The 144,179-nt window shown below is 37.8% G+C and overlaps 1 protein-coding gene across 6 annotated transcripts; it reads left to right on the top strand.

Moving 5' to 3' along the window:
• The first annotated feature begins 48,785 nt into the window (after positions 1–48,785).
• Positions 48,786–121,518, top strand: Nr1h4 (nuclear receptor subfamily 1 group H member 4). 6 transcript variants are annotated; one of them, XM_046419323.2, is made up of 12 exons: positions 48,786–49,003; positions 50,577–50,653; positions 62,854–62,980; positions 64,107–64,241; positions 78,577–78,942; positions 96,665–96,817; positions 99,144–99,277; positions 100,662–100,760; positions 101,100–101,199; positions 104,752–104,898; positions 119,194–119,307; positions 120,928–121,518. In XM_046419323.2, exons 4-12 carry the CDS (start codon positions 64,163–64,165, stop codon positions 121,167–121,169), a joined length of 1,434 nt encoding a protein of 477 aa, XP_046275279.1. In that variant the 5' UTR covers positions 48,786–49,003; positions 50,577–50,653; positions 62,854–62,980; positions 64,107–64,162; the 3' UTR covers positions 121,170–121,518. The 6 variants fall into 6 exon arrangements, with proteins under 6 accessions (XP_046275279.1, XP_046275280.1, XP_046275278.1 ...); XM_046419324.2 differs by lacking the exon at positions 50,577–50,653 and having other exon boundaries at positions 96,665–96,805; XM_046419322.2 differs by lacking the exon at positions 50,577–50,653.
• The last annotated feature ends 22,661 nt before the right edge of the window (positions 121,519–144,179 follow it).

Below are 144,179 nucleotides of genomic sequence, written 5' to 3'. Positions count from 1 at the left end.
TCACAGCATGATGAAATAATCACCTAACTCCAAGTGTCAAAAATGTCCCAGGACTAAGGACATAGCTCAGCAGTAGACTGCTTGCCTAGCATGTGCAAGGCCCTGGGCTCAGTTCCTAGCACCTGGGGCACAGGGGAGGTGTGTTGTGACCCTGCTATGTGGCTTTCTGGAGGCCTGAACTAGGTTGTAGGGAGTAAATCTTCGTATGGGAAGGAACACTGATCCCCCTCCAGGAGAGACCAGAGGCCACAAAGATATTAATTAATTAGAACATAACAGATTTTGGTTTGGTTCAAACTTCAGATAATCACCAAGTTTGGGAATCTGAACTTCCCTTTAGATTACATACATAGCTGTTTCCAGACTTTAGACTAACCTTTCCATATATAATCTTATTTAATTATCATGGCAACTCAATGAAGAAGATCAAATGATTTATTACCAAGCATTTATTAATAAATAAATAGTGTTTCAGAGAAAAATTTAAACACAAATCTCTAAAGGCTGCATTTTAATCTTAATTTTTATCTTATTCTTAGTTTTCTTTTCTGTACTGGGGATAGAACTCAGGTCCTTGCATCTGTGCATGCCTAGCAAATGCTCTAGCATTGAGCTACAGTCCCAGCTCTAATTCTTAAATTCCTAATTCTAATGAAATATTAGATTTGACTTAATAAATTTAACCTAATGAAATATCTAATTAAAGATTATATCCACATTTAATGTAATCTTAATTAAATCTTAATTCTTCATATTTAATTTGTTCTCCTCAGTTTCTCCCAGCTAGCAGTAACTCCAGACAATGGCATTCTCAAGGTCGGAAAAGTCACATTTGTTTCAGGAAGGTGTGATCAAACTGAACGCACTGAGCCCTGGAGGTTTAGTTCAGACCCAATGATCAGGCCAGGTTAAAAAAACAGAACAAGTGAGCTCCCTCTTCTCCCAGCTGCCTGACTGCAGTGAAACAGGAGAACCAGGGGTCTGGGCTTCCCCTGCTTCCCTGGCTACACAATAGCTCAGGTAGGAAGACTATATCCAGTGCTGACTGAATACTGGGGGTGTTGGGAAAACCTTTTCCAGGTGGCTGAATTTTTCCCAGACATCCCATGTATGGAAACAACAAACACTATCTAATCTCACTTGGGACATGTCCTGCATGGAATAGATGCCCAATGGGTATGTTCTTCAAATTCAGCGTGGTATTCAAGGAAGATTAGGCTGGTGATGGCAGTCAGGTTGGTCTATTGAACATGCAGATTAAATGTAGGCTTTTATATGTGCCTTATAGAAGAAATTCTTCTTATAAAATAGAAGAATAGTCACCTCCAGGGAGCTGAATGGGGATGCAGGAAGCTTAACTGAAGTTACTGCACCCAGAAAAGTTGTAAAATTGAAGGCACCAATACCAGCACCTCTGGAGGACAAAGCAAGGGGAGTGAAGTGGGGAACAGAAGGAGGAGAACTGGGGACACAACTGGCTGAAAGTTAGTGCTGCCAGTTTAGCAGCCATACTGAAAGTGCAGTAACAGAGCAGCTATAGCCCCAGAGTCTCTCCCCAGCGGCTCAAGAAACCGCTCTTCCCCCTACCTGATGGAGAATGGGTGGTGGTGGTGGTTATTTTCTGGAAGGGAACTCTGGCCTCAAGAACATCCCTCATCACTAAATATCAGCTCCAAAAGACAGAGAGTTCCATCTATTTTGGTGACTGATGTACCTCAAGTATTGAGAACAGTACTTGGTATTAAATAACGACTTGGTAAATATTTATCGAATCAGTGAAGGATGAATGAATGAGCCACATTAAATAAAGGGAAATTAACTAAAAGTATGCCTACTGGATACTGAAAATTTCCAGCTGCTTTCTGGGACTGAGATTCCAAAATGCTGCCAGCCAGGCATTCATATGTAGGAGATTGAAGGAGTCACAGCGTGAAGGTGGGAGCTCATTAAGAAAAAGTGTTTACAACTGTTGACATTTAGAGGTTTCCCCCATCACAATAAACAGATCCTGCTCCATAACTCCCTGCCAGGCCTACCCACCAAGGCTTACCCATGGGAGTAGAAATTAGATTGTTGGTTGGTTTGTTCATTCAACAATCACTTAATATCTATAGTGAGCACCTTGTTTTTTGAGCACTTATAGTCTTCTAGGCACTAGGGACAGAAACTGAGTGTTTGCTCATATGAAGCTTGTATTCTAGAGGACAGACAAAAAATAAGGCTATCAACTAGTATGGGATGTCAGAGAGTGATAAGTGCTAAGAGCAAACATAGAATAGAATCAAGGAGACAGAGAGTAAGGGTTGATGTGCTATGTCAAGTGTTCAAGGGGTAAGCTGAACTCTGAGCAGAGAATTGGAGGCAGTGAGGGAGCAAGTCAAAGCATTTTTGGGCAAAGAGTTCCAGGCAGAGAAAAAGCAAGTACAAAGTCCCCATGTTCGGCATATATAAAGGACCCCAAGTCCCTCAAAGTGGCCTGGTTCTGGACATATTTTGATGAAAGAGGAAACATTTACTGAGGGGCAGGAGACCAGCAGGAGTAGAATTGGTGGAGGAAGGAATCAAGAATTTTGGACTTGTTGGATTTTGGAATTTGTCCACCTTTAGATGTCTGTGTGGTGATATCAGGTGGGCAGTGGAAATACAGTCTGGAATTCAGGGCAGAAGTCAGAGCTGGAGCTACATTTGTAAGTCATCATCACATCTCATAGTTAGGATATAAAGCCAAGAGATTAGGTGATATTATCACGATTCCGTGTAGAGAGCAGTGTGACTGAGCCCTGAGGACCCTCCAACTAAGAGAGATCAGGAAAATGAGAAGGAACCAGCAAAAGAAATGGAAAGAGTTAGGTAAGGGTGGGGGCATCTAGAGATAGTGGTGCCCTGTGGCCAAGTAGAGCAAGCTTGGTGTGGAGGACAGTATGGTCAGTTGTGTGCAAGCTTCTTCATGGTCAGTTGAGATAACGACTGAGGAAGAACCATTGATTTAGGAACATGGAGATCACAAAGTGACCTTTAATGTAGCAGTGATGACAAAACCCTGAATGTTCCATAAAGTGTTCCATAAAGAGTGGCTTTTTATTGTCTTCCTTTTACTTATGAACAAACAGTCAAGGGTTGTCAGTTTGGAAAATTTTTCAACATGAAAGACAAGAGACCAACACCCACAGGAAGAAAGGTACTTGGAGGTACTTAGACATCAAAATGAATACTTTTGTCTGTTCTTGAGCTTCATATAAGTGGAATCATACAGAACTGGTTCTTTTGAATCTTTCTTCCCTCAGGATAATTTAAAAACTTTATCCCTGTTATTGTGTTTATCAGTAGTTCACTTTTTATTGTCATTGTATGGATATATTAAAATTTGTTTATTCTCTTAGTGTTGTTGGTCATTTGATTTGTTCTATGTTTGTGTGTGTGTGTGTGTGTGTGTATGGGGTTGGAGTATCTATAAATGTTCTTGTCTTTTTGTGGACATACGTTTTTATTTCTCTAGGAGTGGAATTGCTAGGTCATAGGGTAGATGTATGTTTAATTTTATAACAAATTGCCAAACAATTATCCATTTTACATAGAAGTTGTACTATTTTACTTTCCTACCATTTATAAATAGAGTTCCAATTGTTCCATGCCAATGAGAACATGATCTTTAATGATTCAATATTATTATTTTATATTATGCAGTTGTATCACCTGGTAATTGTTGAGATGTCAGCTACTAGGTTATTTTAGGCAGTATCTTAATTTTCACTCTCACAAATAATAGTCATGATGTCCTTGATTATAAATCCTTGACTTCATCTGGAAGAGATATTTTCAAAAGAAAATGAACCTATTTCTATATTATCTATTGTTCTGTAAATATCTGGTTAAATTTACTAACAACAATAATAAAGCAGATAGTACTATAGTTTGGGTCTGGAATGTCCCTGAAAGGCCCATAAATGTCTTAAAGACTTATTCCCCAGCATGGCACTAATGGGAGGTGGAGGAAATTGTAGGAAGCCCTAGTGAGAGGTCTTGGGTCATTGGTGGTGTGTCCTCTAAGGGGACTGTAAGATCTCAGTCTTTTTTTTGGGCTCTCCCTTTCTCTTTCTCTAACCTAGTCAGAAGACGAATGGACTTCCTCTGGCATCTGTTCCATGTGGCTCCTGTCATGATGTACTATGCCACCACAGGCCAAAGCAATAGTGGCAATCAGTCATGAATTGAAACCTCTCAAAGTGTGAGCCAAAGTAAACCTTCCCTCTTTTGAAGTTGATTTATCTCAGATATTTGTCATAGCAATGGAAAGCTGACTAACAGAGACTGCAAAAATGCATCTATCTGAAAAACAATTTCAAAGTGATTTTGAAATGCATATTTTTCAGTAGTTACATGTGAAGTAGACAGACAACTGAAATTCCAGGGCTTGAAAGCACTTAAAACAAAGGGATATCCCAAGGTTATAGTGTCTTTTTCTTTCCCTTTCTCTCTCCCCTCTCTCTTTATTTCTCCTTCTCTGTGCCTTCTTTCTTTCTTTTCTCTCTCCATCCTCATATACATATCTACCCACAATGTCTGGATTCTGAAATAAAGTTTGAGTTTAGCTGATAATCAAGACATACCACTAATATGATGGCAACTTGACCCTGTCAGTCAATTGTGTGGGAGCCATTTGTAGAAGCGTGGCAGAAGCTGCCAGGTGAATCTACTTCCCTTTCCTCCTCAGCTGTCCCTAATGGAGATGGATGACACCACCTCTCAGCCAGGGCTTGTGGCTGAGCATGACGGATCTCCGTTTTCAAAGCCAGTGGGGAGGCAGAGCTTTTCTGGAGAAGCTCCTACTTTGCCACACATTTCATATGGAGAGAATATCAAGAGGAAGGGGGAATAATTAATGCCAAATACTGAAGCTTGGGAAGCCTCTGCTGTTTTGGATAATGCAAGTCCTTGAGATGAGACTTTCTCCATTTGGGGTTCATGGGTGGGGCCCACCGAATACCCTCAGAAAGTGTGGAACGAAAGTCTGTATTTGTTCACTTTTTCCGGGCTACAGAGTCTAACTGTCACATTATCAAAATTGCCCATAATCCAACATAAGCTAAGATTGACCCAGAAGGGATAAGAAGATAATGTGCTCAGTTGAAGGAAATCTAATAACTGTGCAGTGCCTTTGTGACCCACTGCCTGAGACACCTTTGGTGTAAGATTGGGTCTTTGGCTTAAGCATTTGTTTATTTCTTTTCCCTTTTTTTTCCTCATCTTTATTGTAAATCTATCATGATTATCTACCATAATTCCTCTTTCTCTTTTCTTCATTTGGATTCTTTTTATTTCCCATCCTTTTCCTCCTTCTTCATGTAATCAGAGAAGTTTGGCTTATTATAGTGGTGGGTGGCCAAAAAGGTGAGAATGTCTCCACTTTATTTCTCTAACATCTATTCCTACCCTCTGCTATAGTAACTATTAAGATACTGGAATTAAGAAGACAAACTCATGTAAAAAGTACTGGCAGGGGCTGGGGATGTGGCTCAAGCGGTAGCATGCTCTCCTGCCATGCGTGCGGCCCGGGTTCGATCCTCAGCACCACATACAAAGATGTTGTGTCCGCCGAAAACTAAAAAATAAATATTAAAAAATTCTCTCTCTCTCTCTCTCTCTCTTTAAAAAAAAAAGTACTGGCATAGGGCTGGGCTTGTGGCTCAGTGGTAGAGTGCTTGCCTAGCATGTGGGAGGCACCGGGTTTGATCTGCAACACCACATTAAAAAACACACTGCTGGGGGGACTGCAAATTCGTGCAGCCAAGATGGAAAGCAGCATGGGGATGTCTTGGAAAATTGGGAATGGAACCACCATTTGACCCAGCTATCCCTCTCCTCCGTCTATACCCAAAGGACTTAAAAACAGCATACTACAGGGACACAGCCACATCAATGTTTATAGCAGCACAATTCACCATAGCTAAACTGTGGAACCGACCTCAACGCCCCTCAATAGATGAATGGATAAAAAAAGTGGCATATATACACAATGGAATATTAATCAGAAATAAAAGAGAATAAAATCATGGCATTTGAAGATAAATGGATGGAGTTAGAGAAGATAATGCATTTAGCCAATCCCAAATAACTAAATGCTGAATGTTTTCTTTGATATAAGGAGGCTGATTCATAGTGGGACAGGGAGAGGGAGCATCGGAGGAATAGACGAACTCTAGATAGGGCAGAGAGGTTGGAGGCGAGGAGATGGGGCATGCGGTTAGAAATGATGGTGGAATGTGATGATCATTATTATCCAAAGTACATGTATGAAGAACGAATTGGTGTGAATATACGTTGTATACAACCAGAGATATAAAAAATTGTGCTCTATATGTGTAATAAGAATTGTAATGCATTCGCTGTCATATATAAATTAAAAAACAAAAGTACCCAATACAACTCCTAATACTCAACAGCATGCCTGAAACTCAACAGATAATGTTGAGAGTCTGGATGGCTGGATTGATGAAAGAATGAGAAGAAGAATGCTATTTATGTATTTGTTCATTTCTAATAAAATTTATCATTTTTTAAAAAAAGAATTGTAATGCATTTCGCTGTCATATATAAATAAATAAATAAAATAAAGGCATTTAAAAAATATCTTTAAAAAAAGTACGGGCATAGTTTTCCCCCCAAGTCATATTGCATGTGACTGTAATATGTAATAAAGCCTGATGAGCAACACCCTAGGGAGATAATGCTAACATCCTTGAGAAATTAATGGAAACTACTATGAAGTACCAGGAACACATAGCCATAAAGTCTAGTTAAATATTATCACTTAAAGAACCATTTGAAATAATGCTATTTATACAATCAGAGTCAGTCTTATTTCTCTCCAGATTCAATAATTATTCACAGCAAGAGCAAACATCTTGGCTTTTACTAATTACAGAAACTTTTTTTTTATGAAATAGCTTTTTATGTTTTAAGAGTGCTTCTTGCTTTAAAGTTGTTTCCAAGATTGCATGTTCAAAGATCATCTTTTAATCTTCTGCATTTTTAACAATGATGTAATGCTTCCTTGATTATTTCAGCATAATGTCGAAGCCAAGCACCACAGGCTGGAGTTCACACATACTTCCTTTTTAATCTTCTTTGGGAACACATTTCATAATGAGTTCTGACCTGAAATATGGTCCTGGTTTTCATCAGAATTTTTTTTTCCATTCTATTCTTAGCTGAAATGGAATAAAGAGTCAAATGACTTTGGGCTCTTTTTTTCGGTCTCGTGTTTGTGGTTTCACAGGGTTTGACTAAACTCAAGGATAGGATTTCACTGTGAGTAGAAGAGTTCAAGGTCCCAGGGTCCAAAACTGCCCCATGAGCAGCATCTCTGCTCTGATGAGGCCATAATATTTTTATAATTTTTTAGAAAGATTGAATATGGTTCTTATGAATGAATCCATCAATGCATTTGGGACATAACTGGTCTTTAGAACATAAAAGTGTTATTTCTTTCCTTATTTAGAATTCCAAAAGTTTCTGGTTTATAACTGCATAACAAACTCCCCCTAAGGTTTTATGTTTTTTGAACACAGATTTACTTAATTGCTCACAACTCTGTGGGTCAGCAGTATAAGTTGGACCCCATCAGTTGGTCCATCTGCTGGTCCGCCCTGGGGTTGGCCATATGACTAGGTCCTTTTACACTTGACTGTGTTAGATGGTCTCACTGGCTATTGACTAGTGCCCTGGTTCTGCCCCCATCACCTCTCATCCTCCACGTGACTAAATTGGGCAATGTCGTCATCTTCTTCTCTTTTTCCTCCTCCTTCCCCTTCCAGTTTTTAACAGTCTTTTTAAAAAATGATTATTTTTAGTTATACATAACATTAGGATTCATTTTGACATAATTATAAAAGTACAGAATATAATTTTGTTCTAATTTAGTTCCCAGTACTTCCTCTTTCCCTCCCCTCCTCCCTCCCCTCTTCCCCTCCTTGTGTTCTACTGATATTTCCGCTATGTGCTTATAGCTTTTTTTTTTTTAAATAATGTCTCGTGGATTTACATGATGGTGAGATTCACTGTGGTATATTCATATACGTTCATAGGAAAGTTAGGTCAGATTCATTCTACTTTCTTCCTTTATCCCATCCCTCCCCCCCCCCAATTCCCTTTGTCTGCTGTACTGATCTTTTTTCTATTTTGATGTAATTCCACCCCCACCCCCACTGCCATCTTTTTCATCCCGCTCCCTTATTTTGGACTAGCTCCACATATCAGAGAAATCATTTGACCTTTGGCTTTTGGGGTCTAGCTTATTTCACTTAGCATGATAGTCTCATTTCATCCATTTACTAGCAAATGCCATAATTTCATTCTTCTTTATGGCTGAGTAATACTGCATTGTGTGCATGTACCACTTTTATCTTTTCTTTTCTTTTATCCATTCATTTGTTGAAGGGCACTTGGCAACTGTTAATTGTGTTGCTATAAACATTCATGTGGCCAAATCCCTGTAGTATGATGATTTTAGATCTTTTGGATATATCCTGAGGAATGGGATAGTGGGCCATATGGTTACAGAATGGTTACACTAATTTTCAGTCTACCACAGTATATAAGTGTACTTTTCCCCCTACATCCTTGCCAATACTTATTATGATTTGTGGTCTTGGTAATTGCCTTTCTGACCTGAGTGAGATGAAGTCAATGTAGTTTTGACTTGCATTTCCCTAATTGCTAGAGACGTTGAACATTTTTTCCTGTATTTGTTGACTATTTGTATTTCTTCTTTTGAGAAGTGTCTGTTTAGTTCTTTTGCTTATTGATTGGTTAGGTTGTTGTTATTATTATTATTATATTTTGGTGTTAATGTTTTGAGTTTTTTGTATATTATGGATATTAATGCCCTTATCTGAGAAGCAGGTGGCAAAAGATCTTTTCCCATTCTGTAGGCTTTCTCTTCAAGCTCTTAATTGTTTCCTTTGCTTGTGGAAGGTTTTTAAATTTGGGGTTTTTTACATGGTAGATTCTGAGCAGCATTATAGGGAGGATGGATGCTGTAGCACCTCTTGAGGACAAGGCCCAGCTGTCTCACCATTTGCTTTTTCTACACCCTCTTGGTTACAGGGCCAGGCTTAATTCAAGAAGAGGGAAAGTAGACTTCACCTCCTGATCAGAGGAGCCTCAAAATTTCCTTGCAAAGGAGCATCCACACAGGAATGTAAAGGCTGCCGTGGTCACCTTTGCAAAACAATCTCCCACAGCATCTCATCACAATGAGGATAAAAAACATTTTCAAGCATCCCTACGTCATCTGACACTCCCTGTCTTCCTTCTCATCCTGTATCGTTCTTTCTTCCTTCTGTTCCTGGCCTCAAACTTACCCATCTTGCTGTTCCCTGTCAGAAATGCTTCTTCCTCAAATCTTGGCTCCTTCTCACCATTCAGATCTCCGTTCAATGCCAATCCTTCATAGTGCTTAAAGTTGCCTTTCCCACTTTCCTAGCTGAGCCTTGATTTATTAATGTTTATACTTTTATCTGTTTCCTTTGTCACTCTCTGAAATCATTTCCTTTTACAGATAAATGCTGAGCACATATCTTTGAATGCTGACTCACACCTGTAATCCCAGCAACCTGGGAGGCTGAGGCTGGAGGATTGTCACTTTGAGGTCAGCCTGGACGACTAAGCCAGATCCTGCCCCCAACCAAACCAAACCATGCTTATTTTCCCACAGGGATATCAGTTCTATGAGAGCTAGGAGTTTGTCTTCTTGATTCCCTTATGTAGAGGAATCACAACAGGTCTACAGTAATGGCTGTCAACTTTGGCTACAGTTTGGAAGCGTCTGGAAGTGGTGGGTGGTGGTGGTAGTGATGCTGTTGCCCAGGCTGCAGACCGCTTGTGAGCCAGGTAATTCCAGACAGCAGCCAAGGCTAGGAAACACTGGCCTAGCCTAAGAAGGCAAATGTCAAGAGGGCGAGGAAAGAAGGCCTCCCTGCTAGGAGCATAGGGAGAGCAAGGGAGAAAGGCAGTGGACTCCTCAGAATGAACGATGCCAGGAATGGCTGATTCAATAAGCCGTTGGCACAGGCGCTATTCTTCCTGAGGTTTTCTGGGCTAGTTCTGATTTGATGTATTCCATTTTCCACGTAAGTCAACAAAACTTTCTTTTTTGATATTTCAGCTCCAAACTCCATTTCCAAGGTAAAAATAACACAAAAACTATAGTCACATGATGAATTTGTTTTCTTCAGAAAGTATATTTCCCCAGGATGAGAAATGTCTTGAGAAAAGCCATCTTAGATGCTCAAGTAGGACATAGAAATGATGGAATGGTGTCCTGTGATTGGTCTGTTAGGACAGCTTGGAGATGATAGATGGGAGCAGGAAAGAGGCGAGAACCCCAGCCAGGTTGGTGCATATGCCCAGTGGATAAGGATCACGGTGACGGGGACATAAAGTCAAGTGCACATGTGAGAGGCATTTGGAAGAAAGAAGCTAGTCATGACTCATGGTGACCTGGCAGCGTCACAGATATAGGAGAAGGGTGTCCTGACCCTTCTGGGTTAACTTGTTCTGCGTGAGCATTCACAGTGATCAATTTAACAGAATCAACCTCTCTCGGTGCTGTGTGTTACCTGAGGGGAGGAGAGTGGCAAAGAGCAAAGGGAAAAATCCCTTCTCCTGCTACCAGTTCCCCCAAAAGTCAAAAACCTTCCTTTGAAAAAATTGAGATCTAATTCACACATCATAAAATTTACTCTTTGAAAGTGTTCAGTTCGCTGGATTTTAGTATATTCACAAGTTGTGCGATGAATATCACTAGCTAGTCCAGGACATTATTATCACTCTAGAAAGGAACGCTGTCATTCATAGTCACCCCCCATTGCCCCGCTCCCCCTTCCCTTTCTATGTAATATTCCACTGTATGGATATGTTGTGCACTTTGCTTATTCATCAATTGATGGGCGTTGGGGTTGTTTCCACTTTTTAGACATTATGAATATTGCTTAAGCCCTGCGTCTTCGAGGTAGTCCTTATTGTGCTTTCATGAGCCGTTTTGAATATTTCAAGCGTATGGTGGAGTCATCCCATTGACTCCCATAATTGTGAGAATGAATTGTTAGAACTGTTAAAATGGAAGATCACGCTCTTCTTTTTCTCAAAACCCTCCAACGGCTCCCCTTTTCACTCAGAGTAAAAGCTGATCCTAAGCACAAACTCAAAGACCCCTTTTGATTTGTCCTCCCGACTGTATCTCTGGACCTCCCTCGGTCTCAGCTGAGGTGGGCTTCCCGTTGATCCTCAAACCCCTTGCCATCCTCCCTGCTCAGGGCCTGTTCCCTTTGCTCTCTCTTCTCCCAGAGGTCTCAGTGGAGTACTCTGTTATCTCCTCCAAGTCTTTGCTCAGATATCACCTTCTCAGACCTTTTCTGACCTCACTAGTAAAAAGAACACCCCTGCACCTCCACTATGCCTGGGTTCTCCCTTCCTGCTTTGTGTTTCCCTTAGAACTTATTCTGTCAATATATTTTATTTATCTTTCTCACTGTCTTTTCCATTAGTATGCAAAGCCCATGAGGGTGGGAATTTTGTGTGTTCCCTTCACTGCGACATCCCCAGCACCTCTAATTGTGTCTGACATCTAACAGGTGTTCCTTCAATGTATGGTGAATGAGCGTGTTTCAACCTAGGCTGCTCAGTCTATCTAAAACATCTCATTTTTTTTTAATATTTATTTTTCAGTTTTCTTTTTTTATTTTTTATTTATTTATTTTTTAAATTTTTTATTGTTGGATGTTCAAAACATTACATAGTTCTTGATATATCATATTTCACACTTTGATTCAAGTGGGTTATGAGCTCCCATTTTTACCCCATATACAGATTGCAGAATCACATCAGTTACACATCCATTGATTTACATATTGCCATAGTAGTGTCTGTTGTGTTCTGCTGCCTTTCCTATCCTCTACTATCCCCCTTCCCCTCCCCTCCCCTCCCCTCTTCTCTCTCTGCCCCCTCTACTGACATTCATTTGTCCCCCTTGTATTATTTTTCCCTTTCCCCTCACTTCCTCTTGTATGTACTTTTGTATAACTCTGAGGGTCTCCTTCCATTTCCATGCAATTTCCCTTCTCTCTCCCTTTCCCTCCCACCTCTCATCCCTGTTTAATGTTAATCTTCTTCTCATGCTCTTCGACCCTACTCTGTTCTTAGTTACTCTCCTTATATCAAAGAAGACATTTGGCATTTGTTTTTTAGGGATTGGCTAGCTTCACTTAGCATAATCTGCTCTAATGCCATCCATTTCCCTGTAAATTCTATGATTTTGTCATTTTTTAATGCAGAGTAATACTCCATTGTGTATAAATGTCACATTTTTTTATCCATTCGTCTATTGAAGGGCATCTAGGTTGGTTCCACAGTCTTGCTATTGTGAATTGTGCTGCTATGAACATCGATGTAGCAGTGTCCCTGTAGCATGCTCTTTTTAGGTCTTTAGGGAATAGACCGAGAAGGGGAATAGCTGGGTCAAATGGTGGCTCCATTCCCAGCTTTCCAAGAAATCTCCATACTGCTTTCCAAATTGGCTGCACCAATCTGCAGTCCCACCAGCAATGTACAAGTGTACCCTTTTCCCCACATCCTCGCCAGCACTTGTTGTTGTTTGACTTCATAATGGCTGCCAATCTAACTGGAGTGAGATGGTATCTTAGGGTGGTTTTGATTTGCATTTCTCTGACTGCTAGAGATGGTGAGCATTTTTTCATGTACTTGTTGATTGATTGTATGTCCTCCTCTGAGAAGTGTCTGTTCAGGTCCTTGGCCCATTTGTTGATTGGGTTGTTTGTTCTCTTATTGTCTAATTTTTTGAGTTCTTTGTATACTCTGGATATTAGGGCTCTATCTGAAGTGTGAGGAGTAAAGATTTGTTCCCAGGATGTAGGCTCCCTATTTACCTCTCTTATTGTTTCTTTTGCTGAGAAAAAACTTTTTAGTTTGAGTAAGTCCCATTTGTTGATTCTAGTTATTAACTTTTGTGCTATGGGTGTCCTATTGAGGAATTTGGAGCCCGACCCCACAGTATGTAGATCGTAGCCAACTTTTTCTTCTATCAGACGGCGTGTCTCTGATTTGATATCAAGCTCCTTGATCCATTTTGAATTCACTTTTGTGCATGGCGAGAGAAAAGGATTCAGTTTCATTTTGCTGCATATGGATTTCCAGTTTTCCCAGCACCGTTTGTTGAAGATGCTATCCTTCCTCCATTGCATGCTATTAGCCCCTTTATCAAATATAAGGTAGTTGTAGTTTTGTGGATTGGTTTCTGTGTCCTCTATTCTGTACCATTGGTCCACCCACCTGTTTTGGTACCAGTACCATGCTGTTTTTGTTACTATTGCTCTGTAGTATAGTTTGAAGTCTGGTATCGCTATACCGCCTGATTCACACTTCCTGCTTAGAGTTGTTTTTGCTATTCTGGGTCGTTTATTTTTCCATATGAATTTCATGATTGCTTTCTCTATTTCTACAAGAAATGCCGTTGGGATTTTGATTGGCATTGCATGAAACCTATAGAGAACTTTTGGTAATATCGCCATTTTGATGATGTTAGTTCTGCCTATCCATGAACAGGGTATATTTTTCCATCTTCTAAGATCTTCTTCTATTTCTCTCTTTAGGGTTCTGTAGTTTTCATTGTATAAGTCTTTCACCTCTTTTGTTAGGTTGATTCCCAAGTATTTTATTTTTTTTGAGGATATTGTGAATGGAGTGGTTGTCCTCATTTCCATTTCAGAGGATTTGTCGCTGATATACAGGAATGCCTTTGATTTATGTGTGTTGATTTTATATCCTGCCACTTTGCTGAATTCATTTATTAGCTCTAATAGTTTCTTTGTAGAGCCTTTTGGGTCTGCTAGGTATAGAATCATGTCATCTGCAAATAGTGATAATTTAAGTTCTTCTTTTCCTATTTTGATGCCTTTAATTTCTTTCGTCTGTCTAATTGCTCTGGCCAGTGTTTCGAGAACTATGTTGAACAGAAGTGGTGAGAGAGGGCATCCCTGTCTTGTTCCAGATTTTAGAGGGAATGCCTTCAATTTTTCTCCATTCAGAATGATGCTAGCCTGAGGCTTAGCACAGATTGCTTTTACAATATTGAGGTATGTTCCTGTTATCCCTAGTATTTCTAGAGTTTTGAACATAAAGGGATGCTGTACTTTGTCGAATGCTTTTTCCGCATCTATCGAGATGATCATATGGTTCTTATTTTTAAGTCTATTGATGTGGTGAATAACATTTATTGATTTCCGTATATTGAACCAGCCTTGCATCCCAGGGATGAATCCTACTTGATCATGGTGCACAATTTTTTTGATATGTTTTTGTATCCGAGTGGCCAGAATTTTATTGAGGATTTTTGCATCTAGGTTCATTAGAGATATTGGTCTGCAGTTTTCTTTCTTTGAAGTGTCTTTGTCTGGTTTAGGTATCAGGGTGATGTTGGCCTCGTAGAATAAATTTGGAAGTTCTCCCTCTTTTTCTATTTCCTGAAGTAGCTTGAAAAGTATTGGTATTAGTTCCTCTTTAAAGGTTTTGTAAAACTCTGCTGTATACCCATCCGGTCCTGGGCTTTTCTTAGTTGGTAGTCTTTTGATGGTTTCTTCTATTTCCTCAATTGATATTGGTCTGTTTAGGTTGTCTATATCCTCCTGACTCAATCTGGGCAGATCATATGACTTCAGAAATTTATCTATGCCTTCACTATCTTCTAATTTATTGGAGTATAAGGATTCAAAATAATTTTTGATTATCTTCTGTATATCTGAAGTGTCTGTTGTGATATTGCCTTTTTCTTCCCATATGCTAGTAATTTGAGTTCTCTCTCTTCTTCTCTTCGTTAACATGGCTAAGGGTCTGTCGATTTTGTTTATTTTTTCAAAGAACCAACTTTTAGTTTTGTCAATTTTTTCAATTGTTTCTTTTGTTTCGATTTCATTAATTTCAGCTCTGATTTTAATTATTTCTTGCCTTCTACTTCTTTTGCTGTTGTTTTGCTCTTCTTTTTCTAGGATTTTGACATGAAGTATGAGATCATTTATTTGTTGGTTTTTTCTTTTTTTAAGGAATGAACTCCAAGCAATGAATTTTCCTCTTAGAACTGATTTCAATGTGTCCCATAGATTCCGATATGTTGTGTCTGTGTTTTCATTAATCTCTAAGAATTTTTTAATTTCCTCCTTGATGTCTTCTATAACCCATTGATCATTCAGTAACCTATTGTTCATTCTCCAAGTGATGTATTATTTTTCCTTCCTTCTTTTATCGTTGATTTTCAGTTCCATTCCATTATGATCAGATAGGATGCATGGTATTATCTCTACTCCTTTGTATTGTCTAAGAGTTTCCCTGTGACATAATATATGATCTATTTTTGAGAAGGATCCATGTGCTGCTGAGAAAAAAGTGTAACTGCTTGATGTTGGGTGGTATATTCTATATATGTCAATTAAGTCTAGGTTATTAATTGTGTTATTGAGTTCTATAGTTTCCTTATTCAACTTTTGTTTGGAAGATCTGTCCAGTGGCGAGAGAGGTGTGTTGAAGTCTCCCATGATTATTGTATGGTGGTCTATTAGACTCTTGAGAAGAGTTTGTTTGATGAACATAGCTGCACCATTGTTTGGGGCATATATATTTATGATTGTTATGTCTTGTTGGTGTATGGTTCCCTTAAGCAGTATGTAGTGTCCCTCTTTATCCCTTTTGATTAACTTTGGCTTGAAATCTATTTTATTTGATATGAGTATGGACACTCCTGCTTGTTTCCGAAGTCCATATGAGTGATATGATTTTTCCCAACCTTTCACCTTCAGCCTATGTATGTCTTTTCCTATCAAATGCGTCTCCTGTAGGCAGCATATTGTTGGGTCTTGTTTTGTGATCCATTCTACTAGCCTGTGTCTCTTGATTGGTGAGTTTAAGCCATTAACATTTAGGGTTATTATTGAGATATGGGTTTTTCTTCCAGCCATATTTGTTTATTTATGTTACTAAACATGGTTTGTTTTCCTCTTTGATTATTTTTCCCCCCTTTACTGTCCTACCTCCCACTGTTGGTTTTCATTGTTATTTTCCGTTTCCTCTTCCTGTAATGTTTTGCCAAGGATGTTTTGAAGAGATGGTTTTCTAGCTGCAAATTCTTTTAACTTTTGTTTATCGTGGAAGGTTTTAATTTCATCTTCCATCCTGAAGCTTAATTTCGCTGGAAACACAATTCTTGGTTGGAACCCATTTTCTTTCAGTGTTTGAAATATGTTATTCCAGGATCTTCTAGCTTTCAGATTCTGTGTTGAAAGATCAGCTGTTATCCTGATTGGCTTACCCCTAAATGTGATCTGCTTCCTTTCTCTTGTAGCTTTTAAAATTCTCTCCTTATTCTGTATGTTGGGCATCTTCATTATAATGTGTCTAGGTGTGGGTCTCTTATGATTTTGCACATTCGGCGTCCTGTAGGCTTCTAGGATTTGGGGTTCTGTCTCATTCTTCAAGTCTGGGAAGTTTTCTCGTATTATTTCATTGAATAGATTGCTCAATCCTTTGGTTTGAAACTCTGTCCCTTCCTGTATCCCAATGACTCTTAAATTTGGTCTCTTGATGTTATCCCATATTTCTTGGATGTTCTGCTCATGGTTTCTTAACAGTCTTGCTGAGCTGTCTATGTTCTTTTCAAGTTGAAATACTTTATCTTCATTGTCTGATGTTCTGTCTTCTAAGTGTTCTACTCTGCTGGTAGTATTCTCAATTGAGTTTTTAAGTTGGCTTATTGCTTCCTGCATTTCTAGGATTTCTGTTTGTTTGTTTTTTATAACCTCTATTTCCCTGTGTAGTTGATCTTTTGCTTCTTGGATTTGTTTATGTAATTCATTGTTGAAGTGATCTTTCATTGTCTGATTTTGCTGTCTGATGTCTTCCTTGAGACTCCAGATCATCTGAAGCATGTATATCCTGAATTCTTTATCTGACATTCCATCTGCTGCAGCTATTACCTCTTCTAACGTTGAGTTGAACTGCATTGCTTGTGGTCCTTTCTTTCCTTGTCTCTTCATACTGTTTGCGTTCCTTTCTACTTGGTGAAACTGTTGTGCTATTGAATTTTCCCCCTATATATTTATATTGGTCTTGTATAGTTGCAAAGTCTCTCTCGCAGGCGCGGGCGGCGGCTCTGCCCCTCCTCCAATTGGGGCAATGTGCCTACCACGCCGGCAGGCCACTGGGCCTGCTCTGCCGGTCGGTAGCAGGTCCGCCTACCTTGCAGGCGCGGGCGGCGGCTCTGTCCCTCTGTGGGCTGCTAGGCTTGTTCTGTCGGTGGTCGCAGTTCTGCCTACTTTGCAGGCGCAGGCAGCGGCACTGCCCCTCTGCAGGCCTCTGGGGCTGTTCTGCCAGTGGGTCGCAGGTCCGCCTACCTTGCAGGCGCGGGGGGCGGGGCGGCTCTACCCTTCCTCAGGCCACTGGGCCTGTTCTGTCTGTCGGTTGCAGGTCTGGCCTGTTCTGATGGTGGTCACAGTTCCGTCTACCTTGCAGGCGCGGGGGGAGGGGGCGGCTCTGCCTCTCTGCAGGCCGCTGCTCCTCTTCTGCCGGTGGGTTGCAGGCCCGCCTACCTTGCAGGAGTGATTGGAAGCTCTGCCCCTCCGCGGGCCACTGGGCCTTTTCTGTCGGTGGTCACAGTTCCGCCTACCTGGCAGGCGCAGGGGGTGGGGGGCGGCTCGGCCCCTCAGCAGGCCGCTGGGCCTGCTCTGTGGGTGGTCACAGTTCTGTCTACCTTGGCGCAGGGGGAGGGGGCGGCTCTGCCTCTCAGCAGGCCGCTGCTCCTCTTCTGCCCTCTCATTTATTTTTGGCTGGAAGTTGAGCTTTGTAGCAGTGTGAAAGTCTGTTTAACTCACGCTGATCAGGAGTTCTAATCAATGTAAGTGTTTGGGCTCGTTAGACAAGTTTAAGAAAAAACAGGAATTATCACTTGATGCATATAGTTTATTTGGTAGAAAAAACCCCAACAACGACAATTCAGGAAATCTGAGATTTATGTCAAGGAGGTCATGGGAAAACGAAGGAGAGTTCCTAGTGATGAGAAGCTTGGGATCAATTGTCTGAGGGTATTAGAGCAACTAGTTAATTACTAAAGTATTCCAGGAAGAAAAAAAAAAGAGCCTCATACTAAATAATCTTTATCAGCATGTATCATTTGACTATGTTCAAAGGTTCTTCTTGCAACTCATTTTGGCAGCACTGGTATAAAACTGAGGCAGCCGTAAGTGACAAAGGTTTTATTTATCTCTGATGTTATCTGTTGACTTTTGAAGGGCTCAGTAACGAACCACAGCAGATTAGCTAACCCACCAGAGCGGATGAAGCAATGTCTTGGGAGGCCCAAGCCTCCCTCAGCTTGCTTTTCACACTACTGCTGCCTGAACTGGCCCAGAGAAGGAAGGAACAGGTTCCAAGCCCATTCTGTTAAATAAGAATCTGGCTCAAGTACAATGAAACTGTGAATTTGAGAGCATTTATAGGAACTGTGCCCTGATCACACCAGACAGGTTCATCTATTCTATCACCCATACCAGGGCTGCAACCTTGTGAGATGGGCACTGTATTTCCCATTTTATGTTCATGAGACTAAGACACTCGGAGGCTAAGTAACTTGTCTAAAGTCCCAAGAAGTGGCAGAGCTGAGATTTAAATACAATTATCTTTGACTGTGAAAATCTTTGACCTTTCTCTGAAATATGGTGTCTCCAAGGGGGGAAAATTTCTTTGTCTAAAGGTCTCATGATTCCTGTCCCTTGACATTCACAAACAATAATGATGGTGACAATGACGATAATAATAGTAATGATAGCATATATTTATGGGGTGTCTACCACTCATTATTCTAGCTTCAGGAAATACATAAATGAATAAAAGAAGAAACATCCCTGTCCTTGTGAGGAAATAAAGACAATGAACATAATATATTGGATTTATTTTAGAGCATGATAAATGCGATGAGGAAAATAACTAGAGCAAGGTAAGGGGAATAAGAAATATCTAAGTGTGACAAGTTCAAATGGAGTGTTCAGGGAAGGATTCACTAAGAAGGTAATACTGGAGCAGACTTGAGGTAGAGATGCAGACATCTGGAGCAAAATGTTTGAGGCATAGAAAAGCCAGTGCAAATGCCCTGGGGTGGGAACATGGCCTGTGGGTTTGAGAAAATTACTGTGACTAGAAAGATGAGAGTAAAGGGATTTAATGGTGGGCCATGAGAGGTCAGGGGAACTGGATTTTGGGTCCTTGCAGCTCTCTGAACAGATGTTGGTTCTTCCTCCTAGTGAAATGAGGGTGTGGGCAGATGAGTGATGGGATCAGCTTATGTATTACAAGGATCTACTGGCTATTGTCTTGAGGAAAGTGAAGGGTGAGAAGGCCACAGTGGATTTACCTCTCCCCGCACCAAATCCTCCCAGCAGCAATGCTACAAGGCAAGGGAGGGCTCAAGGACCTGCACAGTGTGTGACTGATACTTTACAAAGTATTTTACAGTCCGAGGAGAAACCAGAATACTGTTAACTATTTCATCAAAACACTTACTGTATACAAGTTATGATGTTTTAAATTCAAAGTAGCAAGAATCAGCGTCTAGTGCCATCATCTCTCTGCCTGCTAGAGTGGACCGTGGTTCACCAGGTCATTTAACCTCTCTGAGCTGCAGTTTCTTTTTCTGCACTAACTCCATGAGAGCAGACACTGTTAGGATTATGGCAGGGCCCGGGAACCTGGAAGGGTGCCTGGCACACGGTAGGTTCTCAATAAATAGTTGTCGAATGACTACATGAAAGAGAATGTACTGAAAGACCTTTGGGGAAAATATGTAGATCCATGTGAGGTTAATTATCAGTGAACTAAGCAACTGCTGAGACAAGCAGCTTTGGGGAGGCCTGAATTAACAGGATAATTACTTTGCTTTGACTTGGCCTGTCATCTCTACTTGTTCATCTAACGAAATAATGAGGACATCCCCTTGGAGTGTCTAGCTTCGGGTGCTCAGACACATTTTCATAAGCCAACAGCACCTGGACAACTTATGTAAGAACAGTTTTGATGAGTACCTTTCAGGAAAGAAGAACATCTGTTCCTTGGCCAATCTCGTTAGAGAGTTTCTTTGCTCCGTGACTCTGATCACTGGAGAAGTTATGATGGAAATATGCAAGGTACACAGAGCCAGGGGGACTGAGTTCTAATCCAGAGTCAATGAATCAATACAAAAAACCACCTGGCATTGGCTATAACAAATGCTCAGGAAGCACTGGCCATTCTTTTCTTTTTAAAAATTTTAAATTTGTTTTAAATAGTTATACATGACAGTACAATGCATTTATGTACTTTGATATATTATACATAGACGGTGTATAATTTCTCATTTTTCTGATTGTACATGTTGTAGAATCACACTGATCATCTTCACAGAAATAGAAAAATCAACCTTGAGATTCAACTAGCCATTCTTTATTACCTGTAAATTTTTCCCCTCCCTCCCTCTTCCCATCCCATTTTCCCTCCCTTCCTTTCTTCTTCACCCATCCACTTTATGTTTTCTGACACCTGTTTTGAGGCACAGGCTATGGTACATGCAGGGGACATGGAGATGAATGAGACACTTTTCCTGCTTGTGAAATGTCCACATGAAACCAGTTAGAAAACAGGGTGCAGGGTTGGGGATGCAGAGCCCTGGGTTCAATCCCCAGAACCACAGGGGGGTGGGGAGTGGAAATGGCCTCATCTAGTCCATCTTTCCCCTGAGATTATATTAACGTAACAAAAATACCTGAGTAGATGCCCTTAAGTTCCGCAGACTTTTGAGCCCCTTTGTCTTCCCATTGAAATAAAGTGGTTTTAGCCTCCACTGCATGTACTGCGGGAGATCCAGTGTCCTACCTTAAGCTTTCTGAGGATTCCCAGTGGTCAGTTTTTCCTCTAGTTTCTTTCCTGCTCTTCAATGATCACCTTGCTCCCACATTTCTCTGTGATGTACCTGAATGGATTTACTACCAGCCATCCTGAAGTACCAAGGTTACTATGGATAAGAGTTTTGACTGTGTTTTTGTGTGGATGATGGGAGACAGGCATGTAACTTAGAGTAGGAGAGCAACCTCACATGCACGTCAGACTTCCCTGTTCTCTGAAACATATTAGACATTTCCCTTAATTGCATATTAGACATTGCCCCATCAGAGGGTCCTCTTTAGACTTTGGCTTGTTGCTCTCTAAATAGGATTTTCTTTAACTCCCCACAATTTTCTTTTATAACTCCTCCCTCAGGTGCTTCTAGAGACTGGGGTGGTGATGGTGAGGCAAATGTGGAAACATAAAGGCAAGAAAGAAGTCTATGGCAGATACTCAGGCAGCCACCAAGGATAATAATTTGGACCTTCATCAATGGAAGAGGCAAGAAGTGGGCACCAGAGTCAGGAATTTTTTGAAGGTGTTATTGAACTTCAAGGAAGAGATGAAAAAAGTGGAAAGGTTTCTAACTCATTTAAGGAGGCTACCAGTCTCTGTTACCAAAGACAGAGTAGGATGAATACTAGTGAAGTTCTAGCCAGGAGACCAAACTTGCCAGTTATGGAAAATTGATAGAATAATGGAAAGAACTGACTACTAGATATGAAATTTTTATCCTGGTAACAGAAGAAGGCGAACACATCAATGTTTATAGCTGCTGAATTCATGATAACAATGTGTGGAACAAACCTAGGTGTCCTTCAACAGATGAATAGATAAAGAAAATATGGTATATATACAGAATGGATTATTACTCAGCCATAAAGAAGAATGAAATTATGGTATTTTGCTGGTAAATGGATGGAACTGGAGAATATCATGCTAAACAAAATTACCCAATCCCTTTTGTTTTACAAATAAAAAAATTTTAAAAAAGTGAAGGCTAAATTGTCACAATTGTAGAAAGCAACTTCATCCTGGTGAGTGAAAGAAGTTGGATTTATTAAAATATAGATGTTTAGAGGAAGACCCCATGACCTGAAACTCAGATCTCTGAGGACAGGCTGCTGCCCTGGCTGTACTGAGTCATGGATGAGGCTGGTTCTGCTGTTGTTCGAGAACCACAGAGTGGATCCAGTTGCCGCAGTGGGAAAACATGGCTGCTGGGTGAACACTCCTCGCTGGCTTTCATATGCAGGAAAAGGAAGGAGATAGAAAGATGGCTGTGAGCCAGCAGAAAGGAATGCATCTTTTCTTCCCCTTTTAGCCTTGCAGATCTTCTTCATCAGTTAGAGCCTCTAGAAAGCCAGTTGGCAAACAGAAATTGGTTTGCAGAGTTTTAGCCCCAGCCCAAGAAGTCCACATATAGAAGGCAGGCTTGGAGCTAAGAGTGAGTCAACAACCTAACCACTGGCACAGAGGACACATACACAAAGGAACATTTATGTCCATCCTATTTATAAATGGATGAAATAAATCTTAAGCAAAACATTAGTATAAGAATGGATTTTTTGCTGGGCACAATGGTGCATGCCTGTAATCCTTGCAGCTTGGGAGGCTGAGGCAGGAGAATCGTGAGCTCAAAGCTAGCGCTCAGCAACTTAGCGAGGTACTAAGCAACTCAGTGAGATCCTGTCTCTAAATAAAATACAAAAAAGGAATGGGGTGTGACTCAGTGGTCAAGTGCCCCTGGGTTCAATCCTTGGTACCAAAAACAAACAAAAAGACAGGTTTCCTCCTCCAAAGAAAGGCATTATATATAATGTTAAGAAATGCATAACTGACCAGAAAGTGACATAGTTAATGGATATTTAACCTCAATAACCTTTTCTAATATTAGAAAGAATCTATAAACATATGGATTTAGCACTTTTGGTTATTTATCAATAATATACTATGAATGAGGCATTATGCTGTTCTTAACAGACATGATTTAGTTCTCAGGACTTCTTTGGAGTTGACATTACTATCACCATTGGCAGATGGAAAGCTGAGACTTAGAAAGAATGAGAGACTTGCTTAATCTCTCAGTTTCTAAACGGTGGGTCCAACATTCAATACCAAATCTGTCTAACTTCAGAATTCTTTCCCATGCCCTTTTCTCTTCCTTGTGCTAAATTAGTTTACCTTGAACATTTCTAAAATTGCATTATTATCTCACATAAAGCAGCCCTTGACCTCATCCTTTATGATGTGATCCAGCAAAATATTGTGTCCTTAAACTACCAAGAGCACAATGAAAGAATAAACATATTATATGGATAATGTAATGTCAGTGAGCCTACAAATATTTATTCTAAGTGAAGGGAGAGGGATAACTTATCACATCCATTCACAATTAAACTTTTGCCAAAATCAGGAGCTAGAAGAGAAATTTGGAGTTGGCTAGTTCACAAATTTGGTGTGTGGTGTTGTCAGAATTATTCATCAGCTTAACTTCATGCTGACAAGCAATTATTTTGTCAGGGCCAAGTGAATTTTGTGACCCAAACCTACAGGAGCATGGAAACTCTTAAGCATGGACTCTAAAGATATTCACTGTATCAATGGATGACTCAAATGAATACTTGACTGATATAATGGGATGAAAAAAAATCAATGAAGTTCCCAGAAACTTAAATTTTTGCTTTAAAAAACCTATGGCCCCTGTTTTTCTTGAATCTTTGGCCAAATCTTTGAACAGATTTGTAATTTAAGAGCTAAGTTGATAGTTCTTAAATTACATCCTTTTCTTTAAAGATGAGTTTTTAGAGTGGCTTAGATTCACAGTAATGTTGAGAGGAGGATATAGAGATTTATTATATATCTCCTCCCCCTACACAAGCATAGCCTTTCCCTACCATCCCCCACAAGGGCACTACATTTGTTAATTGATAGACTCACACCCATGCATCATTACCACCTAGTTTATATCAGGATTGATGCTTGGGGTTGTACATTTTGTGAATTTGAACATATGCATGGAGATATAATGTTGCTGTTATTTCATACAGAATATCAGAGTATTTTCAGATTTTAACTTATTTTTAGTTTTTTTCCTTGTGATACTACTAAATTATGACTTTTTTGGTGACACGTGATTGCTAACATCTCTTGGGCTAGTCCTTCTCATACCCCTTGGCAGATTCCTCTCTTCTTTTTCTTTTAACATTGGCAATTTTTCTGAGTTCTATCCAAGGTCTTGTCTTCTCTATGATCTCTTATACTTTTATCACTCCAGTTGCCAGATGTGTGCAAAAGATATATGAGTTGGGAAAGCTTTGGCTAAAAATGTCAGGGTCCCCGATAATGGCCTAACAAGGATGCTACTTAAGTATCTCAGAGAACAATAAACCTGGAGGTTGTCTGTTTTAGGGATGTTTTGGAGGCTGAGGGATGCCATCAGGTATTTAGGCTTGGTCTACCTTTCAGCTCTGCCATTTACAGAACTGCCTCTCAGTTTCAAGATGGTAGCTAATGTTCCAAGCTGCAAGTTCTCACATTGCACATTTAAAGTGGGAAGGAAGAGGGTTTGAAGGCAGAAGAGAACTCTTTCCATGTGGCTCTGTTTTATCAGGGAGGACATTTTTTTTTTTTTAAAAAACAAGTTCCCCAGTAGATTTCTCTTGACTTAGAAATGGATCATATATGCAAACTCAAACTTGTCAATGATAAAGAGAAATGGAATTATCATGATTGGCCTGACATATTCAGATGAAATAAGTATGTCATTGCTTGAACAAATTGGGGCTATCTTAGCAAGGAAGATGGGGGAAATTATTGTTGGATAGTCAACAGTATCAATCTTGGTGCTGAAACAAAACAAAATAAAACAATCTTTCCAACTTTGATTTACTTCACATAGACCCATTTATGCAAATATTTGCAAAATATCTCAGACCCCTCAGATTCCATGAATTTAACATCTTCTCTAACAGTCTTCTGCTTAAATCCATGGGTCCTGCTCTACCATACACAAAACTCCTTCTTCTGTTTTCATGAAATGAATGTGAGACATCTTCTGCGTGATCATGTGGAATCACTGCTTCTCAGAATTGTCCACTGTGGAAGAAAAAGGGCAAGTAATTGATTTGTAAACTCATTTATGTCTTTTGCCTCATGGTAAAAGACCATCCTTCAGGGCACTGAGTCTCCCTCAATACCAATGCCTCAATGCCTCCCTAGGCAGCACCATTGGCTGGGAAAATGAGAGACTTCATGGCTAAGCCCAGTTCTCATCCCTGAGGAGAGTGAGAAAATTGGAGATATTAGAATATGAGGCCATGGTGGCAGCAGCTGGGACATGAGCCATCTCTGGGATTGCTCCAGCCTGGAAAGAAAGGCAAGTGGCCAAGGCTGGAGAGCATGTGGGAATGAACAGATCTGGTGAAGGACATAAACTGAGTACATTTCATAAAGTATGAGATCTGATGAAAGGATCCTAAAATACTTATGAATTGAAGAAAAAAGAAAATACACACCTGAAAGAACTCTTTCAGCTTTTTCTGAAATATCTGTCTGGATATTTTGAAGTATCATTTCTATTTTTTCAGAAATTAATCGCTTTTTTTTCTTTCACCAAAACTTCAAATGTAACAAAGCCATAATTAATTGCTTCTAGAATTAAAACCTTTAAACTAAAATTTTATTTCTTCAAAGATTAAACACTGAATTTGAAAAACATACATAAAAATTATTGGTTTAACCAATTCCAAAGATCCAAAGGCTGAGTGTTTTCCCTGATATGCGGATGCTAATTCACAATGAGGGTGGGTGAAGAATAGAGGTATTCTAGACTAGACAGAGGGGAGTGAAGGGAGGGAGGGGGCATTGGGGTAGGAATGATGGTACAATGAATCGGACATTCTCACTCTATGTTTGTATGAGTACATCACCTGTGTAACTCCACATCATGTACAACCAGACAAATGAGAAGTTATACTCCATTTATATATGATGTGTCTAAATGCATTCTACTGTCATGTATAACTAATTAGAACAAATAAAATTATATTTAAAAAAATTTTAAAATTATTGGCTTAAAATATAGGAGAATGTTTTTATGATTCCAAGTAAGAAAGAAATTTTTAATTAGAAGACAAAAACACAAGTCATAGAATGGGCATTAAAATATTTAAATTTGGGCTGGGGATATGGCTCAAGCGGTAGCACGCTCGCCTGGCATGCGTTCAGCCCGGGTTCGATCCTCAGCACCACATACAAACAAAGATGTTGTGTCTGTCGAAAACTAAAAAATAAATATTAATATTCTCTCTCTCTCTAAAAAAAATATTTAAATTCCATGCACCAAAGTTAAAAGACTAGGGATAAGATATTTAGAATGCATATATCTAAAATACAGTATAAAATCACAAACACGTAAAGAATAGCTACAAGGACTGGGAATCAAGGTTGATGGTAGAGCTCTTAGCTAGTCCTGGGTTTAATGTCCATCACCACAAAACATAAAACAAAAAAAGCTACCAATCAATAAGAAATCCAGGCAACTCAGTAGTAAAGTTGGCAAAGAATTTAAAGAGACAAATCACAGAACAATGAAACTGAATGGCAAAGACACCTAAAAATCAAAGAAATGTAAATTAAAATGATAATGAGATAGTATTGTATGCCTATTATATGCACAAAAAGTAAAAAATCCTGAGAATATTATATGCTAATAAAGGTTTACAGAAATCAGAGTATAATTTGGTAGAGCAAGTATGGAAAGCAATTTACCAAAGTCTAAGGTTGAAAGTGTGCTTACAACACTATAATTTCGCTCATAATTAAGCTCATATCCTAGAGAACATTTGAACCTGTGCACCTGGAGTTAGATGTAAGAATGCTTACTAGAGTGTTGATTGAATTAGTGAAAAAAAGGAAAATAACCTTAATGTTCATCCTTGGGAGAATGAATACAATGCAACATAACTATAAAATAGAATTAAAACTAACGAACTACCACCTAACATTGAATGGAAAAGCAAGTTGCAGAATGATAGTCATAAAATCTTGCTTATTTAAAATTTGAAACTACCCAAAAGAGTACTGTAAATGGTTTATGATTAGGCATGTAGTAAAAATGTAAATATACAAGTAGGAGTGATAACACACAAAGCTCATGGCAGGGGTTCCTTTTACGGAAGAAAGGAGGAGAATGGAATCAGGGAGAGATAGGCAGGGCTTCCAGCTCCATGTCAGCTTTCATTTCTTTCAAAAAAGAACAGACCCTAATGTGACAAAAACTTAAGATTTCTTGAATTTTTTGGCTAGTGACTTCTTGGGGTTTTAAAGATGTATTTTTCTGAGTGCTTGAAGATTTCATACTAAAATATATATATTTTTAATTTTTTAGTTGTAGGTGGTGGACACAATATCTTTTTAAAAAATATTTGTTTTTTAGCTGTAGTTGGACACAATATTTATTTTTTATTTATTTTTATGTGGTGCTGAGAATCGAACCCAGGGCCTCTCACGTGCTAGGTGAGCGCTTTACCACTGAGCCACAACCCCAGCCCCAATACTAAAATATTTTTGAAAAAAAGAAATCTGAAAGTAGTAAAATTTATAAACTTAATAAACTTTAAATAAGATAAATAGAACTTCAATGAAAACAATGTGAAACTCAGAAACCTACAATATTTATTGGAGTAGAAAAAAATCCCATCACATATAAAATATTAATATTTTTATAACCCAAAACAGTAGAGGTCTATTGGACTCACAAGCATCTGCAGGATGATTCTACATGAAAAGGAAAACAAAAAAAGAGCAAGGAAATGAGCAGAGCTTACTCTAATGGATAATCTGATTAGAATGCCTGTCATATTATCTATTGATGCTGCCGATTTTTGCCAGTATCTGTGTAAAGAAGTGTATTAGGCAGGATACAGTTTTAGTGGTTGTCACTAAGAACTACAATAAAAGTAGCTTAAATAAGGGAAAAGCCTATTTCTCTCTCACAGAAAGGTGTAAGTAGTCCAGGACAGAGATCAGAGATCACAGCTTTGCAATGGAGGGACCCTGGCTCCTGTCTTGTGCTCTGTTATTCTCAACATACAAGGTCTTCCATGGTCCCAGATGGCTGCTCAGTTTTCTCTATTGAGTCTACATTTCATCCAATATGAATGAGGCAAAAATAAATGGACACCATGACCCATGGCTAGTAAATTTCTCACATGAGTTCTGCGTTTATTCTGTGGCTATACCTAGTTACAAGGGAGTCTGAGAAAGGTGGTCTTTAATTTGGGTGTCTATGTGCCCAGTTAAAAGTCAAGAGTTCTAATTGAAAGATTAAAGAATGGATACTGAGGGAAAAAAATTAGGAATGTCTGTTCAGATGGCAAAAATAATTCTTTAACATCTGATAGAAGAATCTTCTTAGGGGTGTTGGGATTGTGGCTCAGAGGAAAAGCACTCTCCTAGCATGTGTGAGGCACTGAGTCCAATCCTCAGCACCATATAAAAATTAAATAAAGGTATTTTGTCTACCTACAACTAAAGAATAAATTAAAAAAAGAACAGCATTAAAAAAAAAGAATTTTCATAGGGAAAGTAGTACCTTTGTTTAGGGAAATACCTTTATGGATCATTTGGATGTGAAAATAGAAGCTGTAGGGTAATAACTGGAAAGAGAGGGTAGAGTAAAAGGAGTTTGGATGTCTCCCTGAAGAGGTCAGTTAAAGTATGTGGGATTGTTTTTTCTATGAGGATAAGAGTAGGAAGAGTGCCGAGATCCTTGACTCAAGCCTGGACTCCCCACATTTACATTAAGTCTGTAGAGAAAAAGTGAACAATTCACAAATGGAAAAATGCAAGTACAGTCAGCTGACTGCATCCTTGGTGTCTGCATCTACAGATCCAAACAACCATAGGTCCAAAAAAATTTAAAAAAAATTTTTTTTGTCTTTCCTGAACATGTGCATGTATTTTTTGTCACGATTCCCTAAACAATACAGCATAACAACTATTTTCATAGAATTTACATCGTATGAGGAATTTACCTAATGCAGAGATGAAGCATATAGTAGGACATAAGTAAATTCCGTTATAAGCAAATTCTATGTCATTTTATATTAGGGACTTGAGCATCTGCAGGAGTCCTGGATACCAAGGGACAACTGTACTCAGAATTACTGCTCAGCTGTACACTGGCTTGTTGCCTGTGAACCCAGTTTTGGAAGAGTTATTTCTCAAGAGTCTCCTGGGTTTTCATAGGGAGTGAACTCCTGGCATGATGCCTTCATCAGTCTTCCAGCTGTGCCTCAGTCAACACAGCCCAGGCCCCTGCTGCTAAACTCTGTCTTATCTTGGGGATTGGGGATTTATCTCTCTCTCCCCAAGCTTCCCCTATCAGTAGGGAGAAGGAGTCACACATGAGAAAATCGTGTGAACTTAATACTTTTGGGTTAACAAGAGTGTTTGAGGATTTTGGTGAAAATAGTCACACAAATAGTCACAAAAGAAAATAGTTGATTTATGAAATGGTCATGAGGCTTTGAAAGGTCTCTGAAAATCAACTCAAAGGTTTTAGAAGCTATTGTTTTATGGCTTAAGGTACAAAATTATGCAGAAATTGTTATGCTGTAAAGAGCTCTTTGTATCTCAGTAAATGATACTAATTTATTTATTCCTTGATAGGTGCCACAGAAGATAACTTGATGTATTTGATATGGTCCTGGTCATTGGTTCATTCATTGATTCTACAGATATTTGTTATGCACTTACTATATTTGTGCCACTGGGCTAGGAACAGGAGATGAATAGGGAATGAAAAATCCTTCTAGCTCTCGAGGAGTTCACGATGGGTGTGTGTTAGTCACTATAGTGTGTGTGTTAGTGTGATTTCATTGCTGTGGTCAAAATACCTGACAAGAACAATTTAGAGGAGGAAAAGTTTATTTGGAGTTCACAACTTCAGAAGTCTCAGTCTATGGTCAGCCAACTCCTTTGTCTCTGGGCCAGAGGTGAGGCAAGACATCATGGTAGAGGAAGCAGGGAGAGAAAGAGGAAGAGACCAGGAGTGTGAGAGAGTGAGCTAGAGAGAAATATCTAGGCACCAGGGGCAATATAGAATTCCCAAAGGAATGCCCGCCAGACCTACTTCCTCTGGCCACATCTTACCTGCCTACAGTTATTGCCCAGTATATTTTAGTCCTTTCAAATTATTAATCCATTAAGTGGATTAATCCACCGATTAGGTTACAGCTCTCATAATCCAATCACAAGCTTTTGGAGGACATCTCATATCCAAACCATATCGGGGAGGCAGTTGTGGAAATAAACAATTACAAGAAGGTGTGATGCATGCTATAGAAGAGAAAAGTTTGATGTGCTGTGCTTATTGATGGCCAATACACAGCTTTTGAAAGTCAGAGTCATTTGTGGTATCTTTTAGATTAAAAAAAAAATCACACGAAAACAACTGCAGACTGGGAGCGCCCTTCTGGTTTTTGAAGCATCTGTGATTTCTCTGGTATTGTTTATAGAACAGAGCCTGAGAAAATCTTTCCTGCTAACAAGCCAGAATTTAGTTTATAATTAGACAAGAGGGCTCAACAACAAGGGGTGATGGGACTTAGCCGAGAGAATATTAGGACCAAAAGGAAGTAGTTTAAAATTAATTTCAATTTTGAGTTTTTAAAAATTTCTGTTTATTTTCCATGGAAACCAAACTCAACCATCTTGGAGACTGGGTATTTGTGGATAGAATGATTTGCTGTATATTTGCTTGTTTTAACACAGTAGTGGCTATTGAATACTTGTTATATGCTGTGTCCTGGGTGCTTCGTATACATTACCTTGTTTAAGTTTCATAAGCATCTTGTGTGGGAATTCTTAGCTGCCCCATTTTATAGGTGAGGAAACCAAGGCTCAGAAAGGATAATACATTCAGTTTATACTGCTAGTAGAGCAGAATTGAGGTTTTGATCCAGGGTCTATGAGATTCCCAGTCCTCTGTGCTTCGTCCCTATTCCACAGTGTGACCCAGATCCCATCATTTTTATAATAAAACTATTTTAGTTGTTTATTATCTACATTTATACACTGCTATTTCCAAGAGATACATCAATAAAACACTATAAAAAACATATAACAGGAAAACGGTTACAGTAAAGAAAGAGGAACTTGAGAGCCCTTTGACACAGGAACAAAATAATCAAACTGATCATTTCCCACATAAATGTTCTTTGAATGAATAAAGGAATAAATTAAACTAAAATTAGTGTTTAAACTTGGAAATTCCTAGAAACTAGAGCAAAAAGAGAAAAGTGATGCATTGTATATCTAGCATAAGAAAGCATATAAGGTTAGAGAAACAATTTATTGCATGGATTTTAATAATGGAGTAACACAAATGACAACATCTTCAACAGCAGTATTTTAGAAGAAATGGAAACAGTTTATGTCTAAAAGGTATTTTTTAATGGTTTTTAAAAAACACATGGCAAATTCTTAATAAACCTTAATATTCTATAGCTATGTCACTATTTTGCTACTTGATACAACATTTGAGCTCTTACGTTGTAGAACTGTAAGAATGCACTTGAGAGAAAATCAGGGATTCCTCCAAACCTAAAAACCTGATGGGCTGAGTGGATGGTGGTAGATGACCAAGGTCTAGGCCTATCATACTTTCATTTTCCTTTTTCCTTTTCTTCCTGGGCCATGAGTACAGCCCAACCCCAGTTCCATCTTATATTTTTTTGAGCACAGGGACAGATACCCAAATTAATAAGAAGGGCTCCTGCACTCAAGAAGCTTATATTTTTTCCTGCCACCCAGTAGAGGAAGAACTATTCTTGCTTCCTCACAACCTAGCTACCTCTAAAGGTTGCTTTCTAGAAACTCAAGCAGGGAAATGAGATGGGATTTACTTAGGTGCACAGCTAGTACATACCTTTTTGGGGGATAGATAAATGAGACTATTGTAGATAATAGTGCAGGTTGAGGGACACTGTCTTGTATGTAATAGTTGTAGGGTTTTGTGTCTCGACTGCTAGAAGAATAACCATGTTCTCATGTCCAGCAGACCCTCCGTCTTGGATTTCCATGTATAATAAAAGAGTGTAGTGTTGGAAGACTTGTGGGTCTTGGCTCAAACTCCACTATTTGGACTTGGCTTTAGGTGAGCCCTTTAGCTGGCTTCCACTTCCTCTGCTGTAAATCAGAGAAGAGGATCCACTTTGGAAAGTTTATATATCAAAATAATCATATGCTGAATGGAAGGTCAATACATGACAAGTGTGAACACTAGCTATTTTTCTTTGATTCCTGTTGGCAGTGTGGAGATTTAAATGATTTACCTTAATTCCTTTCAGTTGCTTTTCATTTTTATGCTTGTCTTCCACTTTGTTCTGTTTATGTGAAGTAGGTTTGGAGCTGACTGGACAATATGATGCATGAAGATGGGAAGTGCCATCAGTCCTGTGCACGTCCTACATCCAGAGGCTGCCCCAGAGCGGGGCTCAATAATGAATGAATAGATGAATTAATGCACAAATTAACTAGGGTGAAGTGGGAAAGGTTTTTGTCCACATCTATCTTAATCCTCATCATATGATGCCTCAAGATTCCAGATTTAGAAAATATTGTTCATCTAATATAGGATATCTCCTTTATGAAAGGATTTAGGGGTTCTGATGTCTCCCCACCCTCTCCCTGGCCTGACTGATAGTCAAACGTTCCTTTTTCTACTATTGCTGAAGATCTCTTTAATTTTTGCAATTTACTTTTCCACTTACTGCTGTTTACACTTTAGGAAGAGAAACTGGATACTGGTTCTGATGATAAATTCAGAGTTCATATGTGGTTGCTATAGATAATGTTTACTCATTTTATCATGTAGATAGTATTGTTTTTTCAATATAGTGCATTCAGCAATTAAGTCCAGGGAAGACAGCATTTTATGATATGTGGTTTAATATTATGCTATAAGAGCAATGGTTTAACAAATTAGCCATTAATTTTAAAAAAGCCCACGATTAGTAGTATTCAATCATTGTTTATGAGTTCACAGATATTACCAAAATGATTAATAGAGACTGATGTTTAGAAATGAATTTCAAAAATCATTCAAATATGTTAGCAAATCAAGTATTTAATATTCATATGCATTAATAAATCATAAAGAATGGAAGAAATTCCAAGAATTTTCTTTAGAGGAAGAAAATTAAAGAAAGGGGGGGTGGGATGGTGGCTCAGTGGTAGAGTGCTTGCCTAGCATGTGTGAGGCACTGGGTTCGTTTCTCAGCACCACATATAAATAAATAAAAATAAAGTTCTATCAACAACTAAAAAATAAATTAAAAAAGAAAGAGGCTTTGACAAAATTAAAACCAGTAATTAAAACCCAATGAGCAATGATCTAGCTTCCTGTATAAAATAATGCTCCTTGTTCCCATGATAATCTGATTCTCTTTGATAAATACAGAAACAGAGAAGGATAATACTTTGAAAATGGGCTTTGATAAAATAACAAAGTATTCACTCTTTTTCAGCTTTATCTGTGATATCTGATCTCCAGACCTGATGCAGGCATATTCACTTCCTTTGCCTAGAGGTAGGAAAGAGAGGGCTGGGCTGACAGCATCTTATATCTCAGATAATTCATCATTCTGCAGGGAGATGTGTCTCCCCAAAGTGTCACCTTGTCTTACATCTTCCCAGGATAATGTATGACAATGAATCATTGTTGCAGGAGTATGAGTTGCTCTCTAAAATGTAAAATCCCAGAGATTAGTATAGATATTCAGCTAATCTTTGCCTATTGTCCTAGAGTCATGCTTGAAAGACCTGGGAGTGTGTACCCAAGGGGTAGAGTCCAATTGGCTGACCTGGACCACAGGAGAAATTTACCGGACATGTAAATTTCCTGAGAAGCAGTGCCCTCAAAGGCCATAGATTTCATAGGAAGGAAGATTTCAGCCACAGCGGCAGAGGTACCACTAAGACCAAGGTGTAGGATCTATGAGTACACAGTTAAATCTCAGACCAGAAAATCAAGGCTGTGAAAACAGATGCTGTTTTCCATTTTGTCTAGCTGGAAAGAAAATAAATCTTTGTCCATGTTAGGATTCTGCTCTGGTGTGGTCTCAAGATCTTACCCATAGTTAAAGCTTTGCCAACAGTGGGTCATCATCCAGTGTTTGCTCTGAACTGCCCATTGACATCTGTAGTTCTGTGGTTTCCATACCACACTTGGGATACCCAAACCTTTGGAATGACTTGGAACCTTTGGGCCTAAAGCCCCATTTTCTAGAAGTCCCTTGAAACTGTTCCCTTGGAAGCCCTTCCCATCACCCAGGACAGGGTGAGGCATACATTTTCACCAAGCTTCTACTTCTCAAGATTTGCAACATCTTCCCTCTCAAGCACCAAGTGCTAGATGAACCCAAAGGCAGAATAAACGCTTAGCACTTTAGGAATGCAGGGGCGCACACACATACCTAAACATACAAAGAAATGTATGAAAATATTTGATATTACAAAAATCATTGATCAAAAGGAAAAGCTAAATTTAATTGGACTTCCTGTTACTGACGCTATGCTTGGAGGATGATGGTGTTGGCATCATATTATTCTCAGTATAGATCTCTAAAAGTCTTAATCTCATCCAGAAGTTTCTTCTTTTCATTTTCTATTTGCAGGTTCCCAGAATAATTCCTTAAAGAATTATAATAATTCCTTTGTTCTTCTCAATTGGCATAGTTATGTGGGTGAGATACATTTTGTTGTTTTGTGTTGTTGTTTTAGAACACACACACAACTGTCTCTTCATTTAGTATCCTGCTCCACTGCTAGGGCTAAAGTTATAAAATGACTAGAAGCGAAATATGAAAACTCTCTTTTTTTAGTTTACTCAGGACCAAGGTTAGCAATCAAAAATGCCAGATTTAAGGGGCCTGTAGATTTCACGTTGATGAGCAAAGTGCCCAACTATTTTTTTTCCTGGAAACTTATTTCAAACCATAGTGATGTTTCTTTCATTTATCTTAGTTGGAAAAAAGAGTTCTTGGGCTGGGGATGTGGCTCAAGGGGTAGTGTGCTCGCCTGGCATGCATGCGGCCCGGTTTCGATCCTCAGCACCACATGCAAACAAAGATGTTGTGTCCGCCAAAAACTAAAATATAAATATTTAAAAAATTCTCTCTCTCTCTCTTTAAAAAAAAGAAAAGAAAAAAGAGTTCTTTCACATTAATCTTCTAACACCAAAGATGTATTCCTTTAAGAAATAAAATATTTAGGGTTTTTTTTTTTTTGATACTTGGAATGGAATTTTTTTCCTAAAATATATTCCACTCTACTCTGCCTTTAAATGAAAGATACAGGACACACTTCATTTTTTTCCTGTAGATTTTTTGATTGTTTGCTTCCAGTACTGGGGACTGAACTCACAGCCTCACACATATTAGCAAGCACTGAGCTGTATTCCAAGCCCCTTTTTTATTTTTATTTTGCGACAGCGTCTGGCTTAGTCACTCAGGCTGGCCGTGCATTTGTGATCCTCCTGCCTTAGCCTCTGGAGCTGGGATTATGGGTGTGCACCACGCCTGGCTCTTTCTGCACTCTTGAACTTCTTGTTCTCATCTGGATGTTAATCCTAAAGAGAGTCTCCTGGTGGTTTTTGGAGTGCTTTGGTCTCTTCAACTGATGTCCCCTCTCACGTTGCTCTTAAGTTCTCTCTGGTTGGCTGATGAACACTTGATATTGGTGAGGATCCTTGCCAAATAACTGCTAAGACACTTGGGGACTGGGACTGAAGCTTGGCTTCGTGGCAGCCATTTTAATGATATAATCTACTTCTATTGAGAAGGGAGTATTGAATAAATGTTAGGCCCAGGGAGCTTTGGGTCTTAACCTGAACTTCTTGAGACACTAAGATATAAATAATTAAATCCCCTTTTAATGATGAGCAAGTAGAGCCTCAGAGCAATTAAAGAAACTTGCTCAGCATTTCCCAGTGTCAGGGGCCACGGCTCTTAAACTATACCCAGACTTTTCAAATTGTGAAATCAATCTAGTATGTCAAGACAAGTGTTTAAAAAAATGAAGTAGTAAAATAAAATAAAAAATATCAGAATAAGTGACACATAGAAAGTGTAAATATTTTCTTGCAAACTTTCTTTTCAGTTACATGTGTATGGGTGTGTGTGTTTGTACCATGCTGTGGCGTGAAATTTACTTATTACTGTGTGGGAGTCACAGTGCAAAATTTTGGAAAAACCCCGCTCTGTGCCACACTTTTCCAGAGGGCGTTGTTGTTAGAAATGTGATTTCTTTTAGAAAATGGCTAACACCAGAACTCCCAACAACCAAAGCAAATGAGATGCAAGCTCGAATATTGATTCCAGAAAAGTTAAGCTTTCTTTAGGAAACTGGGTACATGAAACTATTAATGAGGCACTTAGAATATTTTCTTGAATCAAGGACACCTTCAGGGACCATCTCAAGTGACCATCCAACATGCTTAAGATGCTTATTGTTGATAGACACCATCTGTATCCCTCAAAGGACAATAGCTGCTACTTATTGAGAGTTTACTGCATGCTAGTTCTGGTTCCAAATGCTGCAGGCTTTCTTAATCCTTGTGACAACTTTGGTTGGTATTGTTTCCCAGGGCTTCAGGTGAAGACGTTGGGACACCTAAAAGCTGACCTGGAATAAGTTTCCTGGAAACTTATTTCAAACCATGCCTTACAGGATGGGAATTCAAAGCTGGATTCATTTCTATATCATCCAGTCTAATCAAGAAGTTGGTGGGGGGGCTCAGTGGTAGAGTACTCGCCTACCATGTGTGAGGCACTGGGTTTGATCCCTAGCATAAAAATAAATAAGTAAAATAAAGGTATTGTGTCCAACTACAACTAAAAAGAAGAAGAAGAAGAAGTTGGGGGAGCAAGACCGCATCTTCCCTCAGAATCTGTTCCCTGGGTGTTTAACAACTTTGTTTTCTTTTGACAAAGATTTTTCTCCAAATCCCATTTAAATTGCTCATGCTGCAGTTGAAGCCCTCTCCCTCTTTGTCTTCTTTGTGGCAGCAGAGAACAGCTGGTCACCCTTCCACTGACAATGCCTGGTGAGACAGTCATCAAGGAGGGATGTAATTGCCCTCCTGCAGAACCAGCAATCGCAGCGCCTTGAGCCATTTTTCCTTGGTCCCATTTTCTCCCAACCCTTCAATTACTTCTTTGTTTCTTGCCCTGTCCTTTGGGGATAGCTCCACAGCTTAACTCCTTATCAGCACTTGATGTGGGGACAGGACAGATTGGGGCATTTCAGGTTGATATTCCTCTGAGTTGCCCTAGAGTGGGCACCACTGGGCAGACTTCAGCCTCTAGGACTCCTGAAACCCCCCTCTGGCCCCTTTCCCAGGTAGAGCTTGGCCCCTAGGCATCCTCACAACTGTGCAGGACACAAGCACCTTCTGTGACCCACGCCTTATTTGTGGTTCACTATTGTTAATATTTGTCACAACCTCTGTGACTCTGCCTCCTCCCTTAGATTGCCCCTCCTTCGCTCCCTAAATAGACTTGCAGCTTCGCCATCTTTAAAAGCTCTGCTCAAATGCTCAGCTCTTCCTAATGATCGGGAGGTTGGACTCACCCACTTCTGACCAGCTTGGACTGTTCTATTTTTCTCTAAACTCCTTTTGCTTCCCACCTCAGAGGATTACGTACATGTCATATCATTCTTTTATATTAGTAATGTCTAATTTAAAAAATAAGTAATATATGTATACGTTTAATCAAAAGATAGAAAAAAGGCACACACAGGACACACTTTTCCTAATACTTTGTCCCACCAAGGCAGGCAACCAGTATTACCAGTTTCTTATAGACCACTGTAGATATGCTCTATAGATTTGATTTGTGATTTTACACACACATGACACACATGTTTATGGGTAATACACATCCTATTTGTGATAAAATATGCATACATACATACATATACATAAATGTATTATCCTTGAAGTGGATAACCACCACACACATTTTTCTGTCCTTTTTTCCAATTAATAGTATAGCTTAGATTGTATTTTATTATGAGTTTATAAAGAGCTTCCCCATCTTTATGATTGCATAATATTTCACCTGTGAATGACCCCTAATTTATTTCATTAATCCCTACCAAAGCACATTTGATTTTAACAGCATGAACTTTGGAATCAGATTACCTTCATGGAATTTTGGCTCAATCACTTATTAGCTCTCAGACCTTGGGCAACTTGCTTAACTTCTCATTACCATTACAATAGTTCCTCCTCTGACATTTGTTGTAAGGACTGTTAGTCAATGTTAAGGAGTCAGAACAGTGTGTGGCACATAATAAACAACAATAAACATTAGCTATTGATTATGTTTCTCAAGTTTTGCTATTGCATTCTGTGTTGCAGTGAATAACCTTGAACACAGGGGTAATATTCAAATATTTAGCAACTATTACAGCATTGGCACTGATTAAGCAGAATTATGTGGGCCACAGTGCTGAAGCATGGTTCCAGAGGCCCCTGTATTATCAGGCATTTGCCTCTTGAGTTGCTGGATTGTAGCAAGGTGTGGGGATTCTTGGGAAGAGATGAATGGCAGGACAGTTGTGGGGTACTGGGTGGGTCAGGGAGTAGCATTTACTAATAAATAAGTAAGCATTTCAGTATTTAACACTGGGTCTGGAGCATATCAGGTGATGCTAGCTCTGTGTTCAGATATAATTTCATACACACACACACATATATGTGTCTGTGTATATCTTTTAGAATTACTTCCTAGTGGAATTGCTAGGTCAAAGGTTATGCACACTTGCAATTTTTCCTCCTTAGAGATTGAACCAATTTATATCACCACTGAAAAAGTATAAATGTGCTTGTTTCTTCATTCTTACTAGCGTAATATATTAGTGAAATTCTTTTGGTCTTTTCCCATCTGAAAAATGATACTTTGGTCTATTCTTAATTTGCATTTCTCTTTCCAATTGGATATGAATATCTTTTAGAGTGTCTTAACAGCTGTTAAACTTTCTTTTTTGTCTATTAATACAGTTCTTATGATCGAATGTCTTTTTATATGTTTATCAGTCACTTATACTTTCTTCTTTATGTACTGTCTTTTCATATGCTTCACCCATTTTCATTTTTGTTGTTGGTCTTTTATTGATTTGTAGGAGTTCTTTATATATCATATGCCATTCATTCTTTTACTTACAATAGAAATTTATTGAGGATCTATAGCAGGCATGATGCTATTCTAGGACTAAGGATACAGAGATTAAAATAAATAACAAAAATAAATATGGTACTTATCTTCAAGGAACTTACAGTCAAGTGAAGGAGACAGATCAGAAAATAAACATTTGCAATAAAAAATTAAAAATGCTTTGAGAGGAGTGAGATGGGGTGCTGTGAGAGCACATAGGAGAGGTAACACTCATGTGGGCTATGTCTGATTAAGAATTTCTACAAAGGATGTTCAAAGCCTTTGAGCAGTAGATTTTTTTTTTTTTTAGTGCTGGGGATTGAACCTAGAGCTTCCCACATGTAGTCAAGTACTCTACCACTGTGCACATCCCCAGCCCTGGTAGATGCCTAATATGTGCTTGTTTTGCTATAGAGACAATGGTTGCTCTGTTTCAGAGTCACTTCTAAGGAGTCCTGTGTTATGATTTTCATCATATCTGATTCTGCTCTATAGTCACCTCTCTTCCCAGCCCCTGAGGTGCAAAAGGTTTAGTGTGAACACATCATCACCAGTATTGCAAAGCTCTGGCCTTTCTGATGATAAGTGACTTTAATTCTCTTGAAGAAAGATAGCTTACCATTGAACTATCAGCTAAATTTCTCGAATATGGTCTTTTGTTCTATGCACGAGTAGTCTTTTAGCAACCTTTGTGTTTTAAAAGCAGATCAGACATAATATAGCACTCAGGCCCCAAAATGGCCTTCTTCTTTCTATTATATCTTTTATTGAGAACCTACTGTGAATGCGTCACATCCAATTAACCCATAGAGCAACACAGGGCATTAAGTGGGTCATCCTGTTTTTTTTTTTTTTTTTACAAAACAATTGTGCAATTTGAGTGCAATTTGAAAAGTCTTTTCCATCTGGGGCTTGAACAATTGAACACAAACCTTGGACCGAACAAAAATTCTCAATGGCCAGAGCTTCCCTTATGTGTGGTTCTGGTACGTGGCTGATTTCTTTGAAATGGTGCAAGTCGGAAACCTCAAAGCAACTTGTACATTATCTGCTAAAGTGGGGAGTTATTGCTTCAACTCTCACCATGCCAAAGAAAAGAATTTGGCTTTCCTATCAGGGAAATGCAAAGCTTTTGTATTAATGGATGGGACGGGTTACGTAAATTTATGGGACTCAATGCAAAATGAAAACATAGTGTCTCTTATTAGAAATTATTAAGAATTTCAAAATAATATCTGCAGCATATTGAATGTAGCAAGGGAGAGGCAGAGACAGATCTACAATCACAGACATAATGAGACTAAACTGAATGTAGCAAGGGAGAGGCAGAGACAGATCTACAACCACAGACATAATGAGGTACAGGTTATTTGCAAAACCCTGAAATTTAAAGTGTCCTTTCTTATAAAACCACAACTTAGTTTATATGTCTTTTTCATGGCTAATTTTGTGTAACTTTGAGAGTTTTATCACATTTCTAACAGCACCATTTCCTCACCAGAGTAGGTAAGTGGGATTTGTGTCCTTTTTATGTCCTCCTGGCTTCTTCCACTCCAAATTATGCCTAGGATCCAATGAGCTTTTGACTAACCAGTGCTTTTCAAACTTTCTACACTATGACCTTGCAATTATGTTCCATTGAAATCTAGGAGTTGTCAATACAAGTGAAATAAAAGTTTCATTATTTGATATTTACTTTCCTATTTGCAGTGCAAACAGTTGATATGCTATTCATTTATATACTATTTTATTGAAAACAAATACCAACCATGATCCAACCTGCTAAAATGAACCACTAATAGCTCATAACACGCAGTTAGAAAAAGTACTACTCAAGTGTTCACGTTGTTTCCTACTGAGAAGGGTAGGTGAGGACTGGGGATTCTTCTGGAAAAAAGAACCATCAAGACCTTGGTGAGCTAGTGAAAGGGCAGGAAATAGACACATTTGAATCCTATTGGGAGAATATAAATTGGCATAACCTTTTTGAAACTGATCTGCTAAGCTTATTGGAGAGTCTTACAAATGTATTCACTCTGACTTGACAATTCCACCTCTAAAAATCAAGCCCAGGAAATAATCATTGATATGGGCAAAGATTTAGCTACAAAGGATAATCAATGCAATATCATTTATAATTGAGGAAGATTGGAAACAAGCTAAATGTTCAACAGTTGGGAATTGGTCAAATGAAGACTTATATTCATGAATTGCACAGACCATTAAATTATGTTATATGTAAAAAAGGATTTAGTGATATTAAAATATTTGTGATATATTAAATTGGAAAAGCAGATATAAAACAGCATATATTATATGATGTCATTTTTGAAAATGGAAGACATGGATATATCAAGTTGCATTTAAAAGTTCAGGAGAAAATATACCAACTATTAACAGTGTGTTCTATGAATCTAGGGTGTATTTGTCTACTGGTGCTGCTATAACAAAATACTATTAGACCAAGGGGTTCATCCAGCAAAAATATATTTCATAGTCTGGAGGCAGATATTCCAAGATCAAGATGTTGGAAATTGTTTTTTCCTGAGGACTCTCTCCTTAACTTGCCAATGGTTACTTTCTTTTTGTGTCCTCAGATGGCCTTTTCTCTATGCATGAACACTTCTAATATCTCTTCCTATTTTTATCTCCTTCCTCTTCTTATAAGGATACCAGTCCTATTACATCAGGGCTCCACCCTTATAGCCTTATTTAACCTTTTTTTTTTTTTTAAGTGTACTGGGGTTTGAACTCAGGGGCATTTTATCACTGAGCTACATCCCAGACCTTTTTATTTTTGATTTTGAGACAGAGTCTCGCTAAGTTGCTGAGGGTCTCACTAAGTTACTGAGGCTGGCTTTGAACTTGCTATTTTCCTGCCTCAGCCTCCTAAGTAGCCACCCCACATATGTGTCATTTAATTATCTTCTTAAAGGTTTTATCTCCAAATACAGTCAACATATGAATTTTGGGGAGACAAAATTCATCTCATAGCATATGAGCTACAGGCTTATATGTAAATTTTGTTTTCTTCTTTTTGATTATCTGCATTTTATAATTTTTCTATACTTATCATTGAGTAATTTAAATTTAAATGACTTGTGTAATTAAAAAGAAAAGCAATCAATAAAGGGTGTCTCTGAAAAGAAGGTAATAGCAGGAAAGGTAAAGCAATGTGCCTTTGATCTAATAAGAGTGAAGAAACACATTTGAGACTTCCTAAGTACAATATAATAATGTGGTACCTTGTGGGTTCTACATTCAATAGAGTGGTTTAGGAATATTTTCTTTTTGAAAGATCCTGATGACTAACACTGGACATCCAGGCTCTAGTGAAAGTGCAGCTTCATTCCTTGTCCATGTGTGGAAGAGCTCTCCACAATGTGGACTCAGGGACATCAGTGAGTCACTAAAACAACCAATTACAGGAAGTGAGGTGGAGCTCCTACATGGCGGCTAGCTTCTGGAAGATTTTATATCTGATGGGGCCTACCAGGCACTTCACTTTGATAGTTTTTGCCACACATTTTCATGTGATAGTTCATGCTTATCCGCACAATTAACCCTATGAAATAGGCACTCTTTTCTCAGTATTATTATTGTTGTTTGGATGAGGAAACTAAGGCCCAAAGATTGAGGCACCGAAGGTCACATGATCAGACCAGAGACCAGACTGGAAGACCCTTATTCTTACATCCATGCTCTCAGCGTTATCCCCACCGTGTTCCCTCTAAGTCTTGGAAATTTTTTTGGTTTTGAGAAAACAGCTTCTTGAGGGTTGTGGTGTTTGATAAGAAAAATAATTTATTTAAGGCTGCAGATGCCAATCACTTTTCAATAGACAGATTCAGGATTGGGATGGAGACTCACACTCCCAGTAAGGCTGGAGCCTATAGGAAAAGAGGCAACTTGCTTTTGCACACGTTTCCTTGGCCCTTCTTTTTGTGCATTTCAGTGCCCACTTGTAGTCAGTGGCCTGTGAAGGTGAGTGCCCTGACTCTGTCCTCTAAATGTAGTGATCTCCAGGCCTCAGATTCTGAGTTAATTCCCTGATACACCAATATTCAAAATTGACCTCTTCTGCCTCCCATTTGTTTCAAAATCTTTTTTGGTCCCTGATCTTCTCCGAATCACTGATGGGAGGGGAAAATTTTCAATTAACACGAGTCCTGGAGAAGGTCAAGAGGTCAAGGCATTAACAATAAAAATTAATAATTGTCATGACTGAAGATCTTTTTTGGTTGGATGGCTTGGCTGCTCCATCACTAATAATATTCCAGTGTCGATCACTAACAAAATGGTAATGACTTCTTCCATCTCTATCCTATTCAGAAATTAATTAAAATATCCAAGTGCTGATAAGCATTTTTCAGAATAAGTATTTTCATCTCACTTTGCCTGGGTTGATAGTGGAGGAAAGTGGAGGTTGATAGGAGAAGGTATTTCAGCTTTGGGGAAAACAAACCTGAATTTAAAGCCCTGCTTTGTCACTTAGATGAGTCACTGTATCTTTCAGGCTTAGTCTTCTTTTTTGTAAAAGGGAGATAACATAACAAGAAGAAGAAGCCTTCATTCTCCTAGGGGTGTGCTGGAGCCAGCTTCCCTGGCCTCTTGAGAGTTTGTTGTTAAATTTTCAGGAACTTCTGAGCTTGTTGTTAAAAATCGTCCGTATCAAAAATTAAATGACATAAACTTACAACAAAAAATGTTTTAAAAACAAGTTAAACACTCTAAGTTCATCCCATCTTAATTATTTAACTATATAATTATCTTTGCTCTCCTGGTTATTTACACCTATTGGATCCATATGGTGGAAATATTATGTAATGGTGGTCACCGTGCATCTCTTCCTGACTTTGTGTTTGGTAACAATACATGGGAAGTTTAAAATTTGCCACAGAGAATACTTACTCCCTGGCAGTGAGCAAAATCTACAAACCAAGACTGGATGCATTGTATTTTTATTGTCTAAGGCAGAGTTTCTAAACTTGAACACTATTTACATTTGGGCCTGGATAATTCTTTGCTATTGGAGGAGTGTTCCATGAATTGTAACATCCCTGGCCTCTATTTACTCAATGACATGTCCCCCAAATTGTAACAGCCACAAGCGTTTCCAGATATTGATAAATGTCTCCTGACCCCTTCTCTATATCAAGAGTCACTGGTCTAAAGGGTCAACAAATGAAGGGGGCAGGCACAATTATACAGCCTATAAGATGAGAAGACATTTACAATATGACTATATATGATCTACAAAGCCTAAAACATTTATTTTGACCCTTTAGGAAAAAGTTTGTTGCCTTCTGGTCTAAATGATGGAGAGACTGTTAATGCAGATTAAACATAAAATGTTTGTGACTTCTATTTTCACCAACAAAAACAGAGGAAATGTTCCTCCACCACTTGAAAATTATAATTGAAGTTGTTCACATCATTGAGGAACAAGTGGATGTCCAACATAATTAGTATTGGAACTAAAATGAGTCCAGCTTAAAGAAAATAATTTGTGTGATTTAACTTTTATCAATAGTAGATCACGTATAAAATTCAGGATAGTAACTATTGGGAAAAGAATCATTGGACTGAGATGTAATTCCATTTATCAAATCACGGTTGAAGTGCAACCATAAGCTGGTTTCAAGGATAAGAGTTCAGCAAAACTCCATGAAAGCATTCCCAGTGGACTCAATTGGCATATGGAATTTATACCATCCAAAAGTTGCTTATTTTATTATTATTTATAAAACAGGTGTTACATTTGTTATATCAACAAAATTTAAAATGTATGTGTGTATTGTGTGTGTGTATATATATACCCATCTCTCTGAGAGCAATTGTTAATCATTTATCAGCACATCACCCCCCTAACCTCCTGTTTTACCTCTATTTCTTCATTCCTTCTTCACACTCATACTTTATAAGCGCTGGTCCTCTCTTTATTTCATGGGGCTCTTTAAGCTACCTCCTGCATGACCCTTTGCCTCTGTCACTACTCCCAAGTGCTTTCCTTTTTCTTCAATATCTTTCGATCTTAACATTTCTGAGGTCCTTCAGGTCTTTTGCTAAAACCCCACTTCTTGGAGGAAGCCTTTCTTAACCTCTCTGACATGAGTGTCCCTGATAAATACCATCATACACACCCTTCATAATATGTTGTCCAAGAAACATTATAGTGTCATCTGTGTCGTTCTTATTGACTTATTGTATCCTGCACTAGGGTGCAAGTTGCATGAAGGTGAAAACCACACCATTTGTTCACTATTGAATGTAGCCAGTGCTTAATAGACTACCAGGAAAATACTAAGTGCTCAATAAATGCATGTTCCTGTTTCCCTTCTTTCTCCCTGGGCTGGATAGAATTATTCCCATGAATGCATATTTCTTGTTTGTCATGATTAATAAAATTTTTATGATGCTCTGGACATTTCCATCTTATCCCAATTAGTTGTTAATTTTTTATGTGATTTACTTTATTACTATTATTGCTGTTCTTATTTTTTCTTAGCACCTCCCTCTATCAATCGAAGGTAAGCTTCCAGTGGTTAGGCTGTGGGGCTCTCTGACTTAGCACATTGTATCAGGTGTCTGATTATCAAGGACACAGTAGTCAACAAGAGAGAGATAATTTATTTATGTTCTATGTGGCGAGACACACATTGAACAAGTAAATGTATGCCAAGTGGTACTAAGTGCAATGAGGGAAAATAAAGTAAGGTAAGACTGAAGCATTTTGTGCATAGTGTGTCCAGGAAAGCCTCTCTGATAAACTGAGCGGAAACCTGAGTAGAAAGCAATGGAAGGGCTCAGGGCCCAAAGGCTTCCAGGCTGTGAAATATGGTGCAGAGACCCTGAGGAGGAACTGTGATTTATGGGTTCAACGAATGGCAAGGAGGCTATGTGGCTGGAGCAAGTGACAGAGCGGTAAGGGAGAGGGTGGGAGGGGGTGGATGTGGAGGGCCATGTAGATCCTCCTGGGTCACTGTAAGAAGACTGGCTATTATTCTGAGAAAGATGGAATTCCTTGAGGGCTGTTGAATAAATGGCATGTTCCTCCCCCCCTTTAAAAATAGGACCACTCTGGCCCCAGTGCTGGGAATGAACTGTAGAGTGCAAACACAGAAACTGGGAGACTAGTTGAGAGCTTATGGCAGGAATCTGTGTGAGAGCAACCTGGCTTAGACCAGAGTGATGGTGATAGAGGTGATGAGAAGGTGTCAAGAAATTTAAGGGGCTGGGGTTGTGGCTCAGTGGTAGAGCATATACCTTGCACGTGTGAGGCACTGGGTTCGATCCTCAGCACCACATAAAAATAAAGATATTGTGTCCATCTATGACCAAAAAAATATTTTTAAAAAAAGAAATTTAAGAATTTTTCTAATGTATTAATTTTATGGTATGAAAAAAAACCCAAATAATTGTTTAAATTTTTGAAAAGGCACAATCATGCCCAGTGTTGTACACAGTCAGGAATCCAGAGAATGGACACCATCTTTCTTTATGGCATATGTCAGCACTGAAATGTCCAGAGAAAATACAAAGAGCTAATGTGTACACAACACCTTCTGTGTGTGGGATTCCCTCCATGTACCAGCACTCGGCATGTATATTGATTCATTTAATCTTTATAATCACCCCCATAGAATACATAGTGAGGCAAAGAGGTGTAAATAAAAGCCTAAAGTCTAAGGTCACACAGCTTGTAAGTGGCAGAGCTGGGATTTGAACCCAGGTGGTTGGCTCAAAAGTCTGTGGCTTTGATGGTTATCACCTCCACTGCGGCTAGAGCCAATGAAATCACAATGTGAGCTCTTATCATCCAAGGAGAACTGGGCTTCAAGTCCCTCAGCCAGCTGCAGAGCACAGAGTGTCAGTTCAAAGCCCATTCAAATGAGGGAGGGAGAATTGGCAGGGCAGAAGGAGGTGGTGCAGTGACCTGGGAACCCATGGAGTGGAGAATGTGAACCTGTAGCACCTACAAAAGCTGTTTCCTAAGAGGAACAAATGATAACATTCCTGACAGATTTGAATGTAGGTCTTTTACTTAACTGACTTTATACTGGGAAACACACACACACACACACACACACACAGCTATTCCACTTTGGGGAGTTGTTAGTTTCCCAGCTGTTTGATTGATTGAGTTAACAAAGAGTGACACAATATTTCTGGGATAGGTGCTATGCTAAGCCAAGGATGGACACCAAGCCAAGGCTGCTACCATGCCTGTCTTCTGGGAAGTTTGTTCTTGTAAAAGAGATGGTAGAAAACTATATCATACAAGGTCAGAAGAGGAGGGATGGTAAGGGAAGTACACACAAAGGGTCAGAGAAGTTTGATGCAGAGTAGGGGCAGATGAGGAATGGGGCTGGCTTTAGGGAGAACTCAGCTTTTGTTCCATGCCTGGAAGAAGTGTGGATGTGAAAGGAAGGAAATTTAAGGATTACCTGAAAGGAAAAGCTTGGACAAAGTCAGGGAGGAAGGAGAGCTTGGTATAGGTGGGCAGAGGCTGGGGTCTCTGAAGAGACAGGATGTGAGAAAATTCTAGAAAGATCAGTCTAGATGGTTGGGGGTGAATGGGTTTCCAGATGTCTGCAATTTATTTTTTCTTTTTTAGTTGTTGATGGACCTTTATTTTATTCATTTATTTATATATGGTGCTGAGAATCGAACCCAGTGCCTCACACATGCTATGCAAACGCTCTACCACCGAGCCCTAGATGTCTGGCATTTTATGTTTGAGTTTTAGGCAATGAGAACCCATGAGAGAGTTTTGATTAGGAGATCACCTTTCAAATTGCTGAGCACGTAGTAGGCAGACAATCCATCCATGTTTGTTCAACCCAAAATAAAAGGAATAATAATGGCCAAAATTTAGCAAGTGCTTGATATGCTAGGTACTTTTCTAAACATTTTAGCTACTTAGGCTATTAATTTTCACTACAGTCCGTGAGAGAGTTTCTCTATGTCTATCCATTCTACAGATGAGGAAACCAGGAGTCAGAGAGGCCAATGTCTTGCTTCCGGTTTTGACTAATGAGTACATCTGACCAGACCCTGTGTTCTATGCTGCTCTACAGTTTTGGAAAACAGAAAAAGAGGAGAGAATGGAGGGATGGGATCAATGTTATTCTTCAGAAAGGAAGCTGTGGTAGACTCAACATAGCAGAGCAGTGGGGTCAGTTGGAAGTAAGAGACATTCCAAAGATAGAATCAACAAAATCTGTTATTACGTGATATGGGAGGCCAGGGAGAGGGAAGAGTCATGAAGGCCGGTAGTTTCTAGCTCCTGTCTCGGGGAAGTGAATGGAGCTATGAAAACAAATTATAAAGAGACGGAGGATGATGGCAGACCTGTGGGTACTCAGGAGCCTACAGAACAGCTGATGGAACAGGTTTTAAAAGGTGAGCCGCAGGGCTCCTCACCTAGTCATGTTTCCTACTCTGGTGCTCTCTTGGTTTGTTCTGGGAATCTCGAGGCTTTCCCAAGGTTCCTTTCAATGTTTATATCATTTAGCAGGGAAGGCTTGTTAATGACTAATCTGTGTCCGTGAGGCACAGAGCCAAGGAAGAGATGCTTCAACTAGGGCCGGAAGGCTGCCTGTGATCATCCACGGCTTTTGCTGGAACTCTCTCCTCCTCCTCCTCCTCCTCCTCCTTCTCACCCCCCTGTTTCCTCAACTCACCCTAATGTGAAATCAAATTCTGAGCATTTTTAACAAAGTTTCTTGGGATTTGGAGAGGTGGACTGGACTCAAAATTCTTCCAGGACCTTGGATGTTCATCTCCTACCCAAAACAATCCAAGTAAGTACCTAATTCCTCTGGGAGTGGGAGTGTCTAACTCAGGCAATACAGGGAAAAACAAAACAAAACAAAACAAAAAACAGTTGCTTAAGGGTTTCTCTTTGACATCTGTGATTTTTGTCAATGAATGAATTCTAAGTTAGTAAAGTTTGATGTACAACCCTGAAAACTAAAGCAAAGAAATAAAACAACTGTAAAAACAGAAAGAAGCAGGAATTAATGGTTCAATGATTGCTTATCTGTTGAACAATTGTTCAGCAATATCCTTTTAACATTGTGGTCACCCAAAGAGAATCACTGAAGAGAGTAAATTTTAGAAATGTTTTTGTTCTGATTCTATAGATAGCTTGACCTGGGTGGTGTGCTGCCTTCTGGTGATCTGCCAGATCTTGATGTGGGTCTGGGAATATTTCTAATGTCAGATGATCTGGGAAGTCAGAATAGGACACTGAAGCCATACTTAATTGGCAAGAAAATTTTCCCCAGGAGAAGGGTAGCTTTAAAAAGTTTTTTCTTTTGAGTTGAGTTGGAAATTTCTCTTTTGCTTTCTCTTTCTAATATGAGATGGTAATAAAAGATGGAAAGTATGAGGAAAATTTTTTTTTTATTGGTGAGGAAAAACTTTATTATTAAAATTGTCCAAGGGCTGGATCTGTAGATAAGGCATCTCCTTGTCTGCTTCTGACATAGCAAATTAGGAAACTTTGGCGCCTGGATCATTTCTCTTAAATGGACTTTTATTTAGAAAGGAGGGGCGAGGGGATAACAAATGATTCACCTTATATTCTTGAAGTAACACACATCTGAGTTCTGAAGAAATCTGATGTTGTCTCTGGCACTATCTTAGAACCACTTTGACAGTATTGGCGACAGGGGTAGGGACACTTAAAATAACATTAATAAGAAATGAGAAGGTAGGGAGGAAACTTTTCAAGATGATAAATAGTTTTATGGCATAGATCATGGTGATGATTTCGATTTTTATATGTCAATCATACCTCAATAAAGTGGCGTGTGTGGTCCTCTCCCTTATGTGGGTGAGGAGGAGGGAAAGGTATTTGGGAAGCCATCACTGTGTTTCTAGCCGTGATTTAATAAAACACAAGCCCTTGTCTTTGAACCCCTCCCTCCCTGCCCCCAATCCTCCCGATTGTGGAGCTCTGCCATTTGCACCCTGGACTTTTCCTGTTTTGCTGAGACTGTTGCAACATGACTGATGTAACTCCTAGTTCATAGAAAAAAAGTTCTAGAGAAGAACAGAGCTCTCTTGTCCTGGGACCCTTCCTCAGTATTTGTAGCACTCTTTCCATGGTCACCTCTGCCCCTGTCCTTGGAGCTGGAGAGGAAAAGTAATGTCATCCTTGTCCTTCCTCTTAATTCCACATCTCCAAGATCAGGAAAGATTGTAATGGAATACCCAGTGGTTGTGAGGCCCAGAGCTCTCTAAGGAAAAGAGAAGAAATGCGTGTGTGTGTGTGTGTGTGTGTGTGCGCGCACATGAGTGTGTGATGGAGCTAACTTGAATTCAGTGTCTACCAACATGATGGAAGTTTTGCTTCTACTCATTTTACAGATGAGGAAACTGAGGCTCAAAGAAGATGAGTAGCCTCTTCATGGGCAGGGGAGAAGCAGCAGGGCCCAAGTTGGAGGGTAGGTTTTTCTGATTCTAAAGCCCCTTCCTTACTCCCCTGATGTTGTTAGACGTTGGGAAATCTTGAAATCTGAAATGATGGGCGAGCAGGCAGGCCAGATGGCAGATATCTCGGCTTGACAGTGGTGATTTGTTAAAATCTGGAATTATTTTGAAGATTCCTAAAACCTTGTGTGTAAGGCATTTTCTAAGGACTGCACCATCAGCAGGGGAAGTGGAAAGTTTGCATTGTTGTTTGTTTTAACCCAGAGGCCAGCCTAGGAGAGCTGATTGACACTTTGATTATTAGCATCTTGGTTAAAGACTGGAATGAACCCATCAGGACAGGTGCTGTGGATAGGGACATTCTGGAGGAGCTCAGAGCTTCCGTGGTTCACAGGGCTGCGGGTTATGAGGGCCGTAAAGAGATATATTTTGAAAGGCTTCCTTCCATTTTTGTTGGAAAGAAAGAAGGTTCTCTCCTGATAGAGTTTCCTTTGCTTTGCTCCCTGTCTCACTTTTCTTTGAAAACCTCGCAACAGAGACCATGAGGAGGCTGAAAGAAAGAAGGACAAATTTCCCCCGGTACATTTTTGGGTAGTGCTGAGGAATTCAACCCAGGTCCTTGTGCATGCTAAGCACATGCTTTACCACTGAGCTACACCCCCAGCCTCCTCCCAGATATTTCTTATCATTCCTATGTCTTCTACAAGTGGGAGATATAATTGAGATTTATCACAGCCAGGTGTGGTCGTGCGTGCCTGTAATCCCAGCGGCTTGGAAGGCTGAGACAGGAGGATTGTGAGTTCAAAGCCAGTCTTAGCAAAAGCAAGACCCTCTGTCTCTAAATAAAATACAAAATAGGGATGAGGATATGGCTCAGTGGTGGAGTGTTCCTGAGTTCAATCCCTGGCACACATAAAAAAAAGAGTCATCACTATATGAGTGTCCCCAAACTTCGTGGAGAGACAAAAGTCATCATTACATAAAAAATATCCATCCCCCCCCTTTTTCCCACTCACCTCTCCCATCAACATTGAGATTTCCTAACCCCTTATTTCCACGGTGAGTTATTTTCTCCATGTCTACACTTCTTTTTCTCTCTCTCTTCTTTGTAAAATTGTGTCAGGACATCATTAATATAATGCAAATTGATTGCAACGTGAAATTGCAAATATTGCGCAGGAAGAAACATGGTTTATTCTGTGCTAGGCCTAAGAAATATAAAAAAGTTCTGGTGATTAAAGTTAATACATACAAATACAAAATAAAATTTTATTAGTTTTCATTTTTCAAGATAAAATTCTAATAAAACTTTGAGGTCTCCCTCCTCCATTTAAGTAGACTAATGGCTTTTTTTCCTGGCCCCAATGAGCCTGGGATAACTTGGGTCTCTTATACTTTAATTAATGCCATTAATTCAAAGACAGGAGAAGCAGCATGACTTTGCAATTTCAAGTCCTTCAGGTATATAGAACATGGTCATTCAGTAGTCATGGTAAATAATTTACTTGTCTGTGGAAATGACAGTCCTGCTAGGGAATGTTCCTAATCAGAGGAAAGACCCTTCTTCTGGGACTGATGTCCCTGATGGAGCAGAGAACTGTCTACTGCCATTTCCTCAAGAGTTGTGGAAGCTGTCAGTGTAGACAGCAAGTCTACACCAGTGTGGGGCAAAGATTATGAGCCAGGGTTGGGAGGGAAGGGGCAGGACCAAGTAATACCACCCTAAAGTGGGAGCGTGGAAGACCCTTGCTCTTTGGAGTCCAGGCTTTGATTTGGAGGCTATGATTGGGCTTCAGGGGGCCAGGGATCTTTTGAGACTCTATTTTTGAATCTGTGAATTCAACAGAAGATTTTTAGGGCAGTGAAACTAGTCTGTGTGATGCTACGGAGGTGAATACATGTCATTATATGTTTGTCAAAACCCGTGGAACATATAACCCAAGAATGAACCCTGATATAAATTGGACTTTGGCTGACAATGATGGGTCAGGGTAGGTTCATCAGTTGTGAAAATGTACCACTCTGGTGAGGGACATTGATAGTAGGGGGGCATCTATCAATACTGTGCAGAGGTTGTGGGTCTTTGGTAACTTTCTCTATTTTCTGTTCAATTTTTCTGTGAACCTAAAACTATTCCTTCCCCATCCCAAATTTATTGATTTTTAAAAATCTGTGCATTTTATGTGTTTTTCCCCAATAGTGAGGTTTATAATTTATAGGTTTATAATTTAGTTTTTATTATCTTTAAAATATTCATTCATTTTTGTGCATAGTTCTAGGTAACTTATAGTACTTGAAGAGGATGACAGCTGGTGTGTGTGTGCTTTATTGCCTAATTCAGCCAAGCTCTCTATTAAGAAAACCCCGGGGTCTCACAAGCTAGGCGCAAAATCTACCACTGAACTGTACTCCCAGCCCTTAAATATGTTTTTTGTTTTGTTTTTTTTAACTAAAAAGCTTCTTCTCAGCAAAAGAAACAATCAGTGAGGTGACTAGAGAGCCTACATCTTGGGAGCAAATTGTTACTCCTTGCACATCAGATAGAGCGATAATCTCTAGGGTATATAAAGAACTCGAAAAGCTAAACACCAAAAAAATAAATAGCCCAATCAGTAAATGGGCCAAGAAACTGAACAGACACCTCTCAAAGATGATATACAATCAACCAACAAATATATGAAAAAATGTTCAACATCTCTAGCAATTAGAGAAATGCAAATCAAAACCACTCTAAGATTTCATTTCTATTAAACCTTTTTTTGACAATCTGATAGGGGAAAATGGTATCTAGTTATATTAATTTTCATTTTTCTGATTTTAAATTAATCATAGATGCTTTCTATGTTTATTGGCCACTTACGTTTCTATTTTGGTGAATTTCTATGTTTATTGGCACCTTATGTTTCTACTTTGGTGAATTTCCTTTTTTATATTTTTTGCCAGTTTCTCCCTTGCATTGTTTATTTTTTTCTGTTTTTATTTATAGGAATGATTTATACATTGCTTGTATGAATATTTTGGCTGTTATTTATGTTACAAATATCATCTTCTGGTTTCAGATATTTAGCTTTGTTTGTGGTGTTTTAATTCCTGTCATACATCTTAATGTTGTCAAATTCATTGTTTTTCTTTTTAGTTCTTATTTAGTTAGTCCTTCTCAATCCTCAAGTTCATAAAGATAATAAATTTCCCCATATTTCCATCCAATTTTTATTATTTTTAAAGTCTTTAATTTCTTTGATGCTTATTTTGAAAGATAATGAAAAAATAGAAATCTTTATTTTTACATCCAAAGAAATAGCCAATTTTCCTGACACAATTTCTTGAACAGACCATCCTTCTTCCACTGATTAGGGCTGAATCCACCAGCTACAGCATAAAGAACTGTCTACAGTTGCTCAGGACACAATGGGCTATTTTCCTCTCCTATAGTCATTAATATTAATACACCCCAATACACCATTCAAGAATCAATCCTCCAACCTCAGAAAGACTTCCTTCATTCTCCTAATTACACCCCTGGCTGAAACCCTCCAATGGCTGCCATTTAGAATACATTCCAAACTCCTTCCCATGGCTAACAAGGCCATAGGAGATCTGCCAACTCTAAGCCTTGTCTCTTCCACTCCCTGCTGGGCTTGCTCATCTCCAGCCTCCCTGGGCTTCTGCTTTCTTCCAACACTCCAACACAGCTTCTAGCAGTTGCTGGCTACTCTGCCAAGACTTGCTTTTCCTTTGCATGACTTATTCCTTGTCCTTTACCTCCTGGTTCAAATGTCTACTTTTTGGAGAGAGCTCACCTCTGATGATTGTCTCCAAATTGTTCAACTACACTGCTCTGTCCCTTATCTCTTTTTATCTTATCATCACCATCAGGAATCTTGTGGTCAATCTATATATCATCCACCTCTTGCTCTCTGCCTCATCTATCATTGTGGACCTTTCCTTAAGAACATTATTGTAACCTTTGGACTGAGTTCAGGGCTTCCCCTGAGCATGAAATTATGATGGCTAGAAAAACTTCATTTTTCCCCTGCCCTTTACAAATGAATTACACAGACACACCACAAAGTGTATGCTGCCATCAATGACCGTGTTGATCAGCAACAGTGTCACCAAGGATGGTGTCTTCGTGTGTGAAGTGTTCACAGTGAACCAGGCATGTGGAATCAGTTTTCTATCTTCATCTTCCAAGAACTGAAATTTCTCTAAATCAGAATTAAAGCTATTTAATTGGAACAGTATCGTTCCAAGGCCCCTATTTGCAAATGGTTTGTGCTAAATGAGAGGCGCTCCTTACACCATGAACTTCCCGTGACATATGGTATCTAAACAAGTAAATATTGATAACCAGAAAGTGGGAATCCAAGCTACCAGTAACTGTGTGTCTTATCATAATAAAAACAAACAGCGCATACCATTTTTGAAATTATTCCCGAGTCCTTAAATTAAGACTTAGGCAACAGAATTGTACAAATAGACAAAGTAAAATGAACATTAGTCCTTGTTTCTAACAATATCCAAGGCTTAAACTTTGTATCCTCAGCCTGCTTCTTCTCCTTCTTCCTCCTTTTTTTAATGCTGTGCTAAATTCCATCCTTTACCTTTCTGTGGATGCTGCCTGGTATGGTCACTGATCATCTCATCTCATCAAACATGGAATTTTTTGGAATTTTCCTCCCTCTTTTACTACCCCCTTCCCCATCCTACCTTCTCCTTGGAGTACTCTTCTTTAACACAGATTTCACTGTTCTCCTCAAAATGACCAATATGTCCCCAGTGTCCAGAGTTAGGTTCCCAAAACATTTTGTGGGAAGGAATTACTTCTTCCTTAGAAGTTTAAGAAATGTATGTGCAGGTGAGGATACGAGTGTATGAGAGAGAAAATGTGTATGAACATGTGTATCTTTACAGATGAGAAAACTTTCTATAATATATAACTATATTATGATTCATTCAATCTTGCTCATTAGGAAATAGTTCCACCACGCAGAAAACAGAGTAAAAATTAATCTTTGGATTTATTACCCAACTTAAGAAGAGGAGTGTTATAGAAGTTATGGAAACTCCCTCTGTACCCAACCTACTCACAATCTGTGCCACTACTTTGAGTGTGGGATTCAACACTTTAGTTTAAGTCTTTATAATAAAAGTGGAAACAAAAGTATTTTTTTTTTAAACACAGAACAGAGAGTGACCATGGCAGGCTTTGAAGACCATGTGGTCTGTGTTACAAATACTCAACTCTGCCATTGTGACTTGAAAGCAGCCCTGGACAACAAGTAAATGAAAGGGCAAATATGCTCCTTGGCAGGCTGGATTTGTCCTGTGTCATAGTTTCCTGATCCCTGCAGTAGAATATTGATGATAGTATGTGGCATTGTTCTGCATATCTTTAAACACATATAAATTATATAAGACTGTATGTATTATTCTGCAACCTGATTCTTTTGTTCAATGTTTTTAGTTTATCCATATGAATACATATGATTCTATTTAATTTTACAGTCATTTATTTTAGTTCTGTTTGTAGTCATTTTAATTACTATTTAGTATTGTGAAGATAATAATTATTTATTGCATCCATTCTCTGGTTGATTTATGCTGTTTCCAACTTTTTACTATTGGAAACAACACAATAAACATTTTTGTACCTGATACCCCACACCTATGTGTGAAGAACTATAAAAAGTTTATCTTTTAATCTTTGCAGCATCCCTATTATTTAGTTTTAAAATCCTTATTTAGCTGGGGCTCAGGGTGGTAGTGTGGGAAGGAGGTGTTGGGTGAACAGTCCTAAGTCATGCATGAAGCAGAACTGGTACTCCCCCCATCTTCTCACATCTCATTCTCTGTGGTATTTCTACTAGACCACAGGGGGAAAATATACAAAACTGAGAGTTTTAAGAGTAAATTTGAATAAATGGAGGCAAACTATGCTCCTAAAAGGCAAAACTGAATATTATCATGGTATAAATCTTCTTCCCTAAATATTTAGGTTTGACACCATCCCAAATACTCAAACTTTTTTTTAAAAAGGGTGTGTTTCAAAAGATGATAATTATCATAGTGAATAAGTAAATGAGAATATCTTAGGAAATGTTGAAAAAAGAGTAGAAAGGATAATATTGGTATAAGATATAACTATAAGATAAATGGACAACTAAAGTCAGTCTTAGTAAAAAGACACATCATAATTCAACGAGGAAGGGAAGAAGTATTTTGCAAAAATTCACCTTGTACCATAAAATAAAAGTAAAGAGCAAGAAAAATAAGTTTTAAATAATGTAATATACTTCAGTATATGCAATACAAAACTTTTCAGGAAAACATAAAGACATATAGTAAGTATACCAGTTAGTACATTCAACATACAATAACCTCTTCCAAGTCAGTAAAACACATGAATTCTTCAATAGAAAAATGCAAAGGACATAAACAGAAAACTATCACATAGTGCCATTAAAGATGTAAAAAAATGTTTATCAACCTCACCAGTAATCAAAGAAATGTGAGTTAATAGAAAAAGATAGAATTTGTCATCTAACAAATTAGAAATGATTGTTCAAATTGAGAGTAGGCAACGCCAGTATGAGAAAGGCACCTTTACTGCTTGTGGGAGTGTAAATTGAGAAAAAAAATATAGAATACAGTTTGGCATTTTAATGTATCTCTGTATTGCCTGAATTTTCTGCAATGGCTTTTTTATTAGAAAAATACTTTCATTTAAAAAAATAAATTTTAACAACTTTTCAGGAAAACAGTGTATGAAGGAATTCTTAAAGTTGGGGCTGGATTAAGTTAACAAAACTATTAATTGAGAATGATTATGCTGACCCAGAGAGGGTAACTGGTTCACTCACCTGCATTCACCCTATCCCCACCTCCAGGGCAAGAGTGGGGAATGAGGAATTGAGGGAGAAGGTAGGGAAGTGGGTGTGTGCAAATTCAGATAGGCTTCTTTATCTGCTCTGATTCCATATTTAATCCTTTCTGTATTAACACATGCATGGACTCATTTGAATGGAAATGATGGCTTCCTGTTATCTGGCTTTTATTACTATGGAGAGTTCTTAGACTCTCTGTCTGAGGATGTTCAATTTCATTACTTATGTAGAACTTCTAACTATGTTTCTAAGGAGGTTTGCTTCCTCTACTGCATGTGCTCAGCCAACTGTTGCCTGACAATGGCATCTTCCTTTCTGATCTGCATTCTCTCTTCAACAACAAACTGCTTTTTCTACTTTTTGGCATGAAGAATGAGCCACCTATATGTAGAGACAGTTTAATGTGTGAGCTTGAGTTTTGATCAAGTGAGCATTAGTAATAATAACTAGTAATAAACTCAATCAAAATTTTGAATATTTAAAATCTTAAAGTCACTAGAAGTCAAAAAATTCAAATTTATAGGCATATATGCTAGGGGTAAAAATTATGACAGAATGGTCAATAGTAGACTCTAAAACATAGAAATAGTAACCTATTAACCTAATGTTAGGAGGTTAACATTATTAACATATAACATTATATTACATTAATATTAATATATACACATTACATTAATATGTATATAATTAACTTATAACAGTAAAGGTTAATAATGTTAAACTATTAACATTAGGTTAATATTCTTTAGTGAAGTCAAATAAAATGTGAATTTAAGAAAGAAGAGGAATGACTTTAAAAATGTTTCCAGCTGCTAAGAAAACATCTTCAAGTATTTCTTCAAAGGATGAGTAAGGACATTAAGCTATGGTACTTAGGGTTAATTGGATAAACTTAACAGTAATACAACCACATGTAAAAATATCAACTTTTACAATATGATGGAAATTACATTTATTGCAAGTATCTTAGTTTTTAGTGAAAAGCTATAGATGTCAACCCTCCAAAAATGTGTTGAAGGAGCATACTATTTTTCAAACTTCTTTTAGGGAGAAAGTGAGTAAAAATATTTGAAGACCATTAATATAAAGAATAACCATTACTTATTCTCAATCTGCAAAATGACTCCTTTTATGGAAGGGAGGATTTAAAGGGAAAATAAAGACTCCAGGGTTCAAGTCTGGGGTATCCTAGGAATTACTTTTCTTTTAAAGTTCTTTCCCTAGTAAGAAGAATATTGGAAAAAAGAGGACACACAAATAACCCCAAGTAAAGAGATGGGTATATAGAAACACTTCAAATAGCGTAAAGCTGATAATCCCAGTAAGAAGCTGTTAGAGGTAAAGAAGATTTTACTGTAATGATATGTATATAATTAATCAGATTTATATTCCCAAGGCAATCTTTACACTCAGTTTACCTATACTTTGATTCTTTCTAAGCCCTTTTGTTCTTTAAGACATGGTTTAGCACATTTTATTTTATTTTTTTTTTCTGTAAAGGGATAAGTAATACATATCTTTGGCTTCTCAGGTCATGCAATCTTGTGTTGCAACTACTCAGTTCTGACATTGTGGGGAGACAGCATATAAACACATGCCATCAAAAATGAGTGTGGCTATGTACCAATAAGTCTTTATGGACACCAGATTTTAAAATTAATATAACTTTCACATGCCAAAAAACATACTTCTTTTGATTTTAAAACCATCCTAAACTCACAGGTGACACAAAAATAGCAGCAGATAAGTTTGTGAACTTCTTATCAGATATAGTACTTAAAAAGTCTCTTTATGTGAAAAACAGACTTAGTATCTGGAAGGAGACACAGGAAACTTGCCACTCTCATTGTATTTTGGTTAGTGTAATGGGTGATTGAGCTGGGAAGATTTATTTTCCAGTATGCTGCTTAAATTACTTGCTATGTGCTAAGGTTTGGATATGACTTGAGTGTGTCTCCTTTAGGATTCATGGGCTAAAAGCTTGGATCTAGTGTATCAATGTCAAGAAATGGTGGAGCCTTTAAGAGGTAGAAAGAAAAAAAAAACTGGGTTACAATAGCTCTTCCAAACAAACAAACAAAAATCCTGTTAAAATTTTCTTTTCTCTTTCCTGGTATTTTTTTTTCCACAGAAGTTTTTTATTTAATTAAATCCAGTTTCTCTTAAAGAAAAAAAAAAGAGGTGGAACATAGCAGAAGGGATTAATGCTGGTTTCAAAAAGTAAACCCCTTCTTCCAAGTATAGGTTGTTAGCAAGGCCACTCCATGTACTTGGCCCAATCTGCATGTGGCAATATCCCTTTCCATTTCTTCCCCCTGTTGTGATACAGACAGGGGCCCTTGCCAGAATGTCAGTGCCATGTTCCAGCTACTAGAACCATGAATCAAATAAACCTCTTTACCTAATAAGATATCCAGGCAAGTGTTTTGTTATAGCAACACAAAACAGACTAAAATACCATTTATTTGTGCTATCACTTCAAAAATTAAAGAATTTCCTTAAAAAAAAAAAACCCTTCAGGATTTGTAAATCTATTGAAACTGGTTTGAGTGAACCCTTTGTAGCTATCTGGGTTTAAAAGTTTTGTTGCTAGCTTTCAAGGGCACAAACGTGGTGGGTCTCCTGCCAGGGATAATCATCTGAATGATTCAGAATTAGGGGAATTGGACTTTCACTTGGGTGAGCAAATAATAAATTATCCTAAAGCTTATGCAATGAAAGAATGAAATCCTTATCTTATGTCATTTTTTTTCCAGGAAGAGCATGCCAAATGTCATGGATTTGGCAAAACTAAGCAAGAAAAGCAATAAATACAGATAATTTAAGTGAGCCAACATTTCTTTGGGGCCTATTGTGTGCCAAGCACTTGAATTTAAAGTGCCAAGTTTATATGAATATTACAGGAATCCAAAATGAAAATGAGTATACCTTGAAAGTATTAGAGAGTTGAAGTATGGGAAAGGTTTATGAACATTGTTCAAGGTTAAAAAAAAAAAAGAGAGAGAGATTCTGGGTACAAAGGTGCCTGCTATAGTTTTAGCTACTCACAAGGCTGAGGTAAGAGGAACAGGTGAGCCCAAGAGTTTGGGACTAGCCTGGGCAGTGTAGTCAAAGAGTCTCTCTCTTACAAAAATTAAACAAAAAAATCATTCAAGGAAAGAAAAGCACAGAGGGAAACCTAAAATCAAAAAGTTACAGATTTATAATCTTTTTCTTTCTTTCAGTGTATGTGTGTGTGTGTGTGTGTGTGTGTGTGTTGCTGGGGATAGAACCCAGAGCCTTGTACATGCTAGGCAAGTACTCTACTGCTGAGCTACATCCCCTACATATATATATATATATATATATATATAAAATTTATTTATCTATTTATTTATTTATTTTGGGGGTACTGGGAATTGAACTCAGGGACTCAACCACTGAGCCACATCCCCCACCCTATTTTGTATTTTTTTAGAGACAGGGTCTCACTGAGTTGCTTGGCATCTCACTTTTGCTGAGGCTGACTTTGAACTCATGATCCTCCTGACTCAGCCTCTTGAGCTGCTGGGATTACAGGCTTGTACCACCACGCCCAGCCCCTCCCCATTTTTTTTAAAGGCCAGAGGAAATGGGACTTAAGCTATAGGATATAAATTTGGGTTGGATATTAGGAAAAATCATTATTTACTTTTCATTGTAGAATTTCCTAATCCACAAATAGGGGAAACTATCTAGAGCAGTAGTGGCCTAAGTTTTGGAGGGCTTTTAACTTATTTATTAAATAAGCTAATAAATACATATATATATATATATATATATATATATATATATATATATATTTAGTATATGTGATTCATATGTGTGTTCATATCCATACTTATACAATTGGTATTTATGTATTGAAACTTGAATATCTCTAGTCTCAGACTAGTTTGTGAGTATGAATGAGATCCCATTATGAGCCACAACTCAACTGTCACTGGCATTGCCCTCAGGACCTCCAGCTCCCTATCGGAGCGTCTCCTCCCACTAACAACCTCCAAACACTTCAGAAGTGTCCTGAGGTCTCTGTAGGCTCATAATCAAGTTTGTTCTGACTTCTCCTCCCACTGTGCTTTGTTGGGGGGTGGGGTGGGCAGTGCACCATTCACCCAGTAGTTAGTTGTGTTACTCTGCTGGGTGCTTCTCTATGGGTTGTGATGCTGCTTCTGTTTCACAATTGCCCCAGGAAGGCCCTGGGCTCTCTGGGGTTCAAAGTTCCACCACACTATATAGCCGAGTTATTTGAAGATAAGGGTGGGGTTGAGATGAACCATCTCTCTTACTCGTGGTGTTCTGTGGAAGAGTCTGCCTTATACTTCAGTGTTTCCAAGCTTCATTTTTATTTATAGGTCTTCTCTCCTCTGGGTGGTAGAAAAACATCCAGAGTCAAACACAGCTACACTGAGAATTATGCATTTCTTTAATGACTGAGGTTGTGCTCTGGGATGAAAAATCAGGGTTCCTAGCACCCCCTGACTTTAGAATGAGTTTTGTCCCAGCAAGCAGCCTGTCTTCGTAGAGTCTGATAATCGAGTTCAGTAGAGTTTATAGGGCTACACCGGTGGCTTATTATGGACCCAGGCCTGTCTGATTCTCCCCCAGGGGACATAGCTTGTGTCCCTTCTCAGGGGACTCTCATTTTTGCTTCTTTACTCCCTCTCTAGTATTTTCTCACAATTCAGATGTTACCAGTATTGCCCATCTTTAAAAGGACCCTGAAACCATGTCATCTTCCAGCTACTTCCCTATCCCTGTCTTTTCACACCTACGCTCTCTGTTAGAGCACCCTGTTCTTTGCCTTAGTAACCAGTGTTCAGGACACTATGTAATCATCTGAGTGTTCATGTTACTTTTTCAATGTCTATTCCTCAATAAGCTTGATATCAAGGATCACAGATTTCTTTTTTCCACTGTCACCATTTTATTTCCAAAGATCCAGTAAGTAGTTTATGGTAGAATAAGTGCTCAGTAAATGATGTTTAAAGCACGAATAAACAAACAAATGAAGAAAACTGGCTTCTGGTGGACTACCTTAACAGAAGCCAGATGTATCTGAAATTGACTTCTGTGTGAGCGGGGACATTTGATGAGTAAGAGAGAAATAGAAGCCAAATAGGGGGGGAAATTCTAATGAAATAAATATTTGTTCAACAAAACCCTGATGTTTTCTTTTTGGGTAATAAATATAAATATTTCTTGGTAAACAAAATGATTTCTTGGTAGAGATAGGATAAAATGATTTGAAAATCATCCTCAGAAACCAGCGCACCTTTCATCATTCGATCTTTCAAATTACTTCTTAGGAGGTAGAGAACATCTTGGGAAGAAGGAAAGAAGAAAAGAAGACTTAGTGATATCAACTCAAAGTGAGCATTGCTTCTCTTGGACTTAGTCTGGAAATTTCCTCAGGATGAAACTTCAGACATTTCGGTGAGATTTACCATTAGTTTTCTTTTTACCATAATCTCTTTCTTTTTCTTCTTCTTTGTGTTACTGGAGGGTGAACCATGGCTTCATACATGTAGGCAAGTGCTCTAACACTGAGCTACACCCCCAGCCTTATCATAACCTCCTTTTACCCTATTCTAAAATATTACCCAGGTAAACATGAGAGTGAAAATGCAAGTCCCTGAAACTCCCACTAAAAGGCAGAAATAAAGAAGATCTTGGGGGAACACTTTCTGAATTTCTGATGTGCTGACCATGCACAAATTATCAAGAAAGTTTCAGCAGGAAGTATTTTACTACTGTTGTATGTTTACACAAACCTGGTCAACTTTCAAATAAAGTTTAAGATAATAAACCATGGATCCATTTTTTTTTTGTTTTGTTACTGGGGATTGAACTTGGGGGCACACAAACACTAAGCCACATTCCCAGACCTACTTTGTATTTTATTTTAAAGACAGGGTCTCATTGAGTTGCTTAGTGCTTTGTTTTTTTTTTTTAATATTTATTTTTTGGTGTAGATGGACACAACACAATGCCTTTATTTTTATGTGGTGCTGAGGATCGAGCCCGGGTCCTACCTGTGCTTGGCGAGCGCTCTACTGCTGAGCCACAATCCCAATCCCAGTGCTTTGTTTTTGCTGAGGCTTGTCTTGGAACTCTCAATCCTCCTGCCTCCGCCTCCTGAACCTCTGGGATTACAGGCATGCACCACCGCACACAGATAATAATTGATCTCAAAGCTTTTATATTTATATTTAATAATTAATCAAAGCTTTTATATTTGTTTCTGTTTTTCTTTCTAAATGTAAAAGCAAGTCATAACTAAAATGCCATATATTCTGTTCAAATCTCCAATTGCTGAAATTTAAATGAAAACATATGGTGTTTCCCTAGATACCTAAGAGTATCTCTTCTGAAAGCATACATCTTGGACATTTTTAAGTCCAAATAAGGTGTAAGCATGATAAATGTTGAGAAAGGCTATAGCAAAATGTCTACAAAGGAGCCATTTGTACTTTTGTAAATCAGACTTCCCTCTCCTTCCTCATGTCTGTGAACCAGCTCCATATCCACCTTGCACACTGTCTATGTATTTGCCTTTCAGGGTTTTTATTTGAAGACCACCATGATGAAAGTGCATTCTCAAATTGAAAAGTTTGAATGGGAACAAAAATGAATCTTATTGAACACTCCCATATACCAGCCATGGATGAATTTTCTCTTTCTGAAAATTTATTTGGTAAGTTGTCAAGTTGACTTAAATATCCATAAAAAAGAAACTACCATTTGGAAGTACACAAGGAAAAAAAACCCCTGAGATAATTAGTTCAACAGAGAGTCAAGAAAATGTTTTTGTTCCTTTTAATCTTTTAAGTACTCAATAAATGTTAGCTACCCTGCCAAGTTGGAGGCAGAGCGGACCTTGGATTCATTGAACCAAATTGTCTTTTTTTTTTTTTCTTTTTAAATAGATGAGGACTGCAAGAGCTTTGGGACTTGCCCAAGGCCATGAGGCTAGATAATTAACAGAGCTGGGAGTAACTCTAGGGCTAATTCTAATATTATTATAGCAGGTATAAAGTATGAAATCATGATTTGTATGGTTTAATATTATATTTATTAAAGACTTGGATTACAGCTCTGCAGTAGGTTTCCTTTCCACCATTCCTCCAGTGCTGGGGGAATCTATGGCACAGTGTTGGGATTAGTCATTGAAACTGGACTAAGGACAAATTGTTCTGAGTTGTTTCCAGTAGATCTGTAACTAGATGGTACCATAAAATGGTATATTGCTCCACTTTATGCATGTACGAAAAACATCTCCTTATAAAAGGTTTCAATTGAGAATATAAGCAGAGTCAAAATGAGGCATTTTGGGTGGGGCAGGCAGCCTTCCTGCCACACTTAAAACTATTCCCTTCTGTATAAGAACACTGCTGGGAGGCCAGGATATTCCCAGTCTTCATCTGACCTTGATATATGAACCATGGTAGACTATGACTGTGAAAATGTGGGGCACTTGAAATTCCCACAAGTTCAGTGTGTTGAGGTATGATCCCATATTTGGTTTCAGATATCCCTAGGAGATACTATAGTTTACTCTATTACCCTCCTAGTCACTATCATTTTACTGTGTAATGGGTTGTTAGGTCATTATTTGCATTACCTATTTACATGTCTGCCTGCAATATAGTATAAGGGCATCTAAGGATAGTGACCATGTTTCATTAATCCTTGAATCTACTCGATATATAGCAATGCAGTAGTAAGTTATACAAGTAGGGGGAAAGAGGTTGATGAAATAAGGAGATGTTGATCAGTGACTCTCAGTGAGACCAAAGGTGGCAGTAATTACTTATGAAATCCAGTTTTCCTCATACCCACTGGCTCTTATTTCTTTAGCCTGTAGATGCAGTCAAGGGCTGTGGGAGGCCCTGCCTCGATGTCTGGCCACTTGACCTTTTGCTTCTGGTCTGCTTTCCTTTAGCTCTTTAGAAAAAACGTTGTATAGACAGCTTCCTAATTATTGCTCTAACAATCATAACTCACAACAAAATTAGGACAATTAGTACTTACTAAAGACTAAGGAAAATTCCACTTAAGAAGGTTTTTCAAATAAAAACTGCCATTTCCTGCTCTAAAATTTTACAACACGTGTTGCAATCTCCCAGTCTGAACATTATTAAACCAATCTGTGCGGCTCCAGTTTGCACGCGGGGAGGAAGTGGTAGGTGTCTCTTACGAACTAGCCCAGTTGTAAGCAAGAGCACCAGGTCGTAAGTTCACCTGAGCAGCCAGGAGGTGAAAAAGATGTCAGTGAATAGAGAAAAGGCCGTTGAAGGTGCTTTTTGGCTGGAAGCACCTGAAAATGATTGCTCAGGATGCAGTGAGACTCCTGCTTTCTGCATTGTGCTCCCCTCCTCTCTCTTTGGCTACATCATTCTCACTGTTTCCTAACACTGCATCTAAGGTTTCTGCAAATGTGTAGTACAAGGTGCCTGAGATGCAATGTATGGCTGCTAGTGCTGGATGGAGCAGTTTCTTCACCTCTTTATCTGGTCCCCTCTTCTGGTAAGCTAATCACCATGTATGATTAGCTTTGTCCCACTAAGCTGTAGAGCCAGACCTAAAGCATTCTTTCTAAATACATTTCCTCTATGGCCTCAGTCTTATTCGACTCAACACATCTGGGCTAGAGGTAGGCCAAAGGGGAGGATGATTGATTCCTTCCTTCCTCTTCTCCATCTTTTTTGTGTGTCTTGCTGACACATGAATTCTTTGACCACCCCTTCCCTGAGTTTAGTGTGGAACACATAAGGAAAAAAGACTTTGCTCATGTATGAGTAGCCTCAGGGCCTAACTTATCACTCTGGATCTTAAGCTATGCCAGAGGTGCAGAAGGGTTAATCTATGGGTCCAACTAACCAGAAACCTGGACTCTTTTCCAATAGTCTGTGTACTCAAAACTAGTCATCATGTTCCAATAATGGCAAGTGAGGTTTATGGCATAGAGTATGGGAGAACTATCACTTTGTCCATTCAAATGTTGAGCACTGATGAACAGCTGGGTATTGGAGTAGAGAATTAGAAAAGATCCTGATGGAGAGTGGGCTCACGATAAACATGTAAGTAAGTAAATAAATGAAATAATATCAGGTCATGGTAAGTGTTATGAAAACAACAACATGGGACAATGTCATTGGGACAGGAGGATGGGCTGCCCTATCTGATGTGGTAAGGGAAAGCTTTTGAGGAATTGACAATTTAACTCAGACTGAAAGACTAGGAGCTGAGAACGTTCTGGAAAGAGGGAATAGCAAGTGCAAAGTCCTCAAGTCTGGACTTGGAGGGACCTTGTCTTCCCCTTCTTACTGAGGGCAGTAGGAAGTCTAGAGTCTAGTCTGACTTTGGACCTGCTCTTCCATTAGCCACCTGTGCAGCTGGAATAGCTCATTCCCGTTCGGTTGGTAAAACAGGATAGTTAGGCTAGTAACTTCGGGACCTCCATCTAGTTTTGACTTCTTCTTCTTCTTCTTCTTCTTCTTCTTCTTTTTTTTTTTTTTGGTACTGGGGATCTAGCCCGGGGCACTTTACCACTGAGCCACATCCTCAGACCTTTTTTTTATTTTTTATTTTGAGATAGGGTTTCACTAAGTTGCTGAAGATCTTACTAAATTGCTGAGGCTGGCCTTAGAACTTTCAATCCTCCTGTCTCAGCTCCCCAGTAGCTGGGATTACAGGTGTATGCCACCGCACCTGGCTTAGTTTTAACATTTGAGTCTACAAAATGTTGTAGTTGCCCATGTCAGGAAGTGGTGACTCTGTGGAACTCACTTTGTACATGACTTGACTGGTCCATTCAAGGTGGCCTTGGGCATGGTCCCTCTCATTGCAGGTTAGTATAGAGCCATAATTAAATCCCAACCTGAAGACACTGGGAAGGTGACCTCTATTGAAGACAAATACTGTTGAGCACTCACTAATGGGTGCTGGAGACACTAAAGACCTTTTCAATGATAACTTTCAGCCATGGGCTCTTCATTCTTCAAAGGTTTTGCCTAAGATAAAGGGGATTATCTCCACCCATAGAAATGATTAATCCAAAAAAGCAGAGCCTGAAGGAAGGATGGTGTGCAGGCAGTTTTTATATGAGAGGTGATGGGGGAGCAGATGTGAGGGACTGAGGTGATGAGATAGCGAAGGAAGGGAATCAATGTGAGGTGAGTGATCCTGATCACTGCTATGAGCAACGTGAGCTTGATGCCCTTGGGAGTAGCATAGAGAATTGTCAGTGAAGGGATCAGGGACTGGAATGTTTAATAACCAGTCTCTGGTTCCCATTGGTTGAGAGTCATCCTTGAGGGTCACTGACTCTCCTGTAGTTCTGGGCTGTCCTCGTGCTCAAGTCCAGCTCTTTCCTGTGCTGTTGGAGAAGTTCTGGTCAGAAAGCAAAAGGGCGGGCAGCATGTTCTTGAAATAACAGGCTGTCAGCCTGAGGTGAGTCTGTGCTCATGTAGGATAACTTGAGCTGCAAATCAAGTCAGAGGTGGCCGAAGGACTGTGACATCATCACCAGAAAAAGGAGGAAAAAGCTTGGGCAAAATGGAGCTAAAGATGAGATACTAGAATCACCTTCCCGAGGCCCTTTAATTTAGTCTGCTGCCCTGGTAAATCCAGATGGGAAACTAGACCATAGGTAACTGAATCCCCACAGATGACTCGGAATGGAAGGACTTGGTGACCTCACAAGAGAAGTCTCCTTTCCTTTGAGAGAGCCTGCAAGCCAGGAAACTCGGTCAAAGATTAATTCGGTGGTTTTAAAAAGGCATCTCTTTGAATGAAGGCAAGGTATATGATTAATGCATAATAAAAGGCAGTAATGACAAAGTCCACAGCTTTCCATGTTTTGACATAGTGAACAGGGTCAGGGGTGGTATATTAATTAAAATCTATATTTTCTTTTAGCAAATTTTGATTTAAAAACTAAAAAGCCACAGAACTTTTAAGACTAATAAGCAAAGCATTGTAATAATGGAGGAGAATAAACAGAGAAAGTGTAGACTTACACTCCCATGCCCGAAGTCCCCAGAGTGGTTCATCTCGATTCATTTATCTCAGTCATATTGGAAAAAGTTCACTGAATGTGAGTGGGAAAAAAAGAAATGAAATTGAAAAAAAAAAAAAAGTCTCCAAGGCAAGTGACACTTTCTGAACTTCTGTTCTCTCCCCTGTGAAATAGAGGTGCTAATGACTTCACAGCACAAGGGAGGAATGAATGGACTGTGTGGGAAAGTGTTCTGCAAACTGCAAGTCATCATGAAACATACTAATTAATCCAGGGTTTGAAAGGAATGTGTTATATTTAAATTGTTGAAATGATAAACACTACTTTGCTCATTAAAAGAAGGAAGTACTGTTTATCTTAGCATTGTTGAGTGCAAAGAATTTTCAAAGACCCAATAAAATTAACAATATGTAAACACATTTCTGTGTCCTTTAGGGAAGGGAACACATGATCTGTCTCACGTTGGCATTACAGTATTGCTAGCAATAGCTTTGAGATCCACGTTTTATATTCTTTTTATTATTGTATCTAACAGTTTTTCCAAAGCCCCATTTTGAGAGGCTCAACAAGTGGCAGAAGGCAGATCCCATACAATCCTCATAACTTACATTCCATTTTCTTTGGCTATTTTTTCTTGCTTCATGTGTCACTCAGCTATGTATAGCCATTTTTTTCTGCACTTGCTTTATTTTATTTTATTTTGAAATGCTAGAGATTGAACCCAGGGCCCTGCACATGCTAGGCAAGCACTCTACCACTGAACTATAGCCCCAGCCCCTGTGTATGCTTTATTTTTATAGAAGGTACTCACTTTGGAATCTGGTTCTTGCTTATGACATAAGCTTAAATTAAAAGACTCTTTCAGATGTTATAGAGTCATGTAGATGTTTTAAAATACAATTCAAAGTCTTGAGATGCACTTTTGTAGAATATTTCTGACACTTGATTTCAAGTGTATTTTTCCATCTCATTGAGTTCAACTCAAGTGAATGTAGTTTTGACTTATTGGTTGAATTAAAATGTAAAGTTTCCAGAACATGGAAAGCTACCATTGGCTCAGAAAAAAAAATGAAGCTTTGTTTCAGCATACTTGAACCATTTCATCACTATTAATTTCTTATTCACATTTCTCCCACAGCTCTAATCAGTCTCTAAAGTTTTTGTTAATTCATTGTGGCTTTGGTTTTTACTCTGTCAAGGAATCTCAGATCTCTTATTCCTGTTAGTGCAATGAAGGACTTGGGAAAGGAAAGAAATATTGAATGAGCCTTTCCTTATTACAAAACAAGATTAATGCTTATTTTAGGTAGGGCATGAATAGTTTGGTAAAGACATACAACGGACAAGTTGAAAGGCTGATAGGAGACTCCACTGCATTCCAGGATCTAGCTCTCAACCTTGCAGGCTCAGAAACAGATTCTCAGAGGACACCAAGCTGAGAAATATTTCAAATTTGTAAATTTATAGAGATAGAAGAATTACAGTGTTAACTATAGGTCAGCCATCGTACTAAGTGCAGTGTAGATTTGTTAGCAGACTTCCTGGCTCAGTTCTATTTCTGCATCTACTAGTCTATGATCCTAGGCAAATTCCTTAACTCTGTAGTAAATTCTTTGCCTTATTCAATAAAGCGCTCAGAAGAATGCCAGGCACATGGTCAGTACCTGTACTGTATCTGCCATTAATACCAATTCTGACAACACTCCTCTGAGGTGGATGCCATTACTATTCCCCCTTCCGTGGTGAGAAAATGGATGTTTAAAGATATTAAATAACCTGCTTAACATTCCATATTAGTAAGTAGGCCACCAAAATATAATCAGGACATGGAGTCAGATTTGAATGTTTAAAGGCTCCAGGCTAAGAGAACAGTTCTATTCACGTATTCAATGGAGAAAGCCTTTCCAATGAGATTATGTTAGACTCTGTTGACCACATCTCTTCTCAAGAATAGTGCTCAGAAAAGCATTGTCAATATTTTTTTTTCTGGGACTTCCCCTTTTTCATACCTTCATAGCCAAAGCCCTACTCAACATGATTGACCTATCATTCACATTGTTCCCAAGTTCCACTTACCACAGTGCTGTCCAATAAAACTTTCTGTGATGATGGACTATTCTAGATCTACTTTGTCCAATCTAGTAGCCACTGTCCATGTGTGGTTATTGAACACTTAAAATGTGACCCGTGTGAAAGAGGAACTGACTCTAATTTAACTTGGTTTAAATTTAAATAACCATATACAGCTAGTGGCTACTGCTGCAGACAGGACAGATTTGCAGGAAAAAAAGTATTTTTAGAAGAAAAAGATAACATAAGGCAGTTGATCATCTCCAAAAGATATAAGGGGATCCGATTCATCCTACATTGAGAACATTCTGTATGAGTTTCACTCAGTTACCAGGGACTCTTGGATCCTCTAAATTATCCCACTCATTTCTTATTTAGAATTGATGTTTTTGAGTAACAGATAGGTCCATTTATGTTGATCAGTGAAAAAACAGTGGAGAATTCTTGAAATAGAACATTTGGAGATTTTTTGTCTTGGTTCACATCCTTTGGGTAGACCTTCCAACTGAGATCCTCTCAGGGCAAGGAGAGTTCTTGGATTCTGAGGTGAGGAGAATGAGGTCAGAGCTAAACTGAGAGTAGCAAATGGCAACTCTTGATTGAGCAATGCAAGCCAAAACATACCCGCAGACCACCACTCTTTTCTTCTTTCTTGGTAAATTCAGGAGAGTGAACCTTAGTTTTTCAACCACAAGATTTTGAACCAGAGGTCTTGGGTTGAAGTCCCTGCTCCATCTCCTACCAACTGGGTCACTCTACACAAATCACTTAGCCTCACTGTAAAAAGGGATTGAAGATAGTAGGCCTCATAAATAATACCTTCTTCAAAGTCAAGGAGTGAAGATGCAAGGAGATAATGTCTTGGGAATCACTTTGTGTACTTGCAAATACTGTAGAGAAGTCTTGGCAATCACTACATTTATATATCACCTTTACCTCTTAAAACTGCTTTCATGTTCATTATCTCATTTTACCTTCATAACGGTCCTATGAGGGCAGGAATTATTACCTGTGTTCTACTATCTTTTAGTATAATAAAATGGGGCCCACAGGATCTAAGAGACTTGCCTAAGTTTATACATGTTTGACTGTATGATGCCTGGGTTCAACCTTGGCCCTACTGAATTCTCTCCTAGAACTTTCTCTCTAAAAAGTAACCAATAGATTTAAATTTGATGTCCAGAAATTATGCTACAAGATACAAAATGGAATTATTTCTGTTTTGTAAACAACCCAAGCTGCAACATGAGTCCAAAGCTGAATAATCATAACATCAATATATTGATGACAGGGGGTCATACATTGTGCCAAGATTTTTATAAATATTTAATCCACATATAACTTTATCAGCCCCATTTTTACAAATAAAGAAACAGAGTCAGAAAATTGTTAAGGAATTTGTTCATGGTCCACAGAGCTAGTAAATGCCAACCAAGAATGATGGTGTATTAGTTTACTAGGGCTGCTAGAACAAAAGTACCATAAACATGGTGACTTAAGCCACAAAAATGTATGATCTTCCAGTTCTAAAAGCCAGAAGTCTGAAATCAGTTGTCAGCAGGGTTGGTTTCTTCTGAGGGCTGTGAAGGAAAAGTCTGATCTAGGCCCTCTCTCTTAGCTGTCTCCTCTCTGTTTCTTCATATTACCTTCTTTCCATGTGTGCCTGTGTACCATGTTGGATTAGAGTTCATCCTAATCTTCATTTAAATTTGGTTATATCTACATACAAAGATATTTTTTATGGATTATAAAACAAGGTCTCATTCTGAGACATTGGGGATTAAGATCTCAACATAGGAATTTTGGGGGTAGGATGGGACACAATTCAACATACCAGATACAAACCCAGCTGGCCAGGTTGGTAGGACTCCACATTTAAGCATTAGTCTTATAGCTTCCTGACATTACCTTCTTGCTTTCTGATAGGGACAACTGTTAAGACCTAGAGCATGATACTTGCTCTTCAAAATACAGACGTAGAGCCACTGAATAGAAACTTACCCTGTAAAAGTTCTTAAGCTGGAAAAGTGTTGCCCAAAAATGTTTGTTTAAGAGACTGGTTTCCAGCTTACTAGGCAATTTGGCATGGAGGACTTTTCTCATAAACATTTACAAATATTCTACTCTGAAATGAAGTTAATCAGTAAACTACACAACCTCTGGCCTCTCTCACTTCTTACCTAGTCTCATTTTCAGTTGCTGTGAATTAGCTAAGAATGGTAATGCAGTTTCAGGGGTTAGAAAATCCAGTTCAAATTAGTCCTCCCCACAGCCATACACCGTCGGGATTTGTTACAGAAATGATGAATGTGAAGCCTGCTAAAGGTAGGAGGATACTGTTCACACGAGGTCCCAGGTTGAGATTTTGCAGCTGGACAGAGGAAATCTGTGGGTCTTTTGCTTGAGATTATAGCAGTAGATCTCTATCAGAGATGATTCAGTCACATCTAGAAGATGGGGGTAAAAGGTTGGGTTGGGTGATTTTTATAGGGTTCTAAGCAGGTGAGTATCTTATTGAGACTAATTCTGTTTTCTCTAAAATTCTTTGTAGGATATTAGGTTCAATTAGCACCATTCTTTCAAATTAGCACCATTCTTTTAAGTCAAGTGAAATGTGAATGTTAATGTCAATGCACACTTGAAAAAAATTAAAGTACATTGTTTAATGTTTTATTTTAAAAATGGTTAGCCTAAGGTCTCAGTAGATCATGAAGTCTATTTAGTGACTAGTATTAAAAACTGGAACAGAACAGAGTAGAATAGTCTAGAAATGACAGTGTGTCCTTCAAGAATTAAATGGGTCATTTGATGGAAACTTTCAGTTATATATGTTTAAGTTTGGGTAGGTATCATGGTATAAAATGTATTTCAAACTAGGGGATGTGATAAAAAACAATAAATATAAAATAAGAAACGTGAATGTAATAAACTAGTTTCACAGTAGGTTTCTCCTAATGGTCTATGGCAAATCAGATAAGTGAAAATTTGAGCTGTAAGACTTAGGCTATTTGTGCTCTCTGAATTAAAATATACATTATAATTAAAAGAATGTATAATATAAATATTATTTAAACACTTTTCTCAAAGCAGAAACCCTCCTTTTAAAATCTCTACCAAAAAAAATTCTAAACATTTTTATGATAATTATAATTATGAATGTATTTTTGACCACAGACTTAGCAGCATACCATTTTGTTTAAATGTGATGTCTCAGAGTGATTGACACCATATTCAGAAATGGAATTAGTTGGAAGACTGGGGAAGCAAATTTTCTATTCCTTTCAATTTAACACACGTTTATTAAAAATTTACTATGTGTCAGACTTTGTGTCAGGTGCCAGAAACAATAGAAAGGGAATATAATCTGATTATTTTCTCCTCAAAAGTTCAGAGACTAACCACGATAATAACAAAAATGTACTGAATGTATGCATAATGTTTGCACAGGCACCATCACTTTATATTCTTTATGTTAGTGCATCCGTATTACCACCTTTGATATAGGAGCTACATTATTCTAGCTTTAAGGAGGAAGAAATAGAAGCTTAAAGAAGTTCAATGTCTTTCCCTAGTTCACACATCTAGGAAGCTGCAGGTGACTTGAATGCAGATTTTCCCACTCCTAGTACACTCTTAAGTAGTTTTCATACCACCTCAAGTTTAGCATGGAAGAAAAGCCTTGAACAAATAAAAGTGTACGTGCTTTAGATAAGCACTATAGTAGAGGTGTGTACAGCGGGTAGGAGAGATTAATTCCACCTGAGGGAACTGGGACAGAACTCAGCGGAGGAGGTCATTCAGCTGACAAGGCAGGGAGAGGCACCAACATCACAAAGGCCTGATGCCAGGATCAGCAAATAACTTCACAAATGAAGTCGTGCGGTCCAGCCAAGACACCATGGATTATAGGAAATGAAGGAAGGCAAAAAGGCAATTTTTCTGTTCACTTTGATTCAATAAACAGTCTCTAGACATTTGCTATGGTCAGCATTGTGCCAGAGATAAAACAACAACAACAACAACAACTAGATGGAACCTGGACTCTTTCTCAGGAGTATCAGAAACTGAAGTCATGGGAAAATGCTGCTATTATTATTGTGAACCTGATTCTCCCACTTGGGTGCACAGTGGTTCTGGTCACAAACTTTTTATATGTCTGATATGACAATCATGAGCCACATGTGACTATTTAAATTTTATTTACTTAGAATTAAGTAGATTCAAAAATTTAATTCCTTCATATCACTAGCCACATCTTGAGTGTTCGGTATCCCCATGGGGTTAATAGTCACCATATTTATAGGTATGGAACCCATCATCTCAGGCAGTTCCTTTAGATGATAGTCCTTTAGAGAGTCTATCAAAAGCTAGAAACCTACTCAGAATTCTGTTTTCCTTTTCAGGGATTCTCAGACTCCCCTGGAGTTTATCCATGTGTTCTTATTTAAAAACTCTTACCTAAACTTTCATGGAGATTTTCTGACTCCTTAAAATCCACTAAAAAAAAAAAATCACGTACCTTAAACTTGAATCACTTTACCTGCCCCCCACCCCCTTTTCTTCTGTGTCACAAAATGTCTTTATTTGCTTTCTTAGTTCCTTGTCATTCCCATCCCTTAACACACAAATGAGAGAAAGGCTAGAACCTTTTCTGTCTCATTCACCATTATGTCCTCAGAGCCTCACACAATGTCTGCCAGTAGCAAGTTATAATGAAAGAACTGTCTCATATTTGTGTCATCAAAACAGATTGTGTTAATAAGTATGAATTAGCTATCAATTGGCTATCATTAAAATAGGGATTTTTCTAAGTTCTTTGGGAAACAGCTTGTCTTTTAGTGGTACTGGACTTATCAAACTTTGTTTTATATCAGAACTACCATCTAAGATAGCAGGACTGGGGGTTAATGGTCCCATTTTATGGAAGAAATTGGATCTGCAAAGGGTAGGCAATTGTTTAAGAACTCCATATAATAGTGGATATTGTTCTGGTCCAACCATTTTGGAATATGTTGGCCATGTTGTTTCTTTGCTTGTAAGCTTTATGCATATTTACCTCTCTAGTTTGTGAGCACACAGTGAAATACTTTGAGAATAGAAGCATTATTTACTATTATTATGTACCATTCTCATATTTTTGCCACTTTATTGTTTGGCATCATATTACCTATATCTTTGTAAAACATCCTATGTTAATTTAGATGATTCCAGAGAATCAATATGACATCAATATTATCTGGCCTGAGTTGAATATTATGTTTCTTGATTATGGAAATATTTGTTTTGTTGAAATAATGCTCAGAGATCTTAAATTGTTTGAGAGGAGAAAAAAAATTGTCCATTTCCTTGGATTCTACAGAATCCAGATTCCTTCAGTAATTGGTTATTTGACTGTGGGTGAGTTGCTTAACCTTGTATTTGAGAGAACCTGGGCTGTAGGGAAAGAATTAAGGGAATATGCTGGAGGATAAAATCTAGGGATGAGCAAAACTAATGCTTTTATTATTTTTTAAGTTCTTTTCCATCCTATTCACTCTGGAGATTTTAGTCACATTTGGTTATGAAACGGATCACAATTTTGCTTATATTTTATCTTTTTTTTCCTATAATCATTTCATATTTTTATTTTTCCATTTTGTGGGTCCTAAGGCAAAGCAACATTACCAAAATTTTTCATCTGTCAGCTGTACTGATTTTTCTGCTGGCTTATGTGGATAAGTTGGGCATGAAAGAACGGAAATTGATTTTTTCACAGATACTGTATATTGTGTGCTGTTAGTCATTTCCTGGGTCATGGCAGAGCACATTCTTTTTGACAACATTTAATATGTATATACCCCACTTTGCCATTGTAGAAAAGTCTTGAATTCTGATGCTTATGAACTATTAGTCGTATGTTTATGAAGATTTTAGAATTAAGAAAAATTAGAACATCATCTAGCACAATCTTCTCTTTATAGATGAACAAATGGGGAGTAGGGTTGTAGTTCAGTGGTAGAGCACTTGCCTAGCAAGTGGGAGGCGCTGGGTTCAATCCTCAGCACCAATATAAATAAATAAAATAAAGGTATTATGTCCATCTACAGATTAAAAAAAGAAGAAGAATAGAGAAGATGGAACATGGAAAATGCCTGGGGAGAGGCAGAGCCTCACAGGCTTAGTTGCAAGGTACATGCAAACAGAGGCACTGAAAAGAGTAACAAACTCAAGTAAGAGAGCGGAAGAAGAGGAAAGCTTAGGCTTTCATGTTTTTGAAACATCTTATATCTGAAATTCTCCCAGAGTGTGATTCAGTGCAGGGGCTCTGAGGTCAGACTCCCAAAGTTCAAATCTCAGTTACTTAGGTACGTAGGAGTAAAATTGCTTGACTTTAAAAAAAAAAATGGTCAATGGATCTTTTATTTTATTTATTTGTTTATATGCAGTGCTGAGGATTGAACTCAGGCCTCACACATGCCAGGCAAACACCCTACCATTGAGCCACAACTCCAGCCCCCAAATGATTAATGTTTACAAATGGCTGCCACAGGTTATTTGTAAGTGGGCCATAATAATATTATCTACATCATGGGATTTTGTGGGAAAAGAGAGTATACAAATAAGTACCTGGTCTAGGAAGGACTTTATAAAATTTTCTGCCAACAATAGTAATAATATTAAGCATCTTTTGAGTACTTCAAAGAGCATTCTGCCTATATAGAATTCTATCTATAAAATTGCCTATTTCAAATTCCAAAAAGCATTAGAAAGCTTTTTTTTTTTTTAAGTTTGGCACAAATTTTATTTGGTGCCAAAACTGCATCTAAATGGGTGTGAAAGTATTTATGGTTATTACTTATTCTACTTTATTTGACTATTCATGCATTTCACTGTGGAAGATATTATGTTTGACTCTTGGTTTGTCCCAGAGTGTTATATAAATACCACTGCATTCTATTCTGAAATAAAAAAAAAAATTGAAATTCTAAAACATATGTGATCCCAAAAATGTGAATCTGTATTATCTCATTCAATGATCTATATAACCTTGGATATAGATATTTTCATTCCAATCTTGCAGCTATGAAAACTGAGCTTCATCAATACAAGTAATTTGCTTAAAGTGTCACTGTTCGTAAGAGATGGGGCTGGGATTTTGGTTTAGGGTTATCTAACAATACTTTGATGAATCACACACATTTACATACTCTCTTATTTATTTATGTGTATTACATTTTGCATCTGCTTTTTAAAAAAAATTCATTGATTATATATATCAGTGAGATTCACTGTTACATATTCATACATATATGCACACAATATAATTTGATTTATTAAATTTTTTTAGCATTTTGCAAAATTCAAATATCTTTATTTTCTAAAGAGCTATAATTTATGTTTATGGGAAATAGAGACATTTTTATAACCTGATAGCTTTTTGTTACCTAGTGGTTTTGTATATAAGTAGCCCATTGAATAATAATGATCATAGGAACAGTAATTATTATTCCTATTTTAGTGTCAGATATAATTTATTGAGTATTTCTTATGTGCCAAAATTAACAAAGTACTCAGCAAACATTCTCGTTTAATACTTACATCAATTCAACAAGAAAACAGACTTATTATGAAGAGAAAACAGACTTAAAGATGTTAAAGACATCATCAACTGCACACACATAGTGAGTAACAGAACAGGGATTTGAATCCAAATAGATCCCAAGTACTGTTTTCTTGTTTCTTTCCTTAGCTCCCCCTTTGTTTTATAGTAATTTAAATAACACATGTACATGGAAAAATATCACAAATGGTAAAAAGATGGTATAATCTCCTACCCCAGAAAATAATGCAAAAAATATCAGCTTCCACAGTCCCCACGACACTCCTAACAATTATGCTAAACTACCTCTTTAATTTCTAGAATAATGACATTAATTTGAGGTTTGTTGCTTTTATTCAGGTATGCTAACAGAACAAGCAGCAGGTCCACTGGGACAGAATCTAGATGTGGAGCCATATTCACAGTACAACAATGTTCAGTTTCCCCAAGTTCAACCACAGATTTCCTCATCATCCTATTATTCCAACCTGGGTGTCTACCCCCAGCAGCCTGAAGAGTGGTATTCTCCTGGAATATATGAACTCAGACGAATGCCAGCTGAGACTCTGTACCAGGGAGAGACTGAGATGGCAGAGATGCCTGTAACAAAGAAGCCCCGAATGGGTACATCCGCAGGGAGAATTAAAGGGGATGAGCTGTGTGTTGTTTGTGGAGACAGAGCATCTGGATACCATTACAATGCACTGACCTGTGAGGGGTGCAAAGGTAAGCAGCCTGTGATTGGCAGTTTTCTCTTTGTTCAAGTTCTACTCTATTGGCTATTGAAATCTCTTGAGCTGGATGCTTCCTTTTTCTCAGATAACTTCCCATTTTTCCATCTCTGCTTCTGCCTCCTCCTATCTTCTCTATCTTTATTGGACTGCCATTGATCTTTGGGAAAAGCACATCAGAGTATTTAGCTTAGATATAAATAATCTTTCCCATATTCACAACCTCACAGATGGTTAAAAGGAATTTTGACCAAGTTTAGGGAGTTGTGGGTTTGTTTTTTTGCTGTTTATTTTTTAAGAAAAGAGAAACCGTTGAACTCATTTCTTTTAAAATTCAGATCAAGGGGAGTGAGACTTCATTCAATAAATGTTTTAGCATACATTTTAAGGGGCAATTATTATTAAATCCTGTCTCCCTTTATGTATCTTTTCTTCCCCTCTCTATATCTAGCAATCCCTACTCTATATTCAGGTCAATTTGGAGGGGATCGGGGGGGGGGGTACTGGAGATTAAAATATTTTCAGCATACTTTAGTTAACTGAGAAAGAAATTGAGGAAGAAAATGGGCAAAGAAGTAAGTAATAATAGCTTAAATTCAACAAATATTCCATTTAGATTATAGATCTGTGAACGATGCTATAGAAGAATCTATAACAATCTATTCCAAATGGATAAAATATATTAAATATAAAAATGACTAAAAGACCCTTATTATTACTCTCCCAGTAAGGGCAATGATAATAAGTTTGTAAAATTTCAAAGGAAAAGAAGAGTGAATTCCTAAGTTCATCTATTTAGTTTTGTCTTTAATCATTCAGCAAATATTTTTAGAACGTGTAGGTACTCTGCTAGCTTGCAGGATATTGAAAGCTGAATAAGAATTATCCTTTGAACAGAATCTATTGGATAATGTGCCAAACTGGGGTTTCCAGATGTTAATGATTGCTTCAAAAATAAACAGAGGATCCAGTCACATAAAAATAGAACAAGGACATTTTAAACCTTTGAAAGTTTAAATGATCAGATTACATTAAACCATAATAATTGCCCCTTAAAAACTGAGTGTGATTTTCTTAGAATTTTAAAGCACTGTTTTTAGTTTTGATTAAAATGTACTAATTGTACTTGTTAATGAAGGTCAGTGTGATATTTCAATACTTACATATGATGTATACTGATTGAATCCTGCCTCTCTTTATGTACCTTTTCTTCCCCTCTCTATCTCTAGCAATCCCTATTCTATATTCAGGTCAATTTGGGGGGATGGGGGGTACTAGAGATTGAACTCAGGGCCACTTGACCACTGAGCCACATCTCCAGCCCTATTTTGTATTTTATTTAGAGACAGGGTCTCACTGAGTTGGTTAGCACCTTGCTTTTACTGAGGCTGGCTTTGAACTTTTGATCCTCCTGCCTTAGCCTCCTGAACCACTGGGATTATAGGTGTGGCCACCACACTGGCCTTTTTTTTTTTTACTTCTACATGTGAGAAGAAACATGAAATTCTTGTCTTTTTGTGTCTAGCCTATTTCACTTAATATCATGTCCTCTATTCCCATCCATTTTACAGCAAAAGACATTATTTCATTTTTCTTCATAGCTGAATAATATTTTACTATATATATATATATATATGGATATCATTATATCTATATCTATCTATCTGTCCGTCTGTCTATCTATCTATCTATCTATCCCACATTTTAATTATCCATTCATCTGTTGATGAGCACCTAAGACGATTCCATACCTTGGCTACTGTAAATAGTGAATAGTGCTTAAATAAACATGGGTATGTAGGTATCTTTTTTTTTTCTTTCAGGAAATGGTTTATTGAATCATTCAATTTCCTTATATGCTTTTATATCCAAGAAAGATAATGAGATTTTCTCAGGTTTGAAAAACTGTTTTACAGGTATCTTTTTGATATGCTTATTTCATTTCTTTTGAACATATGACCCAACAGTGGGATAGCTGATAGATGTATTTTTAGTTTTTTGAGGAACTTCCATATTGTTCTCCATAATGGTTATACTAATTTACATCCCCACTCACAGTGTACGAGAGTTCCTTTTGTGACATATTCTTGCCAGTGATTTTTTGGTAATTGTCATTCTAACTAGGGTGAGATGATATCTATTGTAATTTCAGTTTGCATTTCCCTGATAGCTAATGATAGTGAACACTTTTTTCATATATCTTGCTATTTATATGTCTTCTTTTGAGAAGTGTTTATTCTGATCAGCTTGCCCATTTTTTAAATTGGGTTACTTGGTCATTCACCAAGACCAAGTTGATATTGAAGGATGCAAGGATGGTTCAATGTAAATCAATGAAACACATCATATCAAGAGATTGAAGCGGGAAAATCATCTGATCATCTCAATAGAGACAGAAAAAGCATTTGATGAAACCCAACATTCCTTTAAGATAAAAACATGAGGTACATCTGGAGCTTCCTTGAAAGAAGATCTTTCTTGGATGCTTCTAATGTTGACTCATATTGCTTTTATTAATTTCCTTGTGGTATTTTTTAATGTAATGAAAGATTTCTATATAACAAAAGAATGAATCCAAATTTTAAAAATTCAATATAAATAAAATTACAAAACCAATAAAATAATAAAATTTATTTGTTAGTTACATGATTTTGGTCAGGAAAGAGAAGCCCATACAGGATATATGTGCCTGATATAAAGTAAGTATGAAGTAAATGTCTTTTGAATACCATAATGAAAATTTACATTCATTGCTGGTACTTAATTAGTCCGCCAATATAATATATCTCCACTTTGTAAAAGTACATCCCAAAGGTTTTTATAACATTTAATCCTTTCTTGCTTCAAATGATAAAAAGCAAATACTACCTCTCAGTCCCTAGATCTAGTGACAATTTTTTTGAATGGGCAGAGTTATGGAAACAGAGACCTGCCTACTTATGTGACGTTGAATTAAAAAAAAAAAAAAAGGGAAGTTGGAATAAATCTGGAAGGAATTGCTAGTTAGACAGCAAGCCAAAATATTTCCTGGTTTAAAATACACAAAAATAAAAAATAAACCAAATTAAAAAAATTAAAAAAATAAAAAAACACAAATAAATGTTCTCCAGGTTGTTTTGAGAAACCAACTGCTGACTCATGTACAAGACTTTGTAGTATCTCTAGTCAACTAGCGGCCAGGGCTGTTACTCTAGAAAGCAAAACTAGAACCAAAAAATGAAGCTTATAGGATGGCACATTTGGGGCTTAATTCAAGAATTAATTTTCTGATACTAACATGAGGGAATTTCAGCAATGAGATTGGCTTCCTGCCTCTGGTGATACCAAGTAACAAGCTCCTCAATATTAGAATTCAAAAAGAGGTAGATGAAGAAGGAGCTTGAGTCCCCAACAGGAAATTTCTGCATTGCATGAGAAATTGTATTATGTGGCTTCTGAGGTCCTTCTTCAAATACTTTAGCACCATTCTTACACTATTCTAATTATTTCATGTCTGTGTGTCTTGTCTTCTGCAGTAGTTTGTAAATTTCATAAGTAGCCCCTCTTACTGAATGAAAGAGAATGACAGACAAGAGTTTCTAAACCTTGTCCCTATTGACATTTCAGGCTGCCTAACTTTGCTGTGGGGAATGTTTTGTATGTTTAGCAGATACCAGTAGCAAGCCCCACTTGATGCCAGTGACAAACCCCAAATTTTACAACAAAAAATTTTTGTTCTTGGGGAACAAAAATCTCACCAACTGTGAACCACTGAGATAGAAAGTACTATTATGCAGAGGTTCTCAAACTTCAGCTACCTCTGGAACTTTCTTTTTTCTTTGTTTTTGGTAGGGGGCCGTACTGGGGATTGAACTCATGGGTATTCGACCACTGAGCCACATCCTCAGCCCTATTTTGCATTTTATTTAGAGACAGGGTCTCACTGAGTTGCTTAGCACCTTGCTCTTGCTGAGGCTGGCTTTGAACTCTCCATCTTCCTGCCTCAGCCTCTGGAGCCACTAGGATTCAGGCATGCTCCACCATGCCCAGCTAGAGCTTTCTTGAAGGAAGCTGTTTCTTGGGTGCTTCTAATGCTGACTCCTATTGCTTCTATAAAATTCCTTGTGTTATTGTGTTTTTTCATACAATGAAAAGTTTCTATATAGCCAAAAAACAAAACCAAATTTACAAAATTAAATATCAACAAAACTAGAAAAGCCAATAAAATGTGTTAGTTATGTGGTTTTGTTGCTCAAAATGTTACTAAAGCACAGGTTCTTTTGGGTTTGTTATGCCTGCACCACATACCACATGAGGCTTCAATTCTCTACTTCATTTGTCTGTTCAAACAATTGGTTCATCCAAACCTTGTTTCATGCCGAGCTCCATTTGGCCATCCTTAAGCAGGGTCCTGTCATGCATCTTACATTTACCCCGGCCATTTTCTCATGGCTCTTGATAATCTAGTCATACTTTTTGCTGTTAATGAAATCACTGGCACAAACAAAAATGAGGGCAATTAATTTGAATGTTAATATAAGATAGTCATTGAGATGATCTGGAGAATGTTATTATTAGTTTTTAAGACTGTCATAAGATAGAAATGTAAAAGTAATTTAATATGTGTGAAGGACTTAGAAAAAAGTGCAGCACATAGTCAAAAGTCAATAAATGCCTTTTGTTGTTACTGTTATGGTCTTTGCATCTGTTTACACAGAAGGTAGTCGAAAGGTGGCTGTTTTCTGTTTGTATTTACAAAGGTTGATGCCCAACCCATTATCACTTGTTTCCTAAGGCACTATATTTGACATTGTTCAAATTACTAAAAGTCACTTTAATTTGTTTGTGTAGATTTGTGCTATTCACAGTCTGGTTCCTGGTCCAGCCATATCAGCATCATCTGGGAATTTCTAAGAGATGCTAATTTGGAGGTCCTACTCCAGGCCTACGAGAATCAGAATTTCTAGGAATGAGACCCAATGCTTTTGTTTAATAAGCCATTCATTCTAAAGTTTGAAACTACTGATGTAAATTATTCTAAAAAGGCACTTGATGAAACACATTTGGCCAAGCAGCTTGGTTGAGTGTTCTGATTGTGAAATCCACAAGGAAAGGAACAGAAAACAGGAGGAATGCTCCTTTCTAATAAGACAGTTTGTAGATAAAAATGCAGACTAGAACGTCTAACCTAAGTCCTATTTTTTTTGCCTGGGGCGGTGGGGAGAGAACATGTGTAATTTATTCTGAAAGTCTGATTCGAAAGAGAATTCCCAATAGAACCTACAAATTTCTATGCCAATTGCTGATAACTTGCTAATTCTCTTAGTTTCTTTATAATTGGTAAGTCGGTATTATTGTACCCATACAAAGGAGAGAAATAAGACTATCATATCAAAAGAAGCTGAGATTGAGAAAGGCCAGTGCTAATGATTTATGAGATGTATGTAACTAGACTTCAACAGTAAAACTCACTCATTCTCATGCCTTATGCCAATTATAATTATAGAAGAGGAAATTGAAGCATAAGAAGTTAATCAACTTACCCAAGGCTTCAGAGCTAATAAAGGGGTAGAACTTCAAAACTACAGCTCTTAACTCCAACTCTAGAAACTGTAAAATTGACCACTAGGCTCTTCATTGCTTTCCCACTAAGTGTTCAATCTATTCTTGAGCTATTAGCTCAAGGTTAAGACTGACTACTTCAGTGGCCAAAGGAAGAAAGTCAAGTGCTCCATTTAGGTTTTAAACTATCAGTGTTTTATAAGCATAGGGAATAAACTCCTAGAGTCTGTATCATCTTCTAAGAAGGGAATACTACAGTGACACTTGGTTCTTCTGAGAATTCTGGGGCATGGAAGCATGATCATAGCCAGACTAGTGGGCCAGGACAACCCTAGGAAACACCCACCTTAAAGGCAGGCAGGGGAAGAGAAGTCCATATAGGATAGAAGCTGGAGATAGGAGGCTATCAGGAAAGTACAGGAATTTAGGAGACAAGGGACAGAGAAAGTGGTCAGAGGAGAACTTACCTTTGGAAAAATTTAGGAAGGAGAAGCTAGACTTGGACATTTTTTTTTTTAACAGCTGAGTACGATAGAGCTTTTTCATTGATTTCGATTTGAGACTTTGCCCCCGTGGTGTCAACAAAAGGACGGGTGTCAAGAGAGGAACCAGAGGGAGCCAGGGAAAGCCATGTCCTATGCCAGAAGTTGTTTTGTTTTTTGGGTTTTGCACCGGATCAGTCTCTGTTGCAACTACTCAACTCTTGCCTGTGTAGCACAAAGGCAACCATATCAAGGATGGTCATGGTTGTGTTCCCATAAACCTGACTTTCAAAAATAGGCAGGAAAGTAAAAAACAGAGTCAGCTGTCCGTAGTTTGCTGACCCCTGTTCTTGAGCAGTGACTCTTGAGGGTCAGTATCCGAACTAACTGAAAGCTTGTATCGTGAAAGAGCACAACATTCAATGCACCGACTGTATGTGCAAGAAATGCAGCCCTGTTTTGAATGATTGGATTTGATTGCACTTCAAGCCCTGATGGAAATTTTATTTCATTCAATTAAGGATTGAATATCACAGGGTTTTTGTGAGGATTAAATCAGATTATTAGTATTATCCCTCTCACTCCTACCAAATCTCTCTGGGTTTTTGTCTAAGTACCAGGCTTAACATAGAGCAGTGGGAATGGAGTTCTGGTCCTTAGTGCTGTTGACACAGTCTGACATCTGGTCTGCTCTTCAGTTACCAAAAGGAAAGTTCTCTGTGGCACCATCTTGGGGTCCTGAGCACACTCCTCCTTCATGTCTGGTCATGTCTGTCTGCTTCTTTTAGCTTGGGGGTAGGTTCCTGAAGCTGCTCCCTTGCTGTGCTAGGGCACCTGGCTGTCTCAAGAAAGCATGCAGCTATTTCATGTGTTCTCTGCCATGCGGGGCTCAGGGAACCCCAAGGGCCTTCCCAGCCCTACCAAGGAAAGGACACTTTTGTTTTAGGAATCCAAATAATATGGAGTTTCTATCAGCTATCAATCCACCCCTAGGATTTCAGGGTACCAGAGGAACAGAGTTCAGGGTCTTCTCAGGTCTAGCATAGCTTAGCTCTTGTAACTTTCTCTTTGATTGATCGCACCACTCAAAATGGGGGAAATTTCATCTAGTATTTGGGAATCAAGGGCTTAGGCTTTGCAGACTGAAGAGTTAAAAATAGGCTTCTTTGTGGTCTTTTATGTTCTCTTCAGAAACAAATAAAAATTGTCTTAGTTTAGCAAATAAGGAAGGGAGAAGGAGAGGCAAGGAAAACCAGAGGGTGAGCCCAGAATGGGGTAGAGTGTGAGTGAAAGATCCAGGGCCCTGTGCCAGGCATGTCTCACAGCTTAGGCGACTTTGTTCCCACCCCACATCCACATCCCTTGGATATCTGTGCTCACCAGACACAAAGCAAATTTCACTCTATAGTGTTTCAGCAAAGGGAGCGTGGCTTTGGGGACTGACCAGCCTGCATTGAATCACGTTTTGCATTTCTTGGCAGCATAAGCAAATTAATATATCAGTCAGAGTTTGGTGAAATAAATCAGAATCCACTATTTCAAGCAGAAAGGAATTAATACAGGAGAAATTAGAAGGGCCAGAAAGAGGTTGTATGCCGACGAGGGTGCTCAGAGCCACATTGCAACTCTGCTTTGCAACAGTGAAGAAGATAGGGACCTAGGAAGCCATGACAAGAATGGTTGACCCCAGGAATTCACCACCAGCTGCCACCTAGGGATTGTGAAGCTGCCTTCACGGCAATTTCTGGCTCCAGAGCTATGACTTGTCTGCTGAGTCTGCTTCTACGTATAAACAGCAAGTGCCCTGTGCCCTGTCTCTCCGCACCCTCAACTGACAAGCAAGATGCTGCCATGGCAAAATTCCAGGCTGTTCAGAGAGACAATAGAAGCAAAAGAATCATGGCTCTAGCCTCAATTCTGGTTTTCAGTGTCTTTCAAAGGCATCTTTATGGGAGAGGTGAATCTATACTATAGAGGCAGGAAAGGGGAGCACCACATTTCTCAGACACCCTTGCCCCATAGGTGTCAGGTGTCTGAGAAAGGGTCTCTGAGAAAGGTGGTGCTTCCCTTTCCTGCCTCTATAGTATAGACTGACAGTAGGAAGAAGGGTACAGGGAATATCAAGCTAGCTAGTCCCTATTCAATGCCATACTTTCCCTCTGTGAACCTCAAATCAGCAAAATGGGGATATTATCCATATCACAGGGTGAGGATTTTTTGAGGATTAAATCAGATTATTATATGTAATGTTTTTGTCATATCTCTTGCTTTAGAATTTCACTTCAGATCTGCTGACCTGTGAAATGTAAAGAAACATGTAAATGTGAAAAACATGTAAATGTAAAAAAACAAGAAAAAAAAATCTTAGAAACAAAACAAAGATCATAGTTGAATTTCTGGATTTCATTGGGTTTTAGTTCTAGTTCCATTAGGAATGTATTCATTCTCCTGAATGCTTTGTCATAGACATTTATGGCATCAATAACAGAAGTTGCAGTTTTAAATGTTTTAAAAAGTAATAGCAGCGGAGCACAAGCATAGAGCAGAGTGATAATGGCTGCCATTTGTTTGGCCCTAGATCATATCAAGGGCTTTCTTTCTCTTTCAGTTATCAGCACAGTTTATGGAAATGTGATAACATCTGAATGAATTTTGATTCAAACCTTAACGAACAAAACTCATCTGCATCTGACTGGAAATTTCAAATAGCTGCATTTCCTAATAGGTCAGTGACTGTCACATCTATCTCAGTGCCAGGAGTTTACATATCAGGGAGAGAGAATAGCAGAATTCTTAAAAGGTATTGTATGAGTGACCAGGTGACCCTACTGGCCTTCTGAATATATTTTTATATAATACCATGAACCAATGTTAGACTTAGCTCTGAGGTTTCAGAAAAGCTTCCAAAATTATTGAAACTATCCTGTCATAGAATAGATGAAAATGTTTTTGACAGAGCTTTTGTTTATGAACATTTGTGAAAGTTATGGGGCTATCATATAAACTTAATGAGATCCTATTTGAGATCAAGTGAGGTCTGAGTTTATAAGTTTACTAATGATCCTAATAAACTCCTAAGGCCAAATTGTCCTAGAGTATGATGCAAGATGGGATTCCAAATTATTTCACTGCATTGGAAGGCTTTTGCAGTAAATGTTGTGAAATCATGGGTAGAGTGGGACTCTGAAGTTAGACAATTCCAAGTGATTCTCTTCCCAGCTGTTGTAAATTAGTTAACATCTCTGGGCTTCAGACTCCTACAAGTAAAATGCAGATGATAAAAAAGATGATGATGAGAAGGGTGAGTGGATGATGGTGATGATAGATAACACACATCAGGTGCTTACTATATGTAGTCACTGCTCTGGAACTTTCCATGTGCTAACTCATTTAATCTTCAGGACAACCCTTTGAGGTAGGGATCTACAGATTGTTATGAGGATTAAACAAAATAATGGCTACCAAGCAATTAATACCATACTTGCCAGTGGTAAATTCTCATTAATGTCTGTCATTATTACTATGATTATGGAATTGGGCTTTTGTTGGAAAACTGAGACATCATTTTTTAAACACCTGACTTGATATTTTGCACACTTACGTGCTCCATAAGCATTAGTTCTTATTTTGTTGATGATTTCTTCTCATTTTATCATTGTTATTCCTCTGTTCACCCAGCCTCCTCAATTGGAATCACACTATCTTCTAAACTTTCTCTCTTCCTGTTAATTAATTCATTCATTAAGTTCTTTATCAAACATTATTAAGTAACAATTTCTACACCAGGCACAATTCTAAGATTAGATAGTCTGTGAACAAAACAGACAAAAGTTTTCTCCTCATAGTCACTACTTTGAAGCAATATTGAGAAAACCGTTTATATAATGTAACTGAGCAAAAGTAGACAAAAAGGAGAAAACAGTAAAACATAAAAAAAGATTTAAAAACATAAAACCAATAAAATAGTATCTGAAAGAACATATGGAAAATGACAGAAGAATGATTTCCAGTGGATGCAGATAGATATTTCAAATAAATATAGAGGCAATAAGGCAAGACAATAAATACTAGATTTTAACAAGAAAAAACAAACTGTTTAAAGTAAAAATACAAGCAATATATAGATATGTAAGTGATGATTAAAAGAAACTTTCCAAAGTATAAATTATTGAATGAAAACAGTTACAAACACACGTTCGAAGGAGAGGAGGAGGAGGAGGAGGAGGAGGAGGAGGAGGAATAATAATTCAAGCAGCAACTCAGAGGGTAATCTGTAAGAGTAAACCAGTTCTTGGCTTCAAGCAGCTACAGGCAACCAGCAGGTACCTCCCTTGACTAAAATCCCTTACTGGGAACTCTGAGCACCCCAGGGAAGATGCTGAGAATCAGGTTTCAGGTCTTGGGAGTTTGCCTACATGGGGGGTCCAAATAGCTCTTAAAGATGGGTATAAAGGTCAAGCTCCAGGAGATTAGAACCCCTGTGTATCTTCTCAGGAGGCTCCATTGGGGTGAGGGGGTCATTATATTTTTGTTTTCTAGTGCTTTAGAGTACATTACCATTTGATAAAAATTTTGTTGAAGTAATGAGTGCACATGATTCTAAAGCCAAATGGCAAAAAGGGAGTATCACAGGAAAAAGATTTCTGCTCCAACCCCCACACCAAGTACTGCTCCCCAGAGACTACTGCTAATAACCTCGATCTTTCTGTCTTTTTGAACTTAGCTATCTATTTATTTAGGTCATTTGGATAGTCTTTGTTTAATATTTGTAGAACCATCTTTTCTCCCACAACATGGAAGAAAAACAAGAAGGGCCAGGTAAGGAGAAATGTCCTCTTGGACACCAGTCCAGTGTCTCTGTAGTTTGAAGCAGGGGAGCTAGGTGGGAGGCCAAGTCTAAGAGGACGACAAACCCCTCTTTAGATGTCCCAGGAGGCTTTGGGAGCTTTTCAAAGCTTAAATCTGGCAGTTATTTTAGAGGCAACATTTTTGAAAGTTTTGGAGGTACAACATACCTGCTTACACTGAACCTTGTTGAGATATCTCTGAGGTACTTTGCACATCTCCATCTACTACTGCACTGAATCTTCTTGTCCCCAACATGGCCACATGTACAGCAGCATGTACTTATTATGCAGTGTCTAGAGTCTGAAGGAGTTCCATTTACTCTGTCAATCATCTGCATGGCTCTCTCTTTCTTGGTCAAGATGCACCAAGCTAACTTCATTGTAGCCACTTTTCTCTTGATAATGGTCTTGATGAACCAGTGGTTGAAAAATATGGGTCTCATTCTCAGCAGAATTGGCTGAGAGACCCTGAAGTATGCTGCACTTACTCTTGGATTGGAGTCACAGTGTCTTGAGAGGTAGGAGTTTTTTTTTTTTGTTGTTGTTGTTGTTGTTTTGTTTTTTTTTTGGGGGGAAAAGTTGGTCCTAATTATCTCAAAATAATCATTTCCAAAATCCGCCTGATGAGGTAATCTTCAGAATGGAATCACACAATACCAGACAAAAATAAAAATAAGCAAAACCAAATGCTAACAAACTAAATTTTTAAAAAATGAAGAAAAGAGATACTGCCTTAGAGTTTTCCTTTCTTATCATATCTTTCTGTAGTTTTAATATTAAGTGAATGCTGACATCATAAAATAAGTTAGAATGTGTTCTCTCTGCTTCTGTTTGTGGAAGAGATTATAGATAACTGGTATCATTTCTCCTTTAAATGGTCAATATTGAAACCATCTGTGTCTAATGCTTTCTGTTTTGGAAGTTATTCATTACCAATTCAATTTAACAGATAAGTCTATTTTGATGGCCATCAATCCTAGCTTTACAATGACTTCAGTTGACCCTGTCAGGAATTAACCCCATTGATTTTTCCTATTGTTTCCACCTGTTTATTCTCAGAGTTAGTGCACCTGTTGCTGCTCTACACGTTACTTGATTGTTCATTAAAGGCAATTCAAAGAAATCCCATGACCCTGCTATGTTGTTGGTTCATATTTCATTGCTTATTACTAACCTACAATAGGACTAGTGGTGAGGCTTGACATATTCCTATATTTTCCTAAATCAAATTGAATCTTTTCCAAGCTCATAACCCTCCTGGCTGATGAGAAGTTCCATTTGGACTACGCTCTTTTCCCCAGGACGGTTTACAAATCTCAGGGGTGCTACATAAGGTGGAATATTTTGCTATCTCTTGGTATGCTCCTTTTCAACCTTGGATCAGTCCCTTTAAAGTGAATAACTCTGACACAGTTCAACATGGAGATCTTGCCCCGGGGTTCTCAAGGCCATGGTTCTTAGTGTCTTTCCGTCTTCATCTCAGAATCAACGTATTAGAGAACTTTATCCTTTCTGGAGAATTTGTGTGTGTGTGCTGGTCCAACACTCACAGATTCTATGAGACTCATTCTGTTCCCAGGCTCTAGGAAAATTTCCTAAACCTCTTTCCAGCTAAGCTGCCTCTGCTTCCTGCAACTCTAAAAGCATTGACCTCCATGCCAACATCTTTGAGATGATCCCCTATATCCCTGTCAACAAAGACTTGAAAACAATAGCATTGTGCAAGAATTCTCTTTATTTAGAGGTAGGAAACTTGAGCTTTTGTCCTAGCAAGTAAGCATAAAAAGATGATTATCCTCTTGGAATGGAAAGAAAATACAAAAGTAATAGAAACAAGGACAAAGCACATATGAAGAGCTCAATAAATTCTGGATTCACCTTAACATTTCTAAAATTATTGCAAAATGCTCATATGAACTCAGACTGAGGAAGGTAACAGGTCTCTGTTAGAAGTAGGGAATTGTGCAATGTGAGATTTGGGGAGATTAATGTCTCAAGTCATGTTTTTTTCTGGAATGTAAACTACTGGAAGGACAGTATAATATGGTGGTTAAGAGTGCAAAGTCTGAATAGAGACTATTAGGGTTCAGATTCAGCTCTACCATTTGCTATCTGTAGGACATTGTGCAAATTAGCCTCTGTGTAACTCATTCTCTTTTAAAAAAGAGATTATAATAACGTCTCTCTCTCTGGATTGTTAAGAATTTTAAATGAATCGCTATATGCAAAGTATCTAGGACAGTGTCACAAAATAAGTGCTACATAAGCTGAGATAGACTAGCTGTATTGAGGCCATATTGAATGTAAAGATCTCTCGTTACTCAGCTGTGTTTGTTCTTGTTTCAAAAGCTTAGAGACCTTGAAGTTTTAAAACATTAAACAATATTTTACTAAGTTCAAAGTAATGGGTAGCTTAAGTACCAGTGACTACTGGTGTCAATCACTGGTGGCTGGCATGTGTGTGTGTATGTACACATATATTTGCATGACTTGGGAATAGAGTGTGGTCTGTGTGCACCCAGAAAAGCAGGGGTCCAAGAAGAATTAAGGGATCCCAGTAAAAGCACCATCCTGTAGCTATTCTGCTACCCCAGGGATTCCCTTAGTGCTACACATTCCCCAGATGGCAATGCCAACCATGTCTACTCATCTTTTATTACCAGGAAGGCTCTGTTCTTCTGTGAATTTCCTTTCCATTCATTTCCAAATGAGTTTTCTGATATGAGCATTGTTGAATATGCACAAGAAAGAGCAAGATAGAGGCAGCAGGTATGAGTGTGGCTAGATTTGCATAAGTATAAATACAGTATATGTATCCATATTTAAATGATATAATGATAATATTGTGTTGCCATCTCAGAATGAAAGCTAATTAATTCAGCTATTGAGATGATAATGATTTCTTTCTCAGTTAATACCAGAGTTAAAAAAAAACAACACACACACACACACACACACAAAAAAAAAACCCCTGCAGAATTGTTCTATGCACCATTCCTTTGACTCATCTTGGAATAAGGAGTTTTGTTCTGTTAAGTATTGAGCTGTCTATCAGTATCTATGACAGTTTTAAAGGGAATCATTCCTGGGAGGAGCTGAAGTTTAGTACTACGAAGACTGAATCATGAAGGTTAGGTTGTTCAATGAGCTCATGATTTGATACAAGGGAAAATGGGTCTCTTTTTTCAGCCTCTTTTAAAATGCATTCTTTGGTATTTGCACTGTCAGTATCAATCCTGATCTGAAGCACAAAGTCTTTTTTTAGACTTTATTTGGCTGGATTTGACATTTAAGAAAACGTTATACCTCTCTCCTACTGAAATTTACACCAGCTGACAAATTCACAAGCAAGTCTATGACTTTTTTTAACCTTGACAAGTCTAACTTTTCTTCAGCCTCTGTTTTCATAGTAAGTTACCAAAGTCTAGAGTGTTCTCTCCCTGTCCTGCTTTCTATCCTCTCCCAATCCAGTTCAGGCATCTAACACCTCTTAGCTCACGATGGTAGTCATCCTGACTTCCCAGTCTCCCCTCTCCAAGCTTTCTAGCTTCAGGGATTCTTCCCTGTATGCAGGTTAGGTTATACCTCCCTGTCCATCTCTTTAATGACTGCTCTCTATTTGGTGAAGACTCAACTCCTTTGCTTGGCCTTTAAGGGAATTTAATCACATTCTTTTCCCCTTACATCCTCTAACCATCTCTTACTAGTGCCCCCACACTCTACCCTTCTACCATGTTCCAAGTTCCTTGGAATTTCTGAAACACCCTTACTTTGCCCATTTCCCAGAATGTCTTTCCTCCCCCTTGGTCCATGTTTCAAAGTCCCACTTATTCTCCAAGGCCTTTCTCAAATCCCTACTTCTCTGATTCCCCCTACTTGGAATTAATTAGGGTCACTTTAAGCCCATGTAATGCCTTTTCTTCCAGACACTTATTTTTTCGGTGTTGGGAAATCATCATATTATACTTACTTTATCATAGCAATTTTTTTGCCTGCTTCTGAAAAATTGTCATGATAAATATGCAAATTTCTATGTAATTTGCAATGTAATTGCTGCCCCTCTTCCCTAAACATGACACAACCTTTACAAGCATATGTCATGCCATGAAATAATCACTTTTGCTTCTATAGGTCAATAATTTATTATTTAATTGGTTATCTAATCAGTCTATCTTGTATTATGCTGTGAATTTACTTCTTCATCATCCCACTAAGTTGGAATCTGCAGATAGCAATGTCTTATTCATCTTGTTATCTCCCAGGTCAGAGCATGTGTTAACTTTCTCTTATGACCCAAGGGAGGCAATCTTAGTAAACTTGTTAGGAGTATGAACTTTAGAGTAAGACTTCCTGGGTTTGAACCCTCCCAGTCCACTCATTAAACGTGATCATGACCAAGGAATTTATTAACTTCTTTGTACCTTTTTTCCTTCATTTATAATATGGGAGGATGTAATATCATCTTCATCATAAAATTTATATAAAAATTAAATACCGAAATGGAGGTAAAGTGGCCAGAACAATAGCTAGTAAATACTTAATAAATTTTAGAAATTATTCTAACAGTCTGTTAAAATATGAGGTACTCTTGTCTCAGTTATGACATGAAGACACTGGTTGCTACATTCAATAGTGAGCCCATCTTGTAGAAATTCACAGTGGATATTCAAGGACCAGTTAAACATCTCACTTATTTTGAGGATACAAATAAATCAGCAGTTGGAAATTATAGAAAGGTCTTATAATATTTTTTAAGACAGAGAGAGAATTTTTTAATATTTATTTTTTAGTTTTAGGTGGACACAACATCTTTATTTTATTTTTATATGGTGCTAAGGATCAAACCCAGTACCCCGCGCATGCCAGGTGAGCACGCTACCACTTGAGCCACATCCACAGCCCCTCTTAAAATATTTTGAAGCATGCAATTAGTGTTCTATGAATCTTTCATCCCCATAGCAAAGGTGCCACAACTGGTATGTGTAGTACCTTTGTGAGAATTAGAAAAATGTGTCCCTTCCTCGGTAAAATATATACATAAAGACATCCTGCTTCCCCAGGCCCAGAGAAAGTATCTACAACAGGATCATTTGAGAATATTGTTGCATCCCTCCTGAAATTGGGGGATGTAAGGTTTGGTGTCTATCATTTACCTGAGAAATTGAAAGGCAGGTGGCTGACCATTTATGGATAAGTGGGAGAGATTTATCTGTTCCATAGAGTTTGTTGCATCAGAGAAAGTCAGCATTAGATTATCATAAGTCCATGCCAAGAGTACCACAGAGTTAGGCCTCAGTATAACCAGTGTGGAGTGAACTGCCAAATTCCTAGGTGCTGGAGAAGGGAATACAAGCCATGGGACAGAATAGAAACTTATTTGCTCTGATCAAGGAAGTACCGAAGAAAGCATCCCAATGATAGAAGGAGCTCTTTAGAGAACCCAACCCAAGGAAGAAGAATCAACTTTAAAACTTGTTAAGCATAACCAGCTTATGACACTACAGTACTTCCCACTCTCCACAGATGATATATGTTCCATGACCCCCAATAGATGCCTGAAAACATGGATAGTATCAGACCCTATGTGCACTATATATAACATGCCTGTGGTGAAGTTCAGTTTATAAATTGGGCATAGGAAGGTATTGCCAACAATAACTAATAATAAAATATAACAATTGTAACAATATCCTGTAATAAAAGTTAAGTGAATGTAGTCTCTTTCTCAAATGCCACTGGGTGGGGGTAGTATATAGGGTGGATATGATAGCCAAGGGCTGAGTCACATACTGAGTGGCATGGAATGAAACTGCAAGATTTCATCACACCACTCAGAACAGCATGTGATCTGAAACTTGTGAGTTGTTTATTTCTGAAATTTTCCACTAATACTTTCAGACTGTGGTTGATCACGGGTAACCAAACCTCAGGAAGTGAAACTGTGGATAAGAACTATGTGGATAGGACTATGTACCAAGCAATTAAGCATTTTCCTGTCACTTCTCCCTTGCCTCCCACAATCTTCTCTCTCTTCACCAATCCCCCTGACACTGGAGGTGTCAGAAACTGTGGTTAACCAGATAGAGGAAAATAGGAGAAGTGGGACATGGGTAAAAGGAGAAGCAAAAGATGAAGCCAGTCACACTCCTTTTCTGACTCTACCCATCTTAACTGTAACAGGCTGAAGCTGTGCTCCAGTTTCTCAGGGGAGACTTTTGCTTTTAAATCAAGGTTGGCATTTTTATTATTATGACAGATTGGCAACATAGTAACATGAATACAACTTTCTCCCTAACTGCTTGATAAACACCAAAACACTTTCCCAGACTTGGATCATTGCTCTCTTCCTGTCCTGACTTCTCCATCCAAGACTGACCATTCTCTGTGTCTGCTGGGCCCCAGCATAACCTCCAGGTAGAACCTGTGCAATGCTTAATTTCGTGTGTTTAATTGTGGGTATGTCTTTGCTTTCAGTCAACCTTTACACTCTTGGAATTGAGGGATGAACTTTTTGCTTAGAGAGCACAAGTACCAACACTCACTGGCATAAAATTGTCCCTCGATAAAGATCTATGAAAGTAATTTATCATTTCATACGAACTGGTAGTTTTCTAAGAGAGACTATAATTCAAACTTGTCTTTATTTTTTTGAGAGGTAAATTAAAAAAATAGCAACCTTCTTAACACGGTGTAATTGAAAGTACCTTTTGTTATAGGGGTACTCAAGGAGTGCCTGGGTGCTGGCTCTCCAGCAGTTCATGAGAAAACATTCTGGCATCTCTGGCTCCAGATGTGTTTTCCTGAGTGGTTAGGGGCCTTTTGACATTCTTCAGTGTTTCTTCCACAGGTTTCTTCAGGAGAAGCATTACCAAAAATGCTGTGTACAAGTGTAAAAATGGGGGCAACTGTGTGATGGATATGTACATGCGAAGGAAGTGCCAGGAGTGTCGGCTAAGGAAGTGCAAAGAGATGGGAATGTTGGCTGAATGTATGTATACAGGTATTCACTTCAAGCAATTAAATTCCACTAAAAATCTCTTAAGGAGGCAGATGCCAGGTAAAAATCATATCGCAAGAATGATACTTCACATATTAAAGAGGGAATCTGCTGAGCCATTTAAGTTCTTGAAAAGGGTCATGAACCACTGAAATTGTCCAAACGTCATCTAAAGAGCATCTTGTTCACCTGAAAGAAATGACTGTTGTTTGTTGTTCTTTGTTGTAAGGAACTATACATGGAGTGAAGTGTCTTTAACATGCAGTTTAAATAACATGCTTAATATGCTACAAAGAATGACAGTCTGAAAGTCTCCTCCAAATTTGATTTTAATCTACTCCTTCTTTATTACTTAATTAACATAAAATTTATAGTTGTGGGAAAAAAGTAAGAATGCTTCATAGGGTATAGCCACCTCTGAATGGTCTAAATAGAGTTTTAAACCAAGTCATTTTATTAAGAATCCATTTTCTCCTAGTGCAGCTTTGAACCAATTTGTATAGGTTTACACAGGAAATTAACTACCCTGAGTTTTAATATAATTTTGTCCTTCAATCTGATAAAGAGACACTGTATTAACTGCTGGCTTTGTGAGGGACCACGATCTTCATCAAAAACTGGAATGCATGTTAGTATATAACATAATTAATTTTTCATTCTGCAAATGCTACAGAGCACTCAGATTCTGAGATATGTCCTGTTCCTCCTCAAAACACAAATAGACAAACAAATGTCACCAAGGGGACGATGGCATTCAGGGAGGGAATGCCACATGAAATAAAAGCCTGTGGAAGGTGACTCCAGTTCTATTGTTCCAGTTTTATTGTTCCCAAATAGTACAGGCAACTGGGATGGACCCAGAAAAATAATGTATGCAGGAGAAGGGAAAATAGGTCTGTGTAAATAATCCAGCTCTAGGTGGATGAAAGTTTTATAGTGGCTGATCCCAATCTTATTTTAGCATACATGAAACAAGATCCCGAGCAGGGGCTGCTGCTGGAATCCAATCTTACAATGGAAATAGTTTGATACTGCGTGGTTCATGTTGCTCATCACTTAAATATGAACTTGTTCCAGTTGAAGCTCCAAAGACATTTTGTATGAGTCCCTCTATAAAAGTCTGTAATATCATTTATGAACATAAACTTTTTCAGTAACAGATATAGATATTTCATAAATCTATAAAATAAATTTCCTGCACAAAGAACATTCTGGAACTTCATTTTCACTTAAGTAAATAACTTAAGTGTGAACATGGAAGATTGTTCTACATTATTTTTTATAGCTTTGTTTAAGTGTAAATCAGTTATGATATTGTATGAGCATTTAAAACCATTTTTTTTCAGGCATCTTGCTTGATAGTCAGATTTCCATCACAATAAAAAGTACTTGAGATCATTTAACTTATAAAGAGAAAAGGCTTATTTTGGGTCACAGTTTTGGGGGTTCCAGTTCATGATCTGTGGGACTCATTGCTTTTAGGCCTCTGGTTGGGGTACCCAGTGGCAGCGGTGGAGAGGCAGGCGGAGGAAATTGCTCACCTCATGACCAGAAATCAAAAGAGAAAAAGGGAGGAAAGGGCCCTACAAGCCCCCTTGAGGGCACACTCCCAATACCCTAAGGACCTTCCTCTAGGCCCCACTTTCTAAGGGTTCCACTGCCTCCCAAGGGCATATACTAGAGACCCAGCCTTTAACACCTGGGTCTTCTGGGGACATTTAACACCCAAACTATAGCATTTCTTGAGTTATTTTAATATTTAACTATAATTTCAATAATTTATATAGTTATAGAAATTAATAAGATTTTGTTTTCCTAAAGGATGTTAATATTTGTTTTACTCAACAAATTTAAATGTGAAAACAAATATACTTCTTATGGCATAGTATATAACATGTATCAAAATAATATTAATCTATTTTGAATTAACGACTTTCCAGATCCCCTAGATTAGGAATGGGGAGATTGTCATTCACCTTTTTATTGATTGTCTTGCATTGTATATAATGCTTTAATATCACAAATTCTTCATATAAAAGCCATCATTAAAAAATGATTTGATTACACTTAATCTACAAAAAAAATCAGAGGTGGATATTATTTGCATTTTACAGATGAAGAAATTGAGATTCACAGAGGTTAAACTTCTTATTCAAGGTCAAGTCTTTAAATCTCAGCCTTCTGTTTTTAAATATCTAAAGAGCTGGAATTAGTTCCTTGCCAAGTTGCACAGATTGTCTGAGCCAACCATACAACTATTTCATGACCACACACCTAACAGAACTTTCTGTGATTGATAAAGTCCCTACGTTCATGTTCATTTTTTCAGGCTTGTTAACTGAAATTCAGTGTAAATCTAAACGACTGAGAAAAAATGTGAAGCAGTATGCAGATCAGACCATTAATGAGGACAGCGAAGGACGGGACTTGCGACAAGTGACCTCAACGACTAAGTCATGCAGGGTAATAACATGCAGTGGTGTCTGCCAAAGCCAGCAGGAGTCTAGCGATCTGGCTGGGAGACTCAGATTAGAGCCATAGCCACAGCAGAATTCCCATTTCCATTTTGCATTAAAATGGATCCCTTCTTTTTTTTTAATCAAGAGAAAAATACATGCTTTGTTGAAAAAATTCAAATAATAGCAATGTATAAGGTGAAAAGTGAAAGTTTTTATTCTGAAAAGGGCCAAAGAGAATTTCGTCCATTTTTTTTTATTTTTTAGTTGTAGTTGGACACAATACCTTTATTTTATTCATATATTTTTATGCGGTGCTGAGGATCGAACTCAGGGTCTTGCGCGTGCAAGGTGAGCGCTCTACCTCTGAGCCACAACCCCAGCCCCAATTTCGTCCATTTTTACTTTTTCAAAATATATTATCTTGTATTCATTTTGGAAAAAAATAATTTTATAGAAAAATATTATTCTTTTTAAAAATTTTTAAAATATTTATTTTTTAGTTATAGGTGGAAACAATATCAATATTTTATTTTTATGTGGTAATGAGGATTGAACCCAGTGCCTCACGAGGCATGCTAGGCGAGCGCTCTACCTCTGAGCCACAATCCCACCCCCCAAAAAAATATTATTCTTCCCTAGTGTTTCATCAGCAACACTTTTTGGTATAAGGAAACAAAGAGTTGACACAATTATTCATATTCCTTAAAAGATGCTATCAAGAGGGAAAGAAATGTTTGAGATCTGAATTGCCCTGATTGACGACTCTCTGTTTTGGGGATCAGCAAACCTTTTCCCCCCTGTTAAGTGCCAGATATTTGGGGATTTTGTCACATAGTCTCTATCACAACTATTTGACTCTTTCATTTTAGTGCAAAACCAGCATAGACAATACATCAACAAAAGAGTGTGGCCATGTTTCAATAAAACTTTATTTACCAAAGTAGGTAGTTTGGTCCATGAGCCAGTTTGTCAACATCTGCATATAGAATAATAAGCTTAGCTGGAGTCTCCATTTTCATGCAGGAACATTTCCTTACTTTTGATTAAACCTTGAACTTCCCCTGACCTTCAATGTGAAGGGGCTTAATAGGCTTTCATGTGCACACTATAAGTTATTCTTAAGAAATACATGAAAGGCATATTTTGTTATACATATTTTCTAGACAGGAAAATGAGTAACTTGAAACAAATGTAAGGAAGAATGATATTGCCTGCCCCAAGACCCACAAAAAGCTCTTAATTACACACTATATTAAGTTTCATAGTTCCTGCTGTACTTAGGGCATTTCTCAATACTTTGCTATCAGTTCACTCCAAGTGAATGCACATATAGGAAGAATGACTTATAACCGCCCTCCCTAACACCTTTTATTTTCTTGCCAGTGTAGGAGAAAAATGAACTCACCCCAGATCAACAGAATCTTCTACATTATATTATGGATTCATATAGCAAACAGAGGATGCCTCAGGAAATCACAAATAAAATTGTATGTATAATATTTAAAAAATATATTTCTTTAAAGTTAATGTTTTCTGGAGCTTTTATTACCTTGGATGTGAAATTTTTATATGGGTATGTTACTTGAAATAATTCAAACTAAAAATTTAAGTTCTAAATTTAAACTTTTAGCAGCATTAAGCAATTAAAAAGGAAGAAGTCACACATCTATCTTGTTAATAGTTGCTCTCCAAAGATCTGAGAAATATGAGCTGGGTTTTAAAATTTCATTATCTCAATTTTGTTTTCCTGTAGTCTAATGATTTTATATTGATTTATCCTTTTTTCTATCTATTTATTAATCATTTGCTTTTTTCTTAAAATTTAGTTAAAGGAAGAATTCAGTGCAGAAGAAAATTTTCTCATTTTAACAGAAATGGCTACCACTCATGTACAGATTCTTGTAGAATTCACAAAAAAACTTCCAGGTAGTATTTTTTAAATAATAAAAGCTAATATTTATTGAGTGTTTATTTGCCACAGATTATATTGATCACTTTACATATAATGGGTTTGTTTGTTTTTTTTTTTTTTTTTTTGAGTCTCAAACATTCCTTTGGGATCAGATCTTTTATCACTATTACTGTTGGCAGGTACCTTTACATGTAGTCACTTCTCTGCTATGCTGTATAATATTCTTGTGACACTGAGTGTAGGGCAGATATATTTATTGTGTGATGAGAATCATCTCACATCCTATTCGTATATAACCATTATAGACATGAAAAGTTAGAGTTATAAAGGATATTTAATATTACTTATAAAGATTCTTCCAAATCAATAGAAATTGGGACTTTGTAAAGTTGTCATTCTCCACTTGTTCATCCAATAAGTAATTGTTGATACTTACTCTGTAAGTATCTAAATGCTTAGCTGCTTAGCTATTACCTTCAAGAAAAGTGGTTACAGGCTATTAAAACATGCACGCGTACACACATACACACAAAATGAGCTGTTAGAACAGAGAGGGAACAGTTACTCATGGTGTCTGAGAAAGACAGGGAGACTTCAGAGAGAATTATATTTGTGTTGAATAGAACACAAAGGAGGTTTTCAGTTGGCATGGAGAGGAGCTTTCCAAGTTGAGAGATCTTATGAGAAGTTAATGAGGCAATAACAAGAACAGGATTGTTAAGAGATGGGAGAGAAAATTCAGTGTGACAATAACATGATGTCTGTGGTGGACTCCTTCATTTGACAGTAAAGCAAGTTGGTACAGATGACAAGGACCTAACTAAGGAATTTAATCCTTGCCCCCCCCCCCGGGTGATGAAGACATTTTGATGGCTTCTCATTTTGTAGAGAGGGAAATGATACAATTTTTCTTGTACGAAGGTGGTTTTATCAGGGTCATAAAAGATGGATTTGAATAGGAAGGGATGGGAGCTGAGAGGACCAGCTAGTAGGCTATTGCACAAGACCTGTCAAGAGGGCTTGAAATAAAGCAATAACAGTGGGAGAGGGAAGAGGAACAAAATGAAGACAGATGCAAAATGACAGGACTTGGTGAACAGTGTACATGTTAGGTAAAGGAGAGGGACTTATCAACAGTCCTGTCTGTGGTGCAGCACAGAAACTAGAATGCGGGAGTCTTATCTTCTAGCCTAAAATTCTTTCTGCTGCATTATCAGTGCCCTCTAATCTAATCAGTTGAAATTGTTACAGTGTTTTAAATTAAGAAAAAATTTTTAGTGTATCAAATCCCTGGTTTTAAAGAGTATAATAGATACCTTGCAAAACTCTGTAATGTAAATTACTGCTGTTCTGTCATAAGATTTTAATTTGGTATGTTAATTTGCCCTCTTTTGTCAGCATTATGCTATTATTTTATTAAATGTGTCACAGGAAGAAGTCTACATAAAACTAATAAAATGTGGGGAGAAAGTTCTTGTTATCATTGAAACATTGATATTCTTTCATTTCTTTGTTAGCAATGAAAGATAAACTTAATTTGCTATAGCTAATTAATTCAAAGGCAATCTTGATCAAAAAACAGGATTACATAAAAGTGAAAACTGTATGTGCTGGGAGGAGCTGAGAAAAGGAAAGAAATGTGATATTTTTGGTTACTTATGGGAAAGGATTTTTCAGTTCAAATGGTCAGTTGGTCTTGAATCAAGAAATAATTGAAGACAAAGATATCTTATTCATACGAAGGTAGCTTACGTGAAAGCAATGGCTATATATTAACATTTCTTCAAAATTCTCAGTGCCTAGCCTAGTTCCTGAGGGAGAGTACATTTAATGTATATTCAATGAGTAAAGCAGAAGGAAAACAATACAAATACAGGAGAAAATATGATGAAAAAAAATAAACCCTCAAGAAGGAAAAATTATTTTAAAACAATTGCAGAAATTACAATGTTATTATATTCAACAATATAACATCAATACTGAAAGGGTATTTTCAGAAGATTCCAGTTGAGTGTTTCCCTTTAGTTCCTTGAGCAGAGCCTGTGTCAGGCTCTGTCCAGGGTGCTGGAGACCCAGAGGGGAGTAGAGCATGGCTCCTTCTCTCAAAGGAGCTCTTGGATACTCCAAGATAATAATGTTTTTTTTTTTGTTTTTTTTTTTTTTTTTTTTTTGGTGGTATGTGGGATTGAACATCCCAGGGGTGCTCTATCACTGAGCCACATCACCAGCCCTCTTAATTTTTATTTTGAATCAGGGTCTCAAAAATTGGTCAGACTGACCTTAAACTTGTGATCTTTCTGCCTCAGCCTCCCAAATCACTGGAATTACAGTGCACTTGGCAGGATAATGACTCTTAATCATTAGCATTGCTGTCTTCTTTAAATTTTGGTTGCTATTTAATTCCTTCCTAAGCCATGTAGATCCTAATGGTATTAATTACCTCTATTAATGTGTGTGTGTGTGTGCACGTGTGTGTGTGTACCAGCATGCACACAAATTTGTGTTTTTCCCTCTTTGATTCAATCATTCAATTATCCAACAAATAATTTTCAGGTACCTATGATGTGCCAGTCATTGTGGATACAACAGTAATAAAACAGATAAAAATCTGTGCCCAAAGAAGTTTGTACTCCAATAGACATGGCAGACAATGAACAAATAAGCAAATAAACCTATAATATCATGTCGGGTGGTGGTAAGTTCAATGAACAGATATAAACCAGGTAGGGATTAGTGAGTGCTGGGGAGACTATTTTAGTAGGGTACCCCTAAAACAGAGATCTGATGGCACTGATGGAGTGGAGCATGGATGTATCAGGGAAGAGCATTCATCCCCGAGCAAATGCAGGCTCATGGGTTCATAGCAGAACCAGGTTGTCAGTGTGGCTGATGCACAAAGAATGAAGGAAGAAGAAGAGAATAAGGTCAGAGAGGGTGTTGGGACTTTACCACACATGCCTGGATAAGGACTTTGCCTTTTCCAGGTGGTTTTATATGCCTTCAGGCTGGTGATTTGTTCCTATATTAGTCTGTTTTCCTCTATTTTGTATGATAAGTCTTAAACTCAGAGAAGATACCTAAATTTGACTGTGATAGAATTTTGGTGGAGGAATGCTACTCGTTCTCTAAATTTTGACTAAAGACCCATGATATGCATTAAATTTTTTTTTTCTAGCTGTGGATGCTTTGATTCTTCAGAGTTGACTCTGCACAACTAAACTAATGACTCAAAGATAATCTGCCAGCCTCTTGTTTCTTAGGGTTGACTCATTTGAATTGGTCTGTCTCAGCCAGGTATTTGGCATGGTCTTGACAACTCCTTTTGCCTAACTTGTCCAATAAATCGTACTTAATGAAGATAAAAGTCAGCTTCTATTTTGGGGAGTACAAGAAATACTCAGTGAACTCAAGCTAAATACCCAATCACAAAACAATTATAAAATTGCTTTATAGAAATGTTTTATCAATAGTGATGGTGGTGGTGATAAAATCTTAATATACATATAAAATGTGAAATATTATACAAACAACTCCTTGATTCTGATTTGATTATCATCTGTACTCAGGATTTCAGACTTTGGACCATGAAGACCAAATTGCTTTGCTAAAAGGGTCTGCGGTTGAAGCTATGTTCCTCCGGTCAGCTGAGATTTTCAATAAGAAACTGCCAGCTGGACATGCTGACCTATTGGAAGAAAGAATTCGAAAGAGTGGTAAGTGATTTGCTTAATGGTAAAGAGTTTGTTTCTGCAACTAAACATTGGTATATCCCAGGAAGGCAGGCTCTTATCTGTCTTATGCAACATTATATGTCCATCATGCCTAGCATGAAGAATGGCACTAAAAAAATGGGTCTTTTGGAGTCTTGGTACAAAAATCTGTTTTGTAATAGCAAAATACTAAAAATTTTCTCTTTACTGCATTAAGATGAGATGTTAAAGGAAGGCTTTTGAAAAGACTGAAAAATTAGTCTGATTAAAAAAATAACAGAGGAGCTGAGTTTATTCATTACAGAAATATTTATTTATTCAAAAATTTCAGGTGAAATAGACTAGATTCCAGCTACTATTATCCAATTTTCCATCACTATTCAAAATAAAATGAGACACATTTACAATGGCAATTTTTATATATCATTTACTGGGTTCCAGATTCTGTTCTAAATACTTTTCATATGATTTCATTAAATTTTTTAAAAAAATCCTCTGATATGAGTACTATTATTGTTTCTGTTTTTACAGATGAGGAAAGTGAGCTAGAAAGAATTTAAATAACTTTCCCAGAGATGGATAGGAAATCTGACTTCAGAAATCATGTGTCTTTTTTTTTTTTTCTTTTCACAATGGCAGAAGTTAAACTCAGGTCCTTGCATGTGCAAGGCCACAAGCCATGCATCTTAATCTCTATATTGCACTGCCTTTCAAGAGACGAAAGGAAATAATAACACATGTAACTCAGTTTAACTTATTATGTAGTAATACTGTGACAGAGAGGATCAAGAAATATTGAGATGAGTTTCTAGAAATTCTGAGCAATTTGTCTTAAGAGAACCTTAAAATAGAATATGTTCTTATTTTCCTTAAGGACTTTATGTCTGAGTTGGGGGAGGAGGGCAAATGAGATGAGATGACTTCTCAAAATCTTATCATTCTTTGATTGGTTGGAATAAGTTTAAAGACTTTTGAAAGTATTTTAGAATAGAGATGGGAATGAGAGTGTTCAGGCTATTCTGCATCTGTGATAGTGATATAAATAAGCTAATTGAAGGATCGAAAAGTATTTTTTTAAAAGCTGTCTTACCATAGTCATTATGTTTTCTCCTCTTGGTCAAAAACTGAAAATTTTTTTTAAAAATCCCTGTTCTGTGTTACCAAACACACAAACAAAACAAAACAAAATCTAGAAGTAGAATTACATCACCAGTAGAGTTTTAAAAAACATACCTTTTAAAGATGCATTGTTCTTACACATCCATTGATGTATTGGTTTAACAAATATTTAAGGGCAAGTATTAGTTTAGGCTACTGAATATAAATAGATGATTTCTCTTATGTAGAAAACTGTGACTTTCACCTGTGATGGATTAAAAACCTCATTTGCTTAACTCAGCCGTTTTTTAGGTTCTGGCTTCCATGGACTGTGGCAGGGCTCTCTAAAAAAAAAATCCATGAGTCAAATCTAAGTTATAAAATAAATAATAATGGATGATGACTATGTGGAAAAATATTACTCATTTTATACAGAGGCCTCTTCAACTCTCAAAGGATCCTATTATAGTTAATGTGTGTTTAGATTCCAGAGATGCTGGTGGTTAAGAATACTGACTGGTATCTGGCTTGAATCTCAGCTCCAATACTTATTTATTGTGTTCCCCCCACCCCAACACACTTTTCCTTAAAGTTATTGAATTAGACCCTGTAACTATTTGATCTTTTTGAAGTCTAATGTCTGACTGTATTATTTGTTCTTCACCTTGCCTGCGTTTTGATATTACAAACGTCATAAGGCAAGGTCTGCCTCTTCTTGAGTCGGTATTTTATCCCAGGCACCTAACACATGCTTTCCTGAATAAATGCTCAGCAAATATCCCTTGAATGAAAGAATGAATGAATGAGTGAGTGAGCGGAGACTTGTCTGCAGCTGCCTGGCCCATTAATTTACTTTTCAAGTGGTTCTTCCCTTAGGGTCAGAGTTATTGATATCCCAGACTGACAACTAAATAATTAAAAAGTCCTTTTTTTTCCAGACCTTTCCTGTAGCAATTTTGGGGATAGATACCTCTTTTGCACTTGAGTGTAAGCAAAAGAAAGTGTTTGGGCACAGGAGCTCTCTGTGTTCTCTCTTTCCTCCTCTTCCAAGAGGAGTCACTGAAACTTGATTCAGGAGCCAGGCAATGAACATGGGTGTAATTTCTGCCATACGAATTGAAGTGGTTTGGTGAGAGGGCATCTGACGGGGAATTGCCCAGCAGCTTTTTCATTGCTCTCTCTTCTGGGTGCTCAGCTCCCATTTTCTTTTCTTCGCCTGTTCCTGTCGGATCTTTGGGGTCCTGAGCTAAGTCAGGGGGTGCCATTTCTTTCTTTTTAAATATTTGTTTTAGTTGTGGGTGGACACGATAACCTTTATTTTGTTTATTTTTTATGTGGTGCTGAGGATCAAACCCAGTGCCTCAGCATGCTAGGCAAGTTCTCTACTGCTGAGCCACAACCCCAGCCCAGGTGGTGCCATTTCGATAAAGACCACCCCACCGTGGCGGGACTGGGTTCCTTCCCCAGTTTAGCTGAGGTGGGGAAAATCTCTCCCACTGTGATGGAATTGAGAGCAACAGCGGCAGCAGCAGCAGCAACAACAATAACAACACAATTTTTCAAAAAGGTTTACTGAAATACTTAGAGATGTTTACAAAGGTATGCCTTCAATAATGAATGGATCCGTTAATTATAGTGTTAAAAGAAAATAATTATTCAGCACCTACTATATGTCAGACTTTATTCTAGATGTGTGAGCTTTGGGTCCTACAAGAAGCTGATAGCACTTGTGATGCTCAGTCACTGGCTGGGAGGAGACTGGTGTCACCAGCTGGAGGTTATCATTCTACAATGCTCCTACTATGAGCTCCTAAAGGGAGATCTGAGTGGGGCATCTTCACAGCCAATGTCATGCTTCACAATAATACCTAATTGGCTCTTCATAACATTTTGAGGCAGGATATTATGAATCCTATTACAGACCTAGATCCTGTTTATACCAATTACTTCCTTCCTTCAAAATCTCCATCCTAGCCATTTTTTTCCCTCTGACATTATCCTTAACTCTCAACTCATTGCTTTTATTGATTCAATAATATTTTGCTCCAAAACAACCTCCATTCAGTGACTATCCATCTACCAACCCCCCAGCCATTGACTCTGACCTCAGTTCTTTAGGACCTAAGATTAGGATTCATGGTCCATCAGTCTGATCACTTCCTTGGGTCATTCACTGGATATCCTCAACTCCTTGCCTTTTTGTCCCCATCCCTGAATGAACACAACTCTCCACCGACTCTGCCTGAACCTGAGAACTGTGGCAACATGATCTGGCTTGCTTTATGTTACTGATCACACTCTTCAAGTAGGCCTCAGGCTCTCCATTTATTCCTCTTCTCTAGGCAATTCACTCCAGTTGTCTGGGGAGCTCCCACCTTATACTTTCTCTCTTTTCAGACTCCCAGCATTCCTCCCTCTCCATTCTCAACTGATGACCTTGTTGGGAGAAGGTAGATTTAAGAAGAGGCCAAAGGTATCTGGACTCAAGGAAGTTCTGTCATGCTTAAAGGGAAAGGGACTCCCCAGCTTCGTCAATATGTCAGAATGGGGATTAGATGCAGCATAGGGATCCGCAGAGGTTCCTGAGTCTGGGCCAGGGATGAGCCTACTAGGGAACATGGAGTGGTTCTAGCTATGAAGACACAAAAGCTTCAAGGACGAAGGTCAGGCAGGTGTTTATATCTAGGCTTCTTTGAATTCTGGCTACCCTCGGTTTCTGGAGCTTCTCTCCAATATATCAGCAGGAAAAAATAATTATCCTATTCCTCCCTTTATCAAATTGAGTGCTTTTCAAAGACCTATTCTTTTTTTTTAAAAAAAAAAATTTATTTGTTAATTTTAGTTACACATGGCAGTATAATGTACTTTGACATGTCATACATTCATGGAATATAATTTCACATTTTTATGGCTGTACCTGATGTGGAGTTACACTGATTATGGATTCACATGTGAACATGGGAAAGTCATGTCTGATTTATTCTGTCTTTCCTATTCCCATCCCCCCCTCCTTCCTTCATTCTCTTTGTCTAATCCAATGACTTCTACCTCCCCACACCCCCACTTATTGTGAGTTAGCATTCACATATCAGAGAGAACATTAGGCTTGGTTTTGGGGGATTTGCTTATTTTACATAGCATGATAGTCTCCAGTTCCATCTATTTACCAGCAAATGCCATAATTTCATTCTTTTTTATGACTGAGTAATATTCCATTGTGTATATATACCATATTTTCTTTATCCATTCATCTGTTGGAGGGCACCTAGGTTGGTCCCATAGCTTAAGCTATTGTGAATTGAGCTGCTATAAACATTGATGTAGTCAGAGGCCTAGTTTTTTGCCTGAAGAACATTTCTAAGTGATGATTAATTATAGAGATGACTGACATTCTCTTAAGAATGCCTGAAGAATAGTCAAACCCTTCTAATTCACATCATCATTGTAGATAGACCTCCTCATATTTCTGAGGTTGTTGATACATCAGCCCTCTTCTCCCTCCATGAGCCCCACATCAGTTCAGAATCCCATCATTTCCATTCTTCCCATCCAGTATGGTATCTGTCTAGTAAGAGTGGAATATGGTTTCTTCTGGGACCTGCATTCATTGATCTACTCACTCATGTTTTTGCAAGGCAATTTTTTTGAGTGTTGTTATGGCCGGGTACACTGGGGATACAAAGATCAATAAGATACAGATTAAAGTCATGATTCTAAAGGACTTCATCTCCTTTGGGGAAATAGAAAAAGAAATAATTACAACAGTCATATAAAATTTATGTTAGAGTTTTGGCTTTGAAAGAGAGAGCTGAAGCAAAATAGACACTATCTTGCAATGATGTGGGCATAAGGAGAACAGAGGTGATAGGTCAGCTTCAGAGGGTCTTTCTGGGTCATTGCTTAGCCATGAAAAGGCACCAACTTCACCCTAAGATTCAAAATAACTCCCCCCCTCCTCCTCCCCCTCCTCCCCCTCCTCTTCCCCTTCTTCCTCCCCCTTCTTCTTATTTTTGGTACATTCACATTACAAACAGTAGAGAGGGCAAGGAAGAAAAGAATGGCACATCCTCGCTGTAAGAGAATGATCCAGAAGCTATACTTGTGATTCTGACATTCCCTTAGCAAGACCTTCTTCATCACATCTAAATTCAACGAAGCCATGTGCCCAGACGAAAATGTTATTTTTGCACAATGACACAGTGGTTCTCTAATGTGGATGATTGTCCCAAAATACACACTCAGAGGACATTGGCAGTGTAGAGATATTTTTGGAGGCACTATGACAGTAGGTAGAGGCCAGGAATGCTCAACATCCTATAGTACACAGGATAGCCCCCACCCCCATAAAGAATGATCTGGTCCAAAATGTCAATAGTGCCAAGACTGAGAAACTCTGCTCTAAAAGAAGAAAATGGATGTTGGGGGCAGTTTAGCAATGTCTTCTATGTGATGATTCCAGCAGCAAATATTTGTGAAAATATGCAGTAATTGGATACCTTATGAGATTTTTCTATTCATTTCTTGAGTTGTCATTCAACAAATATACACTGAATGCAAGTACTTGTTTTATACAAGACACTGTATAGTGAATTAGATATGGAGATGAGGATACATGATCTTCATCCTTCAGCATCTTGTAGACTATTGGGAAGTGGACGAGCAAATATGAGGATTTATATAAAACGAAATTGGAGCATAAAGGAATGTCTGCCTTCCTAAGTCTACTTGGTGAGTTAGGATGGGCTCAAAAAATTAATAATTGGCCGGGTGCAGGGGCATATGCCTATAATCCCAGCAGTGTGGGAGGCTGTGGCAGGAGGATTGCAAGTTCAAGGCCAGCAAGTTCAAAGTCAGCAACATAGTGAAGCCCTAAGCAACTTAGTGAGACTGTCTCAAAATAAAAATAATTTAAGAAATGGGCTGGGGATATAGCTCAGAGGTTGAGTGTCCCTGGGTTGAATCCCTAGTACCAAAAAAAAAATAATAATAATTGAATCATGCAGGATGACTGGGAATTTAATAGCCACAAAAATCTGAGAAAGGCATTCCAAACAGAAAGAAACAGAATCACTGTAATATGTCACATATAATATTGCACTATGATATAATATTTCCATAATATAGAAATAGTGCAAATAATATAGAAATAGTGAGTGACTATCCATGTATAGAATTTACAAGTGCTTCGATGTTTTAGACAACAATATTATTAAATGGAAGATGTAGCAAGTGCTAGATTACTGAGGGCATTGAATGCCACCAAAATAGTTCAATTTAGTTCTTACACAGTGGACAGCCTTGGTAATACTCTGAGCATATATGACATGACCATAACTATACCACAGGAGCTCTTTCTAGCTTGAAGATTTGAATGAAGATTTGGAGGTATTGAGACTACAAGTAGGGAGACCTATAAAGACACTAATGTAATATATAAGTGAGAAATCATGAAGTTCTTCCAGGTTTAACATATATACTCATTAAAAAAAAAAACCAAGAAACTTTGCTCTCCTTTCATAAATTTCAGAACTTGTGATTCTTTAGGTTTCAGAAAAGATCAAGAATTCAGTTTTCTACAATATAATCTGCACAAATAAATATGCATGCATTATGGTTTCTACCTGGAATGTCCCCCTCCCCTGAAGCTTAGATTTGGCCACCAGTGCAGCAATGTGCAGAGGTTGGGCTTTTGAGAAGCAATTGAATCACGAAGGCTCTAACCTCATCAATGACTAATACATTTGATGGATTAATAATTGGAATGAACCACTGGGAGGAGATGGAAACTGTAGGCAGGTGGGGCATGTTTGGAGGAAGTAGGTCACTAGGGATGTGCTCTTGGGGTCTGTATCTGATCCCTGGCCCCTTCCTTGCACTCCCCCTGCCCCACCTTTCCATCACAATGTTTCTGTCTTGGAGTCACCTAGTCCACAGACTGAAACCTCTGAAATCATGATCCAAAATAAATCTTTCCTCTTCTAAGTTGTTTGTGTCAGGTATTTCTGCCACAGCAATGAAAATTTGACTAACACAGCACGTCTCTAGTTCATAATAAGATCCTTTCCCCAAATATCAACCACATATTGTGACAATAAAAACCATCCAAACTCACGTGCTGCTTCATATTTTATTATCCATAATGCTGTTTCTTCTATTTATTAATACTTATTAATTTTCTTCCCCCATCCATGGATTTTCAGAACACTACCTCTTCCACATTCTACATAAAAGCCTGATCTTGCACGGTGACCTTTCAGAAATTTTCATTCTTATGCTAATGTAACATGTTCTGATTTCTATTATATGTTTAATTCTAGAATAGCACTACCTCTCAAAGTTCCCCTGTTTATGTCTGCAGAACTCTTTAAAGAATAAAATGTGAATTTTCTCTCCTCATTCTTCAAATTCATACTCTTTTGTTTTCTATTATTCCATTTCACTTACATACACAAAGATACTGTCTCATGAGATGCTTTTACTTAATGAGAGTTACAGTTTTTGTTTATGTTAATGGAAGCTTCAGAACATATATATGACATAATCTGTGGTTGGATTGTTTTTACACTATTGTGCAGCAATGATTTCATTCCTAATGTACTGTTATAAGGCAAACTAGGTTTTTAAGCTAGAATTTTTAATAAAAATAGGAATAATCAAAAATGATGCCGTAAAACACAATAGTGGTTACACTGAATGGATTTACTTTTTAACAGTAAGGAAATTAGCAATAACCTGTTATGGAACAAAGCAAGTTTTTTCTGTTCTTTTCAAATATAAATAACTCCTAAATTTTATAGGCTTTCCCCCTTTTTTTAGGTCCCCCAATAGACATAAATGAAGTATTCAGTTCAGAGAGTATTATTCAGGAATACATAATCATCTTGTTTGTACTCCCAGTGGCTCCTGTAGGTAGGTGTCAGATTTGTATTTTATAGAATGGGAAATGGACTTAGAGAGGCTGGATAACTTGCCCAAGGTCCTACAGCTCATCAGTAGAGTTCAGGAAGTGACTGCAGGTGTTCTAACTGCAAGCCCAGTGCCTTAACTACATGCTGCACCTGTCACTCACCAAGGTCTAATATAGACCCAGCAAATCAGCTCCTGCCTTTCAATTGAGATGGAAAGTATAAGCAGCAGCTAACAATGTCAAATTGCTTTTAAATAAATGATAAAATAAATAGAGACAATGAGGTTAGAGAAAGAAGATATTAGAGAGATGAAGTTGTAGCTAGTTAGTAGTACTATACTAAAATATACTGTGCCTGTTTTTCTGTTCTTTAAATATGTGTATGTGTGTGTATAATTTTACTGCTTTAGGCTTTGTAACATACACAAGCAAAAATAATAAAAAGAATTAAAAATTTCCCAAGAAGCAGCAGTAATCTGATGATCAGTTCAAATACTATCTTTCAAAGAAAGGAACAAATGAGAAAATATAAGAAAGGTAAATGCTTAAAGTTTAGAATTCTTACTATTTTAATTTGAAAGTGATCACATGATTATTTTGACAATGGACAACTTGGAGCTCAATTATAGGAAAAATTTTTCTTTCAAGTGGACAGGAAGTATTAAAGGAATATGAATTGGTATTTTCATTATTCCTGGACAGAACCATTGCTCCTTAGCTGTATTCCCCAAAGTCCTTTGTACTTGCTCATTTTTGGACGGACATCATGTATTTATTTATGCATCTGTCTCTTCTGTTGATCTGTTAATTGCTTGAGGACTTTATATTCCTAACACTACCACAGTGCCTGGGACAGGTATACAAATATTGGTAAAGTTTGTTAGAATGAATCTTAAACTTGACAGTACAAACATTGGCCACTCCAAGTACCAGTGAGGCCTAATACAAAGAATGTCATTTATTAAGTATTTTAAATGAAATATTTTATATTTATAGTAGGTTTTTAAAAAAAAATTGCTAATGCAATGACAGCAGCTTCTTTTTTTAAGACTAAGAGTGTGGCACAAATGACTCACTGGATAATTTTGCAGTTGGAACTTTTCTTAGCACCTCAAGAATGTTCCTATTGTCCTAATGACATCTCTTGCCCAATCACATTTCACAGCTATGTCATCTTTGTCACAAGGAACCAACAAAACACAATAATTCCAAATTTAACAAATATTTATTAATCTCTTGCCACATCTTCACAAAGATGATATTATTAGAGATACAGGGATGAATAAGAAACATCTATGGAGTAGCCTTTATGGATCAGGCACATTCCAGGCATTGGAGCTGCAGTAATTGGTTCCTGCTCTTATAATATATATATATATATATATATATATATATATATATATATATATATATATATATATATATATATACACATACATATACACACACACTATAAGAGCAGAGATACAAATTGTAATAGGTATCATAAAATTGAACATGGAAAATAAAGCAACTAATTCTGCTTCACTCTTGAACTTGGCTTTGGAACAATGGGTAGCATGCTTTTGAACATGGGTAGGGTGCTTTACCCTAAAAAGGACCCTGTATTATGTTTCAGGGGACAAAATATGAAGACATAAAACATGTTTCTCATTTATTAGGGGAGATCCCTATTAAAATGCTGGTGGTTGAGGGTAACAAAAAAATCTAACCCAACATGGCCTTAAAAATAAGGAAATGTGTTAACTCAAATGAGGAAGGGTGGCAGCAGAATTGGTTAATCCAGGGGCTCTGCACATCACCAGAAACACAGCTCCTTTTCCTCTGCTAACCTTGGTGTGTTGGCTTCACAGGCAAGTTCTCCTCCTGGTCATCTAATGGCCACAGCAGTTCCAAGCTCCACAATGGCCAAAGGAAAGAGAGGAATGAGTCCCAAGGGTGGAAATCTCTCTAAGGAGCATCCCAGTAGATTTCCCCTTCAGTCTCATTAGCCAGAATTGCACTGCTCTTTCTGACTACACCAACCTCTGCTATGGGAAATGACTGTGGGTGGGAGCCAGGATCTCCCTCCACCTACATGGTCATGAGGCTGGGCTGGGGAAGGTAGATATGTATTGTAGGCAACAAACTGATTCACCTTTAGGAACCCAGAAGTTAGTTCAGAAGAAAGCCTTGGGAGGGCAAGAGTTTAGTCTGAAAGGAAAGCAGAAAGCAGATATAGCCTTGTATGTCATCAGAGGCTTATGGGATGGCATCATTACTGAAAGAATTAAAAATTACATAGGTCTGCAAAAGCCTCATTTTTGACAAGTGGGATCCTCAGTTACAGTAAATCATAAAGAAATTGGTCTTGTATAATATGTATCCTTGTATATAATACACACTCACACATACAAATAAGCCATTTTGTTGTTGTTCCTAATTAAGGCTAGGAAGTTAATTTGGAGACAAAAGACAATTCATTTTAAAATAAAGCAAGATAGTGTTTATTGTGTCAAATGGTTATTCTCTAAGAGAATATTTCTGATAATTGAATAATTAATTCATCCATCACAGAACTCTTTAAGGGAAAATAAATAAACTGGGGAGTAAAAATATAAATTTTGTTGTTATTTTAACAATTTCAGAGTTTTTCATGGCAAAGTCTTGGCAACTGAGTTAGAAAATAGCCCCCTCTAGTGACCAAAAATCAACTGATTGGTCACAAGAGCAAAAACGAAGCAAATTTTAAGAAAGCAGTTAGGAAGTAGGAGGAAGCTGGAAAAACTGGAAAAGGCTGCCTCCTTCAGGATAATATTGTCATTACACTTATTTTAGAAATCCCTGTTTCCCAAAATCTTGAAAACACACCCTTAGTTTTTGTGTGGTTAATGATTGTTGACTCTAATTTCCAAAGCACATTTATATTTGATTCATCCTATTGGAAAATTATTATTTTTTAAGAACTCTATTATTGGTTTTCTATATTTATAATACCCAGTATTATAAATATAGAAAACTTGCACAAAATGAAACAATCATAATAAACATTTTAACTCAATTTTCCTCAAATAGTACCAAGTATAATTAGATAGCTAATTGAAGTAATATTTTTGGAGGATAAGTGGGGATTTAGAAAGACAAATAAACCAGGAAATTAGGTATTCAAAGATGATTTCTAAAAATTGGACATTTTAAAATCAGCTGCCTTGAATATCACTTCCAAATTGCATGTACTATTTAAGATTATGGCATAGTCATGAATTATTATTTTAGGTAACTATGAATGATGGATAAAGTCCATACATGCTCAAGAGAGCATAAAGACAGCCATTTTTTGAAGATAGAAAAGAAAATCTTAGTGAGAAAAATTCAGATTTTAGTTTACCTTTAATATATGGAAATCTTTTGAGGCAAATCACTGATCAGCTTATTTGTATTTCTTCTCAGTCATATACAGAATGATTTTCTTAAAAAAACACATAACTTTGTAAAGGTAAAAGTAAATTTAATCTAAAACTAAAATGAACTAAGTTTAAGATGAACTAATGTGTGGATTCAGTTCACCTGAATAGCAACAGTAGGTTTTGTGCTTATTTGCTCTAACATTTATCAAGGGTTTTTTATGAGCCAGGCATTGTGCTAAACACTCTTGACACATTATCTCATGCGATATTATTGTTATATAATTCACAGTTCACAGATAAGAGACCTAAGGCTTAAAAAGTTTAAGCATTGTACCCAAGACTAAGTTGTGGAGTCAAACTTCACTCAGAGCTGGCTCATGGCCTCCTATGCACTGTGTTGAGAGCCAGGACTTTTATTTCTAGACTCACATACTCCAGTCCACAGCTTTTTAAACTGTATCCAGTTTGGTCGTGGGGATTCAGTTCAATCTGTGACAGCTGAATAAAGGGCACCCTTCCACATGATGGAATCCCCAAGTTGCTCAACAAAGACTTTGTTGTTAAGAGAGCCCACTGGGGTCAATTAAAGAATCAGAAGTAAAGGGGAGAAGAGTGTGGTACATTGACTAGAGAGGGAAAAGCCCAAGATTTATTTTGGGAAGATTCTTCATAGTCTTCTAAAGTGAGGATTTAGACTTTCTGATAAATTCACTTTCTATAAAGTATACCAATAAAATTGATAATTGTACTCTTCAGCATTCAGAATCAAATTTATTTTGGTTCAGTTCAGCCAAGGCTCTTTGGCTTTAGATCTGGTTTGGAAAGGAATAGAGCAGTCTGTTCTCATCTGGAACAATCCTGGGAGATGCATCCTCATCTTAATTCATCTATAAGTCACATCACAGTATTTTCTGTTTCCTTGATTTCCCAGCCAAAGGCCCTTCTGGAATAGAGCCATGCACAGAACAGGCACCAAGCTGATATTTGTTGATTGAGCAGACACAAAGAAATCTTAACTTATGAAGAGGAGTAAGCTAGATAAAGGAGAAAAATGATATTCCAAGGAGAGAGAACAATACATGCAGAAACAGGGCAGATTGAATTGTTATGGGAACAAGTGGCTAAATATGGCTAGAAATAAGGGTGCTAGATAGAAAAGTAGTGGCAGTTTAGACAAAGCCCACAAGCTTTGGTTTGAATTCTAGTTTACCTCTCACTGGCTGTGTGACTTTGGACAAGTCATATACCTCTCTGTATCTGCTTTATGAGATATTAGAAAGATTAATTATTGCATACGAAGTACTTAGAACAGTGCCTAAAACATAATAAGTACTCAACAAATATGGCCTCCTACTATTACCAGGGGTGGGTTCTGGGGGGGGTGTCTTATAAAAAGGGTCCTTACATAATAAAATTGCTGCCTAATGCTATTTTTAGAACTCTTTGTTAGAATCTTGTCCCTTGGCTGGAGCAAAGAGTCAATGCTAGGACTTATAGGGATTTCTTTCCAGAGACTCACCAATGGATCAGATAATTCCTTCAACAAAGTATCAGTGGGTTTGTAAGAAGTGGGGAGATGTGTGTGGTTTGAATTTTATGAAGGTCATTCTGGTGTCCTGGATAGAGGATAGATCAAAGAGGAACATGAAACAAAGAAGGTATCTGATGATACAGGGAAAAGGAAAAGAGAAAAAAAAGACAGTGCCACTGTTTGTTTGTTTGTTTTTTACAGTTTGCATAGACCAGGTGCTGGGTCTCCATAGGTAGGAGTCAAGAAAGTTACAGATGTTCACTAAAACAAGTGCACACTGGAACTAAACGTGTGCCAGATTTAGTGTTTTGGAAACAGAAAAAGGGTCTGTCACAAGTGTGTGTTGTGTCGTGTCATGTGTAACAGTGACTATACAAACATGGAGGAGGCCCACACCGTTAGGGATGGCTGGGACAGAGTCAAGGAAGAAAGTTAAAAATTTGTGGCAAAAATCATGGAAGTTGTAAGCCATGGAAAGACTTATAAGAAGTGGGGAGAAAGTGTGTGGTTTGAATTTTAGAAAGGTCATTCTGGTAGGTCGATAAAAGATGCATTGAAGAGGAACAAGTTGAAGACAGGAAGGCCATCGAGGGGGTACTTGCAGTAACCCAGATGGAAAGAGATGGGACTTTAAGCTAACTCAGCCAGAGCCAGGAGACATGGAGAGTGGAGAGAGCAACAGGTGAGGGGAGAAGGGAGAATCCATAAGACCAGCCACCTGGGTCCCAGTTATCAGGCCTGGGCAATGGGGTGGATAAAGATATCAGTTACTGAGAATGGGAAACCAGGAAAGAAGTGGCTTTAGAGGAAGGTGAGAGAGTTCAGTACATGATATCTTTGATTTTGGACGTACTGAGTTTGAAGAGAACACCAAGGACCTATGCCAAGTAGGTAATGGGCAAGTAGGCCTGCTACTCTGGCCAGAGATTGGTACCCTTTGATAGGAACACTGCCAGTGTATTCAACAGAGCTGTCAATACTTCTCGACTAAAGAACAATTTTTTTTTTGTCAGTTGTTTAAGATGCCTTCTATGCCTTGATTATAGATATTACTATTAAACAAGATTTAACTAAGCTCCATCTGGAAAATGGTGGAATTTTGAAATACTTTCTAGCAATTCAAAAGCATTATTATTTAATGTCAGACAGTAGTGACTGAAACAAAGACACGGCTGAAATCTGTACTTTGAGGATTTTATCAGTTGGTCTTCTTTGCAATGTTCTGCTTTTGACTAAATTTAAATTATATGATTATTTAAATGTGTACCTATGGGGATAGAGATCATCGTATGTTTATGCAATGTGTTTCTAGTTTTAAGCTTTTTAGTCCTTCAAAAATATTACTGTAATTGTAATTTTTCAACCTTCTCGTGTAGGTATCTCTGATGACTATATCACACCTATGTTTAGTTTTTATAAAAGTATTGGGGAATTGAAAATGACTCAAGAAGAGTATGCTCTGCTTACAGCAATTGTTATCCTCTCTCCAGGTAATTTCAGTTGTGCATTAAATTTTTATACCTTTTGTTTTTTTCCCTTGGCATAACAGTAATAGTGCTTATTAAAGGAAATTTGGAAAACACAGAAACATAAAGGACAAATAAAATGCTCTGTAGTTCTACCATTCAAATAGAGCCATTGTTAACATTTTAGTGTATTTCTTAATCTTTTTTTCCAAAACATCACCCTTGTGCATCCCGTGAATGCATGTTGAACATATACTATGTACTAGACATTAGGGATATGATAAGATACAACTCCCATGGGGCTCACATTCTACTAGTACAAAGAAGATAATAAATGATGAAACTAATAAAAATAAATTTTCAGGAGATAGAAAATGCTTCTAAAATGTAATGATGAGAATATAAGGAAAGAAAGTGGTGGGATAATGATATTTTAAATAGTGGTCAGAGAAGTCTTTTTTAAGTGGTTGACATTTGAGCAGGGTTATAAATGCATCAGGTGTGGTGATGCACATCTGTAATTCCAGCAGCTCAGAAGGCTTAGGCAGGAGGATCACGAGTTCAATGTCTGCATCAGCAATTTAGTGAGGCCATAAGCAACTTAGCAAGATCTTATCTCAAAATAAAATATATAAAGGGCTAGGGATATACCTTGTTGGGTAAGCATCACTGGTATTGAATAAATAAATAATAAATTATGTACTTCATATAATAATAATAGAGAACATATTATGCTTTTTTAAAGTTTATAGCTTGTTAATAGACCTTTTCCAAGTCATTCCAATTGTTTTACAGTTGTATTGATTTACAATTGTAAGCTGTATGATTATATTGGTAAAAGTTTGTTATAATGTGTGCATAATAATCCATTTTATGGATGTACAATTACTAAATCTTTACCATATGTTTATATAGTGTGATGCTTCCGATTTTCTTGTCTTAAACAATATTGATACCTCTGTACATAAAATTCACTTGTAAGTGTATTTGGGAGCAAGTAATGGCAGGTTTGTGCCATGTTTAGGATTTGTAAAGCATAATTATAATGCTTGCCTTAAACCATTTTTTTTTTTTTTTTTAGGGCTGGGGCTATAGTTGAGTTGATAGAGTGTTTGCCTCACATGCACAAGGCTCCCTGGGTTTAATCCCTAGCATCACAAAGAAAAAAAATTATTAAGCCATTTTTATGCATGGTATTGAGGCAGAAGCTAGTTGCTCTTTTTTTAAAGCCATAAACAGTGAGAAAGAAAGAAAGAAAGAAAGAAAGAAAGAAAGAAAGAAAGAAAGAAAGAAAGAAAGAAAGAAAGAAAGAAAAACTGTTGGGCAGAACCTCCTCCTAAAATTACACACATAGATATTCTTTAACCCAGCAATTTCACCCCTGGGATTATACCCATCAGAAAGGGTACTTATATCTATCACATGGATTACCTTCAGGGCCTTTGGTGGGAGGGGACATTAAAGGGGATTCCTGGGAGCATTAGATGTTCATATCTTGATATACATGTGATTGCATGGGTGTATATTAATTTGTACATTTTGAGTGTACATGTACATTTCCCAAAAGTTAACCTTGCTATAATATGCCAAATTAATGCTTTCCCACTTTTAAATTTTGTCACTTTATTTTAAACTCCAAAACAGATAGACAATACATAAAGGATAGAGAGGCAGTGGAGAAACTTCAGGAACCACTGCTCGATGTGTTACAAAAACTGTGCAAGATTCATCAGCCTGAAAATCCTCAGCATTTTGCTTGTCTTCTGGGTCGCCTGACGGAATTGCGGACATTCAACCATCACCACGCTGAGATGCTGATGTCATGGAGAGTAAACGATCACAAGTTCACCCCACTGCTCTGTGAAATCTGGGATGTGCAGTGTTGAGCTCCTTTCTACCCTTGTAATATAAATCTGATGTATGACTTTCCTTTATTTCATTTGTACCTGGTTTCACTCAAGAATCTTGATGAATATTTATGCAGTAATTATATAACTTCCACAGCTGTAAATATGGGGTTAGATAGAATTACTTCTCTATATTATATTTTACAAGGCTCCAGGGAATCCTACTTTCTAATTGGCATGCCCTGTTGCCTAATTAAATTGATTGTCACTTCTATTCTGTCTGTTGAACTGGGGGAAACCCCATTTTGCTCTTTCTCTTACCCTATTGCTTATATTTTGTTAAAGAGTTGTGTTCAATTTTAGCAATAAACTGAGCATAATGGCAAAAGGCTTTTCTCTGGGAACAAAATTTGACAAATATTTCTTTAAGTGATATAAGACATCCTGTAGAACCTGGAGGGGTGGTACTTTACAGAAAGATAAATCTTTATAACTAAATGGTCCTTTTCTCGTGCCTGGAGAAGTCATGGTGCACATTCTTTCATTCATAATAGCCCTGTGATCATTTCATTTTCTTTGAAGTTCAAAGAGAATAGAATAGAGAAAAGTTAATGATTTTCATGTAAAATATCCCCTCGAGGCATCCCTTTTCTCCCTAGTTACAGTCTTGACACTGCATTTACAAATTGAGAGCTGGCAGATAACTACAGTGAGGGAACATACCCTTATCTCTCTTAAAGTGCTCACTAGTGGCTCCAGTGTATACAATTAATCACTTTTGCATTTGTTTTGTTTTGCTATTTGAAAACACTCCTACAGCTGGGTGCACAGCTGTTGTATACTTCCCCCAAAGCAGGAATTAGTTCATTTCCTTCCTTCATTGTTCTAGGCTGCTTTCTTCTCCCCATTATTCTTTGGTGAATACAAAAACACACCTTCTATAAATGATGATCTTAAATCTTCCTTTTTCCTGAAGTCAGCCAAAATGGTGCTTGCTTAGCAAACAAAGAGTTTTTTTTTTTTATTAAAATACTAAAGCAACCCTGAAGTTCTAAAAATAAGTAGTCAGTGGAAAAGGGAGTGGATTCTATCTTGATACAACTAAGTGCATGCATTTTTTTTTTTTTTTGGTTAAACTCCATGAGGGATACAAAAATGGTTAAGACCCAGTAATCAACTGGAGGGAATGACCTGGGGTGCACAGGAAAGCGCTCTGTGGGCTTACCCAACTGGGGAAAGTCTTGGAGGAGGTGGCATTTCCTTTAGGTTTCAAAGGATAGCCCTGGATTCCATGGCTAGGAGTCAAGGTGAAAGAAGGGCAGCCACAACAGGAAGAAGGTGGGAATTATGCAGATTCCCCAGGAGACCAAAATTAATCTACAGGACAACAGCAGGGAGCACCATTCCTTTCTAAACTTTAGCTTCACCTTTGTAAAGTGAACATATCGGCCTCCAGTGATTAAAGGGATATAGTTGATTAATGAAGAGGCAAGTGAGAATATAGGCAGGCCCTCGGGGAGAGGGCTGGTGAGGAAAAGACACTTACGACAAATACATTTCTGAATGTCTCAAAGGGTAGATCCAGCTTTGGGGAACTGTGTGTGGTTTGGTGTCTCCAGATCACAAGGTATCTTTTGGGGGAAGTTGTGAGACATGGGGACTGTGGGGACGCTGGGAACAGAGCTAGAAGCTTAATCCTGTATATCTGGATTTATTAAAATGATTATGACCTTATAGTAGCAAACAATGATGCTTACCATATGGAAAACTAATTATGATACTATAAGAAATACATATTTTGGAGCAAAGGTTGTGGCTCAGTGGCAGAGCACTTGCCTAGCATATGTGAGGCACTGTATTTGATCCTAGCACTGCAGAAAAATAAACAGAATAAAGGAATGCTGTCCATCTACAACTACCAAAAACAAACAAACAAACAAATCATATTTTGATTTTGATCCTGGTTCCTGACACAGAGCTTCAAAAACCCTTGGAAATCCCTGAGTGATAGAGTTAATAGAATAATCTTTTGATATTTATAACAAGCTCCCTTTAACCATTCCTAGGTTTATTAATGAGGTGTCTCTTGGTGGGCCCCTAGATCACTTCAGGTTGGGTTACAACTAGAGGAACCAACTGAATGATTAAAGAGTGAAATTTTCAGCCCTAACCCCTGACTTCTGGGGAAAGAAGGGCTGGAGATAGGCTTTAATCACCAAAAGTCAATAATTTAATAAATCATGCTTATGTAATGAGATCTCCTTAAAGACCCCTGAACAATGAGATTTGGAAATTTAGGGGGTTGGTAAACACAGGGAGGTGCTCCTTCCCTCCCTCAGACCTTGCCCTGTGTATCTCTTCCATTTGGCTGTTCCTGAGAGGTATTCTTGATGATAAACTGGTAACAGTGTTATGCTCGAATTCGGGACCCCCAAAAGACCACCAGAGACCCAAGATTGATGTAAGCAGCAAAGAGGTGTGTATTGCGAGCTAGCTCGGTCCTCCGCGCGCACCCACAGCAACTGGTGATCCTGAGAGGCCCCAAGCCCAGGGTTTGCAGCAGTTTTATACATTCTTTGGAGAGGGCAGGGACTTCACATACATCATAGCATCTCTTAGCAAATCATCACACACCGCGGGAAAATCAAATAACAACTCTAAAACATGATTAGCACATTCACTGGCTGGAACAAGTTGGGTAGGGGTGATTGGTCAGTACAAAAGGGGTATTCATTTGAACTGATTGGTTTAAGCCAAGAGGGGTGTTCGTGCTGAACTACACGGTTTCTCAACACGTTATCAACCACCATACACTACTGGGAGGGTCATCTGGCATCCCAGGTATTTCCCTGTCTCATGCTGATTGGTGGCTGCTGGGGGGCTGCTATGGATCCCCACCTAGCCTGACTGAGTCAGGGACACCTGGCGAAGCAGATCTCTCCTGTTATTTGTAGATAAACAACTTAGCAGGGTGGGAATGTGCCTAGGAGTGCTCTGTGGGTCTTTCCAAGGACAAAGGTGATGTCCCTTCCTTGGACAGGCTTTGCTCTGAGGTAGAGGCTGGTTTTTCAACAGGACTGAGATGTTTCCCCAAGTACTTTAACAAGCTATTGAACCCAATTGGTTGGTCAGAAGTATAAGTGTTAATCTGGGGTTTGTGGCTGATGTCTGAAGTGAGGGCCATCTTATTGTCCTGAGCCCTCGAACTGTGAGATTGGCACTAAGTCTGAGTAATTAGTGTCAGAACTGAAATGAATTGAAGGACATCCATTTGGTGTCAGGGCTGGTTGAAGGAAATTTGTGTCTGTATAACTGTTTTTTAGGGTTTTTTTTTCTTTCTTTTTTTGTTATCAAGAATTAGAAACCAATTTCACTTGTTTCTTCTATAGTCAAATTTGTTTTCTCAGATATATTTTCTTTTTACAAAATTAGTTATTTTTCCCTGTCATGAAAAGAATAAATCCAGGAAACGATTATATATCACAATAGGGTGTTAGGTGACTGTAGTGGGTTTTATTTTGAACATTCTTGGCTTGGTCATATATTTTGGATGGATTGACTCCATTCCTAGCTCCGGAGTCAGAAATGTGACTCAAATAGGTAATCAGAGCATCACACATCTTGGGCCACAGTGATTGGTATAGGATTGGGCACGTGACCCATTTAAAGAAAATGAGATCTTTTGCTTGGGATATTTTCAGGAGGCCAGCAGTGCCTGGCATTTTCCTGTCTCTGTGCTGTATTATTGTTCCAAATTCTTCACCCTCTTTCTGTCATAGAAGTTTATGCCCAGTCCTTTGCCTTGTCAAATTTCAATGCCTCTCACCAAGTAGGTAGAACACACATCATGCCCACTGATGTTACGTTTGTCCTTGTGGCTTGCTTCAGGCAATGGAATGTGGGTGGAAGTGACAGTGTGCCAGTTCAGAGCTGAGGCCTTAGGAGATATCACATGTTTTTACTTGCTGCTCTTGTACTTCTGCTATCTGCTGTGAGAAGCATGTCCTGGATAGCTGCAAATACTAGAATAAGAGTCAGAAGGTGTGTACCTAAACCTGAGCTATGGTTTGAAGCAGCATTTCCCCACTTCCATCATCAGCTAACTTGCAGATCTCCAAGCAAGATAAAGCAATGTTCATTCTTATAAGCTACTGAAAATTGGGCATTGTTTTATATAGCATAATCACAGCAAAAAACCTCACAAATGTATGCTAATTCTTTTCAGATCCATCCCCCTTTCCCCTTGTTTGCTGTGTTCATACTGGGAGGGAGAGCTAACCCCTAACAGGCTGCATTCCATAGGTTCACCTATCAACTGGCTTTGGCAGGTTCAATCAACAGAAAGCATTGGTGAAAGATTGGAGGATGGGAACAAAAGGAAAGCCAAGCTATTTCTCCCTTGCTCTCTCAGATGGCATCTCTCATGTGGCTCCCAGTCCTATTGGGCAAATCCTGCCCTAATGCCTATGGCACTGGCCTCTGAACTCCTCTTTTTGACCTCCAGGCCCTGGGACTGTAGTGGCTGCGTAACATGGCTCATATCTGGGTTATCTTATCTGCTCCTGTTTATCTTTGCAGCTTTTCCATTTCCATAAAACCAAGTTCATGTTGAGTTTCCTCTTTTTGGAGTACCCAGAGTGATTTGTGTTTTCTAACCTGAGCTTCACTCTTCAGAGCTACTTGCCTTTTAAGGTTAGATTTGAAGCTAAGGGAATGTGGAACTAGAACTTCTGGAAACCATCTGGTAACCAGAGGGAATCTGAGAATAAAACCAACGTGAGAAGTAGAATCAACAGAGACTGGATTCTAGTGATATTATTTGAACTCTTATATCAAACTGGGCCTGAAGTTAGAAAGTTCTATGCTAGCATTTTAGTTACACACACCAGAACATCTCCTCCCCGGCTTGTTCCCTGGTAGAAATTGATGCTGTTTAGATGATAAGCCAATTAGAGATAACATAGTTTCCATGAAAGCCTGGCATGGGCCACACTGTTATTACTGTGACCACATCTCGTAGACGAGGTGGAGGAATGAATGGAGGGTGTATCTCAATGTAGTCATTCTTGCTCTGTTATCAGACTTTTATATTTCTCTCCAGATATAGGCTGCACAGGTTTCCTAGGGCCCCCATGTTACCACAAGTTTGGCAGCTTACAACAGACATTTATTATTTCACAGTCTGGAGGCCAGAAATCTAAAGTCAAAGTGCCAACAGAATCTTCCCTTTCCTCTTCCAGGCTCTGATAGCTCCTGGCATCCCTTGGTTTATGGCTACATAATCCTAATCTCTGTCTCTGTCTGTGCATGGTTGGTATTTCTTCCTCCACCCTCATCAGGAACTCTCATTGTATTTGGGGCCCACCTTAATCCAGTAACATCTTTTCTCAATCTTTACCTTCACATCTATGAAGATCCTATTTCAAAAAAAAGTCATATTATAAGGTTCCAGATGGACATGAATTTTGGGGCACATTATACAACCCCTATACAGATTTAACACAATATTTTTGTTATTAACCACAACTGTTGCTATCGTAAAATTTCATACTGTTGAGCTACTTGCACATACTATTTTAGTGTAAATGGATCTCAGTAGATTATCTGCTGAAGGGATAGTTTAATTGTGCATAAATCAAGATCTCTATTACCCAAAGATTTCATCCAGTATGTCACACAGGCACAATCCATAAGCTGATGTCAAAGCATTCAAAACAATTTATATAGAAACAGCAACAACAATGACAAAATACAGGGAAAATGAACTAAGAATCCAATTAAAAGCAAAACAAAAATCAACACCCAGAGAATATTTAAAGCCACAGAAGCACTCTTGTAGGACTTTCAATATCCAAGGCCATATTATTTTTAGAGACACTTCTGTATTATAGAGTATTTTATTCAGATGAATGATAATTCCTAATATAATAATTTAAACAATTTAGATTTCTAAACATGGTGCTTTCTTAAAATGGGGCACATCTTCACAACTAGCAGGTCAAAACTAATAGACTGTCAGTTGACGGACACAAACTGGTGAGTCTTGCTTTGCATGTTACCAATATGCCAATTACAAGTAAAGAGAGATCCTCTAGAACATGGTTATTAACCCAACCACCAATTAGAAAGCCTGCACATGAAAGCAGGTTGCAGCTTATTAGATGGAACCTTCAATTACTAATTGCAGTGTTAAAATCAAGGTAGATAAAATGGTTAGTTTGCTTAGGGAATGGGGTAGCAACTGGGAATTAATGTAAAAGCCAGGCAGAGGGAGCAACAAATGGATGTGTGTGTGTGTGTGTGTGTGTGTGTCTGGAAGTAGAGAAGGGATGGAGGCGGGGAGAGATGCACAAATGAATCAAAGAATCTAGAAGGGAACTCCTTACCCAATCCTACATTTAACCAATGAAGAATATGGGCTTTAAGAGTAGTGATTTGCATAGATTTCCTGACTCTGGATCACTTGCCACCATGTATATGTATATTTGTGTATATCTATCTATCTATCTATCTAGATAGATAGATAGATAGATAGATATACACACACACACATACATGTGTGTGATATTTACTTTACATCTTAAGAGATTCATATTTTTATTAAATTATTTATTCTAATTTGTTATACATGATGGCAGAATGCAATTCATTTCATATTACACATATCTCTATATGTGTCTCACAATTCTCTCACAATTTTTTAAGTCACTGATTGTACATAAAGTATTTTCACACCATTCATGTCTTCATACATGTACTTAGGGTAATGATGTCTAACTCATTAGACCATCATCCCTATCCCCTTGCCCTCTCCTTCCCACTCCCTCCCCTTAGCCCTACCTAAAGTTCCTCCATTCCTCCCATGCTTCTCCACCATTGCCATTACAAGACATTGTTCTATATTTTTATAGAGAAATATATAATGAGGATAAAATGAAAATAAACATAAAATAACCTGCTGGCAAAGTTTAGTAAACGATTTTAAAATATTAAGAGTGTATGTGTATGTATTTCTTTTCTGTGTAGTAGAATAATACTTCATACAAGCATAGTTTCAATTTTTAATAAGTAATATTCAAATAATAGGTACATAATATACACATAAGAAAATATAAAAGAACAATTGAAAATTAATGACTCAGTAAGCAAAATCTATATAACACAATCTTCTTCTTTTTCTTTTTTTTTTTTTAGCAATTTTGGAGATAGAACTTAGGGGTATTCTACCACTGAACTACACCCTTCAGTCCTTTTTAGTTTTTATTTGGGGGCAGGGTCTTGCTAAGTTTCTGAGGCTGGCCTCAAAAGTTTGTAATCCTTATGCCTCAGCCCCCCAAGTTGCTGGGATTATAGGTGTGTGCCACCACACCCAGTGATTTATTTATTCTTTTGTTTTTTAGTTGTAGATGGACACAATATCTTTGTTTTCATTTATTTATATTTCTTATGTGGTGCTGAGGATAGAACCCTAGGGCCTCATGTGTGAGAGGCAAGCACTCTACCACAGAGCCACAACCCCAGCCCATGATTTTTTTCATTCTTAAGATTCTGTAGAGAAGTGTACATATTTTGAAGTTAGGGTTCAACAAATCAATTTAAAGCTTCAACTCAACTCAAAATGAAGCAGTATATAAACTGCCTTTTAGTTTTAGAAACACTAGAAAACATAGGTCAATTTGAACAGGTCCTATGAATATGTATCTATTGCAGTCACAGGGGACTGATTTAGTAAAAAGAAGGAGGAGGAGGAGATTGAGGAGGAGGAGAAGGAGGAGGAGGAGGAGCAACAACTAGTGTTTTTGATCAGGTTCAATTACCACTTGTATGTTAACTTTTAATGACCATCTTCACCCATTCACCCCAGAATGTAAGCTATGTGAGAGTAGGATCCTTGGTGTATACACAGAGCTTGATGCAGAGCCAATGTTAAGTAAAATTGTTGAATTGACTTCTCAAATCCATATCTCCTGCACAGACCATTTTAAACAACTTTAAACCTAACTTTCCAACCATCTTTGAAGCATCTCTACTTTCAATTTATTTTTGCATTTCAAACAAACACACCCCAAACCAAACTGCACTATTCTTTCCCCATACCTGGTTTTCCCTGTATTCCTTAGATCATCACCACCATCACATAATAACTAAGATAAGTTAGCCCCTTATGTAACTCCAGACATGTTTCCTCACTATTCCTTCTGAGCTACTTTAGGTAACTGTCATTTTTCAATTTTTGGAATTGCTACTTGTCTTACTCCCTTCTTCAGAAATCCTTGAAAATGATTTCCCCAAGTGATCATCCCGCCTGCAGGAAAGAATCTACACCCCCCAGTACCTATCAGGCTTGTCATCTGTGCCTACCCTTCCCAATGATCTGTCTCCCCATCTCCAAACTTTGATATTTAAAATTACTATTCCCAGAAGATTCCACATGCCCCCATGTCTCCTGAGTCTCTCATTAGTTGTTCTCTCTGCCTGGAAAGCATTCCTTACTCAAAATTACCTCCTCCTTCTGGCAGATTCTTATCCTTCAAAATTCAATTCCTTTCAAACCTCTGACCATCAACCTCCAGGACTGTGGGGTGTTCCCTCTTTCACTGACTTTCATTTAGCCTTCACTATGCTCCTGGGCACTTTGAAGTCTGAGATTGCCTTCTTGATTTTAGTTTCAGTAGCAACCATTTTTCTAATTATTTTTGTTGAGAGAATGACGGAATAAAAGCTAGAGAGATGATCATTTCAGTTCAAGGTCCATACTTTAGAGATGGAGAACCAAGGACAGAGAGATGAAATGATTGGACAAAGATAAAAAAAAAATAACAGGAGAATAAGGGCCAGGATTAGAACAAAGATCTCCTGGCTTTTAGCCAGCAATTTTCCCCACATGAATAAGCCACACTTACTGTTCTCACAGATCTATTATTACATTGTAACAATGACATAATCACATTGAAACAATGACATCATTACGGTGTTACACTGAGATAGTTTCTGTTTTATTTCAACTCTTGGAACTAAATGAGCATCCCCTTTGTCGAGGTTAATATTCACTTCCCCTGTCTCGCCTGGTTTTGGAGTTTCCCGAAGGAAGAGCCAACATTTGCTTCCAGTTGTGATCTGGAGCTACAAGAGGCCTCTGGGCTCTCACTTGCACGAGAGAAGGGGATGCTCTCTGAATGATTTCTGCTTAGGACCACATACATCCCTGTTGACTACTAGTACTAGTAGTGGTAGTTGTTGTTGTTATTTTTTTTTTTTCAAGAAATCTTTTTATTGTAAAGCCCAATGAACTAAGTCAAACCCCAGTGTATCTATAGAAGCTGTGGCGCCGTCAGGACAAGAGTGGATTTAGGATTGGGAGCGGCTCCTAACAGATCCGGATAAAAGGGAAAGGCCCTTGAACTCCACCCTGCGGTGTTCCAGGATGCTTAGGAAGCAGTCTTTAGAGGTGACATTCATTCACCTCTTCTGCATATCAGGACAAATAGAAGGGTTGTTCGAATCGCTGGAGGGCCAGATGGGAGGACTTGCTCTGTAATTGAGCCACTTTTGTTTTAGTGAAAAGAGGGGCTCCAAAGTTCCCAGCCTCTGGGAGATGAAGGGCAGAGAACCCAGAGACCTGGGACGCGCTCGGGTCTCGGGCTAGCCGGGGCGGTCCTGGGGAGGGGCATCCAGGCCACGCCCCTCAAGCTCTGATTGGTTCCTTCGAAACAGGCGGGCAGCGCCCAGCGGCGAACGCTGGAGGCGGCGGCGGTTGGTCCGGGGCTTGCAGTTTGGCACAGATTGAGCTGAAGTGTCCCGCAGGGAGAAGTGACCCTCCCGCACCTGGGCTGGTGAGTGCTTTCTTGTGTGCCTTCTCTTTCCCTCGTGAGTTTTTCCTCGTCGTCTCTGGTCTCTCGCGCCTCAGCTTGAGGTTGAAGGAGCCCCCAGCGACTGCTAAGGAGAGTGGAGGTTCGGTTGGGCCTCCGAGCCGCGGGATCCAAGAGGCTCTGTGATTGGCTGGGTGTGGGAGTCGCGTGCTCTGATTGGTTCCTGGAGCTGTCAAGGTGAAGTTCTGCTCGCCTTCACCTGCCCACCCTGGTGCTGAGAGAGGGGTAGCAGGTGTGAGGGGGCGGTGGGGAGGGGCGCAGCAGGTGCGTGTGGATAGGCTGGGGAAGAGGTTTGGGGTCCATGCCCGTCCTGTCTTAGAATCCGAAGAGAAATCAAAGCCTGAAGCGAGTGTGGGGTTTCCTGGGGACCCTCATCCTCAAGCGGGTAGCATGAGGGTCACTTGATTCTTCATCATCACCCTCGCAAAGAAGTGAAGTCACTGGCTCAGGAAACGACACATGGTCATCTTGCCCTTTAGCAGGCTTTACAGTCTCTTCCCTATTTGTACTCCGTAGTTCCTGCAGGGTTCAGATGTCCCAGATGTACGGAACTAGGGAATGTGACTGGAGACCTTGCACAGTGCTTTCCCACCCACACCCCTCAGTTTGGGGGAGGCTGGCAAGAGAAAAAACTTTGCAAATGTCCCTAGAAGTCAGAGGAAACTTTTGGAAAGCATGCCTCCCTATGCAATTATCCCTGTTTTCTTCTTATCCTTTTTAAATGAAGGATCAGCTTTTTAAAGTTTCCAATGCCTTGTTGGAGGATGGTGAGGTAGTCAATCCAGTCTATAAGTGAAGTTTTTTTTTTTTTTTTTTTGGCAAGCCCAGTCTCGGTGAGAGTTTGGGTTTTATTTTGCGTGTGGAGAGCGTAATAGCTACTCTCAGAAAATAAGCAGTTTGTGAACTGCTATCTGATCCCCTCTCTTGATGCTTGAGTGATTAGGAATTGGAATTTCGAGCTACTTACATTTCTTTTTAGAGGAAACTAGTGAAAGTCTTCTGTTGTAGCTCCTGATACGTGTTGTTCTTCTGACTCAACCGTTTAAAAAAAAAAAGTATTGATGGTACGTGTCTGATATTTGGACGTTATTGAATTAGAAGTAGTATTTTTCCTTTTGGTGGGATGAAGTTGCTAAATATATGGATCTGAAATCAGATCCCACTAGATGTAGGGTAGGCAAGTTATTTAATCTTTCTAAGCCCAAATTTTCTAATCTGTAAGAGAAGGTTAATAATAGTTCCTACTTTATTGATGTGAGGATTAAATGAAATAATCCACATAACTAGTTTAGTACAGTCCCTGATACATAGCTATTATTATTTTTACATTGTTTAACTTGGATTAAAAGTTGCAAGCTATCTGCAAAATGTGGGGAGAATCAGGTGAAGGCAGTGCCAGAGGTAAAGACAACTATCACTCATTGATTAAGTTAATACATGGAATGCAATTAAAGATCATATCTGAAACAGTAAACGCTGTGTTTACTGTTTGTAAACACATTGTCAAACACATTATTACCTAGAATGTGCCATAAAGTGTTCTAGGTACTTTACTTTTACCTTGTTAAATTTATCAGTAATTCTGCAATTGAGTTGTTGTTATCTCCATGTTATAGATGTGAAAACTAAAGCTAAAAGAAGGGAAACAACCTAGTGAGGTCCACCCAGAGTCCAGTGCAGACTGTCTAATCTCTTTTTCTGTATCCCACTATTTTTGCATTACATTCCTAACATAAGAACTTCCTGGACTGGGTTTTCTGATGGCCCAGATTTGTTTCTGTTATGGGCATGAGTTTATTTTGAATATTTTATTAATTAAAAAACAATGAGAAATACCTGTGATGGTAAACTTAAATGTGTGATAAGAGAATAATGTCAATAATATGTATACTCTTAGTAAAATACTAAATAAGTCCAACAGTGTTTGAAAATTAGTTCAGAAGTAATGTTTCCTACCATAGTTTCCCACTTAGTTTTTGTTTATTCACTATGATTTTGCTAAGTGACCACTCTTTTTTTTTTTTTCATAATTTCTTAATTTAACCTTGAAGGTAAGGGAAAAAGTTTTAGTTACTTTAGTAATTGTTTTTCTTTCTTTTTGCTTTTACAGATTCTCAAGTAATTGTTTTAAAACCAACTGTTAATGAGGAAAGTAAAGAATTAATGTTAATATATACAATATTATTATATTTTACTTTATTCAGAAATGTATGAGTGTATTTTACTTTTTCCTTGTTTTTTTCCCTACCTTGATTAAATATACCTTTACATACCTAATGAGCTAAATGATATGCATTGGATTTGAGAGAATAGAAACTTGAGTCTCTGTCAGTTTATCTCACATTGAGTTTCCTTATTTTTAATTTCAATTTAATTGTCATAGAGAAATGTCTTAGAGATAATGTTTACAAGATACAGACAATAACTATACTTGTATTTCTTTGGTGTTTCTCTTTCTAAAAACTCAGGTTTTCTTATTACATTATTACATAATAACATGTTTTAGTTTACAGAAAGTTACTGTGTATTTCATAAATTAATTATAAATTTAAAGAATTAGAATGTAACAAAATGTAACAGATACACTAAATGTAGTTTTATCTTTTCTACTGACAGTATCATAGGAATTTGTAATATTATCCAGTCATATGCTGGATATTGTTGGAATGCTGACTAATGGAGACTCTTTTCTTTCTGTCATATAATATCAATTTATTATAAGAAAGCATAGTAGTATTGTTATATTGTGTGCATGTATGAAAATGTAACAAATCCCACCATTATGTATAACTATAATGCACCAATAAAAAATATGGAAAAAAAGAGAAAGTATATTAGCTGTGGGGAAGGGCTTATTCTATATACAGTATTAAACATAATGACTTGATGGATGACTGTGTGTGTGTGTGTGTGTGTGTGTGTGAGAGAGAGAGAGAGAGAGAGAGAGAGAGAGACACTGAGGATTGAATCCAGGGGCTTTATACATGCCAGGCAAACAGTCTACTGCTGAGCTATACCTCTAGCCTCTGACTTACTTATAGTTTGATTCAAAAAATAAAACTGGTTGTTGAAAAAACGCTTAACCATGTTTAGAATTTTTTCTTTTTTACACACACTCATAATTTAGAAAAAAAAACAAAACACCTGTGATCTGAGCTCTGAGCAACATTATACATATTGTCCTACAGGTTGCCTGATAGTAGACATCCTTTTGTATCAAGATATAACTCTTATTCTTTCAAGTAGCTTAATAAGTCCACTGCATGAGTGTCCCATAAGCTCTTTGAGCAGTTTTTTTTTGTTAATGGATAATTAGATATTTTTCTTACATTTTCTTATATTAGTGTACTGCATATATTCCATATAGTTTTTTAGTCTACTGTATGTAAAGGTGAACTGATTTTAACTTTGATTTAAAAAGTTTTGTATTCCACAAAATTTTATGACACATGAAAAATTCTTTCTACTGTAAGATTAGGTTATTCTTGTTAAATCCTTGCTGAACATTGCAGGAGGATATTTTCAAATTAAAAAAAGCAAAGATTTCCAACCAATAGATAGTCTCCATATTTTCAAATAACATGTGATGTTTTGTTTTATTAAATTGTAAAAATCATATTTCTTTCTCTTAAAAGTCTTCATCTCTTATTAAAGCTGCTTTTTCTGTAACTGAATATATAACAGATTCATTTTATAATTTCATATTCCTTTTAGTGATATGTACAAAAATTATTTTTAGAAGTAATTCTAGTGCTAATTAAGTAGAAATGGAGAATGTTACTGACTTTTAAAGATCTTAAAGTATAGGGTATAGTAAAATCAGAAGCATATTATATGTTACTGTATAACCAGGAGGTGGTTCAAGGGAGACTTTTGAAGGAATTGGCTTGGAAGGATGGGTAGAAGAATCTGGAGGAGAAGAGGAAGTGTTTTATGGATTAGCAGGTGCAGAAACCAAGAACATGGTGATTGAGGGTCTAAGAAAAAGTTCAATGTGCCTAAAGTGTAAGGGTTAAGATATGGGACTGGCCAGGATCCTGTAAGCTTTTGTTACAAGACATGGGCTTTATCCTGAAGGATAAAGAGAACCGTTAAGCCTGGTAAGGAGGGGAATAGTGCCATGTCTTTCCCAGAGTTTGGGAAGGATTGCTCTGGCTACAGTGCTTGAAGAACAGGTTGGAGACTTGCAAGGCTGAAGAAAGGGTGCCTGCTTTAGCCAGCTAGTAGAAAGATGATGGTGGCTTGAATTAGAAGAGTAGTCATAGGTATTAAAGAGAAAATGTGGAGGTGGAAATACAATATGGTCATTGTTTTGACCAAGGAAAGATAGCAACAGGGAGAGGAGCAGAGATGTGGGAGAGGAAGGAATCAGGATGCTTTGATAACTTGGTGAATGTTGGTGCTGTTCTGTGAGATGGTAGACACAGAAAAACTGTAGATTTAAATAAATGAATGAAGGAATGGATAGACAAAGGCAGGACTAATTGACAATGATGACAGGAGCTAGCACACAGCACTCACAATGGGTTTGGCCTCTCAGATTTGCATGTTCAAGCATTCTGGATGCAGCTGGTGGCCTTTTCCTTGAAGTTTCACATATTGGTTTAGTTACACCTTCTAATTATATTTTGCATATATATTATTTTTTCTAGATCAAATGTTCTGATCCTTTGGGCAAATCTTCCTTTCAGATAAGGTGTGTGTTAGTTTCCTATTACTATTATAACATATTAACACAAATTTAGTGGTTTAAAACAACAGACTTATTATCTTACAGTTTTGGCATCAGAAGTTAGTCTTACTGGTACTAAAAACTAGTTGTCAGAAAGATTGTGTTCCTTCTGCAGCCTCCAGGGGAGAGTCCATCTGCATTTCTTTCTTAGCTTCTCCCTCCACCTTCATAGCAGTGTAGCACCTCAGCTCACAGACACACACACTCTCTCCCCCGTCATGGCATCCCCTCTCTGCTTCTGTCTTCATACCATCTTCTATAACTCTGACCTTTCTGCCTCCCTCTTATAAGGACTATGGTGATTAAATTGGGTTCACCAGGATAATGTCCCATATCAGGGTTCTTAATTTAATCCATCCATAAGGTCCTCCTTTCTTTGTAAGGTTACATATTCACATGTTCTGGAGATTAGGGTGCAGAAACCTTTAGGGTGCAGGACCCTTATTCTGTCTGATGGAATTATTAAAATGTATGTGTTTCTATTTGAGCAGTCCTTTGAATTCCTGAGTAGCATGTTGATCAGAATCCTTGTTCCTTGGTACAACTATTCTCTCCTATTCTCTTGGAATCTCTGCCTATACACCAGCCTTAATTATTTTTTTTCTTACTGAATCATCTGTTATATCAGGCAGCTCATTTAATTTGCTGGTACCTTGACCAGTAATCTCTATATTTTACTTTGGACATGTTGAATAAGAGACAAAATCATGCATTAATTCAGGTCACATAATAAATAATATCAAAAAGGTCCCTGATGTCTACCATGTGGCTGCTTCCTAAGCTTTGCTGTCTCGTTTCTTCTGCAGCAGAAATTCTTGGAGAAGGGAGACAACCAATGCTTCCTAGGGATTTCACATTTCCCTCACCAAATCTGTTTCCTAAGTTTCAGACTTGAATCTTTCTATCAACTCTATTTTCAATAGTTATCCAGAAACTTAAGCAAGAAATATGCAGGAATGATTCAGAATAGTACAGGATACTATATAGGCAAGTGATTAGGAGAAATACTGTATGAATTCAAGATCTAAAAATATAATTAATTCAGGCCAACAGGAAGGACTACTAGAAAGAGCTCCATCAGGAAAGCTATAGCCTGGGTTAGTTGAAAAGATAAGGCATCTCTTTGACTATTCCTTCTATATCCTTTGCTGAGTTCTCTCGTGAAAATATGGGATTTTCACAGATCTTGTTCTTAGACCCTTTTCACTTTCTTTTCCATTCTCATCAGAAAATGCTATTCCTTCCAATGGCTTTACTTCCCAAATATTTGCTGTCAATTTCTCTTCCTGAACTTTTTAGTCCTAGTATTTCTAGTTGCCTACCTGACATTTCTACTTGAATGTCTTTAAAGGCTTCTCAAATAAAACATGACCAAATCAGAAGATTCCAAGTCCAAATTGTGGCATCTATCAAACCATTCCTTTGGAGACACTGTCAGATTCTAACCCAGTCACCATCATTTGTCATTAAACTACTGCAGTGGATTCTAACTCTTCCCCACTTCAGGTTATTTTCCATCTCATTTTCTCTAGGTTCTGTTGCTTTTACTCTGTTTTTACCGCCCCCCCTTTTTCTCTCTCATTGTTTCTTTAGTTCTTTTTCCTTAGCTCTTTTTTTTTCCTTTAGCCACCTTCCTTCTTGTTTCCCCTTTTCTCTGTGAAACTCATCACTATTTCACTTATATTTGTCTTCTTAGAGAGCTATTTTAAAACTATGAGTGAGATCTTGTCACCACTACTTTGTTAAAACCCTTCAGCAGTTTTTCACTGCATTCAGAATAAAATTTAATTTCTTCAACTTGGCCTCCTTTGATTTGGCCACTGCCTAACTCTCCAACCCTTTCTCCCAAGCCACAGATTCTCCATGCTTTAGCTCCACTTGCTTCTTTCGGTTCTTGAAATGCATCAGACTTTCTCTGTTCAAAGCCTTTGCAAAAGTCATTCTCTGTGTACGTAATTCCTCTTCCTTTCTTCCTCTGGCTAATTCCTACCATTCTTCAATTCAAGCTTTTCCTCTAGCAAAATAATTTCATTCAATTTAATCTCAAGTAGGCCCCTGATGTTTATCTCTCTTAGAGGATTCTGTTCTTTCCTCCAAAGCAATTACCATGATTTAATATTGTGTATTCAGTTGTGTATTTGCTATTTTCAGACTTTCCAATTGGTTTATTACTTTCATTTTGGCAGTAACATGGCTGTTATGTTCACCACTGCCTTTCTTACCTATAGTGCCTAGTTCAATAAAGGGCATGAGTAAATTATTGAGACAAAGGCCCTATGTAAAAAAAAAAAAAAAATCCTGAAGAGTCATTCTAGCAAAGAGGATCTTAGTCACAAATTCTGACTTCTAGTAATGACATGGATATTATAAAACTTTTGCTTTTACTTAATACCATATTTATGTTAGTAAAAGAAATTTTCCAAATTATCGTTAATGTTTGAATATTATTAGCCTTATTTTATCTTTTTAATTTGATAAATTATATTAAATGAACTATAATTATGTCTCATCATAAAATTAATAACTCTTCATTTGTTAAATGCTAGCTATGTGTCAAGTACTTTGTATTTATCATCTTAATTTTTACAGCAGTCATTTGAAGGAGATGGTAATTTACGATTTTTCAGATGAGAAGACTGAGGCACCAAGAAATTAACTACCCTATCCCAAGGTCTTATAGCTAGTATATATATATGGTGTAGCTGGAATTCAAAACAGATAAATCTAATACTTTCTACTGCTACAGTGCTGTGCTGTCTTTATGATAAGACATATTAATACACATTGTGTGTGTGTGTATGTTTGGGGGGGGCATGCTGGGACTTGAACCTAGGGCCTTACACATGCCAGGCAAGCATTCTACCACTGATCAACACCTCTAGCCCTGTGAAATATTTTGGTATAGATATGACATTTCTATTTTCTGGATCAGACAAATAAGAAATATTTAACTCAAAAATTCAAAGCTGGGAAATGTTTTCAACTTCTGAATAAATCATAAAGGATATATTCTTTGACTGTTTTTCTAAATGAAGCATTAAAAATGATGAAACATTTTTTGAATACATACATACAGACTAGTGTAAAAATACCTGTTTCCTTACCACTTATCTTGAAATAAAACATTTCTGGTTCAGTTGAAAGGCCCTTGTGCATTCCTCCCCAGTCTCCTCCCCCACCCTCAGTAGTAACCACTGTCCCAACTTTGTCATTTATCATGTCCTTGCAGTTTATGTATCTTGGCAATAATCTGGTGACAGAGTGACGAATGAATATGTGGGTCAGTAGCAATTAATGTTATTAGCATTTTTTTTCCCTGAAGAAATTTAACTTTGGTCTGCTTTTTTGCCATTCCTGGTTGAGCCCAGATTTGTATCAGATCTGAGTCATGACACTTAGCTCTTCTCATCATATTTTATAATGTGGGAAAGGAATGGAAAAGTGCTCAGCTTCAGAGCCTACTGCCAAGGGTTCCAGGATCAGCTCCACAGGTTATCTGTTTTCCTCATGATCTGAAGTCAGATTGTAATGTAGAGCCTTATTGCATTTGTACTTAGACCCTTTTCACTTTCTTTTCCATTCTCATCAGAAAATGCTATTCCTTCCAATGGCTTTACTTCCCAAGTATTTGCTGTCAATCTCTTCCTGAACTTTTAGTCCTAGTATTTCTAGCTGCCTACCTGACATTTCTACTTGAATGTCTTTAAAGGCTTCTCAAATCAAACATGACCAAACCAGAAGACTTGTAATCTTTAGGGTCTCATGACTGACACTTTTTAGGATCAGTGGGTTAGGCCCTAATTCAAGTCAAATCTAAGGTAGATGGGCCTGTTCTATGTTTCTCACATTTTCCTGGATTTTAAAAGCTTAGTATCCTTAACTTATGATCTATACATATATTTTTGTATTGTGGAAGATTCCCAATAGGTTTAGAGTGTAGTTTGGACTTGGTCACATGAGATTCCTCCCCTGACCCCCAATCTAAGGGGAACAACTTCCTTAGGTTGGCAAAGAATTGAAGTAGACTTTTCCTAAAAGACAAAAACAAAAGCAAAGTAAAGTGCTAGTTAAGATTCAGCTTCAAAAAAATTCAGCTTCAAAAAGGAAATATTACATATTACTGGTTCAGTATAATTGGTTTATATGAAAAAAAATAAGACTGGAACTTTTAAGGAAAGATAAAATAAGTAATGAGTGAAAAGCTGGAGTTGAGGCTATGATGCAAAGTGGGGACTAGGGCTAACCAAGGAGCTACTCTCAGGATTCAATGCCGGGACACAAAAAAGATTTAGAAAGAGAATAAAGGATGACTATAAAATATTAAAAACTGGCTCTTTGTGTACTTTGGAACATAGTACTCATTAAGTAATGACTGAATCTTGACAGTTTATAAAAGTTTTTCAATAAAAGCATATATTGATATACATAGTAGCTTTTCATTTATGAGGATACATTACAATTTATGCGAGTACTATTTTGTTAAATAATTTCTTTTTGATGCTAATCAGATTATTATTTCTTTATTCTATTACACAAGAATGATTTTTATATATATATATATATATATATATATATATATACATGATTTTGCTAAAGTTCAAGTAACTGAATATTGTGTACAAATTCTTCATTTCTTTCATAAAACTAATTTTGTTGAATTTTTTCATAAAATGCAACTACTAAACATTCTTCTGATAGCTCCTTTGTGAATGTGTCACTGTTCTTGATTTGCACACGCCTTATAATTTAGACTCTCTTTTGTTTTGGGTTGGCAGTTCCAACTGTTAAAGCTCTTGTCTGATTATGTGGAACTCCATTTTAATGGGAACAGCTTCTTTGCTGCGTTTTTAAAAAATCGTCTCGGAAGCTTCTTACTGTGGATCTTTGTTGGGGACAAAGGATTATTTATGCTAAAGGAAAATGTATTCCCCACTGAATTAGCTCGTGGGAAGCATAACAAGCTCATTAGTAATGCTCACTTGTTCTTTGGCCTTTTGCTGTGGTAGAGAGAAGGAAAATGACATCAAAAAGGACATTCTGTTGTCTTTTGCCTTCCCACAAAGAAAATGTGTTACAGTATTAGACTCTTCAGTTAGGTTTAGCTCAGGTTCAACTTTGGTATCAGAAGAAATGTTCCTGAAAGGAAAGTGGTATGTATAGTTGGCAGTGTGCATGAGGTATATTTGATATGACTTAGAGGAGAAAATAACTTTTCCTTGAAAATTGAAAGTATTTGGTCTTATAAATGGTTTTATATATTATTTTCCCTAATATGTTTTAGTAGAATGAAAAGTAGACTAGCTTATTATGTTTGCTATAAGCAACCAATAATCCTGGGTTTTTATACAGTATGTATTATTCTGAACATTTTTAAGCTTTTCACTTTTCTCCTGAAAATATATTAACAATTACATTAACCTAATTTAACTAATTAAAGTTTTTCTTTTTTTCTGTAGATTTCAAGAATTGTACTTTGAAACTAAAATTGTTATTTCTTTTATTTGTCTTGAATTTTTTTTACAGGAAGGAATTGAGTATTTTTGTTTCATAGTTAAAATTGATAGTTATCTTTATTACCTTGTTGTCTAGCAGAAAAAGCTTATGGTTAAGCTTGTGAATTTATATTAAAGTCCAGATGATCTTAAATGATCCCTATGAAAATCAGTTGAAAGATGCTTGAATTTCAGTATTGGTATTATGATTTTTATATTTATCTTATATTTACAGGGAAAATGAAATTCTGGGAGACTTTTACATAAGCAAAGTCTTATTGTTAATTTTATGTTACTGGCCAGATGCTTCATTAATTCTTTGGTACTAGTGCCAGAAACAACATATTAAAGTATGTTTCAGGTTTTCCTCTTTCAAGTGAGAAGCATCCTTAGGAAGTAAGAAGCAGGGAGTCATTACTGAGTTCTTTTATAGCCAAACTATTCCAACAGAAAGAGAATGTTTTTGGTCAAATAAGAGAAAAACACATTTTAAAATCTTGTGATTTGGGGATTTTGGGAAGTGGGAAAGCTGCCATCATCTATATTAATGTTTGTTCTGTTTTCAGAATAGCTGTTTCATTTCCATATAGATGACTATGCAGCCTGCAATTCAAGTAAGTATTTTTCTTGGAAAAATGTCTTTAAAATTTTTTTAAAGCATTACATTTTGATAGCAGGAATATTATATTTTTGACCTTCTAGTTCTAAAAAGATTTTTTAAGTCTAAGGTTTTATTTGTATTAAACATTTGAAAGAATAAAATATATCGTACAGTTGATGCATCCATCTTATTTGTACCACTTTGATAAAAGAATTAGAATATTTTATCATTTTCCCCTTATTATAATTTAGTACATAACTGCAGTTAAAAAAAACTTTCAGTGAAAACAAATATATATATATATATATATATATATATATATATATTTTTTTTTTTTTTTTTTTTTTTTTTTTTTTTTTCTTAGACAATTGTACATTTGCTCTGTAAATGTCTGAACATGACTAGGGGTTAAAATTTGAAATTTTACGGAGTAGATTTTTTTGTTCATTTTATGTCTGAGGGTAATGAGACAAGCCAGGATAATCTTATCTTTGATTTTTAGGGTTGGTATTTGTTATGTTAGTCTTATATCCTTTTGTTTACTTTATTATAACTAGAACATGATTGAATATTAACTTAAAGATAAAAGTAATATTTAATATGGTTATCTAGAAATATACAAGCAGCTGATAATACAACGTGCTGGAAAGTAAGAACTTTAGAGTTAGTCGGATTCCAGTTCTGATCCTCATTCTGCTACTTCTATTGTGATACTCTGGCAAGTTATTTAACTGTTGAGTATCTTCTGCCTAACCTGTAAAGTGAGGATAATAGTTCTTATTTTGCAGGGCAGCTGTGAGGAATCAATGAGATAACGTGTGCAGAGGGCCTTCAAGAATGCATAGCACCTAGCAGGTGCTCCAGAAGTTTGGTTGTACCAAACTTGGCACATCAAATTATCCAGTTGTAAAACTGGAGGTAGTACCTGTGACATGAAAGCCTCTCTTTCTTTTGACTAAGAAAGAAGGCTTACCAAGATAACAATTGATAAAGCTTAGAGAAGAGAATATGTTTATCAAATGGTTAGGAACAACCCTGAGTGCGATTCTGCTTGTATGCCTTCCTATGTTATGTCCCATACCATTCTGCTCTACTGATGGAGTCCATCATGCTGTTTTTCTTTTGGGAATTGATGACAGTCTTCCCAGAGGTCTTATTCTTCTGTTTTGTGTTCTTTCACATTCACATCCATTGTGCCCAGAACTCCTTTATTTCTCAAAACCATTTTGATTTGATTCCTTCAATCTGTCCTCTCTTCATTTCGGTCTTTAAACACTAATTTCTTGTTGATTATAGTTTTTTGATTCCTTATAGAGTGCTTTTCTCATTGCCATATTATCCATGTTTTTCTCTTTCCTATGCTGAGGATCATTAGTAGTTTATTGGTGATTTTTTTCCCCCATGGTTTTGTTTTCTGGTCCTGTGAAATCTCTGATCTAGATTCCACAGGTCCATCTTTATTGATTCTTTTTTCAGAGTAACCTTGATATCTCTCATGGAGGTTTTTGCTTCTCTCCCTGCTGAAAGTAAGAAATTTTTAGCTGTTTCTCTGCTAAATGTATTGGACAGTTACTTATTTATAAGTACTTTGAAGAGAGGAGACATCCAGTATATCTTTGTAATCAATTGATTTCTTATTAATTTAATAAATTAAAATCTTCCATACCCTACTTTTATGTCCTTCATTCTGATTAATAAAGGAAACATACAGTCTAAAAGTCAATGAACAATAGTTCTTAACTGCTTTGGGGTCATACTCCTCTTTGAGAATCTGACAAAACCTTTGAATTCTTTCTTGGATAAATGATCCATGTGTAAGCATACAAGTTAATTCAAATTGTAAGAAAGCTCATGTATGTAAGTTTATCTGTAAACTGCTTATGGATTAAGAATCTCTGCAATGTGGCAGCTTTCAATACATATAAACAGCATTTAGATGTGCAGTTTTGGTATTAACATCTAATTTTTTTTTTTTTTAAAGAGAGAGTGAGAGAGGGAGAGAGAGAGAGAGAGAGGGAGAATTTTAATATTTATTTTTTAGTTATCGGCGGACACAACATCTTTGTTTGTATGTGGTGCTGAGGATCGAACCCGGGCCGCACGCATGCCAGGCTAGTGCGCTACCGCTTGAGCCACATCCCCAGCCCTTAACATCTAATTTTTAACACTAATATGCTGCTGAGTAGCCAGGGTATTATAACATCTTCTGCTTACAATAAGAGAAAAATTCAGCCTTGGTCTCTTCTCTTAAGTATCAGGAAGTGAAAATGACTTTTGTTAATGTTAACATTTCCATGTTTACACATAATTTTTTCTAAACCTCCCTCCTAACTCCTGCTCATCTTTCCTTGATAA

The sequence above is a fragment of the Marmota monax genome, unplaced genomic scaffold, assembly GCF_021218885.2.
Source record: "Marmota monax isolate L192 unplaced genomic scaffold, Marmota_monax_Labrador192_F-V1.1 WCK01_AAM20220418_F8-fsc00036, whole genome shotgun sequence".
In the NCBI taxonomy this organism is placed as follows: Eukaryota; Metazoa; Chordata; class Mammalia; order Rodentia; family Sciuridae; genus Marmota; species Marmota monax.
This window is presented reverse-complemented; position numbering and strand designations above follow the sequence as displayed.

Coding starts and splice junctions, on each gene's coding strand:
- Nr1h4 (XM_046419320.2), top strand. CDS start 72,854: ATGGTAATGCAGTTTCAGGGGTTAGAAAATCCAGTTCAAATTAGTCCT. Junction 72,963..78,576: donor GAATGTGAAGCCTGCTAAAG/GTAGGAGGATAC, acceptor GCTTTTATTCAG/GTATGCTAACAGAACAAGCA. Junction 78,943..96,664: donor GACCTGTGAGGGGTGCAAAG/GTAAGCAGCCTG, acceptor TTTCTTCCACAG/GTTTCTTCAGGAGAAGCATT.